The 105,135-nt window shown below is 48.9% G+C and overlaps 4 protein-coding genes and 1 long non-coding RNA gene across 9 annotated transcripts in view; 4 read left to right on the top strand and 1 right to left on the bottom strand.

Moving 5' to 3' along the window:
* Positions 1–30,996: 30,996 nt before the first annotated feature.
* Positions 30,997–39,419, bottom strand: LOC140697184 (uncharacterized). The gene is made up of 3 exons (XR_012074033.1): positions 39,282–39,419; positions 33,861–34,068; positions 30,997–31,655 (listed from the first exon to the last, which is right to left on the bottom strand). It is a non-coding gene; the product is annotated as an uncharacterized lncRNA (long non-coding RNA).
* A 5,016-nt stretch (positions 39,420–44,435) lies between these two features.
* On the top strand, positions 44,436–59,816 carry SERPINA12 (serpin family A member 12). The gene is made up of 5 exons (XM_006208234.4): positions 44,436–44,635; positions 51,472–52,122; positions 53,825–54,095; positions 55,957–56,104; positions 57,710–59,816. The coding sequence occupies exons 2-5, from the start codon at positions 51,489–51,491 to the stop codon at positions 57,896–57,898; spliced, it is 1,242 nt and encodes a 413-aa protein (XP_006208296.3). The 5' UTR covers positions 44,436–44,635; positions 51,472–51,488; the 3' UTR covers positions 57,899–59,816.
* A 7,107-nt stretch (positions 59,817–66,923) lies between these two features.
* On the top strand, positions 66,924–79,198 carry LOC102534106 (serpin A9). Of its 5 annotated transcripts, XM_072963652.1 has the most exons (7): positions 66,924–67,364; positions 70,126–70,217; positions 72,273–72,506; positions 72,627–72,918; positions 74,793–75,066; positions 77,030–77,177; positions 78,621–79,198. In XM_072963652.1, the coding sequence occupies exons 2-7, from the start codon at positions 70,179–70,181 to the stop codon at positions 78,822–78,824; spliced, it is 1,191 nt and encodes a 396-aa protein (XP_072819753.1). In that variant the 5' UTR covers positions 66,924–67,364; positions 70,126–70,178; the 3' UTR covers positions 78,825–79,198. The 5 variants fall into 5 exon arrangements, with proteins under 5 accessions (XP_072819753.1, XP_072819751.1, XP_072819754.1 ...); XM_072963650.1 differs by having other exon boundaries at positions 72,273–72,918; XM_072963653.1 differs by lacking the exons at positions 70,126–70,217; positions 72,273–72,506.
* Positions 79,199–83,479: 4,281 nt separating this feature from the next.
* On the top strand, positions 83,480–93,749 carry LOC102526967 (uteroferrin-associated basic protein 2-like). Its single transcript, XM_015242647.2, has 5 exons — positions 83,480–83,595; positions 85,649–86,314; positions 89,421–89,688; positions 91,440–91,587; positions 93,543–93,749. Exons 2-5 carry the CDS (start codon positions 85,669–85,671, stop codon positions 93,747–93,749), a joined length of 1,269 nt encoding a protein of 422 aa, XP_015098133.2. The 5' UTR covers positions 83,480–83,595; positions 85,649–85,668.
* Positions 93,750–101,341: 7,592 nt separating this feature from the next.
* Positions 101,342–105,135, top strand: part of SERPINA11 (serpin family A member 11) — a 9,516-nt gene continuing 5,722 nt past the window's right edge. The window contains exon 1 of the mRNA XM_072963987.1: positions 101,342–102,001. Coding sequence (XP_072820088.1) covers positions 101,359–102,001 — 643 coding nt within the window. The 5' untranslated portion in view covers positions 101,342–101,358. The remainder of the gene's footprint in view (positions 102,002–105,135) is intronic.

Genomic DNA, 105,135 nt, shown 5'->3' with positions numbered 1-105,135 from the left:
TCTGGGGTCTAGAAGCTGCCCCCAGGCCTCCACTTTGCAGTCTTGACTATATGATTTCTCAGGAGACTTCCTGCTTTACAGCCGCATGGTTCTGGGACGGAACCCACTGAAATGTCACATGGTGGGCTCCCAGGACACTGAAATCCAGGAGCAAGGGGGGCGTTGGGTGAGAGCAGGCGCCTCCGTGGGCCAGAAACCCAATTGCACAGTCCCTCTTTAATCACAGAGCTGAAGCTGCTCTCTCTCCTGTAACCAGTGAGCCTCGGCACCCTTGGACTATTCTGGTACAGCTGCATATGGGGGTGGCGTCTGGCTGTTTCTCAGGCCATTTGGGGAAGGACCACAGGGAACCATGTGACCCTCAGTGTCCTGAACGGGATGCCCTAGAACGTTCAGGCTTTCTCTTGTGGGCTTTTCTGAATGGCTCTTCAGGTACTTGGCGGAACTGAGTGAAATATACACCACTGGGCAGAGAGAGCTGGAAGCCCTGAGCTAGGAGGAGCAGGTCCGAGGGCAAGCCTGGACCCAGCTGGCCTGGGGCCTGAATCCCAGCTCTGCTGCTGGACCCAGAAGGTTCAGGGGTGTGTCCAAATTGACACCAAAAAAAAAAAAAATGCATCGACACAAGGGCAGGAGAGGAACTTGTTGTGCCGGATAAAAGTGAGAACTCATGTCAATTCTCTCTCCCCTTCTCTCTCTCTCACACACACACACACAGTACTACCCTTACTCCCTTTTACAGGATGAAAAAACTAAAGCCCAGAGAAGTTCTAGCTCAGACTCCAGACGTGGGATTTTCACCCTGGACTGTTCTTTCTCTGTTGGGACAAACTGTCACTCCACTAGAATACCAGCTCCAGTCTTGTTCACTGTTGTAACCCAAGCGCTGGAGCAGGGCGTGGCTCACAGCAGGGGCTCCACCAGTGCCCACTGAGGGGATGAAGGAAGGAAGGGTGCTCACTGATTTTTGATCTCACGCATGTGAAAATAAACAACTTCCTTTTCAATAGTTTACAACTTGGAATTTTGCTTACTTAGTTCTGGCTTCTGCAGTGAGTTAGAGGCTGATGCAACAGATTCCAGGGGTCAGTGCATGCTTGGCTGCAGCTGGAGGGACAAGCAGCCTGACCCCACTGTGAACACACGGTGACTGTCCTTTAGTGTCTGGTGCCTGCCCTTGCAACGCTCTGGACAGAGGTTGGGCTTCAGAATCAGACAAGGTTTGCTACCACTGAGCTGTGTGACCTTGGGCAGGTCACTCCACCTCTCTGAACCTCACTTTCCTTCATCTGTCAAATTAAAAGTTATCACTATTGAAACAGCTCATAGGAGGGGAATGAATGCTGTCCCCAAGTTTGAGATATGCAGATACTAACTACTAAATATAAAACAGATAAACAAGTTTCTACTGTATAGCACAGGGAACTATATTCAATATCTTATAGTAACCTATGACGAAAAAGAATATACAGAGGAATATATGTATGCATATATATCACTGAAACATTATGCTGTGCACCAGAAATTGACACAACATTGTAAACTGACTATACTTCAATAAAAAAAGAAAAACAATGACCCTCCCCCAAAAAACAAAAGACAAAAAAATGTGTCCAGCTCCACGTTGGTTTCCTTCTTCCCTCCCTGCAGCGGTGGAGTGGAGTGGAAGCCCAGAGAAATTAAATGTCTTCCTTCAGGTCACACAGCTGGTAAGTGGGAGATCTGGGGTTTGAACCCAAGTGTCTCTGGTTCCAAAGCCCAAGATCGTAGCCTTCACCTTGTTACTGTTGGAAAGGAGGAGGCTGCCTTTTGCCCAAGAACGACATTCCTCAAAATGTGGCCCTGGAGTCCTTCATAAGAGGGTTACTTGCTAAAAGCAGAGAATCACAGTTTTTCGGTAAGTTTCTTGAATCAGAATCATGGAGGTGGTGTAGAGTGGGGCCAGACATCTGCCCTTTAATGAGCTCCCCAATTGAGTGCGATTTCCGTGCAGTTTAACATTCCACCACCAGAGGGCTCACTATCATTTCTTAAGGGCACAAGCATCTCCGAGATCAGGTACTCCTAAAACCCTTGCCCTGGGGCTTTGGTTTTAAAAAAAAAAAAGGTAGCTTTTGTGTTTGGGCGTGTACACCGGGGCCCTCCGCTGTTCTGAAAAAGTGTTAAAGCCAGCTCATCTAGCCAAACACCTCCCCTTATAGAGAGGGACAGAGCTTGCCCAAGGCAAGTAAATGACAGAACTGGGCTCAGAAATAGATACACATGGTTCTGTCCACACCACCACAGCCCCTTCCTCTCCTGAGCTCAGATTTGACTACAAGTTGGACGGGAAATACAAACACCTAATGGCTCAGGGAGGAGAAGACTTCAGCTGATCTCTGAATTCAGTCATTCATCCATCCCTTCAGTCAGTCATCTGGCTTATTGCTGACCTCACGGTGAACACACGGAGACTGCTCTTTGGGTGTCTGGTGCCTGCCCTTGCAACTCTCTGGACAGAGGCTGGGCCTTGGAGTCAGACAGGCTCAGCCGCCACTGAGCTGTGTGACCTTGGACAAGTCACTCCTCATCTCTGATCCTCACTTTCCTCATCTGAGCTCCTGCTATGGCGAGCAGCTTTGGAACATTCTTGTTGGTGGGGGCAGGGGAGAGTAAGCAAAACCTCACCCATAAGAACACACGGTAGGATGTGGTTGTGAAGTGTAAGTTCAGGAGTTCGGGTTGACTGTATGGGGACTTACTCTGACTGCAGGTGGGGAAGGGGGTTAGGAGGGATTTCCAGGGGAAGGGACATCTGAGCTGAGCGGGATAAGTTACCAAGTTAAAGGAGAGAGGATGGAGCAGGGAACAGTGTTCCAGGTAGGGGAACAGCATGAGAAAACGTTCTGCAGAAGAATGAATCGTGGAATGCTGATGGGTGCAAAGACCCTAAGAGAAGCGATTAGACAGGCTTACTGACATTGACTGGCTTCCAACAAGAGGAAGAAAGTGCCAGGCTGATGAAACGCAGGGTATTTCTCTTATCCCACAGCTGGCACCTTAATGCCAAGGACATAATCCTACAATGGGACAATTTAAGTCTCCCAGCTGGTGTATTAATTCCAAGGACATACCCCAGTACGTCTTTCTTTGTTTTCTTTCTCCCACCAAACCCAGAACAGGTAATGTGATTGTTGTTTTCAAGCACTAAGGTTTGGGGTCGTTGATGTAGCAATGAATCTTCCAAACAGTCCCGGGCTTAGGGCTCTTCTAATGGCAGCTTTTTTCCTTTTTCTTTTCAAGGAACTCTGAAACACAGGTCACCAGATAGACTCCAAGTGGCAGGACAGCACCCAGAGAGATAAGACTCTCACGGGTGAGAAGTGTGAGGCTGGCAAGGAGGCATAGGTCCACCTGCTGAGTCACTCACCGAGCACCCACTACGTGGCAGGCACTGGGCAAGGCTCTGGGAGGTGAGCGTTGAGGACGCAAGGTCCTCGCCCTCATGGAACTTACATACTGGTCCAGGTGATGGACAGGAAACAAATCAACAAATAACAGAACTTCAGTTCATGATCAGTGCCAGAAGGAACATGCGAGGATGAGGAGATACAGACTAACTGGGGGGTGGGTGGGCAGGGCAGTCCACTCTGAGGCAGAGGGGAGGGCATTGGAGCCAAGATCTGCATGAAGAGAAGGGACAAGTGTGCAAACAAGTGTGTCTGGGAGTCCCATGCTGAGGGGAGAGTGCAGTGCCCAAATCACACAGAGTGTCACTTCTGAGGCATGTGACAGGGTATCTGAGCAGCACCATGAGGCTCTGAATCCACGGTTCCGTTGCCACAGACACCTTCTCGAAAAGAAAGTAGTGTCCTCCTTCCTCACTGCTTACACACCATGGGAACCCCACAGACGGAGCAGGGGCCGGGGGAGGAGAACCGAGGGGGTGCCAACCTCCAACAGGCGTGTGGGCAGAGGATGAACGCATCAGAGACACATGGCTGACAGTTAACTCTGTGTCAGTTGCAACGAGCGGCTTCTGCGCAGGTCTGGCTGGATTGGATGTGCCTGGTGAGGGTTTGACCACGGTAAGTTAAAAAACCCACAATGAGGCTGCAGGGTCACTCAAATGGCTGGCTTCATGCATTCGGATGCCTGCAATCCCAGGGCAGTGGGAGCTGCTGGTGCTTCTGAAAATGTACTAATAACATGAACATTTGAAAGTAACGGGCTCCCCCAGCTGGAGGCAGAGACAGCCCAGGGTAGCTGGGAACAGGAGTTAGGTCCCAGGTCTCCTGGGAGTCTGGGACCTAACTCCACGATGATCGATTGGTCAGTGTGCCTCCAAGAGGTCCGTTTCTCTCTCCAGCCTCAGTTTCCCCATCTGTAAATGGGGATGGCTGGACCAGTAAGGGGTCGCACACTGGACCTTCTCAGGGACCAAGCTGTTAATATGACAATGAGGCAAGTCACAGGAGCACCGTGGGAAATTGTCAGTGTCCAGGGCCACGCCCCCCACGGAGCAGATGCCCAGTAAACATTTGTTGAAGGTCTGGATAAACCTGGTGCCCAATCTAATGACGATGCCAGCAGACTTTTTGATTGTCCCAAGAGACTTGGAAATCTGGATTTCTCTTTTAATGTGAACTATCCCAATTTAAGAACATGGGCCCCTAATTTAAATGAGTTAAAAAGAAGTCTGTCCATGCCAAACAGCACAGCTTATACTGGCCTGGCCTGTTTACTACCAGTTGACAATGACCTTGATGCTAGAAGACCTTCACGCCTTATTAAGCTCTGCATTCTTGGGAGGAAAAAAAAGAGTTTTTGTCACACTTGGTGTGTTAGAGCATTTGAGGCTGGCTTAGGGGACCTTCCCAGACTCAAATTTAAAAGTTAAAAATTAAAAGATCAGACTCACCACCGGGAAAAATATCAATTAAGTCAGAATGCTGATGAAAGCAGTGATAGAATAGAATAGGGCCAGAGGACCGACCCTACTTGATTTCAAGATATTAAAAGGGACAATAAATTGACAGAATGCCACAGCTAGAAAGTCAAATAAAGTGCATGTGTGCAAGCTAGACGTTTTCACACGGCTATTTGCCTTCCTTGAAACCAGAGTCACAAGGGTCTGTTGTCTTATGTGGTTCTCGCTGCTCACATGGGCAAGGACACTGGTTCTTCATAAAGCAGCCCCTAACATCTCCCTTTGAACATCCCTGGATCTTTCTGGCTGCACACCCACCTGATTCTCCTCCCAGAATGCAGAGGAGAAGGGCTGTCAGGATGGACAGAGCCGGGAGCTCAGGAGCCACCTCCCCGCAGCAGCATCTCCCTCCCAGGTTAACTGGGAGCAGAGGAGCTGAGGGCTCAGGTCCAAACTGGGGGTGGATTACAAAGGGGAGCCTTCAGCTTGCTCTGTGTCCAGCCCAGGGTGTCCAGGTAAGGATCAGCCCGGGATGCGGGGATGCAGATACACGTGGTGCACTGGCTTCCCTGTCTTAGCTCATGCTGTTCCCCCACCTAGAGTGCCCGTCACCTGCTCCTGCTGATCAGGGGCCCCTCCCTTCCCCAGTCCTCCCACTCGGCCCTCAGCGCCCAGTGACAGATGCCCCTTCATATCACTGTGGATGTTTGGGTCAAAAGCGGCTGAGTGCCAGTGATTCATATAGTTCAATTTAACACCCAGAGCTTCGTGTCCTGCCGTCCCCACCCCGCTTTAGACTGCAAGTCATCCCCCACATTAAAACATTCCTCCACACCTCCAAAATATCCCCTCTTCAGGATCTGCCATCTCATTTAGGCAGTCCCCTGCCGCTGGACATTTCAGTTGTTTCTGAATTCTTCCACAGCCTTGGAGATTATGCCGGCTGTGGGTCTTTAGACCTAAATGCACGTTCATGCCCCATCTCTTCCCACGACAGAGTCCTAGAACTGGGAATCTGGGCTTTGATCCTACACTCATCTCCTAGGGCTCAAACAACAGAAATGTATTTTCTGATAGCTTTGAAGGCAAGAAAATCCAAAATCAAGGTGTTGGCAGGGCCACGTTCCCTCCAAAGTCTCCGCGGCAGGGTTCTTCCCCAACTCTTCCAGCTTCCGGAGGCTCCGGGCGTTCCTTGGCTGTGGCTGCATCCCTTCAGCCTCTGCCTCCATCCTCCTGTGGCCCTCTCCCACATGCCTCCTTGGGTCTCAAATGCTGCTCTGCCTTTCTCTTAGAAGGACACCTGTCACAGGATTCAGGGCCTACCTGGATGATCCAGGATAATCTCATCTTGAGACCCTTAATTTAGTGACATCTACAAAGGCTCTTTTTCCAAATAAAGTCACATTCACTGGGTCCAGCAGTTAAAACATAGACGCACCCTTTTGTGGGCCATCATTCACCCCACCCCAGATACCAGAGGCCAATCACCCTCCCTGGAGAAGCTGCCCCACTTCGTGCACCAGCAGCATACACCAAATCGCCTCTTTCTGTTGCCTGTTGCAGTGGCCTTGGGGTAACTCTTTGTTTCTCTGAGCCGCACTTCCTCTCCACCACCGTGGGGATAACAGTCCCTGGGTCTCAGTGTGTCAGAGGAGGTGGAGCGCTTGGGGCTGTGCTCAGTCAGCAGGGCCCAATGTGGATGCCCGCCTGTTACTCTTCAGCCAAAGCAGCCAATGCAACTTCAGGGCACACCCTGCAGGGTCACCCGTGGGTTCCAGAGCCCACGCTGAAGGGGCTGACTCTGCAGAGAGTCTATCTGTTCAACCCGCCCTCCAGGGCAACGCGATGCCAACCGAGTCTGGGAACTGCTGGAGCAGTGGGAAGGGGTCAGCCCAGCCGGGCCATCAGGGAGCTCAGCGTGTGCCCTGAGGACGAGAGAACGCCCCCAGGTCTCTCAACAACCTCACAGCCACTCCCAAAGCGGCAGACTGGTCCAAGAGAAGCCAGGCCCTGGGGCTCGAGGGGGCCCTTCATTTCGATCTGCATTTAGACCTAGAGAGCGCGGGCTTTCAGTCTCGTACCTTCCACGGTGTCTTTAGCTGTTTACCTAGAGGTCTGCATATACTTGGCCTCTCTCTGCAGACAAGGATGATTTATATAATACTGTATTATATTATGAGAATTCTGTATGGCAGGAGTGAGCACGTGCGCACGCGCGCGCGCACACACACACACACACACACACAGTAGAGAAGCAGAGGGGAGGCAGAACTGATGACTTCATAAGGACAGAGCCCCTAAGGGCTGCCTAATATCCTCGGGTCCTCCTCCCACGGGAAAGCAGCCGCAGAACAGGCCTCTGAGGGAGGCAGCCAGACCGCGGGCTGAGGCTTTTTTTCATTAAGGCCTGATGAGGTGTGGCACCCGGCCCCGGGCTCCCTCAGAGTCGTGCAGACGCACGTGATTCGTTGCAGGTGGCCACACACACACACACACACACACACACACACGCAGACCTGCAATCTACCGCCAGCAACGACCCAGCGGCCCCTGAGAGACGCCGCGGGGGGTCCCCACACCCCGGCCTCCAGGATGCGCATGTTCATGGGAGCATCCCTGCCTCCCACGACAGGAGTCCTTGCAGAGACAGCGTGGAAGTTCCCCATGGGGAGAGAGGGCTATGAGAAGGCCACTGTTCTCCAGGAAGAACTTTCCAGAATCGAATGCTATTTATTTCTCTCTTGGCAGGCCTTGATTTGGGGGCCCTGAGCAGATACCCCTGACCTGCTGAGGCTGGGACCCTCACATCCTTTGCTGGCGAAGGGCACGGGCACTGGGAAGCAGGGTTTTAACGGGCCCTGGTATTTAATTGTCAGTGTGCCAAGGAGCACTCAGCAACAAGTTCTGTCTTCTCCTTTTTAATACCTTATTTATTTATGTACTTATTTCTATTAAAGTGTAGTCGGCTTACAGTGCTGTGTTAATTGCTGGGGTACAGCACCGTGATCCATTTATACATATCCACATATACTCCCTTCTATATTCTTTTCCGTTTTAGGCCATCGCAAGGTATCGAATTCAGTTCCCCGTGCTGTGTAGTAGGACCTACTGTAAAGTGCTGTCCTCCTGATCCCACAGATACGCCTGTGCTCTGGATGTGGAGGCTGCCAGAGAGGGGGATGCCCCAGCACGTCTGTCTCTGCTGAGTTGCAGCCCACGCGCCCCATGAGCTAATGAGCCAGGGCCTCTGTCCACCCTCCCAAGTGGCCTGGCTCAGGGCAGCCGTTCTGTGCACAGCTTGTGGTTAGACAGACCTGCCGTCGAGCCTAGCCTTCACACTTGCTGCTGGCATGTCCAGGGGCGAGCGATGTCCCCAGCTGGGCCTAAGTTCCCGCATCTGGGAAATGAGAACATCCTCCCAACCACAGAGGGTTTTCTGAGGATCAGCCAGTGGAGGAAGCCCTAAAGAGCTTTGTGAATCTGCAAGTTCCGGCCAAGTGCATGGCACACGGGGGCCGTCTCAGACCCCTGGGCAGCCAGCGCACTTCAGCTGAAAGGCCGTGTCCCAGTGCACCTGCTTCTTTTCCAGAAGCCACTTCACCAGGATCTCCTTTCACTGACTGCATCCTCAGGCCCTTGACAGCATTCACATGGCCACGTACTTCTGTTTGTGCAGCCTCCCGCCCCTACCTACTCCTGCTGGGCCCTCAACGCTGCTGAGGGTGATCCTGCTGTGTGTCATCGAGTTCCCTGCCATGGCTTTGGCTGACTGGACCAAGGATGGGAGTCTTACCCACAGCTCATCCCTGCTCCCACTGGGGGCCTGCAGGGCTATGGGGGCCACAGGAAGCCCCCATCCCAGCCCATGACTGGGTGACCAGTGAGAGGCCCTCTCTCAAGGAGGCAGAGAGCATTAGCGTCGGGTGGTGAGGCCCAGGAGCCCCAAGGCTGCAGAGGAATTAGGGAGGTAGAGGCAAGAACAGAGGTGGCAAGGGTAGGGAGGAGCTGAGTCACCCTCAGGGCAGCGACAGTCGCCCCCTCCTGGCAGCTGGGCTGATTGCATCCAAAGGTGGTTCCAGTTCTGCCCAGCCCTGCCCTCTCCACCTTACTCCCTCAGTCAACACAACTACTCTATAAGCTTAGTACTACTGGTATTATGTCCATTTTACAGATGAGGAAACTGAGGTTTCCAGAGGTCAGCTACTTTCCCCGGGTCATCTAGTGAGAAAGTGGCAGACCCAATGTTCAGGTAACTCCAAACTCTGCATTCCTCAGAAACACCGACCCCAGCGACCAACTTGCTGGGCCACTCAGCCCAGGGCTGGGTCTCTCAGCCCAGGGCTGGCTCTGCAAAAAGTTCATGTAAATGTATGCGACTGGTGGCTTGCTTACTTTGCAAGGAGGGAAAACAGCCCTACTGGCTGGGTTTTAAGCAAGTCTGCCCTTGCTCCACCTCTATCTGATCCTGCTCCTACAAATTATTCCAAACACATTTCCCATAAGGTCTGGGCATTTCCGCATTTCCCCAGGCTCCTCGGATATGTGTTGGAGTGTGTATGTGTGCACCTGGGCCCAGGGGCTGCCCCAGGAGACAAGAAACACTCTGGGAAGCTCAGTGCTTGGTTGAGAGCAGAGTTTCTCAACCAGATTCTATTGGCATTTGGGGCAGGATCAGTTTTTGTGGTGGGGGAGGTCTGTGCATTGAAGGATGTTCAGCATCACTCTGATCTCTACACACTAGGTGCCAGTAGCACGCCCACCCCTATACAGTTGTGACCACCGGGCAGAATCACCTCCATTGAGAAACAGAGGTAGAGAAGCCTGCAGTTTCTCACCTCTGAAGATTTGATTTCTGCCCTAACTGGTGAATCTCATACAAAGCGCACGTACACACACACACACACACACGAGTCTGGCATTCTCCATTTCATTTCCAGCCCTTTCCCCAGGTTGAGCCTGTGACCATCCATCTCCCAGGCAGGTTTGTATCAGGCTGATTGCAGGGCAGATCGGCAGGCTTGGCAAGGACGAGGCTTCGAGTCGCCAGCAGATGGCGAAGAAATCCTTCCTAGACTCCTATGGATGCTGATTTCTTCTCTGTGTCCTGAGTTACTATGAAAATCAGATAATGTTGGTGCTGAAAGGGGTTTTAGTGCCTTGGTGCTGAACTGGGAGGAGGGTAGATTTTGCCCCTCAACTCCTTCGCCCCCGCTCCTCCCAGCCCAGGAGCCTTTGGCAATGTCTGTAGAGAGTCGGGATTGTCACAGTTGTGGGGGTTGCTACTGCCACCTAGTGGGCAGAGACCAGGATCGCTGCTCCACATCCTATGGTGCACAGGATAGCCCCCCACCAAAAGTGATCCAGCCCAGAATGTCAATCATGCGGAGGCTGAGAAAGCCCGGTTTACAGATTGGTAAACTGAGGGCACAGACACGTAGCTTAACTCTATGGTGGCATCCCACTACCATAGTTATAGGACGTGGTGATAAGATGAGGTGAAAACTCTATGATGAGGGTTTGCAAATACCTGCGCTTGAGGGAATAGGGTCTGATTTCTTTGTCTCTCTCCCTGCATCCAGCAAAAGTGTTCAGGAAAACCTGGCTGAACTTGAGTCAGCTCCTCCATGTCTGAAGGTGGGCGATAGTTATAGGTGCATTTTGGCACTGCCTCCTGATCAGATGTTAATGGCTGCCCAGAGCACTGAGTTGAGAAGGGATGGGCTCAGTAGGTAAGAGTTTTAAGATCGACTAGTCATGTCTGCTATGGGTGCAGAACCTGATAATCCAAAATTCAGCCTTTTTGCTGATCCTGGAATAGATGATCAGGAGACTGGGAGGAAAGGATTTCATTAGAGAGGACTTTTCTTATAAATCATAAGTCCCCTGAACTGATTCACTGTAAAACAGATAAACATCAAGATGCATTTAGAGTATCCTAAACAGCGTGAAGATGTGTCAGAACAGCAGGTGTGGATGAGTTTTGTGGTTTCATCTTCTGGTGCGGGAAAAGCATACAGTTACAAGACAGAGAACATGTGCTCACCGGAATTACTCCTCCAAAGAGCTCTGTCTCTGAGGAGATGCTGGGCAGCTGTCGTTCAGCTTTCGCCCAGGTTGGTTTGTGCAGGTGCCCTGTGTCCGTGGGTGCCCCGCCCTGTGCTCGCCCTTCTTCTGTGGAGCATTTGAAGCCGGACCCTCCAGTATATTCTGACTTCAGTCTCTGTCACTGCTCAGCTTGGCCAAGTCCCATCCCTCATCTCAGCTGCAGGCTACCCCTCTGGGAAGGGGAGTAGTAATGCTTATTTGCATCACTGGTGGACGCATTTCCTGAAGTAAAGGATGGGGCTGTGTTTCTTAAACGTTGAAGAGCTGACACCTGCCAGGACTCCTTTATGAACTAGGCAGCAAATTAAGTGATACTAACACGTTCTCCCTATGAAAAACATAATTGAGAGGGTTTTTTGGTTTTTTTTTGTTTTCTTTGTTGTTTGTCTTTCCCCCCTCATCCCTTGAGGCCCTGAGGCTGATAAACCTTTGGAACTTTTAGCCTTAGCCCCATGCTGCCCTCACTTTATTGTCCCTGTTATGTTTTTTACCAGATAAAGATGACCTCGGCCAGGCTAGCTTTTCCAGGCAACAATATTGCAACAAGCATCGAACATGGGTTTTGGGGGTTTTCCGTCTTTACTCATCAGTCTGACCTGCACCTGTGCCTCCCGCTCCCCGACTATCTCTGGGTCTGACTCACGAGCCCAGAGAGGTTCCCACATCAGCTCCCCGTGGGTCCTCTAATTGTGCCTTGATCTAAAGGAAGGACCCTCAGCGCTCACCACATTCTCCAAGGGGTCGTGAAGCCCAACAGGGGGAACAGTGAACCAATTCCAACTCCTTGGAGAAACCGAGGCTCAGTAAGTTTCATGAAGATCCGGGACAAGGCAGGGTCAGGACATGGCTGTGTGGGTGACAGTGTTCATTCTCTCTGCCCTCTTTGCTGAGGAGTTGCTGTCATTTGCTGGGATGGGGCTACAGAAGGGTGGGAAAGCAGGGGCAGGAGTGATGGAAGGTCATCAAAGAGAGCTGAAGGATGAGGGCTGCCCAGAGGGCAGGGGTGGGGCTAAGGAAACCGTCAGAGCAAGTATGGCAGGTGCCTCTGGGAGGAGACATCTGAAACCAGCCAGTATCTCTGGATCCTGCTGGGCTTCCAGGAGCGATGCCGTCTTCAGAGGTTGCAGAACAGGGGCTGAATTCTCAGGGGCTGAATCTCAGAACAGGGGCAGGAATCTGTTTCTAACCTGCTTCCTGCTTCACCTCCCACCACCTTTGCCTTTACCTATTCCAGCCCAGCCCCCTACCCTTATTTCTGGTCCCCCAACACACTAAGCTCAGGGCCTTTGAACGTCCTATTCCCCTTGCTGGGAAGACTCTTCCAAGGTGGGTCCTTGTCATGATGGTCTCTGCTCAAATGCGACCTCCTCAGGGACGTCTTTGGTGACACCCACAGGGGCAGTTTGCCCACCCTCTTCCCATAGTCACTCCATGCTGTCCTGTTTAGTCCCTTCAAAGCGAGGATCTCTACCTGCAGTCACTGTGCCTGTTTATCTGTTTGCTGTCTGTTTTGGTCCATTAGAGTGAAACCTTCGTGCAAACAGCCACCTGACTCTACAGGGGTCTCAGGGTCTCCAAATCAAAGCAGGTAAGATGACCCACTGCGGGCAGGAAAACAATGATAGAATTTCATTTGCCTTCTATCATTTTAATAAGAAAGAAAGAGCAAAGATCTGCTAGTATGTGATACCTGGGTTAACGCTGGCTCCCTTCCTCAGTTATCTGTGACGCTGGCTCACTCCATGTGAGGAATCGAAGTTATCCTGATGGGGGTGGGAAGATGCCCCACGGTGTGCAGGGGGCAGTGCTGTCCTCTGTCGTCGGTTCAACTTCTGACTGTCGGTTCACATTGCAGTTTCTGGGGGCCTGGCTCCAGGCATTGACAGAATACGCAGAATATATTACCCAGGGGCTAATTAAACTAACCCTCACAACATGAATAACCCATTTAAAGAGATTCCTATAAAGCGGCTGTCAATGTGGTTAATAAAATTAATTCTGCAAAAAGAACTGTACAAACAGGGGACAGAAGAACTGACATGTGTTGCATTGAAGGCTGCCACGTACAGTTGTGCAGGTTGTGAGCTCAAAAGCACTCGGGCAGGAGGCAGGTGGGGGCTGAAATCCGTCTACACTCCACTGGCCAGTCCTTCCTCCCATGTGTGGGGCTATATCCGCTTGGACAGAGCACCTTTTCTCTATCTGCCCAAAGGCCATTGTGGTCCACTCCTGCTCCGAGTACTGGTCCCCCATCAGCCCCATCACAAGGGGCTCCGATGGTCAAACCACATCTCACAAGGAATCAGCCAAAGTGCTCAGGAGGCCTAAAAGACCACTTGAAATATGAACTGACATCCATGATCAGTAAGTACTCCAGGCCTTGCCCTGGAGATCCTGCGCGATGCTTCTCCGACAACCAACACTTCCTCTCTCGTTAGCCGAACCCTGATTTTATGTGGAGTAGCCATGTGCTGCCTCTCCCAGCCTCCCTTCCTGTTAAAGATGATAACTGAGCAGAAATCTGGCTAAAAGGAAATAATGGGACATCATCTAAGGACTTTTGGAGAATTTTCTTTCTCCAACATAGGCAATACCCTTCTTCCTTGGGGCTTCCTCCTTCCTCCTTTCTGGAATACAGATGTGATGACTAGCAGTGTGGCAGCTATGTTGCGATTTTGAGAGAAAGGACAAGACAGTGGTAAAGACTAGTCCTGACATCTCTGAGCTGCTGAAACAATGGCAGAAACTGTCATCTTTCTGTTACATGAAAAAACAAAACAAAACAACAAAAAAACCTAATTTGTTTACATTATTGTTTGGTCAAGGTTTGTGTTACTTGCAGCTGAACACAATTCTAGCAGTTTGACTCCTCAGCAAATGTTGTTCCTTGCAATATTAGCTCCAATCCTGTGGAATCATCACAGTTAGCCAGCTGTTTAAAAACTAAGACCGAGCTCCATTTTTCAGCATTGTCTAAACTCATGTATTATTCAATCTGTTACATTACAAAATGCTATTCATCTTAATAATATGTTTTAGAAATCTCTTGAAACATGTTTTATTGAAGTGTAATGCAATAAACATTCAGAAATAAACACATATTGTAAGTATACAGCTCATTAATTATTCACAAACTGAACACATCTCAACAGCCAGGATCCAGATCGAGAAAGCTAATGTGGCCAGCTTCCTAAGAGAAGCCTCTTTTTAGATATTTTTAGTTTTTTTTTTTTAAGATATCTTTCTTAATAATGGAAACAAAAGATCACATACTGTTGGCCTTAGAAAAATAACTGAAATAGGACATGGAAAGTAACACAGCAACAAACTAAAATGAACTCATTTATCAGCAAGTACTGTTTAATGAACCAGAGAACCCGTTGTTAAAGATCCAAAGCAGGAATTTGAGTCAAAGAAATTCCTCATGTGGGTGGTTCGCTGCATAGCTGGATGACAGTGTTGAGTCTAATATGTCTCAAATTAGGATGTTTGCTAGATTCTTAGATTCTCTTTCAGCAGTGAAGTATGCCTAAAACTATTATTTTCTGGTGAAACACTAAAGGAAAGATGTACTGGAGAATATTTATTTTTCAGCACTATGTTATTTCTTAAGTCAAAATAATAATTTTATGGGAAAAGAGTTTAGGAACCGATGCGATATTTGTTTAGACTAGAATATACAGAGGACTCACGGCATGGTATGTTTAGAGAAGCAGCACCACGCATGAAGCTCTTTCCTTATATATGTGTAAGCAAACTACATTTTCAATGTGTGTTATTGTATTATATTGTCAAACACGCTTTATAATAAGATAGTGTCATTTGCTTTTATTTTTTAAGACAGTGTCATTTTCAAAGTCTTGCTTGTCAATACAATGAGTTTTGTAAAAAGAGTATCTCAAATTGAATCTTTACAAGATAAGGAATTACGTTGAGAGCTTTGATAGCACAGAAATTTTCTGCTTATCTTGACAGTGTGATTCTTAAAGGTGAGTTGCATGTATTTTTTTCTTTTACAGAGGATAGCTGTTTCAATTTCTTGGCTTCTATTTATTTATTTTTTTGGCAATAAGAAGTAGATCTCATTTCCAAAAAACAATCTGTCTCTTTGCTATGAAAGAGGTTCTAATTATGAGTAAGAAAGTAACAATTTTCAAAAGACAGACAAAAACCAGCCTCAAGTTCAGAAAATCTTTCGAAAACAGATACATAGAAACATTTCTATTGCTGTGCAATGTTGTTGTTGAAAGCCATGAAAATGTGTCACCTATAAAAATTCTCGTATCTGTAAACTTGAAAACACTTGGCAGCAAAATTTTCAAATCTGTTTAAAATTTTTTTCCCAGCAAAGAGTTTCAGGGATTTTGAACCTGGAGTAGACTGCTGCCGCCTCCCTGGGAAAAGACGACACGTTGATCTTGGACTTTCAAATACACGCAGAAGTAACACGTTCCCCTTCTGGGAAGAGGCTTTAGGAGCGTGCGGCCCACCCTGCTCTATTTTCCCATCACCGGGGCGACCAGCAAGGTTTGGGAAGGAGTCCGGGTTCCAGAGTGGAGATAATTTGGATCAGATCAGCAGCCAACCCGTGACTGACATGGAACGTTGGAGCCTGGCAACCGTGGCAGGGGATGGGTAGTGACCGGGTTTGACTGAACCACGGGTAGAAATGGCAGAACCACGGGTAGATGCGGCCAGAAGAGCAGGCGTGGGACAGTACTGAAAAGGACCGTGAATCAGACTGGAGAATAGGTTGTGACTGGAGGCCCTGGGGAGCGTGGGGAGGGCCGTGGGTCGGGGAGCCCAGGCAGGAGCTGTCACTCATAAAGATGATTACCGCACCACCCCCTCCATGCAGAGGAGAAATGAGACGCACCTAAAGTGGGTTCGCAGCAGTAGGTGCAGAGGAGAGCTCAGGAACTGTGAGACTGGCAGAGGTGAAATTCTGTGAGTTCCTGCAACAGTTTGTCCGTAGCAGTGAAAATAACAGTTTTGCCCCCCGTTAACAGGCACTGGGCTCTGTAAAGTGCTTCACAGGCATGATACGGAGCGTAACGCCAGCTGACATTTACTGAGCCCTCTCGTGAGATAGGGACCATCAAACTCCTCATTTGTATATGTGTTCGTGATCTCAGTCAAGCATCTATGGTGTACATCACCGGCATCGCCCTGACACCTCACCCCTCCCTGTACATACGCGCTTTGCACAGAAATGTATGGTGCCCTCCACTTGGATTCTGGGTTTGACTGCAAGACTGACTTCGTCCAACAGATTAAGGTTTGCTAGTTCTCAGCCCTCGCCTTGCATGTTTCCACTTGAATTCTTTTACCTCTGTCATCACTGGGAGACGAAGATACCCTGGCTGGCCTGCAGGAGAATGAGAGACAGGTAGAACACAGCTGAGTCACTCAGGCATCCAGGGGGAAGCCAGCTTAGATTAGCTGGCAGTCAGCCAACCTCCAGACATGTGAGCAAATTCAGAAAGAATCAACAGCACCTGGTCCCCTAGCTGCCTCCACGCACACATACCATCAGTGCCGATTGTGTACCACTGAAGTTTTATGGTTATTTGTTACGCAGCATTATTGTGGCAATAAATAACTGATGCAAGCTTCGCGGTAATTCCCTAACATAATCGAGGATTAAGGTGAGAGTGCAAATCAGGCCTCTTTGATTTTGTGCTGCTTGGGTTCTAGCACGTTGCCTACTGATGTGTGTTCTCTCTTGGGAAGAGGGGCAAATCCCCAGGAAAGTGGAAGTAATGAATTCCTTTGTTGTCAGAACCCTCTCTTCCCCGCTGACCCTCTCTCCCTTCCCCCTCCACCCTGCCCAGCAGACATGCTTCTGGTTGGTATCTTTTTTACTGAGTTGTTGACATTTCAATTGTGCTCTTGGCAAAAGAAGAGCTTTGCTTATTTTTTTCTTCCAAATGCAGTTTTGTTTGCATCACCTCTGCACGTTGACATAGAAGGTTATTTGGGACTTCCTGATTTCCTGCTCGCCCCCCACTGCATCCCAAGCCACAGCAGGACCACCAGGAGGTAGCACCAGAGCCCACTGGGTCCGGATTGTGACAGTCACCTTCTGGTTACACCCCTGCTGCTCTGGCCTTTGCCCCACTTATCAAGAGCCAGAGGGAGCATTCCAGAGCCAGTCTTGTCTCTTTTCTCTTAAAGCCCAGGCACGGCACTTACATAAATTCCACATTCCCTGGGCTGACTTCCAAGGGCCATCAGGACTATGTCTACCTTCTAGACCTTTCTACTCCCTCTGCCTCTTCCATCTTCACTCTGCTAGCCACTCACGCTAAACACCTGACAGTTTCATAAACTATAAATGTGCCAACTTCTCTCCCTCCTCCGAGCTTTTGCACGTGTTGGTTCTCCTGCCTGGGGTACCCGCTCTTCCCTTACCCTTTTCCCCAATAACGTCCCCCTCTAAGTCCAGTGAACTCTTTAAGCATCTCCTCCTCCAGGGCAGGTTTCCTCTCTATTCCCCGTGTCCAGATGGGTTAGGAGTCTTCTTCTGGTCTCCCACCATCTGGACTCCCCACCTGCCTCCTTATCTTGTTATCGGCACTTGTTTTCTCACCTGCCTCTCCCCCTAGCCTGAGAGATCCCTGAGGGCAGAGGGGCAGCCTGTTCATCTTTGCAGCCACAGAGTTTAGTGCAGGGATGTCACAAGCAGTCACTAAATCCTATGTTTGGTGAATGGACGGACATATGTAGAGCCTACTCCATCTGGGATCAGCTGTCTCCGTCCCTCATAACTCTGCTCATCTTAACTGGCACCTGACGAGTGTTTGTACTGGGAGGAGGTGGATCTGGCACTTGCTGAGTGTTTGTACTGGGAGGAGGTGTGTATAGGGTCAGCGGCGGGCATTAAAATTTATAATTGTGGCTGTGTGACCTAACCCGTCTTCTGCTCCCCATCTGAACGACGGGTAGCTATCCATCTCATGGGGTTGCTGAGGGCACTGAATTAGATAATGTGGCCTAAGAGCCTTGTGCCTTGCTGTACAAGTGTTATAACTTCAGCATCTCCTAAGCACTGTTGAGGGCATCCTGGGTGATTTGAATTTGTCTTCTTTTTTCCTCTTCCCCTTCCCTCTTCTTTTTCCTCCTTTTCCTCTTCCTCCCCACCTCCATTTCCTTCTTCTATTGCTTTATTTTTCTCTCTCACCACCCACCAGTTTACTCCCTCTGAGTCTACATGGCAGAGCAAAGCCACCAAGAGCCCCAGGTCCGCATCTCTTCCATTTCAGAGAGCGGTCAGATGAAACCTGGCTTAGTTGGGAGTCCAGGTGCTGATGGGCTCAGCTTGCGTCTGGAGCGCACCTGGGGCCAGTTAATCATGAGGTGCAGAGTTTGGGGACATGCTGGACAATTGAGGCGGCTGCCATAGCAACGGTAAACATTCAGAGCTGGCAAAGGGAAAGTTTCTGGGTAAGAGGGTTCCCAGCAAGCACAAGTAATAGGCATCAACCACAGCTGGTTAATTTTTGCTTAATTTAATGAACTGACAGAACCTCATCATCTAATTACTTATAATAGCTGTTCATAAGGTGTTAGCTTCTCTACATTATTTGATTTCTTAGTATAATACCTGCATTTTCTCACAAACTAAAAGAGAAAGATTACCTACAAAAAACTCCATGTCGATGTTTGTCTCACAATCCAAACCCCAAAAGATTTTCTTCTTTTCAAGCACTAATATACGTAATGAGCTGCCATGCAAGCCTCAAGGATGTCGTTGCTTCTGGCATCACTCAGAGAAGGACATCTCAGCTAATGGTCTATTGTGTTTCCCCAGCCTCGATGAATGTGCTCAAAACCATTGAATTGTGGCCATTATATGCCTGAGCTGTATGGAATGTGAGTTCTTTCTCAATAAAGCTGTTAAAGGAAAAAGCTCATCCATCCACCCATTCATCCATCTGTCCAGCAAATATTTACCAAGCATCTCCTACTTAGCAGGCACTGTTCCAGCCACGGAAGATCAGCAAGGAGGTGCCTGCCCTTGTAGAAGTCACATTCTCGTGTAGGGGGAACAGACAGTGAACAAATAAATATGGTGACAGGTGCTAAGGAGGAAAATGAAGCAAAGCCAGGGGAGGGGGGAGGTGAAAGCAGGAATCACACCTGCCACTAGGTCGTCAGGGAGACATCTCTGCAGCTGAGGTTTGGACAGTGGCTTGGGGAAGTGAGGGCACTTGCTTGGAACTCCAGGATTCCATCTGGCCAAGGCCCAGGCTTATCGCCAAGGGTCCTGCTGTCCAACTGGTGCCTCTCCACCACGGTACATGGTACCCCAGACCCCAGAGGCCAGCCGGTGAAGGTGCCACGGGAGGGGTGATTACCTCCAATCCTCCAATCCTTGCCACCCTCCCCTTTAATCAGAGAGCATCTCTGCTCTGTGTTCAGTGTACCAGAGTTGCATACAAACTTATGTTTTAAAAAAGAATCAAGCTGCCAAAGGAGAAAAAATAATTGTGTTGCAAATCTGGATGTTGGAAGCGGGATAGGGGAGGGGAGAGGCCCCGTTAGAAGGAGATCATACCAAGATGTGAGCAAGACTGAGGTAGAAGTCTGGCAGGTGTCATGGGTTGAAAAGACGTGTTGAAGTCTTAACCTGCCCAGTGCCTCAGACGTGATGTATTTGGAAACAGGATCTTCACAGCGGTAATCAAGTTGAAATGACTCCATTAGACTGAGCCCTAATCCACTGTAGCTCGTATTCTCTTCAGAAAGGGAATTTGAACACAGAGACAGACAAGATGACGTGAGGAGAAACAAGGCGGGTGTCAGGTGATGACAGAGGCAGAGACTGGGCTGATGCAGCTGCAGGACAAAGGACACAAGGGCTTCCGGCCACCAGCACAAGCAGGACATGGCAGGAAGGATCCTCTCCAGAGTCTCAGAGGGAGCACGGCCCTGCTGACACCTTGATCTCAGACTTTTGGCCTCTAGAGCTGTGAGAGGATAAACTCCTGTTTGTAAAGCCTCCCGGCCTGTGGTCCTCTTACTCCGGCTCTAACAAATTAACACACCAGGTGATGTGCAATCCCAGAGTTGGGAGTGCTTTGTTCTGTGGGGCAGGCGAGGAGCGTGGGGCCAGACAGAAGGTTTATATAGGAGGGACGCTGGATCTGGATCTGAAGGTAGAGGAGGATGCTGACAGATGGAGAAGGGCGACCTGTCAGGTGAGCATTGCAACAGCTGATGACAGGTGCCGGCAGCCTGCAGCTGGCTTGGGGGTGTGGTCGCCCCAGAAGACTGGTGGCATCAAGACCTGGTGATGAAGGACGGAGGGGGCAGGGTGACTGCAAGGATCTGGGCTGAGTGGCTAGTGGACAGGGGTGGCGTCCTCGAGACCAGGGGTGGAGATCCCAAGTTCCAAAGGCTGGTTCCTTCTCAGCCTTCAGCACTCAGCTCAAACGTCTCCTCCTCAGACAAGCTTTTCCACATCATCCCTCTCCATCCAGGGTGGTTACCTCCAAGTCACGCTCTGACCCATTATCTGTCCATTCTCATAGCATTTACATTATCTTGTTCGCTTATTTGCTTGTTTCTAGTCTCCCTCCCCAAGAGTCTTTAAGTCCTATGTTCTTTGCTACCAGATTTCAATCGCTCTGAACAGGGTCTGCACACAGTCAGGACTGGATTGAGATTCACTGAATGAAAGGACAAATGAAGAAGTCCAGGAGAAGGCCCAGGGCTGCTGCCTGGGTTCTCTGGGAGCTAAGGCTGAGTTGGAGTTGGGGGTACAAGATGCTCGGCAGGGATCAACATCTGTGAATGGAAGTGAGAGGAAGCCAGGTGGGGCAGAAGGGAGGGTGGAACTGTGGTGCCAGCCCCACAAAGCTCTGGCCAGCCCCTGAGCCCAAGAGGGAACATTGTTCAATAGCGTTGTCCCTCTTGGGTGAAGCGGCTGGACCCTTAAATCTGCATCTTGCTCGGTCATTGGATGCAGCCTTCCCCGGGGAAGAACAGACCCTGAAGGAGCTGAGAGCTGGACTCTCTCTGTCTGCTGACCACGCTCCCCACGGCTGAAGGCAGAGCATCTCCACATCCACCAGACACGGGCCGGACGCACAGGTTCATAGTGTCATGAATGCCGCTGCTGCTGCTGCTGCTGCTGCTGCTGCTGCTGCTGCTGCTGCTGCTGCTGCTGCTGCTGCTGGTGTTGAAACCAGGGCAGTAAGCAGATGACACGCCTATGATCCGGGCCTGGGAAACGCACGGGCCAGGCACAGAGGGGAAGAGAGGCGTGTGGCCTCTTCTACTGGGAGGAGTCTGGGAGGCTCTCTGGAGGTGGTGGAATTTGACTTGAAGGGTCTGTTTGTCTACAGCTTTAGGGAGCTGGAGGGGAGGGAATTTGCAAGACAAAGGGCAGCTCTGGAGCAGAGAGCCCCCGATGACAGTGAGAAGGGGTGGGCAGCTTTAAGCAGCAGCGTGGACATGTGGCGGGCTAGCAGGAAGCTTTCTGGAAAGGTAACTGGAGGCCAGCGCGTGGGGGAGCGGTGAACTGAGAAAAGCCCGGCTGTGAGGACACGTACCCAGCAATGGAAGGTGTCCCTGCTTTCTCTTTGAAGATGCAGCACCTCAGAAGGGAACCAGACTCCTGCACGGGGGCGGGGTGGGGGTGGGGAGGGGGGAGCGGCATAGGGGTGGGGGAGCGAGGGGGCAGCTTAGGAAAAGGAAGCAGGTCAGCCAGGGAGGCCGATGGTGTGATGGCAAGAGGTGGGCCCCCATATAAAGTGACCTTATGCAACCACTCCTGAATCAAAGTTCCGATGAAAGAGAAGTTCAAGGGAGCGCTGGCTTAGGGCATCTCTTTAGAAACTGCTGGGAAGGACAGAAAGGAAACAGGATCACAAGGGGCACAAAAGATGACAGAAAAAGCTGTTTTCTACCACAATCCCCTGGAAGCGGAGTGGAGCTTTCATCTTCCAAAGAAACCCCTGTGGCTGTCGCTGTCACCGTGCAGGGCGGAAGATGAGAGCGGCTGACACACTTTACCAGTGGGGAGAAAAGCCGTCTGGGGGCGCCAACCTGGAGATCGCGGACCGCCGCTCACTGCCTCCGGTCCCCACCGTGCCTGCTTGTGCCGGCAGCGGGCGCTCACGACAGGGGGCATCCGGGCCCCAGAGGGGCTTCTGCCAGCCTGGACCCCTCGTCCGGCTGGTCGGCTTCTGTCCTCCCTCTCACTTCCTCCCACGTCCAAGCCTGAAGTGTCCTGATTGTCACCTCAGTTCCTTTGCCACTTAAGCTAAGAGTTCAGTTGAGGAATTATGTGCCCATATTTTTTTTTCCTTTTATTAAATTTCCAGATCTGGGGATTTAATTTATCTAGATCAGCAGACTTTGGCATAGCAGACCTAGAGATGAAGAAACATATTGTAATTTTAAGAGGAGGAAAGGGAACATAACCATACTTTTTTTGTCAGCCAGAAATTGTAATTAAATATTCATTAAGGTAAGGATTCAGACACTGTCTGTACTACAACCACCATCACCACCATCATCATTACCGTCATCACCTCCACCATCTCCACCATCATCATTACCACCACCACCACCGTCACCATCATCATTACCATCATTACCATCACCATCTCCACCATCACCACCATCATGATTACCATCATCACCTCCACCATCATCACCATCATCGTCACCACCTCCACCACCATCACCATCATCATTACCACCACCACCACCACCACCACCACCATCTCCACCATCACCACCATCATCATTACCATCACCACCTCCACCACCATCACCATCATCATTACCACCACCACCACCATCATCGTCACCACCACCACCACCACCATCACCACCATCATCTTTACCATCATCACCTCCACCATCATCACCATCATCGTCACCACCACCACCACCATCACCACCATCATTACCACCACCACCACCACCACCATCTCCACCATCACCACCGTCATCATTACCATCATCACCACCATCTCCACCATCATCACCATCATTACCATCACCAGCATCATTACCATCACCATCTCCATCATCATCACCATCAGTCACTTCCATAGTACAAGCTGCATGGAGGCAGTGAGGACGGGGGTTCAGAAAAGGCCTCCCAGAGGAAAGGATGTCTAATCCGAATTTTGAAGCTGAATAAGACCTTCCCAGGTGGACAGGAAGCAGGTACTGCAAGCCAAGGCCCAGAGTGCATAAAGACAGGAAGCGCTTGTTGAGGGGGAGAAGGGTAAGGATCTGGCCCTTCGAGGGGGCAGAGAAGGGAGAGGAGGCAGAACTAGCTGGTGGTGTGGGGCGATGAGGAGTGGTAAGTGTTGACATTTTAACACATTTCTTATCTGTTGCTATTTGGAAAACTTGGATTTTCTTTTGTAAGCACTGGGATCTTAAAGAGAAAATAACATTCATTCATTTGCTTGTTTATTCTTTAATGTATCCAGCTGTTATTTATTGAATATCTTTAATGCTCAAGATGCAAGGATTTAGCAATGTTTGCGGTTTATAAAACCACAAAATCTGTTCAAATGATCTCATCGAAACTCACAATAAACCTAGGAGGTTGTGACTGATTATCCATTTTGTGGTTACTGGTAAAAATCACTTCCAAGCCCTAAACTCAATATTCGCATCCTTGTTCTTCATGACAGCCCTGTGTGGGAGTGAGAAGTCCACGTGCAGAAGAAAGTGAAGCTTGAGAGGCTGACTCTCCTGTCCAGACACATCAGCTAAGAAGGGCTAGGGCCAGGCTGGTCTGACATCCACATGTGCTCTTTTCCTGTCAAAGCGCTGTCTGCAGCACATGGATGAAGTCGTGGGGCTGGAACTTCAGACGCAGGCCGTCAAGTGAGTTAATACACTTTGGGATGTTTCTGACATGTAATTGGATGTACTTGCTGCGGACCATGCTTTCAGCCTGCCTCCTTTTCGCCCATGCTTAAATGCAGTGACAGCGCTCTTCCTTGCCAGGACATTTTCTTGTCGGTCGCCTCTAACACCACAGGATCCCCAGAGAGTTTGCTGAGCACAGCTGCCCACTGGCTCCTCCCTGTCAGGGGCAACACATTCCAATGCTGCCTTTCAGCCTGAACTGCCTCTAGGAGACCTGGGACATCACAAGCTGAGAGGCCCGCTGGATAATTTGAGAGCTCCACCCCACCCCCGTATCTGGGCAGCTGGTCCTTACCAGCCTCTTGGCTGATGTCTGGCTGGCATCTGGGAGGACTGAAGGTCGGAAACCTGGTCTCCTCTATCTGAACCTGAGCCCCCTCCACACCAGAATTAAGTCTGTGGGTCCAGTCTGCTGAGTAGTCTCCTTAAGTCTGGAAAATCACTCATCTCCAGGGGAGACAAAAGCAAAGCTCCCAGTAACACTGGAGAAGCAAGGGGAAAGCCAGGCCAATGTGAAGAAAAGACAACAGTCAACACACAGTCAGGGGTGATCGGTGCTTCTCCCTGACTCGTGTCAGCTTCACGAGGCCCGCGTCAGCCTGGCCCGCCGCTGCGTCCCAGTGCCCTGGACACAGTTAATGCCAGATGCATGTTTGTGAATGAATGAAGTGAGTGAAGGCCAAATAAAGATTAACCAGAAAGCTGGGTGGTGCCTTCCTGTGGGAGAGAAACTGGTAAAAGCTGTCCTGCCCGCTTTGAGGACACAGGTGGTGAATAATGAGACCGTGGTGCTGAGAATGAGCCCCCACGTCCACCCTGAAGCGCAGTTGTGCTTCCTGCTATGTGCCTGTCTGAGGGGCTGAAGTGTCTGAAGACATCGTCCCTGCACTCCGGTGCCGTGGCAGAGTGTGGAAGGGAGCTGCACACGCACGCACACGCACTGCACCCTGGGGCACAACGTGTAGTCAACTTTCCCTCCTCCTCTGGTCCTTGGCCACTGGGACCCTGGCAACTTCATTGACATTTATGGTCAGCAGACTGGCTACACCTCTCTTAATGCTGTTTCTTCTCCCGCATTATCCTTTGTATTAATTTTACATGTGTGAGTGTGTGTGTGTGTGTGTGTAATAACTGAGGTGACACATACAGTTTCATCCTTCCTGTCCTTCTAATGGAAACCACCCCACCCTAGGTGCCTGCAGGAGCTGCCATCTTATCGCCTGTGCTGCCCTGACCCTTAGCCAGGCCCAGAGCAGGACACCTGAAGCAGGCGGCGAGGATCCGGGCCCTGGGATAAGGGGCTTGGACCAGGGAGAGTTAAGGCAGCCTCTCTCTCGGTGCAGAAACGATAAGCTATACACCTGGGAAGATGTTGGGAGTGACAGTTCCAATCAGGTGTGTCAGCTGGGCTAGGAAGGGACCACATTCCCAGGCTTCTTTGTCCTCTGTGGTTCCAGGCGAGGGCTGGCCACAAGAGGAATGTCTGCGAGGTTCGGAAGGCGGAGGTCAAGGGTGCTGCGCTTCCCCTGGTGGGTCTTCCTGTCATTGTGAAGCAACATCCCCGCCAGCAACGCCTCCCTTGGCTTCACCACGTCCCCACCAAGTGGGGAAAACCAGCACCTTCCCCAGGCGGCTGTGTCATCCGGGCTGAGAGACAGATGGGGCCTCTGATCTGCCCTCCTGGTTTCCGGTCAGTCCTCGCCCTCGCCCGCCTCGCCCCCAGGGCTTCTTCCCGGCTGCCCGCCATGCTGACCTGCAGTGACTCCAGGAGGACCACCAGATGCAGGGGTCTTCCACAGGCTTCTCACCAGTTCCCAGGACGCAGGGGGACCTCGTCCCTGTGGTAATCCCTCATTTCGTATCATTCATCTTGGTTTTGCTGCCCTGTCAGAAGCCAGCTGATAACGGAGGAGGTTTGCAGAGAGAGAGAATAAAGCTGGCACACAAATCGGAGCAAAGCTCGGGTGGGTGGAAGGTTCTGGCAGCCTCACGTCACAGCTCTCACATCCGGGGCCTTCCACTGTCTCCCGCTGCCTCTGATGCTGTAGCAGAGACATTCCCTACTTGCAAAACTGCGGTGAGCTGGATTCCTGTCTCATCTTCCCAATTGTCCCAGGAGGTGGACAGTTTCACCTGAATTATGCAGATGAGTACACAGAGGCCTCGGGAGGTACAGGGATTTGCTGGGGCTGAGATAAGTGGCTGGTAGCGGAGATGGTTATTCAAACCAGGTCTGCTTGACTCAAAACCCACAGCATTTCCCCAGCCCTGCTGCCATCTCACGAGCCCCCTGTCCAGCATCTGATTCAAGTCCCCAGCCTCCCCCAGGTATCCCAGCACCCCCAGGGTCCAGGCCCTGAGCACACACCTAGCCTGTTCCCGGAGCTGGCGGTGCAGCCGTGGACAGCGCCAGGATCTGTGCTTAAGGAGCTGGTGTCCAAGTGGCTGGAGGCCAGCGGCACAGAAGTAGGCAGGCAGGTGAAAGAAGAGCGTTTCGTGAGTGCTGAAGGTTAAGAATAAGTAAGCGGGGGGATGTGCTTTAAACTTGGGGAGATGGAGAAGAGACCCACAGGACAGAGAGAAGAGCAAGATCAGAAAGTCCCTGGCCAGAGTGAGAGCGTGTAAGAGGGCAGCCTTCATGGCGGAGGAGAGCCGCGGCCAGCGTGCGTGGGAGCGGGCGTCCGGGTCCTGACTTATTGCTTTGTCTCCCTGTCCTGACACCCAGCCTCAATCTTGTCCCCCTGCCTTCCCCTACCCTCCACGGCCTGCACTCCATTCCCCTGTGCCCAGTGGCCACTGAAGCCCTGACTCAAATGACCATGGACTCAAAGCTCCACCCACTGCCTGTCTCCAGCCACCAGCTGCCACTTCCTCAGAAGCCCCTTGGCCCTGCACTTCCCATGGCTCCCTTAAGTGCCTAGATTGGCCCAGATTAAGGCCCTGGGATCAGATGCCCTGGTCCAGAGAACATCTGGACCCACCTACAAGCATCCTCCTGGGACACCCACCCAGACCCAGATCGCAGCTCACCCTAGCCCTCACCCCAAGGCCAGCGACCTTGCCCAAATCAAGCCTTCAGAGTCACCTCCAAGGACCCACCCAGGCCCCCACCCTGCCCCAGTCCTGCTCAGTTTCCCCCACATCCCCACCCAGCACTGAGTTCAGAACATTGCTCCCAACTCCTCCAGCCATACCTGTGAGGTGAGTCATAGAGGCCCAGGGTGGCTGAAAGCCCCTGCCTTGTGCCTCTGGCATCACGTCCCGCCCACACACCTATGGCACATGCCTCCTGCCCAGCATGGCCTGCCCAAGGCCACTGGAGTGTGCCTGGTGGGAGATGGCTGTGACTGGGAGGTGGGGTGGGTGTGGCGAGGTGATGCAGACATTCTGTGGTAATGCTCTGCCTTCTGTGGCCCCATCTCCATGACCACTGTCATCATAAAATAAGAACTGAAACAATACGTGGTAACGATAACAAAACAGTAAGACTAGCTCCCACAGAGGGCCTCCATGTGCCAGGCACGGCTCAAGGACTTTGCGTGGATTATCTCAACAGTGGGGAGGTAGGTAGGCAGGGTGATGCCCATTTTACAGGTGCACAAGTTGAGGCACAGAGAGGGGTGAGATTTGAGGAAGCACCAGGAGTCTGACCCTTCTCAGGCCCATACCCTTTCTGAGGCTGTGAGCCTCCAAGAAACCACCGGGACGACTTGACTCGTCATTTGAGAAGGGAAATCATTTCCGATGTCCTGGAAGCAACGACAGTCAGTTCACTCTGACACTTGTGTGTTGTTTAGGTTCCAAACCTTCCACCGCACAGACTTTGAGCTGTGCCTGCAGTCATTTTTTTTACTTTCTTCATCTCAGAAGGAGAGAGCATGCAAGCTACTGGTCCAGCCCTGAGGGGCCCCTGCAAAATTCCGAAGTCATGGAACAGCTTATACAGAGGTGGTGAGGGTTTACAACGTGCCTGTTGCAGGTGCAGGTTCAATGGATCCTGCCGGTGGATTTCTCAAGCATTTCCCCAGTTTTATGGGTGAGGAGATCAAGATCCTGAAAGGTGAAATAACTTGAGAGGTTGTGCAGCTGGACAGTGATAGATGTGGAGGCTGGACCTAGATTTTCTGACTCCAGATGGAATCTTCTTGTCTCCACCCTTCTGTTTCCCTGTTATCTGATCTTTTCCCAGGGGGGGTCTTCCCCCAGGAGGAGGTCTTTCCCCGCTGCTTCAGATTCCTGGGGCTTTGCTGTTGCTTTCCTTTCCCGCATTGCTGATGGTCTCAGGTATCAGTCATCTACACTTTTGTATGAGTAAGTCTCAATCAATATATTCTCTCTCCAAAAACATTGTCCTTCATTTTACCTTGGACAGTAGAGACAGTCCCCTGTAATGGGACAGTCTGGTCTCAGCAAACAGGCTGTGCCTGCTAAGAGCATACCTTTGCAAATAAAGGGGACCTTTAGCAGTCCATGCATGGTTTTCCATGCATGGATGAATGAAGGGAAACTTCCCTCCCACTTCCCTGATGCTCCTGGCACCTCCTTCCATCTTCAGGGTGAACCTGTGACGACTGCTTCCGAGGCTGTATCACTGCTCATTCTGGCTTGCGGCTTGTCCTGGACTCCATTTGGGATTGTGTGGAGCATTGCTGGAGGATGGATGTACGGTCTTAAGGGTTTCTTCATCACTTCTTCCCCAGCTCTGTGAATTAGCCCCTTCCTTGCTCTAAGGTAGACAGCTATTCTGTTTCCCTAACTTTCTAAAAACTCAGAAATAAGTGTTTCCTATCCTTAACTGCACTATAGCATCAAACACCCAGCAGTTACTCAAATAGGGACACCTTTTCCTCTGCTAAATTCCCTGCAGACCTCTGCCTTTCTCAAAATTCTCTTTTTGCTGCCTGATCCATTATTTATAGCATTTTTCATTTGATGGGAGTGAGGATTGCCCCACTCCTAAGACTCCAGCAGTGTTAGGCCCCCAACATACCCTCTCAAGAGCCCAGAGGATGAAGATGGTGAGCAGCGCGTGACTTGGGAGAGCAGAGTCAGCTGTTCCTCATGTCCATTAGTACTATGATCACTGTTGTTAATATTAATTACTGTTAATATTACTAATTATTAAATTGCCACCTTCACAGTGACCATTGCATTGATGGCATTGCTCATATCTTGGTGTAGTGGGCAAAGCAGGTTCTTCTGTGATCCCATTGAAGAAATGGAAACAGTGAGGCAGAGAGAGGTGGAGAGACCTGGGCAAGGTGGCCCAGCTTGTGTGTGATTCATCAGGATTAGAACCCAGGTACCCCTGACCATAGGACCCATGCTGCTTCTCAGTGTTATGATGCTTCCCCGAGAGCAGGGCTAAGAGTTGTGGGGTTCAAGGACAAGTCGGGGGTCCCATCGAGAGCCAAAGGGGGCTCCCATGCATAAGCCAGAAAACACAAAGAACATTCCTCCCCCAACATGCCAAGTAGCAGCCTGGGAATTAGCTTCTGTGGGATCCACAGGCATCTGGCAGATTTCCGCTCCATGGCTCCTCAGGCGCCCGGCTGCTGCCCTTTAAAGACAACCAAAAAATCCATTCCTGTCTTAGCGGAGCTAATGATCATCTATACATGCCTGGAACTCTGACCTCCAGAACCGGTCACGCCCGCTACTGAAATCCCTAGCCCTACTGTTTCATGACCCACTCCCTTCCCTGTTGCCTCAACACCAACCAATCAGAGATTGTGCACAACCGATCACGTACCGTGTGACACCCTTCATGCCTGATGTCACGTAAGCACAAAGAGTTAAAAGTTCCCTTCCTTATAAAAGAGCTCAGCAAGCGAGCCTCGGGGCACAGACACCTCTCATCTGTCTGCCTGCTGTTGCCTGTAGCAGCGTATTCAATAAACTGTTTTTTCACCGTTGTTTCTGGTGAATTCTTTTACCGCCTGTGGTACTGGCCTGCCTTGTCCCACAGCAAGAGTGGATGCGGGGAGCCAGGTGCTGCTGGGGTCTTTTTGAGGTCTTGACTTCGATGGATGCAGGTTAGAGTGCACCCACCCACCCGAGTCTCTGCCTGTCCTGTCAGCCCCCCTTTCCTTCTCCTGACCGGCTCACTCCTGCCCTCTCCCCTCTCTCTGTCCCCAAGCCCAGGGTGATAGGAGAGTTTGACAAAAATGCTCCAAACTGTCTGCAAAAACTCAGCACTTAATAGGAATGACTTTATGTGGAGCTGTGGAGAGAGTCCCAGCTTTTCCTCAGTTTCTCCTTAACTTATTCCACTAATGGTATCTAATTTAATTTTTTTCTTTCTCTTATATCAAGATATTCTTATGAGGGTGTGCGTCCACTTAATAACCATGTGAAACCTGAGAGCTTGCTCACTCTCCCGAACTTCAGTTTTCTTATCTATGTAGTGGGAACTACAGCAGTCCTTCCCTTGTAGGCTTGTAGGAATCAAATTTATGTATGTGTGCGTATCTCTGTGTGCATGCGTGCACGTGCACACACTGCTGAAATCAAATCAGTGGGTGTGATATTGTGACTTAGAACAAGAAATATCTATTTGGTCTTAGTCCTCAATATCCAGCACAGAGCTCTTAAAACCCTTGGAGCCTCCTGTGATGAGAACGATAAAGGTGACCTTTGTTGTGGTCTCTCCTGTCTCACTGCTGCTGAGGTGGTGGTATCCACACAGCACCACGTGTCAGCTGCTGCCTAGACCCCTCCTTGCTCAGCTTAGAGATAGTTTAAGCCTGATTGTCCCGGACAACCCCTGCCGACGAACCTAATGCCTTCTGCTGGGCCGCCACTGCCTATGCCACGTCGTGGATTAGTGCCCCCGTGGGGAGAGAGAGACTCCTTGTCATGTGTTCCTGGGCTGCAACACCCCACCAGGCGGGCAAAGTTCACCCAGAGAAATATCCAGTCTCATCTTTCTGAAAGGCAGGCAAGTAACAGGTGGACCTCTTTATTCTGTGAAAAAGCTTTAAAGAACTGGTCCAACGTTGGGTCTCACCTGAGCTGTATATAGACATCCGTGTTGTCACATAGCCCAAAAGTCAGCACCCTTATAGAGGCCGGCTAGCTGGGCAGCTGTAGGCCCACTGTTGGTGATCCAATCCACAGACAAAACTATGACCAGGTGGGGCACATGCAGTTTGGCCTGATGTAAGTATCTGGACTCCTGTGTTATTTAACCAAGATGCTGGTAAATGACAGCATTCAGGGAGGTTTTCTTTGAAATCACGGGAAAATCTGAAAGGAATCCGTTCATGGTTTTGAGAGGTTTCTTGGCCGCTGTGTTAATTTAATTGTCACCGTGGAGAGAGAGGTGCAGAGCACAGGGTACAGGGAAAGGAAGATGCAGAGCCTTACTCCATAGGGCAGGGTAATTGCGGTTAACACTTGGTGTGCCAGAGAATCTTGTTACAAGGGTTACTAACGGGCCCTGATACGCGCATACAAATGGACATTCTGGCAGGATGTCCAATGGCCAGAAGGGTTCCAGGTTTCGCCAAAGATTGGGAAGTTCTAACAAGTGAGTCATCCTTCCGAAAATACACAGGGATGGAGAAATTATCAGAAAACAATTTGAAACCCTACCTTCAAATAGTAGTGATTATTCACGAAACTGTCCCAGAAGACTGATTAGCCAGAGGCTGTGGAGTTATTTACTGATCTGAGAACTGCAGAGGACGATTCAGTACTCGCAGTGCACCAGCTCGTACACAGTTGCTCTCTAAGAAAAGGTAAAGTAAGAGAGAGAAAGCAATTATTTTAAAAAGTTCGGCTAGGATGTAAGAACCCCAGCTGGCTTTGGATATTTTCCTGACCTGAGAGTTTGAATGAACTTTCCTCTTTCGTTTTGAAAAGCAATTTCAAGTCAGTCAAGGGTTCAAACAAATAAGAGGCAAAGGGTGAGAAGAAGTCGAGGGTTGGGGATCTGGAATCAGCCAAGGGTTGGATGATTTCAGCTGTGCTGACTTTCCAGGGCGTGGTTTCCGTTCACTGTGGCGTTCCAGCAGACAGGACGAGGTGACTCCGTCGATTCTTGTGGAACCAACTTAACTTGTGTGTGATGAATCCACGGCTTAACTCCCTGCAGCTTCACCAAGGAAGACGTCACAAGAAGCATCTCATATGCTCGGCTCCAGCGAGGATGGAGCTGTTCTTCCGGAGGCTTATCTTTGCAAGATTTTAGCAGGACCCGGTATCCAGGACAGAAGTGGTGCAGGGGAACATCTGTGGGAAATACTAACCAACTAGGAGCAAACTTATATATAACAGTTAAAGTAGCTCCCAATGATCGCACATACCTGACAATATAGTTTTTTTGTTGCTGTTGTTTAATTGAAGTATAGACAGTTTGCATTGTTGTGTTAATTTCTAGTGTAAGGAAGAGTGATTAAGTTATACATAAACATACATTCCTTTTCATATTCTTTTTCATTATAAGCTGTCACAAGCTATTGAATATAGTTCCCTGTGCTATACAGTACGACCTTGTTGTTTATCTATTTTATGTATAGTAGTTTTTTAATTAGCTTTTTTTGTGGGGGGTGGTGGCTGGGGGAGGTAATTAGAATATTTATTTTTTACAGGAGGTACTGGGGATTGAACCCAGAACCTCATACCTGCTAAGCATGCACTCTATCACTTGAGCTATACCCTCCCCACCTTATTTTCTGTATAGTAGTTTTTATCTGCAAATCCCTAACTCCCACTTTATCCCTCCACCCTCTTCTTTCACCCTTGGCAATACAGTTCTTTAATGTGAGTTCCTTCGGGATCTCCTAAACCAATTTGGGAACACAGGAAGGGTCTCTCATAGGACATCTCATAGGGGCTCAATTGGAGATTGCTTCTAGGGGCCACCCTTACCCAAAGCAGGGCAACAGGTAAGGCGTTAAATTAGCTTCCTGAAAAAATTCTGGCTAAAGTCTTTTGAAGAGTATGAATCATCTTTTCTGGTTTACCAGTAGACTGTTGTCGCCAAGAAGCATACAGTTTCCAGTGAAGATCTAAATCTCCCGAAAGCCCTTGAGTTATTTTTGCTGTGAAGACTCGTCCTCCGTTGTCACTCTGAATAGACATAGGCAGCCCATACCTAGGGATTATTTCTCTTATTAGGGCTTAAGCAACCTCAGAAGCTTTTTTTCAGACCATCCGGGAAGGGTTTCTAGCCAACCAGTAAAAGTGTCTAAAAACACTAGTAAGCATCTGAGGTTCCCAGCGGCTCTCAGCATCACAGTGAAGTCAATCTGCCAGTCTTCTCTGAGTCCAGCACCTTGAGCTTGAACTTCTTTGATTACTGGGGGTGACCCAGTTTGGGGATTGTGTCTTGCACATATCATGCATTTCTGAATGACCTTTTGAGTTGCCCTTTGCATGTGTGGTCCTACAACAAATTCTGAACCCACTGGAGGGCGGCACCTCTCCCAGAGTGGATGTTCGGATGTGCATAACTCACTGCATGCTCCACAAGATGCTCAGGGATGAGCCTTTACCTTGTCTGTTATAAATCCATCCTTCCGTACCGTCTATCGTCAGCGTCCTGAGAATGGTCAGGACTCCTGTCGGAGTCTCAGTCATTGGTCCTTTTTGAGTCTTCACTTTGGGTGAGCATCTTGTCAAGTCCACACCAGGGATTAGGGTCAGCATCGGGGATTTTGGTGCTTTGGTTTCGGCTGCCAGCTTTGCAGCTGGATCTCCTAGGCTGTCCTCCTGACTAGTTAGACAGTTAGTCTGACTTCTGATGCCCTGGACAATGGCCAAAGGCCAATTCCTTTGACTCATAACAGTTTCTAATATGTTTAGAATTTTTTTAGCATGTTTAATTTCTCTTTTTCCTTTCCATTAGCAGTCCTCTCTCTTTCTAAATAGCAACATGGACATGGACCACTATACAAGTGTATATTTAGAGTTTGGGAAAATAATGACTTACCTTTACACAGATGGAGGGCTCCCATCAAGACTTTAGTTCTGTCTTTTGTGCAGAGGCATCTGGTGGAAGGGCTTCTGCTCCCACTGTCTTCGGATGGTTCACCAGTGCACTCCCAGCCTTGCATTGTCCCTGGTCCATAAAGGTGCTTCCATCTGTGAACATCTTAAGGTCCAGATTCCCCAGTGGCAGGTGCACTGGTTCGGGATGGCTAGAACAGACCTGTTCAGTTATTTGAGTGCACTCATGTGCAGCTTCCTCAGCACGAGTGGGCAGCGGAGTGGCTAGGTCTACAGTGTAGGCTGTTTCAGACTGTTACCCAGTGAGATAGCCGGACATTTTCCCAATCTTGCTGAAGTCAACTGGTACCGCCCCTTCTGTTCTAGGGGCGGAAGTACACAAGGAGGGGCGGATACCATGGTAGGCTGTCCCAGTGTAAATCTTTCCGCCTCTTGTAAAAGGTCACGGGTGGGCGCCACAGCCTGAAAGCAAACTGGCCGCCCCCTGGTGACAGAATCTAATTGTTTTGGGAAATATGTAACAGATCTCTTTCTATTGCCCAAGTTTTGAGTCAACGCTCTGAGGCTAATTCCTTCTCGTTCATGTACAAACAAGTTGAAAGGCTTTCTGATAACTGGGAGACCTAACCCCGGGGCAACTAGTAACTTCTCCGTGATATATGGAGTGTCTTCTGACACCTCTCAGGCTAACCTAGAGGCTCATTGCTTCCTCCTTTGAAAACCTCATATAAGGAATCTCTTTGAGTCCAAGATTCAGCTCCAAATGCAGCAGAACCTGGCCGTTCCCAAGAACCCCTCGAATGTCTCTTCATGGTGGGACCGGCAACCCTGGCTATAGCTCCCCTCTGCCAGGGAGCAGGTTTCTCTGTCCTGTAAGAGTTTGAAGCCCAAGAATTTAATAGCAGTCTGGGAGATCCTGTGCTTTTTCTTGGACACTTTATAGCCTTGTTCAGCTAGGAAGTTCAAAGTCAAAATCGTATTCTGGTCTGAGGTGTCCTTTGTTTTACCGGCAATCAGGCTATCATCACATCCTGGAGTAGGGCTCCCCCACTTAGATAATGGTCCCTTAAGTGTTTTTCTAGAATTTCTCCCAAATAGCATAGGGGAATTTTTAAATCCCTGAGGAAGTGCTATCCAGCAGGACTGTTTGACTTCTATGTCAAGATCCTCCCATTCAGAAGCAAACAATTCTTGGGACTGAAATCTCAGGGGTATACAAAAAAAAAAAAAAAACAAAGACATCTTTCAAGACCAACACAGTGAACCAACAGATATCTCTAAACAAGGCAGCGGGCAGAGTGTATGGCTTAGAGCCCACCGGATGGATATCTTCCATAATTGATTAATTGCTCTCGAGTCCTGCACAAACCAGTTTCCATCTGTCCCTGGCTTCTGGGCTGTTAAAACTGGAGTATTAGAAGGTGACCAGCAGGGCATGTTAAACTCTACTCAAGGAAGGCTGTTAGCAGACTGGTTTAATGGGTCTTGTCTTGGGTGTGGGATTCTGGCCCTAGGATGGAGTCTGACGTACATAGGTGCAGCCTTCTTCACCTTCCCTCATCCCCTATCCGCCCACACCTGCGGAATCACCCCGTGGTATTTCCTCCAGAACCGTTGCAGGCTGTTCCTTATGGGGTTGGAGTAGCAAGGCTTGCGATGCTCAAGCCTTCTCTGGTGGTGCTTTGATGTCCGTTTGTCCCGATGCAGCAGTGACCTTGGCATTCAACGTAGTTACTAAAGCTGGTTCCTGGAGAGGAGTGGGGCACTCAGGCATATATGAAAAGCTGTGCTTCCGGTGTCTCTTCTCCATCTGACAGTCTGGAGAAAGGGCTTTCTCCGGGTTTCCCCAGACACCCGAGTTACTAGCATAGTCTCAGAAGAAAGTCTAGAAAGCTGGGTGTTTAAAACCGAGTGGGTGGCCTCCGTATCGATCAGAAAACCCCGAAGTTGATTTCCCACCTTGATAGTCAGCGGGGCTGCATGTGGGAGACACTGCTGGACTCGGCAGGATTAGAGGAGCCCCGGGACTCGTCATTGTTGGTCACCGACAGCTGATGTTTGCCTTCCCCAAGAGCCTCCCTCAAGATAGGACACGCCTTTTTCCAGTTGGATCCCGGTACCTGACATCCCTCTCGGGTTGGAGTTTGGGGCCCGGAGCCTCCCAACTTTGGCCAAGTCTTGCGTCAAGTCAGTCACTGGCAGGGTGGCCTACTGTTTCATTTTTCCTTCTTCCTTTTTCTCCTGAACCTGGTCTCTGTCATTAAAAACTTTAAAGTCAATGTCAAGAAGCTGAGACCTTGGCATCCCCAGGAGCCCCTTCTACCTTTTGCCAGTTTCTCTGTATGTCAGGGGTGCTTTGGCTAGTGGAAGCCGTGTTCACCACCTTGGGGACCTCTATCTGTCCATCACCTATAGACTTTAAAACCCCTTTCTAGAAACCCTGCAGGGTCTTCACTCGGCTTCTTTTTAACATCCTGTACTTTATGGGCTTCTTTGTTCAGGCAGCCCCTTTCTGTAGCCCTTCGAGAAGGCAAGCCCGATACTGTTCAAGTTTTGGTCCGTCTCCAGTGTTCACACTCCAGTTAGGATCTGCCGCTGGTGTAGCTAAGGCAGCCCGCCCCAGGATGTTAAGGGTGTCCATCTGTCTCCTCTCCACTCTTCTCTGGAACATTCAACATTCCTCTGAAGTGCGGAGGGTGTTCAATAGATTTTCAACACGAGCCCAGGTTGGGTTGTGAGTTACAAGAATGGATAAAAACAAGATTTTCCACTCTCTGGGGGTCATCTTTTGGTGGGTGGTTCTTTGAATTGAATAGGTCTGAAGTTGACAAGAGGGAGTGGACCCAGATCCGTCCCATCAGCCGCCCAGATGCAGAGCCCACTCCCCCAGGAAGGCTCTGCCTTAATGGCAGTTGCCCTGCCTGGATTAGGTTAGCTCCCTGGTCACACTGAGAACCCTGGTGGATATGAGGAGGGGAGCCCCTTCTTGCTCCTTGACCTCAGGGGTGGGAGGCGCTGGGCCTGGGGCTGTGGCTCAGCCTGGGCAGTGGTGATGGAGGAGTGGCAGCGCCACCACATGGGGGAGGAGCAGATGGACCGAGGAGTGTTTGAGTGATCAGAAATCGTCTTCCTTTTCGCTAACATCTGGCAAAACAGGTTTCTTTGCCTTTTCTCCTTGTTGACCCATATCTTACCTTTCTTTTGCACAGATATAATAACATTAAAGACTGAACAGATGTTATTTCATCCCATCTTTCTTCCCATTTACAAAATAAATCTAACTGTAAAATGGCACTGTAATCCGAACACCCTTTCTGTGGTCCCTTTTCTCCTGATTCCAAAGGGTACTGGATCCAGGCAGTACTGCAAAAAAATCCACTGTTTTACTTCTCCCCATAGACTCATAGCTAAAGGTCAACAGTTTTGGAGAATACCACCAAAAGGGCTGCCGATGACATCGAATTAGCATTTCCCGTTTTGGAGGGGTTTCGTCTCCAGCTGGCCTCAGCGATGAAGTCTTCCTCAGGGTCCTGAGTGAGTCCTGATTGTGTGGTGCTTGCAGAAACCACCTGGGCCAACAAAGTCCCCGCAAGTGAGCCCCAGACAAGGTCCATGAACAATGAAGGCCCCGAAAGGTGTGTTTTCTTAAAAGGGGAGGTCCTGTGAGGTCATTGCTTGTCACGGGCAGACAGCCCGACACTTCTGTGAATTCTCCTGTCACCTTGGGGCATCCTGAGGGCACAGAGGGAACAATGACTCTTCTCTTTGGAGTCAGAAGACCCTCATAAGATGAATTCCTAGGGGAGTTTTGCTACAGCCACCATAAACCTCAGCCCCAGATAGCCAATTTTTAACAGATTAAACAGTCAGACAGACAAATAAGAGAAACAAAACCAAAACATAAACCAAATCAGAAACTGGAACCCTGGGAATCTGACCCAAGTTTGGAGCCCCTCAGCAGCTGTGACTTTTTGTATTGTCCCCCTTAGGGTGGGCTTCCCATTATCTCATCAAAATTGTACCATGTGGGCCTCTAACCCACAATCTTGCCAAGATTGGCAAGACAAGACAGCTTAGGCACATATGCTTTTTAAAGGTTACTTACCCAAAAAGACATCTTCTAGACCCAGAAACTGTTTTTCAGCCACAAAGGGAATTTAGGCACATGCCCTGAAGTTGAGTGGGACTGAGCGGGAAGGGATCCCCTGGGGACATACATCCCTGGGGTGAACAGTCCCAGCAGCTGCTTGGACTCACCCACCGGTTCCCAATCTGGGCAAGGGGCCCACGAGCCCCACGCAAAAGGTCTGCCTGGACTTGCCTCCTGGCTGGCTTGCCAAACTTTATTATGAACCAGGCTCGTTTGCCCCATGCACAGTAAGCTAAATTGAGATGCTGAGGTCTGTAGTAGAGAAAGAATTTATTCACAAGGCGGCCAAGCAAGGAAACTGAAGGACAAGCCTCAGCCCTGCCTCCTCAAGGCGAGGGGCGTGGGACGTTTATGGGCTAAAGAAGCAGGGTGGTCTCAGACATGGAGAAAAGGGGATTGGCTACAGGAAAGACAGGAGGTGATCATGTTCTGTGCAGGTGAATCTAGGCTACATGCTTCTTCATGGGATACGTGTTCAAAAGTGGAGATTCTTATCATGATCTGAGGACAGTGTTTCTGGCCCTCCGACATCAAAAGGTCATTCATCAGACACCTGGGCAGTCCCAGTTTGGGGTCAGCGGTCCCAGCCAGTCTTGGCCAGCTTGAACTTGGCAGGAGCTGACTCCAGGTTCCTGGAAAACAACTAACCCCCCATTACTAGAATGACCCATAGGTCAGAGGTGTTATCTAGAGGGGCGGTTAAGAAGTCCCGTGACACGTCACAGAGGCTATGTGACTCTTGGAGGGTATGCAATCAGAGAAAGGGAAAAAGCAACTAAAGCAGGCTTGATCAGCAAAGGCAAGTGACAAGCAGAGGGTTCTGACCAGCTGTTTCCACGTCTGCTGTCCTGTAAGGCCCACTCAAGGGCTTCTGCTAAGGCACCAGCTTCTGTCAACACTGCGAGGCATGATTTCCATACGACTTCCAAGAGATTGGCCCGTTCAGGCGACCATAAACCCAGTGCAACCCCCTGCCCCCAACTGAACACGTGGGTAAACTGAGTCAGGACAAGTGATGGCTTCCTCAGTCGCCCAGTACATTAGGGGTCACCTATGTCTGGAACCCAGAACACAGGCCCAGGCCCATGTGTCCGGACCTCTCAGAGCTGCCTGCTTCCAGCCTGCACCTGGGAAGTGGGGCAGAAGCCAACAAACATCTGTGTCATGTGGCTGGTATTTTCTAGCAATGCCAGGGCACCCACACCCTTGCTCTTCTGCCCAGGGCAGGAATCTGGAGTGGATGGTTCTACTCACCGTTCTGAGGTTTACGGGGTACCAAACACTCAGTCCTGGCAAACCAGGCCCCCGCTGGTGCATCTGCTGTGCACACACGCTCTGCCTAGCCCAGGGCTAGGTGCTGTTTGGGAAGAGGGAGGAAAAGCAGGCCTGAGCTTCTGAGGGGTGAGGGAGGGAGCCAGACGTGCTGCTGTCTGGGCGTGCGCCCTTGTACGGCCCGCTGGCCAGGCTGCTCCAAGGGGAGGGGCGGGAGTGGAGGAGGCAGGCTCATCAGGTCCCGGGCAGAGGCCCATCCTGTTCGCAAGTGAGGCTTGTGGAGCTTGGAGGCTGCAGGCTGGAGAGAGAGGACTTGAAGGCGGGGGGAGCAAGACCAGGGGAAAGATCAAGGGAAGGGAGGGGCTGAGGAGGTTAATCCAAGTGTGTGTGTGTGTGTGTGTGTGTGTGTGTGTGCGCGCTCGTGCGTGTGTGTCTTAGGGGAGAGAACCAAGAGCCAAGGTGACCACGAGGATCCACATGCATCCTTCATCCTTCCCAGGCCTGGTTGTAGGGGCTGGAGCACCAGTCTGGACGGGGCTTCAGGGATCAGTTCTGGTTGTGAAATACTGTGGCCACAGACCCCCATTTATCATCATCCAGAGATGTCACTAGAACAAGGCATTAGGAACCAGAAGGCTTGATTTTTCAGTCCTGGGTCTGCTAATTACCTGGCTATAGGAACCTCCATTTTCTCATATGTAAAATGGGTCTAACAGCATCTAAATGACAACGCTGATGTTAGAAAATACAGAATACCTATCAGTAACTATATCTACTAACAATGTTGATGAAATAAAATTTGTATTTTAATGCAGGACAAGAATTAAACATAAAATTCTCCCCTGTGTTTCTTTGGGCCTCCTCCCTTCTTCCCTGGTGCTCAGTATGCATCTGAATTATACATTCACCAGCACTCTTCAAATACGGCAAGGCCTGCTCCATTCTGTAAAAAACAAATTTTTTCCTTTCTTCTTATGGTAGCAACATCACTCCTTAAAAGAAGAGCGTCTCTCTCGTCTCTGTTGGGGGTCGTGATGATTCATTGCTGGTTTTGTATGTGCTTAGCTGGACTCCGTATTCTTGGTGAACTTTATATAAAGTATCAGTATGTCATTTTGAGGTACGATCCTTTGTTTCAAAATGTAGATGACTGTGTACAAAATGTATGTAATAAACAGACCGGTTCTCAGAGCTTTCTGAGAATCTGTTTCCCGGGCTGTAATCCTGTTTGGTTTGAATAAAATTTCCTCTTTGCTTTCTTAACTTGATACTTAATTGAATTTTTGTCGATAATGTGAATGAAAGTGCCCTGTTCTGCAGAGATAAGGAGAAAGGAGAAAGTAAGATGAGGTGAATGAGATAAAGAAGAAACACAAAGCCAGCCCCTATTCACGATGCTTCAATGCGTATTTCCCCGTGTTCTTCACTTGTCCATTAAGGACGTTCTCCTGTGAATGGACATTTGAGTCACTTCCACTCTGGGACTGTCACATAAAGCTGCCATCGGCATTCCAGTGCCGGTGTCTTGCGAACCCACAAGCACACATTTCTGTTGGTACACACCCTGGGGTACACGAATGGGTCAAAGGCTAAGCACAGGTTTAGCTTAATGGGTCCTGCCAACCAGTTTTCCACGGTGCCAGCGGACACACCCACCAGCCGTGTACGAGTTTCACTTTTTCACACCCAGGAGCTGTCAGTCCTTCTAATCTCAGCTACACTGGTAGGTGGGCAGTAGTAGCGCGCTGGTTTGCTTGGTACATTCCTGATGACTGACGACACTGAGCACCTTTCCAGATGCTTCTGGGCCATTTGGGTGTCCTGTTTGGTGAAGCACCTGTTCAAGTCTTTGCCTGCGTTTTAAGTCCTGGTCTTTTCCTTATCAATTTGTAGAAGTTTTAAAAATCAGGTAGTGTTAGTTCTTTATCAGATATACGTCTTCTAAATGCCATCTCCCAGGCTGTGTCTTGCCTTTGTACTCTCGTAGGTGACTTTCGGTGACCAGAAAATCTTAATGTTAGTGAAGATAAATTCATTACTTTTTTATGGTTAGTACTTTTCGTGTGCTGTTTAAGAAGTCTTTGCCTCTCTCAAGGTCATGAAGATATTCTACTGTATTTTCTTCTGGAAGATTATTTGTCTTGATAATTGTGGTTTTTAAGGTTTAAAAAAATCATTGAATATCTGCAGTTCTTATGGCTCATTCTAGAACCGTTCACATTTGGGTCCATGATTTATTAAATTAGTTTTTGTATATGGAGCAAGATGAGGTTAAAGTTCGCTTTTTCCCCATATAGATGTTCAGACTTTCAAGCACAATTTGTCAAAAGGACCATCCTTTCCTCGCTGAATTGCAGATGGCCTTTGTCACATAGCAGGTGGCTCTTTTTGGGTGTGCCTGTCCTGGATTCTCTAGTCTGTTCCATTGGTTGATTAGTGTATCTTTGTGCCAACACCTCACCATCATAATTGTTATAGCTTTGCAGAAATTTTTGGTATCTGGTGGTGTGAGAAAGCTTAGCGTTTTCAGAGATGTCCCAGATCCTTCCTACATGCATCAGAGCAGAGATTCTCAATCTCTCTCTCTCTCTCTCTTTTTTTTTTTTTTTTGGCTGTAAAAAATTTTTAATTTAGTTTTCTTAAAAGAGGTGCTGGGGATTGAACCCAGGACTCCGTGCCTGCTAAGCACATGCTTGACCATTGAGCTATGCCTGCTCCCCTCCTCGCAGCAGACATTCTCAACTTAGAGGCTCATTATGATCAGCAGGAGAGATTCTTCTTAAAAGCACCCTCACCCAGGCTTTATCTTATACCAACTCAACCAGAATCTCTGGAGAGATACTCAGGGAATGAAGATTTTTAAAGCTCTAATGTGCTCCTGGGCCTGAGACTATTACTTTAGGGGTAGATTATTGCCATTTTTCAGGAAGGGAACCAGAAGCCCAAAGTCACATTTTCTGAAGGCATTAGATTGTTCACTCACTTTTTACTCTTGCCCTCAGTTTTCACCTAAAGAACTCCTACTTATCCTTCAGAACCCATTTCAAGACTGCCCCATCTACAACACCATCCCAAGCACTTCAGTGGGATCAAGTGCCTCTTGAATGCTCTCACCTCCCAGAGCTACCTCCACCTCAGCCTTCAGTGAGCTTTTCTGTGTCTCTGTGCTCTCCTATGTTTCCAACAGACTCAGGCTCTGGGAGTCAGGGCATGCAGTGTCATTAGTAAGTTCCTAGACCTCTCATGTGCCAAACATCTGGAAGAACCAAAGAATGAGGGTGAAACTGGAAACTCCTTCCTGGCCTCTCACCCCTCCCCGTGGCCATGCTGTAAAAACTTATTCAGGTCACTGCCCAGCCTTGGGCCACTGCCTCTGGTCTGTTAGTTCACTGAAATGTCCAAAGACTAGACTGTCATTTTCACCATCCCAGCCCTCAGTGGACACCAGGCAAAAATCCCATCTAAGTGGTCGGGGCAAGTTCAGTCCAGGCTGTGGTCCCTTGATGGTGTTGGGCAGGGCTGGTCCTCTCCCAGCCATCTCCCTGATGCTCCTCATCTTTGTCCACCCCTGCAAGGCTACCTTGGCTGATAGGGGACTCCAAATGCTCTCCTTCCCTCAGGGGTGGGTGGCTCCTTGCTGAGATTTAGTGCCTGGCCTGGCCTCCAGCCCACCTGTGGCCACCCTCCACTGTGACCTACTGTCCTCTGGGTGCTGTCTGCACTCCGGCATCCCCGGTGCAGTCCCGTATGGCTTAGTGGGCATCCCCACCCAGCCACATGTGGTCCCTCCCGGCCTCTCCCATGCGTCTCCCGTGGGAGTTCACTCTGCAGTGGAGTATGTCTGGGGTGTGGCTCACAGACTCACACAGGCCTCACCCTGTCATTAGCAGGCAAAGTTCTTTCCATCCAAAGCAGGGCGCAGACCCGGATTCTGGGTCAACGTCTGCTTGGCCTGCTGTCAGCTTCCGCCACGTTGGGACTACCGCCCTCATCTCAGCCCATCCTTTCGTCAGGGGCTCAGTGAGCAGAGCCCTGCAGGGAGATGTCTCCCCTCAAATGGCCACGCTGTAGATCTGACCCAGACACATCCCGATGGACAAGCCTGCCTCCCTGGGTGAGGGAAGGCCACCGCTCAGGGCCCCCTTCAGGGGCTCTTCCTGATTCTGGCAGCTCTGGACCCCATATCCCCATGGCCAGGTTGGTCTGGTCCATGAGTGCAGCCTGGGTTGAACCAAGCCCAGGAAAGAGCCAGTCACCTCTTTTCCAGAAGGCCCCACTGGGTCATCTGCTCCTTACAGCACTGGGGACGAGAATTGTCTGCTAAACACAGCATCCTAAAGGAAGAAAAACACTGTCTACAGCCCTTGGTGCTGTGGTCAGACAATATCTATTACATGAAACATCTCCAAATAGGGAAGGAATATTTGAATGGTTTTCCTGTTCATTAGCAACCAGTAGTGAAAGCAGAATGGAAAACAGGTCCACTGGACTCATTGCTCTTTCATCCCAGGATCTGTGGGTCTGAAAGGTTCTCAAATGTCATCATGGCTTCCTCTCTGATAAACCTGAAGATATGAATTCCGTTTTATTTCCAATCTTCTAAAAATTAATTCTAAAGTAATACCTGTTCCTTGAAGACAACTTGAAAAGACAGAAAAGAAAGGGTTGGGGGGAGAAAACCAACCAATGACTCATTCCTCCAGCACGACAAAGATGCAATCAGAAAATAATTCATAAGTTCCTTGAATGATCCCAAACTTTGATGTGAATCTTTGATTACTACTACCCTTCCCCCAACAGAAACTATGTATTTAATTGTCTATTCATCCCTCTGAGTTCTTTTCTCCCAAAAGACTCCATGGAGCTAAGGCGATAGAACTGACAACTGTAAAGTGCTTGAGAAAGAGCAAGAGAAAGAATGGGGGCTAAAGGGATTGACCTCTCTTTGCCAGCCTCTTCCCACTGATGACAGTCATGATGTTTGAGTTGAGTATTTAACATCAAGACTATAGGCTGATCTGCCGGTAAGAATTCTCCAGGTTCCAGAGGCAGAGCAATTGGGAAATATAGTCATTGCAAAAGATGTGAAAGGATTTCATTAGGGAAGCCACACCCCAGTGGGTGTGGTCTTAATATCAGGCAGCTGCCTCCAGGGGTGAGGAGAAGCCCCGGAGGAAGTGGTGTGGCCGTGGCTCCTGGAGCCTCCAACACCTGCCCAATCAGGCCAGCTAATTTTATTGGTCTCCAGTCTACTTTTCCAAGAGGCCATGGAAGTATAAATAATAAAGCAAGGAAATCGCATCCGTTGGCTGGCTCCGTGGACTTCTGAATGTGCTGTGAGTATGATATCTCCCCCTTGGAAAGGTCAGGCGCCTCCTGTGTGTTCCACACCAAGTCTGCTTCAGATCACAGGAGGATACAGTACAGCCCCTGGGTGGGTGTCTTGAAGAAAATTCTGGAGAAGTCCCAAATCTGGGGAAGCCCTCTTGATCGTTTTCAGGGATGTTTGTCTCCTGTGCTTTTCTGGAGGAAAAGCCTTAATGGGTGTGGGAATGGGAGTTGCCTAGGGGAATAAGGGGGCCCCTCCAAATCGGGTCCGTCTCTGCCCTGTAGTTCTGGTCATGGTTAGCCTTGTCTGTGAGCTGCCTGTGTATCTTCCTCTTTCTCCCTGGGGACAGAGGCTGTATCCATCAGTGTCCTATGTCATGGAGAAGGTGAGTTCAAGCAGCCCTCTTCATGTATTTTTGCAGAATTGGCTTAACAGATTGGATTCCCGCTCTAACCCAGCAAACACCCAGTGTGACCTTGGATAGCTCCTTAGTCTGCTCTGGGACTCAGGTTCCCCTTTACAGCACAAGTGGCCCAAGGCTGATGGTAACTCAACCTTTCCAACCCTCGTAGTCCCTCATCCTAGAATGACGTCACCAAAGGCAGGAGGAGCAGGCCCGGCAAAGAGCTGGGAAGTCCAGAGGATTTGAAGAAGTCTGCAGGGCTGGCTGTGGGTATCACCTCTTAGAAGAGAGAGCTCCATGCTTGGCTTCCCAAGGAGGCTGTGGGTCAGTCAGCAGCATCAGCAGGGACCATTTCTTGGATATTGGTCCAGCAACCCAATGCCTGGTACATAGCGAAGGCCCAAAATATTTCTTAAGAGAATGAAGGCAGAAATCTCCAGGACAAATTTAGAGGTGAGATGATGGACTCATGTTCCATCCTCTTTGCTTCCCATGAGGAGGATAAATTAGTCTATTGCCAGAGTCACTAGATTTCTTTCACGAGCCTTCCCTCACTTCCAACAGGGGGAAAGAAGATGTGTCTCACCACCACTTGGCTCTAAACTTGCTTTGAAAAATAATAACTTCTAATACGTCTAGAGTGATCTCCTTTTAAGACAACATCAATCCCTTAAAGCAGGTGGACCACAAATCATGCGTGGGACATCTCCTCGGCTGAGGGGATTGTGTGCTGGTCCTCTGGGATGCCAAGGCCCATCTTTAGGAAGGGTCCCTCAGGTCTCTCAGCCCTAGGGAGGGTGCTGAGTTTATCTAAGTATAGTGCACTCTGTGGAGAACTCCGGAAAGGCTTAGAGGAAAGCTGGGGTCTCAAAGGGCCTGGGGTTCTTTAGGGCAGGGAGGACCGCTGTGTTCAGCCTGGGCCAGCGGAAGCCCCTCAGTGAGCTGGTGCATGCTCACTCCTGGGGGCTCAAGCGATTAGGGATGGAAATTCATCCAAAGCATCCTAAATCTTTTCATCTCATTGGCTTGAGGATGGAAAACTTTCCCTCGCCAGCCAGTTTCATCACATGGAAGGGAGACAGGATAGCAGATAGTTGGGAGAGAGGTGACCTGGGGAGGGTGGAAGGAGGTCTCTTCCCTGTGAGTCAATGGTTCCAAACTGCTAAGCACTGAGTAGCTCTTCTGTGTCCTGATGTGGCTTCTGTTTGTTGGCGTCTTGTTTCCTCAAATTACTGGTGACAACAAGGATGAGAGCAACTTGTATAATTAGATATTATTATTGTCAAAAGTGCCATCATATCTGCTGTCTCCACCCCTCGGCGCCTTTGACTGGGCGATGTGGGAGGTAAAAGCAGTGCTGGGCACCCCGCCTGGGAGGCCTCCCATGGGTAACCCCTCCGTGGGTAGACCCAAGATACCCGAACCACTTTTCCAAAGGGCTCTGGTTTACACCTGGAATATACCTGCTTTGCATCTTTCTTTAAGATAAATGATTCCTGAGTCAGGGCCATGCTAGTTCATCTACTCATAAGAGAAGAGAATTATTCTCTGAAATTACTCGAGAAGGTGGGACCAGGGTAGTCAGAGAAGGGTTGAAATCTTTTTCTTCCTTTTTAATTAATTTATAGGGGAGAGGTAATTAGGCTTATTTATTTGTTTATTAGCTTTAGAGGAGGTACTGGAGACTGAACCCAGGACGTCACGCATGCTAAGCACATTCCCTGCTGCTGAGTTGTACCGCCCCCCACCGCCGCAAGAGCTGAAATCTTGATTACAGCTTTACCTGCCCCATATCTTCTCCACAGAGTTCAGTTTCTATCCTGTTCCTCTCCTTCTTTATTTTTATTTCCTTACTGTATTTCGAGGGACAACCAAACACACACACTCCCAAATAAAAATGAAACAAGAATCGCTCAGCTTGGGCAATGTTATCAGTTTATTGGGAAACAACCAGTCCCTTGGGCATTTTAATTGACAGGATTAAAACATTAGCTTACTCAGGCATCTAGGACGGGTACCCATCTGACAAGTTTGGGTCAGTTTAGGGCCTGTGTTGACAGATGGAAAGGCCCAGAAATGGAGCCAGTGTGGACTGTTTGGAGGGGAGGAAGGCCAGGCTGTGGACAATCAGTGGGCCTGGGCAGGAGGCCCGGGGAAACCGCTATGACACAGACTTAGAGATGGGGGTGCAGCTGAGGCCTGGCGGGGGCTGTGTCCTAGGGGCTGGGGGCGGTGAACTGGTTAGCAGCATCCAGTGGGGAGGAAGACAGGTACTACTCCACCATTTAATAGATGAAGATACTGAGGCTGAAGAATAAAGAGGCTTATTCTTAAACACCAAACACATGAGCAGGAGAAGACCGAGATCCAGACGTTTAACTCCATGATCAGTTCCTCTGCCTGAAACTCGGTGAAATAGGGAACACCTTCTCGATGTCACTGACTGGGCATCACTGTAGAACTATATATGTGGGCCATCTGTGCCAGAAAGTGTTTCTGGAATACAGCTGCCAGTAGTTTCCCTTTGACAGAGGAAAAATGGGGCGAGAGAGGATGGCAAGTCCCTGGGATATGCCCCATCAAGCAAGCATCCTTGGCTTTGCACAGGAAAGAATTCAAGAGCTAGCCATGGTAGAGTGAAGGTAGATGTATTCAGAGAGATGCACACTCCATAGACAGAGTGCAGGCTGTCTCGGAGGCCAGAGAGGCCACGAGACGTGGGGGTGGGTGTTTAAAGCAAAATTAGATACATACACCATGGACGGAGTGCGGGCCATCTCAAAAGGCAAGAGAAAAGAGAGGGGTGGGGGAGGGAGAGAGAGATTGAGAGCGTGAACCCCTGGAGGAGGGGCTTAGCCTTTACGGGCTGGGTAACTTCATACGCTAACAAGTGGGACGATTATTCCAACTTCTTTGAGGAAGGTGCTGGGAATCCCAGGAACTGGGCCATCACCCACTTTTTGACCTTTCATGATCAGCCTTGAAACTGTCCTGGCCCCTGTGGGCGTGCCATTTGGCAGCTGTTGTACTGCAATGGGCATATATCGAAAGTCAAGTTCTCCTGGGGGTTGAATCTTCCGCCATCTTGGTGCAAATCGCTGTGTCATTCTTTTAAAGGTTGTGCCCTGCCCCCTTCCCTCCTGCCTCACCTTCCCTGCTCTGGATTCTGGCCCTGACCTGTCCCAACACACACGTGGCTCCTGGGGCAAGCTGCTTTACTGCTTCGCATCTCTCCTGGCTGGCCACCCTGCTGCCAAGGATGTTCTCAAGCTCCCTGACAGCCATGGCCTAACTTCTGCGCTCTCAGGCCTGGGGAACTAGTGCACACAAAGGCGGCCAGCTGCTCTGGAAAGGAGAAGCTTCTATTTTTAATCCAGGCAGGCTTTGCATGGTCCAGCGCTCTAACCTGAGAGATTGAATCCTTTCCCTTTTCTATTTTCTTTCTTTTATCTGAAACAACCTCAGGGATTTTACTGATCTTCTCTTCAAAAATCTATTGTAAGACAGCCCCACGAGCCTTTGCTCATCACCAGCTGTTTTTAATTTTTACTAAAAACTGTGTTATTAGGAATGAAAGGTACTCAGAGATCACTTAGGCTCAGAGAGGGAAAGCTCCTTCCTCAGTGTCACACAGCCAGGAAGTGTGAGATCAGGGCCAGGACTCCTGTCTGCCTGGTAGCCCCAACATTAAAAAAACAAACAGACAAACAAAACAAAAACTTACATTTGTTAGGACACTTTTGTCTCAAAGTAACTGACCACATAACTCACACTAGCATCACTGGAAGTCTTGGGGCAGGATGGGCTCCAAGGGAGCTTACTCTGCGGCCCCAGCGCCAGTGTCTCTGCAAAGCCCTCGCATGCATCTCTGTGTTCGGTTTTCATCCTGGTGTCACTCCCCTCGTGGTGTCACTGAACGGAAGTTTGCATGCCTGACGCACAGTGAGGTCAAACAGACCGAAACATCAGAGTTTGGATTATTGCGGGGCCAAGCAAGGAGGATGGACAGCTTGTGCTCAGAAAACCCAAACTCCCTGATGGTTTTTAGGGAAAGTATTTATAGGCAAGATCTGGGGGGAGGACTGCAGGGTGTGGACTTTCTTCTGATTGGCTGGTGGTGAGGTAACAGGGCGGGGTCCCAGAATCCTGTGCTCAGCAGGAAGTTGCCGTCCTCCACTTGGGAGGGGGCCTTGGTTCCCACAGAAGAACTCAGAGGTTTGTTGCGTCTATTCCTTGAGGAGGAACCAGGACCTGCCCCAAGATTACGCTATTGTTTCTTGACTGTTCCTCCTTTCTTTCTGCATTCCCTCCCTTCCCTGATTAGCAACTATTTGAATCTGCCCTTTGGAACTCAGGGAAGGTCAAGAATGAAGTCTATTTTCTACAAACAGGAAACAGGGACACAGAAAGGATTTGTAGCAGGGGGGACCCCACAGGGGTCTGTTGTTTCAATCCTGACCCAATCAGAGCCCCTCTTAGAGCTGGGGATGGGGTCCCTGTCCCTGAAGCACTTGGGCTGCCTAAGGGAATGGTCCACAGCCACCCCCAAAAAACAGTGAAGTTTTGTTAGGAAGATGGAAGGGGATGTGGGAAGCAATGGCAGTGTCTACAGAACTCCCAAACACTGGGCCCCAGGCTCCCTGCAGACTCGTGTCCACTGTGATGCCGTCTGTATCCACAGCACCTGGCATAGAGGGTTTAGGGGTGTGAAGAACATGGAGATCGGGGTGCTCCTAGGCGCAAGCCCTGTGCTGCTGTCCATCTGTCCTCTCCTTCCATCAACCGGAAAAAGCCTACACAGTGCAGGCATAGAGATTTAGCTGCGGTGGACCGTGTTCTGCTGGGCCCAGGTCCCCGAGGCCAGTGGTGCTGTGAGGCTGAGCTGTTACCAGCTCACAGCTGTCCTCCCCTCTCCGGAAAACTGCCCTTGGCTGATAGGAGCTAAATGACCCAGGAAGTTGTACCCCAGGCCATGCATCCTGGGGGCAGATCACCAACTGACTGACTGATTCAGAGGGCTGAAGGCCAGTCCCTTGGCCTCAGGCCAGTGCTGCCAGGGGAGTCTCCAGGTCAAGACTAGATGTTATCTGGGACTGCATCCTGGCTGGGCTCCTTCCCTCTCCTGCCCCGCTTCCCTCACTTCCCGAGGGGCCACACCCTCAACACACAACGAACATCTGAACCCTCGTCTCAGGCTCTGCTTCTCGGAAACCCAACCCAAGTCAACCAGGAACAGCCTTTCCCGCTGAGGAGCTCTCCATCTCCCACAGGTGACGGGTGCGCAGGGATGTGAACTACAGAGGGAAAGGCAGGAAGTGACAGCAGAGGACCAAGTAAAGAAATCAGCCTTATTTAACATAAAAACTGGTCTAAAAAGTCATCAACAGTAGCATGTGCAGCTACAGAAATGAACAAGCTTTTTGGAATACTACACTTTTGGCAGCTCTCTGCTGCATAAAGTCTAAAGATGAAAGGAAAACCGAAAATAAAATTTCTGTCTCCTCCAAACCTCACAGTCTTATTGGGAGATGTCAAAGCTGAGAGGTAGTGAAACAAGGAGCTGTCCTGGAGCCAAGCAGATTTGGCTTTTTCTCTCCATGACACCACCCCCTTTGCTTTCCTGGAAGAAGTCTAGGGAAGGAAGTTTACTAGAGACCTGGGTTCTCCTGGGGTGGGTATCTACCACTTACCATGTGATCTTAGACAAAGGATTTTATTTCTGCAAACCAGAATTCTTGGTTGTAAGGAAAAAATCCAACTCAAACCAGCCAGCCCTAAAAGGGATCTTTATTGGCTCTTATAACTTTGAAAAGTGGAAGTGGATGGGCTTCAGGTAAAGCTCAATCCAGGGACTCCAAAGATATCACCAAATATGTCTTCTCATTTCTTTCTTTCCATTCCTCTCCCTTATCTCTCTTTCTCTATATGGATGTTATGTCCACATTCAGGTTCAACGTTTTACCATTAAGCCAGTCACCAGAGTTCAGAGGGCTTTGCATTCTCAAAGACAAGCGCTGATGCATCTGATGATCTCTCGTTCCTTAACCAATCAGTGTGGAAGGGGAACTGATTATGATGATGGCCTAGCCTGGATCACATGCCCACACTGGGGGGTATCCTTTTTTTGTGATCCAATGGAGTGGAGGGAGCAGTTTCTCAAAGGATCTGAGATACTGTTACTATAAGAAGGGGGAGATGGATACAAAAACAAGAGCAATCTTCTACACTCTGATTTCTCATGTGTGCAGTCACTTTTAGTCCCCAAGGTGATGGCAAGGGTTAAATGTTACAATGGATGTCAAAGCCCTTATAAACTGCTATGCACAACACATGCTGGTCACTGTATCACTTTCTCTATCTGGTGTTCCCCGTGGGCAAGATAGGGGCAATGGGATTCTTTCGTTATCGTTTCTGCTAACCTCAGGTCCACTACTCAACAGGACAATCTCCAAGGAAAATGAACCCCACGCTGGGCCTAGGCCTGCTTCTGGCTGGCCTCCTCACCGTGGAAGGTGTTCTGAAGCCCAGCTTCTCTCCCAAGAATTATGAAGCTGTGAGCCAGGACCAAGCATGGAAGGAAAGAAGGGCAGCTCAGGAGATAGCAAAGCGAAATGCAGACTTTGGCTTCAAGCTATACAAGAAGCTGTCTTCCAACAGCCCTGACAAGAACATCTTCTTCTCTCCCTGGAGCATCGCTATGGCCTTCTCCATGCTGTCCATTGGTGCCCAAGACTCCACCCTGGCCGAGATCAAACAGGGCTTCAACTTCCAGAATATGCCAGAGAAAGACCTTCATGAAGGCTTCCATTACCTTATCCAGAGGCTGAACCAGGAGAACCAGGACCGTAAGCTGGGCGTCGGGAATGCCTTGTTCATTGACCAGAAGCTAAAGCCATCGAAGAAGTTTCTGACAGATGTCAAGAACCTGTATGAGGCAGACACTGTCCCCACCAACTTTCAGAATTTGGAAGATGCTCAGAATCGAATCAATGACTACGTCAGTCAGAAAACCCACAGGAAAATCAATGACTTGGTCAAGAATATAGACCCTGGCACTGTGATGATTCTTATAAATTATGTTTTCTTTCGAGGTAAGGCTTGGGGCATGAAAGCTTGAAAAGGGTAGGATGACCAGTAGACTTGAGTTAAAAACTTGGGTTGTCCACCTGCTTGCTCTGTGACCTTTGATTCACATGCAATTAGTCTTTTAGAACCCTACTTTTCTTACCTGAAAAACGAGTACCTTGATATATAACTCATAGGGTGGTTATTGGGACTCAAAGTGAAAATGTATGCAAAATGAATTTTTTGAAATATATTCTCCATATGTACATTTTTATTATTACTGATTATCCTAACACAACGTTAGTTGTAGAGTTTGGAGTGATACTCTTTTCTGCATTTCTTGGATGAGGAAAGTGAAATTCAGAGAGAGATTAATTGACTTACTCAAAGTTACAAAGCCAGCCAATGAAAGTCAAGACTAGAATCCACTTCTCTTGACCTGGAACTGTGCACTCTCCATCATTCAAGTAGACACCCACAGTGGTGATGGCATTGATGATGGTGATCATGATTTCATTGGTAGGTGCCCTGGTCTCCTAACCACATGTTGTAGATTCTCCAAGTCTGATGGTGAAAAATAATATTCCCAAATCCAAGCTTCATCTACCATTACCATACACACCCACTCGCACCACACACACACACACACACACAGGTTGGCCAACATAGGTGAGAATAGAGGCCAACATCCCTCAGGCCAGGCAAGATCAATGTTGGGCTATCAGCAGCACAGTCCTAAATATGGCAGTTCAGCTCTCCCAAAATCCACAAGGAGATCAATGGCTATAGGAAAAAAAAAAAAAAAAGAAGTGATTATGGTAGACTGAAATCTCAATCTCCCAAAGCAGGGAAGAAAGGAGAATCTGAAATTTCCCTAAGCCCCTACATCCTTAGATTACATCAAAAACAACAGAGACAATGATGCTGACGATGATGAGCATCCACTCAGCACTCAGTGCACACCGTCACTGAGCTCCGCCGCATTTCCCCACTAAACCTCACAGCAGCCTATGAGGTTCCCGTGAAAATCTCCACTCTGTAGATAAGGCCACTGAAGCCTGGGGAGGTTGAGACACTTGTCCAAGGTCATCCTTCTAGAGCAATAAAGCCACAATTTGAACTCAGGGACTCGGCCCTAAGGGTCTTATACTGAGGGCTCTGGAGATAGTGAGTATGAGGGTCAGAGTTCATGGCCAGTGTTGTCAGAGTCCTCAGGGTCAGAGAGAAGAGGTCCAGATGCCCAGCTTTGGGAGCTCACTGCCCTTCAGCAGGCTCCCAAGGGCAGCCTGTTATATTAGATTCCTTAGTCTCACATAAGAATGACCCCCTCCAGGGCTGATTTAGAATAGACTTGAGTACTTTCACCCACATCAGACCCAGACAGCCCCCACCAGATGCAATCCAGTTCCTGCTTCTGTAACAGAATCCATGGCCTTTCTCAGTCTCAGGAGCACCTGGGCTTAGGGGAGTCTGAGGCTCCCCTCCCAGCTCAGCAGCCCTGATCCTGGCACCTTTGGGAACTGATCATCATCAGGGCCAAGCCCACTTTACCAGAAGTCTCCAGGGCACGGCATGAGGGCAAGGATTTCTGTGACCCTGCTCTGATATTGCAGAGCGTCTAGACCCTTTCCTTAAATCCATGTGGACAGAGACTCAGTGGTTAATTGGATTCAGTAACCTCTTCACCCTCAGGACACTCATCTCACTTTTTCCTTCTTCAATCTTAAGCCAGGTGGCAACATGAGTTTGATCCGAAATCAACTAAAGAGGAAGACTTCATTCTGGACAGAAACAAGGCAGTGAAGGTGCCCATGATGTTCCACGGGGGCATGTATGAGGCTGGCCACGATGACCAGCTCTCCTGCACTGTCCTGGAAATGCCCTACCAGGGCAACATCACAGCCATCTTCGTTCTTCCTGATGAGGGCAAAATGAAGCAAGTGGAGGAAGCCTTGGGGTTGGACACTTTTTTCAGATGGAAAAAATTACTCTCTCCAAGGTAAAGAGGGTGCCTGATGAGTACATCATCTTCCTTCTTCCTCTCTTCCCTCACACTGTCTTTGCTTCTTCTATCCCAGATTTATGGAGCTCTGACCCCATGGCCAAGTCCTATTCTGGGCTCCATGATGAACTTCTATTTTGGTAGGAAGTAGACTTGGAAAACAAATCATAGAAATATAGTGAAGCCTTTGCTTTCAGAGGAAGATGCTTAAACATTGTGAGAGTGCCGAGGATGGAGAGAAACTTGGTGGGCGGTGGTGGTCAGGAAGGGCTTCATGGAGCACATGGAGTTTGGGCTAAGTCTTCGAGACTGTGTAGTGGTACCCATGGAAGGGAGAGGAGTGACAGGAGCCTAGACAGAAGGAAGCTGTGAGGACAAACACTTGGAATGTCAATGGGAGCTGCGAGTTTTTCATTGTACCTAGAATGTTTTCGACAGTGGTGTCATAATAAAACCTGTGACGTGTGCACCAATGAAGTTATACTAATCATAGCCGTAGGACGAAAGTGAGTAAAGAGTTTCCTTTCAAAACATAAAATTAGAACAGATTTCAGGGAAGCCTCCAGCATCCTTCCCAGGCATTTGCCTACTGACAGCTTTTCTTGGGAAAGGTGAGAACTAGCGGCAGTCACGTCCTGGGAACTTGGTGTCAGTGCAGATGTGCACAGTGCCTTGAAAGCTGAAGGGCTAGGGCAGGGCCTCTGGCAGCCAGGAGGGGTGGGTCTATGCGGTGGACAGGGCAGCTTCCACTTGGGGAGAAGCGATGTCAGGATGTCTTCCTCCTTGGTCCCTGCCCTCTCCTTTCCACTTTGCCCCCACCATCATTCTCTACCCAAAGGGTCTTTATTGAGAAGCTCTGCCATTGCCAGCATGCTGTCAGGAGCTGAGGAGGGTTCTAAGAGGCAGCGAGGGTGCTAGAACTGAGCTGGGATACCCAAGGGTGGTAACTGAGCCAAGGCAGTTTCTTTCATAGGGAAACACACACTTGAAGGAATTACAGAATGAAATTAGATGTATCACTTTGGTTGAAAGCTTATGGGAGAGAAATTCTAGTTCTGGATGCTTTAGATAAAGTCCACCTGAGGGTGACCCAGGAGGCATCAGGGTGCAACATAGATGGTGCAGGAGGGAAAGGCAGGAATGAGATCCTTAGAGAGACAGGAAGAAATGGGGTCTTTGGACGGGTGGAAAGGAATCCAGGGCCCACACGTGCCTCAGGACACCTGATCCCAGACCCCAGGCAGGGAGCCAACCTGGGTCCCACCCAAAGAGGATGTAAAGCTGCTCATTCACGGCCAAGAAGATGAACTCTTGCTGATCGCTGATTCTGCTGAGCAGGGCCACGTGCATCCGCTTTAGCCCTCCTCTGGTCCCGCGGGTGTCATCGTTTTCGCACGAGTGGCTCAGAGAGGTGAGATCATGGGCGCCAGGTCACAGAGCTCAGGGAAGGCAGAGTGGATCTGAACTCAGCACTGCTGGCTTCTGATCTCGGGGTGCTGCTGTCTTTAGCACCAAATGGCTGGGGTTGGGACTGGCTCAGGGCACAGGCATGGCTGACGCTACGGTGGGGAGACCCTCGATGGCTGTGCTGAAGGGGTCCTGAGATGGCAGGGACTTGAGGGCTTTTCTGTGGGTGATGCTCAGGCAAATTGTGACAGGAAGTAGGGACGTAGTGCAGAGAGCATGGGCGCTTCAAAACTGGATCCCAGTCCTCCAGGCCTCTCCTCATTCCATGTATAGAGAGAAATTCTGAGATCTCAGGGGCTGGGAGGACAGAGGCCTCGCTCACCGTTGATCCCCAGCCCTGCTGGGAAGCTGGCAGGGCCCTCTGTCATCTTCGTCACTTCCGACTCCCTAGGGTGGTGGATGTGTTCGTGCCCAGGTTGTCCATCACAGGCAGCTACGACCTGAAGAAGATGCTCTCCTACCTGGGTGTCACTAAAATCTTTGAGGAACGCGGCGATCTCACCAGGATCTCCCCCTATGAAAATCTGAAAGTGAGCGAGGTAAGCCTGCCTGGCCTGGACGCTGCCCTTGCCGGCACAGGAGCCTGCCCGCAGCCCCAGGCCAAAGCCACCGTCCCAGCAGCCGTATGAGCCAAGATCCACCCACTCATCAGGCCAGGCTCGGATCCTGGGCAAATTACGGAACCTTTCCTCATGTTTCTAGTCTTTAAAGTGGGAAATATCAGTCGAGTCTTCTGGTCCTATTTTGGAGGTCAGTTCAATGCAATAAGCAATTGGTTGAAGCCTGGAACATTCATGATGCCTCGCACTGGCCCAGACCCTCTCTCTGAGGCCTCAGAAGCTTGTGAGGAGTAAGTTGTGAACATGGTCCATGTGGCCTAGAAATAAGCAAGCAAGGGACCCATGGTCTCCAGCAAGGCTGAGCCCCTGCCTTTTGGCAGCCAGCAGAGAGGACCACATGGGGTAGAGTGCCCAGATTTAGCAGACAGAACACAGGATGAGAGTTAAATTCAAATATCAGAGAAGTAATAAATGAAATGTTTTAGTTTAAGTATATCCCAAATATTGCATGGGATATACTTATGCTAAAAAAATTTTCATCATTTATCTGAAATTCAAATTTAACAGGACATCTTGTCTTTTATCTGGCAATTCTACTTTTAGGTTCAAAAGGCATAAAGTCAGGGAAGATTTCAACAAGCAGTGGTGGGTGCAGGGGAGACCTTCCAGTAGGGGGCAGCATGACCTAAAACTGGGAGGTGGAAGAGCACAGGAGTCCTGGGCGGTGGGGATTGGCTGGGACTGTGTGGAGCGATCCGACTTGCCAAGCTGAGCTGACAGTAGGCATGCATTCAGATTTGTTTTCCAGTTTCCAAGAGGAAGAAAGACAGTTAATAGAATTTTATTGCTTTTAAGTTTTCCTGCCACAGACTTCGCATAAACCTTCAATACCAGGTACCCCTTTCCCAGAGGCCTTTACTGAGTTCAGTGGCCCGTTTCTTTCCCACAGTTACGCGTGCTGATAGCTGTGATCCTGTATGTAAGCAATGGCTATTGGCTTGCTAGTCAAATTGTTAGCATTCTTAGAATGGAATGAAATGTATTGGTATTTCACAGAAGCCCATCAATTTCCCCGTGACAATCATGCAGTCAGATGTTGATGCCATTCGAGTGGATCTGGGTCTGCGTCATCTCCAGCAGCTACCCTGGAATCTGTCCCCCTCTCGGCATTCCACCATGAAATGGCGGATGAAAGGAGCGTGGAGCAGGCTGGAGGCTTTGAGCCAGTGATGCCACCACCTCCCTTCCATTTAGCTAAGGCACAACATTGTTACCATTGATGCTTCCCTGTCAGTCACGGAAAACAGAGAAAACCACTCCATCTCCTACCCGTAGGCCCCCCTACCCCGTAGCTGATGTCCCCCCTGCATCATTTTTCCTTCAACTGCATCTGCTTGTTGAGTATCCTTCAGTGATGACAGAAGAAAAGCCAGGAGCCCTCGGGAGGCTGGCACCAGCCAAGTTACTGCTGTGCTGGGGGACTCTGACTGAGGCCTCGCCCTCTCTGGGCCTTTTGCCAGCCTTCGGTCATCCAGGGCCTCTGAGTGGCTTTGAAAGCGCTGACTTCACTCCCGTTTCCTGCAGGCGATGCACCAGGCTACCCTGAAGATGGACGAGAAGGGCACGGAGGGGGCAGCGGGCTCCGGAGCGCAGACCCTGCCCATGGAGGCACCGTTAAGGGTCAAGATGAACAGAAGCTTTCTGCTGCTGATTCTCGAGAGGTTGAATAACCTGCTCTTCTTAGCAAAGATTGCGAATCCTTCTGGGAAATAAGGAGACATCTGGCTTGCTGCAGACCTCCACCAGGGCCTGGGGTGGAATATGTTTTGTCTCCCTGGGTTTGAGACCACAGGGACTTTCTCATCTAATCTCCCTTAATCATAAGCTCCCAAACCACTGTCCAAGCAGGCAGCACCACCGGCTCTCAGGGCTTCTGTGCACCATTCTTCTCCCTTGGCCCCCTCTCTGCCCACTCAGATGTCAGACTCCCCACCCCTACCCACTTGATGGTGATTTCTCCCCCTGGCAGGCAGAAGGGCTTTGTGATTTAATAAACAACACCCACAAGGTCTGCTGACTGTCAGTGGATAATTTGGGAAAGCTGTGAGCCAAGGAGAGTACCTGGGGCTCCTAGTGGGAGAGACTTGGGTTCAAATCTTAGAAACCAAGTGTTTGGGAAAGCCATACCCTCTCTAGGACTCTAGTTCCCTATAGAAATAGACAAAGATTCAGGACATGAATACCACACACTGGGGAGAGTCAGGACATGAGTGATGCTCCCCCACACCGGGGCTCTGAGGAAACTAGCCTTGGCCTTGGGTCTTTGGCAGGTAAGTTACACAGATACCTACCCTCCAGCGTCCACGTGGGAGCTCTGAGCTCAGCTAAGCATCAAGGCGGATGGCAAAACGGAAGTGGGCTAGTCCAGCGTTAGACGGATGCAACCTAGAATAGCGGGCACCAGGACTCAATGCTAGGTTTTCTGCCTCCAGAGTCACTATTTTGGGCACAAAATGAAGAGCCTGGCATTTGAACCGTCAGCAACTTGGTTGAAGAGTGAATGGGGTCTCTGAGCCTGGCCCAGAAAGCATGGCCCTGCAGGGTCTGCCTGTGACCACCAGGGGGCACCAGTGTTCACAGGGCTAAGATTACACGTGTGGGGCTTCTTTAAGTACCTTGATTCCTTTGCCTCCTGCTGTGAATTGCCTGTGCTAATGGGTAAGGTGTTTTGGGAGGAGGGGATCTTCAGTGGCTTGGCCCTAAGAAGCCCGAGCTGGCGCCAACTGCCATCCCCTGGACGTGCCTAGCAACTCACAGCTCTGTGTGCCTTTTGTGTTCTGGTCACAGCAGCCCCATGGGCAGCCAGAATGGACGTTCATATGACAGATGTGGAAAGTGAGGCTCAGAGAGGTGAAGTGACTCCCCTGTGTCCTCGTGGTTAGCCACAGTCAGCACACAGCGGTAGCATCTGGTTTGGGGCAGGAAGGGAGGCATTCCACATAGACCTGGGGGCCCGCTAGTCACTCCTCAGCTCCACTCCAAGGTAAGAGAGCTGCCCTGTCCACTTTAGCAGGTGTGTATTCAGTAAGTGCTTCCTTCTCCACCTCCTCCATCCTAGGCACCCTCAGGGCCCTGGAGACCCCACCCCCACACTGGCTGGTGGGGAAGGCAGCCTGGAGAGGGTTAAGGCTGGTAGAGGATGCTAAGTGCTAAGATCGGGGAGCACCAGAGTGAGTAACCCGTCTTTGAGGGTGGAGGAGGGCAAGAAGATTGATATCCTGCACCAAGGACACAGATATGGGAGCAGAAGACTGGGAACCCCTGTAGAGCACTTTGCAGACCATCACCACTTCCGTGGCACCAGCCTTGGGGGTGGGAGGGCAACCAGATGAACACAGGAACCCTCAGGAGGCAGCTCAGATCCACAACATATGCCACTGGTAACATGGGACAAGCGGGTAAACCACTTAGTAGCTGGATGACTTGGGCATGTCATTTAAAGCCTCTGAGCCTCAGTGCCCTCTCATTTGTTAAAAGGTGCTATCCTTGCTACCAGGCGTGCTCGTCTCCTGCCTAACAAGCTCCTACTCATCCTTCAGTGCCCAGTCCATTATGACCTCTTTATGAAATGTTCTCTTCCTTTCCAACATCTTTCCTAGCAGCCCTTTAATAAAGCACTCATCTCCATGCATTGTGATGACTCCTGGGTCTAAATTTTCCCTGCAATCAATTTTGTATTAAACAATGACTTATGGGGCAGCAACCCCTGGGCTAGTACAAACAGACCTGCCCCTTGCCTTAATGGAGTTAATATCCAGGGGGAGAAAGAGCCACGAATTGAATAACAATGCACATAAATTTATGATCGCAAGCTCCAGTGAACACGATGAAAGGCAGCTACGAGTGCTTTGAGAGTGTATAACAGGGGGGTCTGACCCAAGCTGGGGGCTCCAGCAAGGCTTCCCTGGTGACAAGACAACTGCGAAAAGTTCTGAATGCTGGGAGTATATCTGTTTTTTAATTGTAGCTATTAATTAAAACTGCATGAGTGTGTATTTCCTTGTGTAGTTAATAATATATAAAACACTGGTGGTCTTTCCAGTAGAAATTAAGCTTAATCTCTAGTGCTTTATTCATCTTCCTTTTAACTAACTTTATTCTAAAATGACTGTCACACTTCTAAAACATTTGTCTACATGATTTCCTACCTTCACAGCCATATTTTCATTCTCCACTACAGAAGTAAATTCTATATGGGAAAAAGGGGGAGGAAGCTGGGATGGGGAGAAGAGCGAAACTATACCAAGCGGAGGGAACAGTATGTGCAAAGGCCCGGGGGTAGGAAGGTGGCATGGACAGGGAGCTAAAATGAGGTTAATATGACAAAAAAAAACAAAATAAGGCAGGAGGAAGTGGGCAGTGAGGCTGGAGAGGTAGGGTGCTGCTTCATGGGTCACAGGGAGAATGCTGGCCTTTAACTGAAGGACTTGGGGGCCCTTTAGCAGGAGTTTAATTGGAGGGTCACCCAGACAAACTTGTGTGTTGTAAGTGTCCCTGTGGCTGCAGACTGGGTGTCCCTGTGCCCGCAGTGCCCAGGCCAGTGCATGTCATGGGAAACGGTCAGTGTTTGCTGAAAAGACAGTCTGCCCAGCAACCACCCCTGTGCCAGACCCGGCGAGCCCCCTTCAGGCTCGCCTTCCCTCTGGAAGGAAGGGCCACATGCCTTAGCCTGGCAGCCCCGACGCGGGGATGGGCCAAGCCTGCTGCTTCCCGTGGGTCTGCAGAGCACCCCCTCTGCGGGGCGCCTCCCCGCTCCTGCCACCCCACTCCACCCTGTGCTTCCTCCGTTCCCCTTGCTCACCCCTCCCACCAGTTCCTCTCACCATGTTCCTCATCCTTCCAGAAAAGGCTGACTCTCACTTCTTCTAAGAAGCCTGACCCAGCCACGTGTTTGTGGCCTGATGGACCTCATGGGCGAGTGAATCGAGCTGCCTTTGATGTCACCAGCACTGACTAGATGCCTCTCAGGGGTCTGGCGCTGCATGGGTGCTTACACCAGCCCCCCAACACCCCCCACCCTTCACACGAGTGTGGCCATTCCATTTTATGGACGAGAAAGCTGAGGTCCAAGAAGATCACTTAATTTGCTCCAAATCCCACAGCTGGAAAGCTGCAGAGCCGGGACTCATTGGGACCTCGTCCATCCATCCATTCAGTAAATATTTGCTGAGTGTCCAGTCTGTGCCAGAGACCGGGGCTGGAGACACATCAGAACTCATTGTCCTTGTGGGGCTTCCAGGCTAGGAGACAGAGGCAAGTAGTAAACAATGGGGTAAAAAATAAGTAAATAAGAACACAAGGTAAGGGTGACTGGAGGGACTGGTGGTGCTGGTGGTGGTCAGGTCAACCTCTTTGAGAAAGTGGTACCCCAGGGATCCTGCTCCCCCTGGGCTCTGATGCACAGTCAGTCTCTGGAGTCTTCCGGCCCAGGAGATGCCCACAAGTGGGTGTACTTGAAGACAGAAGAGGGGTGAGCCCCTGCCCTGAATGCAAGTGCCCAACATCACAGTCCCAGGGTAGGAAGGCCCCCTGGTCGTGATCCAACTTGACCTTCCTTCCATGTAATGCGGAAAGCCTTTGTGTGGCTTCCGAGCAGTTGGCTTCTCACACATAGGGTGCCAGGAGGCTGGTTTCTTGTCTGCCCAGGCTGAGGTCATTCGTGCGGTCATAGACCAGAAGTGACAGGCTGGGGTGCTGGCGAGGACAATCACGGGTGAGAAGTCCTGCTTCCTGGCCCTGCTCTTCCCGCACGTGGACTCTGTGGCTCAGGCAAGTACCTTCTTCCTGGGCCTCCATTCCCCATTTGTGCCATATTGGGGGTGTGGTGGCCCGGGATGGTTCCCCAACGCCCTTCTATCTCAGACAGTACTTTGACACTGGTATTGAAAGTGACAGGACTGATTTCAAAGTTTTTCTGCATGTTCATTCTCCCACCCATTCATTTAGTCAACAAATATTTTTCTGAGCATCTGAACCTGTGCCAGACAGAGTGCAGTGTGGAAAAGTCAGGTGAGAGCTTAAGGTCTGGTGGCCGGCTTCCTCTGGTTCCGGCCCAGCCGGGAGAGCAAATCCCACCCTCCTGGGCCACCACATCAGTGATCAGATGTGACAGTAAGAGTCCAAGGCCAAGGAACCCTTTCTCTGTGAAGCTTTCCATCTCCCCTCAATTTCCCAGACTTCATTCATTCCTGAATCACTTCTATGACGGTGGCTGAATTCCCATTTTTTTTGTTCTGTTATTCATTCCAGATTGATCTTGAAATCAATTTGTGTTAAAAATGTTCAAATAGAAAAATTAATACCACAACCATACATAGAAAACCAAAAAAACTTGACCCAAATAAAACTTAACTTTAAAAACACACACAGCAAAACCAAACTGGAGATCAAATTCCATCAAGACTGTTGTCTGCTGCAGCCTCTGAGCCTGAAGCCTGCTCCACCTTGTTAAAAAGGAACGTTAGCAGCCATCCGATGGCTTTAAAGACTTGCTGGCACCAAGGAGAGACTTCCTCCTTGAGGAGATTAGCAAGGAGACCTGGATGTTGTCCCTGTGGGGGTCAGTATCCCGGGCAGAAAGCACCTGAAACGGTTTAATCTCTGAGTTCACGGAAGTCACCTCTCTGATTCCCCCGGTCTCAGGCCAAGGCTGGAATGTGTCTGTGACTTATGTGCCTGATTGATATTCTTGCCTCTTCTTTTTTTATATAATTTTTAAAATGTTGAATAATTTCAGATTTACAGAAAAGCTGTGAAGACGGTAGAGTTTTTTATCGCCTGCCCCCATTTTCACAAAGTTAGCATCTTACCCAACGGCAAGTTGTTGGTCACAATTGAGGGATTAACGGTGCTACCTTACTAGCAACTGAACTTCATTTAGATTCCAACAGATCTTCTCACTGATAACCTTTTCTCTGTTCCAGGCTCAAATCCAAGATACTGCGTTGCATTTAGTGGCCTTTCACTTTAAGGGCTTTGGCAGGGGCTTCAAGTGGCTGGAGGTTGGCCGGAGGCCCTGGCATCAGACGGGCTGAAGTTCAAATTCCAGCTCTGCCTTGCATTTGGTTTGTGACAACAGGCAAGGCACTTAAATGCGCCAACCCTTAGTTTTTCCTCTCTGTGAAGTGGGGAGCGTCAGCGCCATCTCTCATGGTATTTGGGGGGAATTAAATGACGTAATGCATGTGAATCTACTTTGCACCTGGTAGGCACCCATTCGTGTTAGTGACGCCTGTTAAAGGCATCCAGGGTGAGGAGGGGGGTGTGCCGCGTGGGCTCCCGTGAAAGACGCGTGTCGTTCCAGCACGGAGACTGTTTTGGCTGTTGTTCTTCTTGGCATGTTGTGAACAAAGGACTCGCAGATTCCCGGACTAGGCTGGGGAGAGGGGCCCTGCAAGATGAAGAGCCCTTGTGGGGCAGTAAACTATGTGTCCCATAATGTTGAAATAGTGACCTCCTTGCCAGAACCAACCAGAAACAAATGAACAGTCAGAAAAGAACCTCCTCAGGGCTTGGACATCTGTCTGGATCTTCCATATTCCCTTTCCCATCTCAGATTCCTACAAGCCAGGCGACCATCCAGGCAGGCTAAGAAATGAGCAATGTTGTGGCAAAAGAGGTTGCTGGGGGCCCAGGGGAGCACTTCCCTGTGAGGCAGGTGCACACGCCTGCAGTGGGTAATGTTGGGTCCTTGTTGGGAGGCTTCTAAAGGGTTAATTTTGGATAAGATGGCATTACAAGGTCAGTCTTGAGGCACCCAATCTGCTCCACAGTGTAACAGCAAAGAAAGGTGAAATTAAAAAAAAAGAAAAATATGTATATATACACATATAAAGAGAAAAGTATATGAAGTGATATGGTATATGAAGTGATATGGTATATGAAGTGATATAAAGATCTTCATAAACCAGAAATGGGACCAAAGCACAAAGATGTGTGAGGTAGGCAAGAGATCCTATAGGCTAGAAAGAAAGGACCTGGAGAGGACAGAACATGACAGGAGAGGCTCCATGGAGGAGGGAGAACTTGGAATAAGGCCCCAGCTTGATGGGACCAGGGATGAGGGGCTGTTCCTGCTTTGTTGCAGGATTGGTCTTATGATCTGGGAAGAAACAGGCCTTCACTTTCCAGGAAGCCTGAGGCCCCAGGAACTGAGGAGCTCAGATCTAGAAGTAATCTTGGAGAGTTTCTCTCTGGAACAAGGGCAGAAGTTGTGGGGGGTTGGGGGGAGCATCAGCTTTCTCCACTCCCAAGTCTTCTCATCTTTCTCTGAAAAGTCTGACTCCTGAGCTCTAGGTGGGGCCAGGGAATCTGCATTTTAGAAAGACCATAGGCTTTCCTGATGATTAGCCAAGTTTGGAAAGCCCCATAGTCCTTCAGGTGGCCAACCTGTGTTTGACCAACTGTAGGTCTTTCCAGAAGTCCCTGAGTGTGGATGAGTCAGCAGAGCCTGGCCCTCAGGGCTCCCACCTTCCCTCCCACTGCCCTCCCACTCCCTTCACCACCTTTATTCTTCTTCCATCACTCCCTGCCCTGGAGGAAGCCACGCAAGGTCCAGACTGTCTAACCAGGGAGGCAGACACACAGGAAGGTAAATTGCTGTGATTTGCTCAAGGTGTTTGTAAAGGGAGGGGCAGACTTTTTGTGGAATCCAGGAACACTTGGTGAGTGGGTGATTTGGAACTGGAGCTGGCAAGACGGAAAGGAGTTTGTCAAGGTGAAGAGAGTAGGGAGGGCTATCTAGGCAGACTGACAATCATGTGTGATCACACAGCAAAGGGAAAGAAATGGCAGGGCTGTATTCATTTCCTTTTATTGTGTTTAGCCTCTTTTACTTAGGTATAGTTTACATAGGGTAAATTACACAAGCATTTCTGGCCATTATTTCTTCAACATTTTTTCTGTTCTCCTCCACCTCCTTTTTGCCTAGACTCCAATTACACATATGTTAGGCCACTTGATTTTTGTCCCACGGGTCACTGGACCACCATTATTTTTGCCCCCAGTTTGCTCTCTTCAATTTGAATAATTCCTATTGCTTAGTTATTTCTTCTACCATTTAAATTTTCTAGTAAGCCTAGCCAGTGAAGTTTTCATTTCAGAGACTGAATCTTTCACCTCTAAAGGTCAGTTTGATTTTTTTTTATACATTTGATTTTTCTTACATTATGTCAATATTCTCTTATTTAAGCAGACTTAAGTAGCTGTTTTAAAGTCCTTGATGATTAATTCCATAATTTCAGTTATGTCTGTTTCTATTGGCTAATTTTTTTCTTCTGGACATGGATCACATTTTCCTTTTTCTTAGAGCTTTTTAACAATTTTTGATTGGATGCTAGACATTGTGAATTATAGCTTTTTTGTCAAGATTATCTTGTCTTCCCTTATAGTGTGTTGATGCTGGTTTTGACAGCAAACTACATTACCTGCAGAATTGCTTTTTTCTGTCAATGCGTATTTTCAGACTGTGTTAGGGTGTCTAAGAGTAGCTTTAAACCAAAGTTAGTTTAGCTTGATGTCAATAGGTGACACTTTTAGGGTCTCTACTGAATGCCCCAGGTGTGCAAAGAAGTCTCTTTCCTCTGGCTGGTCACAACCTAAATATCTCCCCATGGTGTGTAAACTCTGGGAACTGTTCCACTTCCATCTTCACAGTTATTCTGTTTTTGTTTTTTGACCAGCCTGGTGGAATTTCATTTCATGCTCACAGAGCTTAGCACTTATCTTTGGACTTCAGCTAATGCACATTTTTTGCTACAAAAACTGTAGTTCCCTTAGCTTTCCCAAGTTCGATGCCTGTCTCCTCTGTCAGCAAGCCAACATACTCTCGTTGGGTTCCTTTCCCTTATACAGAAAGCACCTAGAGGCTGCAAACGGAAACAATCATCATTACTTCATTTGTGTCTCTCTGCTGCCTGTTGTCTAATGTCTGAATTGTTTCCTACAATTTTTTAGCATCTCAATGGTTTAATATATTTTGTCAGTTTCCAAACTGTTTACAACTGTTTACAAGTCCAATGTCAGTTAATGTGTCTTGGTCAGAAGTAAAAGTCAATTCATATTTGTGTAATGATCACCCTGGTTAATATCCTAAAAGAGTCTCTTTTTCTCATTTGTAATCAATACCACCCCTCAGAGGTAAATTGCTCATTGAATTTTATTTCAATTCATTCATTCAGCAAACACTGAGCCATTATTATTGGCCAAACATTGCTGTATATGGAGAACAAATAGATAATTTCTCTGACTCATTAAATTTTCAGCCACACAAATAAACATAAAATCATGACAATGGAAGGTGCTTTTCTAAGAAGTTAATAGTACTATAAAAAAAAACATTTCATAGGAGGAATTTTCCTTATCTGGGTAGTCAGGGAGAGCTTCCTTGAGGAAGTGATGTGATTCAGGATCTAAACAGGGGGAATGTTTGGTGAGGGGAGTGGGAAGAACATTCCAGAAGTGGAGCACAACAAACCTCACCAGTGAGGACCATGAAGATGGTCAGAATGGCTGGACAGAGCAGTCTGAGCAGGGGTCTGAGATGGGTGATGAAGTTGGAGGCTCTGCAGGTTGGATTCAGGATCAGCGTCCACTCTGGGAAATGGGAGACTGTGGGGACATTTAAAATAGGTAAGTGATGTGTTGACATGGGGAACGAGGAAGAAGGCGGTACAAGGATGAGTCCTCGTCTTGAATTATTAGGTGAGTGGTGGCACCACGGATGGAGATGTTGAAAGGGAGTTTCGGTTGTAACTTTTGTTGGGCGATGGTGTTTGGGAAAGAGCCTCCATCTGGTTTGGGTCGGATTGAGCCTAAGGTTCATTTGTGATATCAGAAGGAGATATCAAGTATAGGAGATTAGATATATGGAGTTCAGAGGAAAAGCCCGGGGCTGGCGATTGAAAATAATAAGTGATTTGCATTTCTTAGTAATGAAACTGTGGGTGTAATGAGATCAGCTGGAGAGAAAGGAGCCATCAAAGAGAGGAGAGCGCCACAACCAGGCGCGGATGCTGGAGGGCTCATCAACGCGTGAGGACAGGGAGGAGACAAGGAATCGGCGGAGGGGACAAGGAGGAGGAGCAGAGAGACAGGAGACATTTAGGAGAACGTGGCTTTCCAGAGCCCAGGGGAGGGACGGGATAAGTGCTGAGTGTGTCAGAGGCTCCTGGGAAGTCAGGTAAGATGAAAACCTGATAAGTTCACAGGCTAGTCCCGTTTCTGTGGACCCGGGAGCCAGGCTGGAGTGCGCCAGGGAGAGAGTGGGAGGGGAGGCCGTAAGTACGTGGCTCTTGTGGATGTGACGGGAAGGATGGAGATGGAGCAATAGCCAGAGGGGAACATGTTATTTTTTTTGGTGGTGGTGGTGGTTTGTCTTAATGGGCAAGACTTGAACGTATTTAAAAGTCAACAGCAAGGATCTAGTTGAGAAATAGTGTTTAAATACAGAAGAGAGAGGTATAAGGGTCCTGAGGTGCAGATAAAGGATGGTTTTTAAAGTTTGGGGAGTGAGATTGACCTCAGAAAGACCGGGAGAGGCGGAAGAGTGCTGGGGAAAGCAGGGTACTTCTGAGGGTCTCTCTTTTATGCGAGGTAGGAGGCAAGGTTGTCTGGTGTGTGTGTGTGTGTGTGTGTGTGTGTGTGTGTGTGTGTGTGTGCATGCACGTGCACAATTGCATGTGTGGCAGAGTGAAGAGTCCACCTGAAGGAGATGGAGAAGGTTGAGACGCTCCCTACAGGCCGTGGGAGAGTGAGATGATGGGGGCAATGTCGCCCGGCAGATAAAGGAGGGTGGCAGGTAGTTCACAGCGGACCGGCCCGCCTTGCTGAGCCACTTTTGCCCCAGCGCTTGGCAAAGAAGGAACAGAGAGGTGGGTTATCCAGGTTTGAGGCCTCACCAACCGTGCGTGTCACAAAGACAATGGCCCCGGGAGTGCAGGGTTTTGGAGTGAAATCAAGCTCTTCTTCGACAGCCAAGCTGGATAAGGAGGCAAATAAAGATTGGGAGGGGGATACACTGAGGGCAATGCCACCTTCCCAGGAGGCGGGAACAGCCGCGTGCTCCAGGGCGCTGCTGGGGAAGGGGGGGGGCAGGTAAGCTGGGCCCCAGGGAAGAAGGACCTTGAAAGCCAGGCGTTGGGCATTCCTCCCAAGGTCAGCGGGGAGCCCTGGAGGAGTCTGAGCAGGTGAGTGAGACACACAGGAGACTTGCATCTGGAGACAGCCTGGGCCGTCTGCAGTGCGGGGAAGACTGCAGCTGGGAGACGGGGAGGAACCGAGCCGGCGAGAGGCAGTGGAGGGTGAAATGAAAGCAGTGGTGGGAGAGGAGCCCAGAGCAGACCGGGCGAGCGCAGGGAACACAGCGTCCCTGTCACCCCGACAGGCAGAGCCCCCCAGGACACACGGTACCCCAGGACACAGTCGTGTCGCCGCTGAGAGAGGGGCGAGGGTCTTCGTGGAGCTGGCAGAGAGAAGGTGCAGCCACGAGAGGAATTTGGACGAAGAGAGTCCAAGCAGGGAAGGAGTTTGGATTATAAGAACCAACCCGAATGATCTTTTTTCCTGGAGCTTTTTTCCGAGAGTAAGGACCTGCTTCTTGAGGCCCAGACTGTCAAGGAAGGAGCCCTTTGAGGCTTCCTCCCTGAGGCCCCAGAGAGAAGCAGCAACTTGCCTGAGGTCACAGGGAGGCCAGCGTCATGGGCAGGGTGCCGGGACACCTATGGGCAGACGAGGCTGTCAGGTCACAGGGTCTCCCCTGCTCAGCCCAGACCCCCTTGGTGCAGGTTTTGGGGCACAGAGCAGATGTCCTGTAGCAAGGCCATGTGTGCTGATGAGGATGTGAGCCCTCTGGGAGGCACAGGGTGCTAGCAGGCGCCCCTGAGAGCCCCAGCCCATCAAAGCCTCCCCAGAAAGGGGCACAGGCCCCTGGTCAGACGGGACAGCCCGGTGCTTTGTGGCACCTCATCCCTGTCCCCGGTAGCAACTCCCTCCCCTTTGGGCCTGGCTGACACTCCACCTTCAACCTCCTCCCCTCTCACAGTCACAGATGTCCAGGAACAAGCCTGTCCCTTCACCCCACTCCCAAGGGAAGAATGCAGACTCACTAGAGCCATGGAGGAGAAGCAGCTTTGAGCTCATGTCCACTGTGGGCCAGACGCTGTGCTGGGCCTAATACAGACCATGTAATTTTTCCCTTGGAGCCACCTTCTTTCACAGGCAGGAGACAGCGCAGCTCAGGGAGGGGAAGCGATGCCAGGGGTTGCACGAGGCTGCTGCGCTTTAAGTTTAAGCATATCTATCGCTCTGAGGCTGGCAGGACACAAGTGTTCCTGCCTAGGCTCTGACTTCTGGTTGACTGCCAAGACCAAGTGCTGCTATTAAACTGTTGAAGCCAGTGGTCCTGCAGACCCCCAGGTTAACACAGCAGGGCATCCTGCAGACCCCGCAGTCTCACAGGGCTTCCAGGAGGCCCCCAGGTGTCACAGAGCTCGTCACATAGAAGAAACCCGGGGTTCTAGTCCCATGTTCCCCCTCATTTACTTACTTGATTCTGACGCTGATGTAAACCTCTTCCAACTCAGATCAGCGTACGGGTATCTACTGAGCCCCTGCACTGTGCGTGGAGTGCGTGGTGGGAAGAGGGGAGGATAGACAAACCAATGACACAGGAAATCCCAGAATAGCCCTTGAACCTTCCATTCTGATCGAGCACTCCTCCACGCCAATCCCCTCGGTGGATCCCTGGCCCAGAGGCAAGTCTGCCCGTCTCTCCACGTGGCCTTTCATTTCTGCACCTGTCACCGCCTCCCACCCCCTTTCCCTCCGGCATCTGCACCACTGAGATTCCGTTTCATGGCACCTCTGCTGTTCTTTGGACCCACCTTGCACAGGCAGTTCTCTTGGCCTAAACCTCTCCTCTGGCCCTCTTCCCCCGCTAACAGGTTCCAAGTCTCAGCTAGCTGTCACTTCCGGTAGAAGCCGTCCTTAGCACGAGATGCCTGTACTTGTCCATCACATGCACGTCTCGTACCTGGTGGGTGGTATTTGCTACCTGTCTGTCTTCCCAGTAAGCTCTTTAAGGGCAAGGACCCTGTTTGCTCCTCCACGGTAGCCCCAGCACGACACATGGAGCCTGCTGAGGATGACATGTCCAACTCAATGTACTGAACGCATGGACTATAAATAAGTGGTCCTATTCCTCAAGGACCTACAGATTATTACATAGAACTGCACGCAGCCAGTGCATGGAGTAGTAGGAGCAGAATCAAGTGTCAGAGCAGGAGAGGAGAGGAGAGACAGTGATGAAGTCACAAGACGAAAAGAGGTTGGGGGAGCCTCTCAAGAAGGTACATGTCTAAGTAGAGTTTTCAAGAGTGAGAAAGAAGGGCTTTTCCATGAGCAAAGGGAGAGACATTCCAGGAGAGCAATCAGCCTGTCCAGGGCACAGAGGCGTTAGTGGTGGGGAGGGTCAGAGCAGCGCTGGGAGAGGAGGGTCATGGGCAGGTGGCCATTGCTAAAGGATGCAGAGGGACTGAGGATGGACATACAGGTGGGCAATGGAGCTGAAGAGAGGGGAAGGAGGGGCATGTGCCGTATGAGGGCTTTGCCTCTAACCCCCAGGAGATGGTCTTCGTGCAGAATGAGATTGGTGGAGTTCAGGCTGGCAACCTTGAGAAAAATTGATTTGAGGTAACATGGATGGAGGGAGGAAGATGAATCCAGAAGGCTTTGGGACTGTCCAGGGGAGAAATGAGGAGAGTCTGGATCAAGAACAGGGCAGGGGAATGGAGAGAAGGCGAGGCTTGAGACGTCTCAAGAATGAAGAACAGTTGGTCGCTCCCTGGGTGTGGGGAAGAGGGTGATGAAAGCCTGCGGAGTGATGGGCAGTTTTCTGACGTGGATGACCGACATGAGTGATGTGACCATCTGAGAGGAGGAGAAAGAAGGAGCAGGCTCAGGGTAGGGGAGCTTAGGGGGTCCGCTTAGAACACACAGATAAACTGTCCAGTGGGTGGGTGGATTTTTGTGAGCATAACTTAGTGAGAAAACTTAACTTTAGCCAAATAGACAGGAAGCTACAAAACAAAAATTGCTGAAGCAAATAAATGGAAATGGAGAGAAATTTACAGTTTCCCAAAGGAGTTACTTGTTCAGCAAAAAGATTCCTCATATAGTTCCTTCTAACTTTAGTCATCTCTAGTGCAATAAAATGTTATCCAATTTATATCAATTTAGTTTTGACAAAGAGGTTGTTGAGGACGTGGCTATCGTGTTAAGACTGGCCTGACATAGGCAAGTGATATTACAGCTCTCAATCCTCTGAACAATTCTATAGGGTACAGGTAATTATCCCTATGTCACAGAGCAGAAAAAAAACCTGAAGTCTAGAGAGGTTAAAATTTTGCCCACCGTGAACGTTAGAGGTGATGCAGGCCCAACCCTGACCTACTCCAAACTGCCATCAGGTGCTTAGTCTAAACTCCTCCTGATGCTGGAGTCTTGCTGGATGAGATCTTTCGGGAGAGCAGGCACCTGGAGGACCACGGTTGCAGGCAGCTTTCTGCTCTCGAGTTCCGTTTTTTGAGGGTCATCACTGCAGTAGTAAATACCTCTCACTAGGGAGACGCAGGGACAAAGGGACAAAGGGACAAAGGATGTTTGGAATGATCTCTAAGGTGCAGGAGATCACTTCTGAAGATTAAGATTGGGGCTTTGCAATCTGTTTTCACTGTCTCACTTCTTAAAAAGTGAGCCTATGAAGCAGAAAAAGCGAAGAGCGTGGGATCTGGGATTTGTATTTGGGATTGTGACCTGACTTTGAATTCCAGGCAGAACACAACTAGCTGTGTGACCCAGGGTACGTTACACAATCTCTCTGCGATCTGTTTACTCACTTACTTATAAAACAAGAGCACTAGTGTCTAAATTAGGAGGTTACTGTGAAAATCAAATGAGATTACAGGAGAAAACTGTTAGCTGTCTTGCTTGTCCTCATTCTATTGCTAACGATGTGCGGGTTAGAAGGTCACTGATTCAGGGGCTGGACCCTCAACCTACCTCTCCTCAATGGTTCTTTTCTCTCTTGCAGACTTTTCATTCCAAAATGCCATCTTCGTTTTATCAGGCCTTCTTAGTTGTTGTCCTCTGTGTTCCAGTATATTGTGTGCCCCTATCCAGCTCCCCCAGCAGAGGATCTGTCTGCCCTTCCCCCAGAAAAAGTAGTCCTGCCTCCCAGGTGTCCTCCAGCAGCACCAACTTTGCCTTCTGCCTGTACCGGAAGCTGGTTTTGAAGGCCCCGAGTCCAAACATCTTCTTCTCCCCCGTGAGTGTCTCTGCTTCTCTGGCCATGCTCTCCCTTGGGGCCCGCTCAGCCACCAAGACCCAGATCCTCCAGGGCCTGGGGTTCAATCTCTCACACACACCTGAGTCCACCATCCACCAGGGCTTCCAGCATCTGGTCCACTCCCTTGCTGTCCCCAGCAAGGACCGGGACATAAAGATGGGGAGCGTCCTCTTCATCAGAAAGGAGCTGCAGCTGCAGACAAATTTTCTGGACAACGTCAAGGGGCTGTATGAGTCGAAAGTCTTTTCTACAGATTTCTCCAACACCTCAGCTACCCGGAAGAAGATCAACAGCTATGTGAAGAGGGAGACCAAAGGGAAGATTGTGGACTTAATCCAAAGCCTCGAACCTCAGACAGTCATGATCCTGGTGAACCACATTTTCTTTAAAGGTAAAGCTCTGAGAAGTTGCTTTTGGTTTTAATGTTCTGCTCCTTCCCCACCCCCAGTCAAACAAGCTTCTTTTATTACTGTATGTTTCCAATATTTATCCATGTTGTAGAACATGTATCAATACTTCATTCTTTTAATGGCTGAATAATATTCTGTTGTATGGCTATGCCACATTTTGTGTATCCATTCATCAGTGTAGGGAAATTTAGGCTATTTCCACTTCTTGGCCATTATAAATAATTTTGCTATGAACATTAGTGTACAGGTTTTTTTGTGTGTATATGGACATATGGTTTTAATTCTCTTAGGTATTTTTAAGAGTGAAATTACTAGATAACACGGTTACTCTATGTTTAACTTTTTGAGGAGCTGAAAATAGCTTTCCACAAAGGCTGAATCATTTTAAATTTCTGTGAGCAATATTTGAGGGTTCCATTTTCTCCAAATTCTCCCCGACACTTGTTAACATCTGTCTTTTTATTATAGTCATATGGTGTCTGAGGTGGTATATAACTGCAGTTTTGGTATTCCTGTCTCCGACAACTAATGATGTTGAGCCTCTCTTCATGTGCTTATTGTCTGCTTTGTAGACAGCATTTAATTGGATCGTGTGTTCATTCTTTTTTACATTTCATTATAAGTTATATCTGATAATACCTGTGATTTGAAATATGCATACTATTTGCTATGGGGTTGCCAGTTGGCCATATAAGAATTGGTAAGCATTTAGTCTTTCCCTACTTTTTCCCTACTATACTTTGATATGATAAGTTTCCATAACTCCTCCCTCTGATTCTGCATTCTTCACTCCCAGACTGGTAGGCCTGTTTAATATGTGGTTGTTCTTCACTGTTTTACATATTGTAACTGAGAAGACAAATCCCCATCTACTTTATTTTTAATGTGTTAACTCCCTCAATAATATTTAGATGTTGATTAGCATTGATTAAAATAGATAGATTAACTCTGGATAATCATTAGCATTGCAATACTCCAACATTTCACCTGGCATAATCTGATGTTCTTTATTCATCAGGTCTACTTTAGAGCCCACCTTACGTACTGTATATTTCTTTGCATGTTTCTTGCACATTTTTCTGAATTTCTAGTTTTTGGTTCATATTTTTTAATTGAAGTATAGTCGATTTACAATGTTGTTAATTTCTGATGTACAGCATGTATTCAGTAATATATATATATATTCCTTTCCATATTCTTTTTCATTATAGGCTATTACAAGTTATTGAATATAGTTTCTTTATGTGGATTCACGTTACCGTCTAGGGTCATTTCCTGAAGGACTCCGTTTCATATTTCTTATAGGCTGGTCTGCTAGTGTCTGTTTTTGTTTATTAGAGAATGTCCTAATTACATCCAACTATTTTGGGGCTCCCTATTTTGTTCCATCGATCTATTTGTCTATTCTTTTACCAATAACACACTGTCTTGATTACGGTAGCTTTATAGTCTGTCTTGAAGTTGGTTAGTGTCGGGCTTCCTACCTTGGTCTAGGGTTCTAGCCCTGCTTTTTTTCCTTACGTGGCTCCCAGGCTGCTGTATCTTACTGCAGACAAAGGCTATTATTTTTTAAGGCTACTCAAGAGTTGAGGAGTGGAGAATGGGACTCAGGCAAGTTAAAACAGCACAAAGCTCACTGTTCTTACCAAGATTGAGCTGTTTTTCTTTCATAAACTATTCTCTAATTTTCTGAAAGCATTTGGTTGATTTCCAGATTCCTGAACAAGTTAATTCTGACCCTCATTACTTTTATGGGGAAAAGAGTTTTCAGAGGTTTTTACTTCACGCCTTCTTGCTGTCTTCACCTCGCTGATTATACTTGGACATAAAGCCCTCCCTTCTCTCTTTGTGCCAGCCAAGTGGGAGAAGCCCTTTAACCCTGCATATACCACTAAAAGTTTCCCCTTCCTGGTGGACGAGAGGACTGCTGTACATGTTCCAATGATGCACCAGGTACAGCAAGTTGCTTTTGGGGTGGATCTGGAGCTGAACTGCTCTGTGCTGCAGATGGACTACAGGGGAGACACCGTGGCCTTCTTCGTCCTCCCTGGCCAGGGAACGATGAGGCAGCTGGAACGAGCCTTGTCAGCCAGGACAGTGTGGAGGTGGAGCCACTTACTCCAGAAGAGGTGGGCAGCAGTGTCAACTTGCTGTGGCCTGAGGGAGGTGATGGTGTACATCTAAGGATGGGGGAAGATCATGATAACAGCTGTTGAATAATCACTCCTGTTAACTGAGAACCAACTGCATGCTGGGCAGGGAGCTTCGTGCTCTGTGTACATGCTGTCACTTAAACTTCGCCATTACTTGACACATAAGAAGTGTTATCACCCCCATTACAGATAAGGAAACAGAGGCTCCAAGAAGGGAAGTGAATTGCCCAAGGTTGTGTAGCTAATGTGTTCTTGCAAGAGTCTCACGTCAACTGTACCTGTTCTGTGCTAGCAGAGTTCACTCTATCAGCCAATTCAATATTGAATTCCATGGAATTATTCTATACAAACACACACAAGAGCATTGCTGCTCACCTATAAGATGACGATAATAGTATTATTAAACTCATAAATTGTTAAAAGGATAAAACTAATTGCTTTGTATAAAGTGCTTAGAAAAAAACCTCAGAGATAAGTGTTCAGTAAATGTCAGCTCATAGTAATATTATTATTAGTTCTTGTTATGGAAAGGATCAATAGGATATTAACTATCAGATAAAAGGGTATGTCAAAGTCTTGTGCACAATCTCTTAGCAATATTTTCTTGGCATTGTTAACATCAAGCCCAGGTGCTCAGAGTCTAGGAGGGGAGAAAAGATAGTATCAGGGATCATTGTAATTCAAGAAAGACAAAGGTCAGTGCCCCAGGGGAGGGTGGGCAGAGTTCGGAGGAGCTTCTGAGCAAGGAGAAATCACTTTCAGCTGGCATTGGACGTGGTGCATTTGAGCCACAAGTATGGGTAGGACATGAAGGATGGATAAAACATAGAGGCTTGGTTGGGAAGGGCATTTTTGGTAAAGGAAACAGTGCTAGCAAAGATGCAAAGTAGGGATGAAAGAACCCTACAGAATGTTTCAGAGTTTTCTTCTCTCCTCATACTGCAGCAAGGGCTGGAAAGAGGAAGAGGAGGCAGCACGGAGGCTGGGGGTGGAGGTGGGGGTCTCTAAAGTGTAGCAGACGGAGCACAGAGAAGATGGAGCTGGCCAAGCCAGTGCAGGAGACGGAAGGGAAGAGAGAGCTGTCCATTGTGCTAGATGTCAGACGAGAAATTCCAGCAATGAGGAACTAAAGTGTTCATCTCACACTTCTGTCCTTTCCCTTCTGCGACTCACTAAGTACATGGCCTTGGACAAAGCATGGTCAACTAAGATTTACCATCTTTAAAATGGAGATAATGTTAATGAATGTGCTGGGGAAAATGCCTGGCACATAGTAAATCCTCAAAAAATGTGGACAATTCAATAAATGTGGGTTTGGGGAAACCACTGCCAAGGAAGAAAAAATTGTGCCGAACTTTAGGGCTATGCTGTCCAATATAGTAACCACCAATCACATGTGATTATTTAAATTTAACTTATTTAAAATTAAGTACAATTAAAAATTTAGTTCCTTGTTGGCACTATCCACATTTAAGTTTCTTAATAGCTACATGGGGCTAGTGACTACCATACTGGACAGAACAGAGATAGAATATTTCCAACTGTACAGAAAGTTCTGTTGGACTTTGTTGCTCTCAGCCAGGGTTTGTCTCAGAAAGAGTGGTGGGGAGGCACACTCTGGACCTGGGCTGGGGTAGAACCACCTCCATCACTGCCAGTGCCTCCCTCTGGTCTCTGTCATGGGCACCTTTGCTGGGCCCCCTTCTCAACTCTGCCCCTACTTCACTACGAAGCCCATTTTTCATCTTATTTACCTTCCAAGCTGGACTTGCTCATCCAGGATGCTTGCTTCCAGAGCAAGCTGGGTTGGTTGTCTGGGATGTGTTGACCCCTCCAGCATCAACCAGTTCCTGGAGGAAGTGCAAAATCCCCTGAAATGCCACCTAGAATGGGCTCCATGGGCTGGTGATCTCACTTTGTCTTTTTTTCTTTTCCACAGGTGGGTGGAGGTGTTCATTCCCAAATGTTCCATTTCTGCCTCCTATGACCTGGAAACCATCCTCCCGAAGTTGGGCATCCGGGATGCATTTGACAAAAATGCTGATTTTTCTGGAATCACAAAGGGAGGATTCCTGCAAGTTTCCAAAGTGAGTTGGTCAATGAGCATATTGGCCTGAAAGAATGAATTGGAAGGGCCTGTAGAGACTGGTTCATCGAGGGCTCACATTTCACTGATAAGGAAACAGAGGCCCCAAGAGGCAAAGTGATTTCCCTGTGCAGAAATAGGTCTGGGTCTCACGGCTGCCAGGCCTGTGGCTTTATGGCCATTGTACCACAGATATACAGGCATCTTTTATTCCTCTTCAAATAAGTGCTCCTAAGGTCCAACTACAGTGCTGTGGGAATCAGGCCTCCCTTCAGCAGGTGGCACTTCTGCCCCGACATCCATGGCGGACAAGCAGCTGCCCACCTGGCATTTGAACTCCCCTCCCTGCAACCCAGGTGCTCACACTGAGGTCACAGCATGGCTGCTTGCGAGGCATGAGAACCCGGTAGATGGGTTGTGCTCGATCTGCAGTTGAAAGAAAGAAAGAAGGGAGAGAGAAGGGAGAGAGGGAGGGAAAGAAGAAAGGAAGGAAGGAAGGAAGGGAGGGAGGGAGGGAGGGAGGAAGGGAGAAAGAAACAAAGAGGGAGAAAAGAGCTGATTTCTACAGTGTAAGATATCAGAACTAAAAAATCTAGATTCTGACTCTCTTGAAACAAATCACCATGCCCAATTCCCGCATGGCAGCAGTGAGCCCAAGGGTGCCCTTCACCCTCCCCATGTGCCCCCTGCTCTTACCACACGTCTCCTCAGCTCGTTGGGGTTACCTGCCCAGCCCCTGTCCACATATGGGTTTCAGATCCCTGACCTAAAATTTTATTTGGGTGACAGATTATAACAGTCAGAAGTGGCCCTGGGCCACGGCACGAGAGTGGTGTCACTGGCGTCCAGGGAAAGAATGGCGTCCAGAGAGGTCCCCCTGGAATAGGATGCGCGTAATGGACTTTTCCCCATTATATGCTTTTCTGCACACGCGAAAAACAGTGCTTGTGATTGTGGAGAGTTCTCAGCCTCCTGAAATTTAGGAATAGAAGACCAAGAAGGGATCCCATACTCAGTAATACCTAACCTATGTCTCCTGTGAGGCAGTTGTAGCAGTTACTACTTCCAGCGAGGCCATGAGCCCCTGCTCGCGGTGATCTCCTTTAACTCCGTGGATAAACTCGTGGGAGACATGCAATCAACATCACACTTTTATAGATTTGGAAAGTGAAACACACAGCACTTAAATAACTTCTGCAACCATGAGTGGCAAAACCAGAACTCAAACCTAGGTCCTTCCGGTCTGGATTCGTGACCATTCAACTCCATGCTGACCGCCAGGTGACCAGTAGCCACAACACCTGCCACTGGTTGAGCAAATCTAATGCCAGGAATTATCTTGAAGCCTCTCAAGGGGGTGTCTCCATTCCCAGGCAAAACACCAAAACTCAGCAAGTAAAGGTGTCTGTGAGGGAAGAGCTGATGGATGTTCTTCCTCTGGCAGGCCGCCCACAAGGCTGTGCTGGACATCAGCGAGGAGGGCACCCAGGCTGCAGCAGCCACTGCCACCAAGTTCATAGTCCGCTCGAAGGATGGCCCCCCTGACTCCACCATCTGCTTCAATAGGCCCTTCCTGCTGCTGATTACAGACAAAATCACAGAGACCATCCTTTTCCTGGGGAAAGTTGGAAATCCCACTAATTTCTAGGTGGAAGAGGCTTGTCATCTGAATACATGTTGACGGTGTGCAGGAAATGACAACCCACGTGGCCTGCTGCTCATGCTCTGACGTTCGGAAGTGCTGTCTCCTGCTCTGAGGGTCCACCCGACCCCGGCAGAGCTGCATGCAGCTCAGTCATCCTAAGGCAGCAGTGACCACAGTCACAAACCAAAGCCCACTGACCCCCGGTCAGTGCTCTTTTCCACAAGTCCTCCCGGGTCACTAGCTTCATGGAAGAGTTCTGGGTTGGTGGACTTTCAGCCCTCAGAGTCCCTGGGAATGGTGACATATTGATCAGTCACCTTTATTGCAGAATTACAGTAATAAATTCAATAAACCCAAAATGTTAATTCAGCCTGCAACAGTGTTCCCACATGCCTCCAGGGTCCTAGTCTGAAAATGGTTGATCTGCTAAGTCACGGTGGCTGTGTCGTCAGTATGTGACATTTCAGTGGCTACATGAACTCCTTCATCCATTCATTCAACAAAAACTTACTGAGCACCTACTGTGTGCTGGAAGTGAAACAGACAGACAAGGTCCCTGATCAATGGGACCTACGTGGAGGTGACAGATGGCCACTGCCACAACTGTAAAAACAAACATATAAATAAACGTAATTGTTAAAAGTTACAGTAAGCGCTGGCAAGGCGTTGACTAGGATGATTTGAATAGGACGAGGCAGCAAGGAGGTGTTTCTGCGAGCACAAAGGCTGAGTTAGAATGAGCAGGTGCATTGGAGGGACAGAAGGATGCCCTAATGGCTGGAATGATAGAAACAAGGTCAGAGAGGTACAGGGACCCTGGTCAGATCATGCAGGGTATTACTGGTTGAGGAAAGGAGTCTGGGTTTGGAAGGCGGAGGGGAGGGTATTAAACCAGTTGAGTTTCTCAAACAGGAAAATGAGGGGTTAATGTACTAGTTGTTAAGATCTCTCTGAGTCTGTGTGATGGTTTTCCATCATCAGGGCTGCTGCCTTCCTGGCTCTGACGCTGTCACACACACGTACACTCAGCTCTTGCGGTCAGCCTCCTCCCTGCTGGTTGTTAGTGACAATGGCCTGGCACCGTTACTCTGATTCCTCAGAGCCGCACTTGGTGCAATGGCCACAGGGGCATGAGACAGACGCCACGCCGCCATCCTCCCGGGTCCCCCGCCCCCCGCTGCTAGGCAGGCTGTTCTGGTTTCTTCCCTTTCAGGAATGTTGCGTCTGAAGTCTCCTTTCTTGGGGGTGCCAGTGTCCCACACCACGTCAGATGTGCTGTCTTTTCCAAGTTCTTGACTCAGAAGCAAACAACATTCCTAGCCAATCCATACATCTCCCGCACCAGTCCTTTCATCGTTGGAAAAATACCTTTTTTTAAAAAACCATCCATTCTGCTTATTAGTGTGGATTTTTAGTCCAAATTCTAGTTAGCCAGAGCTAGCCGCCACCTCCAAGAGGCCGCCATCTCTTTCGAATGCTAACTCCCCCTGCAGTGTCTGCTGCTAATGAGATTCCTCGGTTGTTAGTTAACTGTGCCCAGGATGTAAATAAAACTATCGCCTTCTTCATGTCTGTGCTAGAGCGTGTAAGAGCGCATCACAGAAGTATGTCGGCAGATCACCCGGGACATCTGAACACCTCACTTTTCTAGGCGGGGGTGGCAGTGCCAACTGGTGCCTGCCGAGGCCTGCAGCCCCCAGACTTCCAGCCCCTAGGCGTCTGCCTGCTCCTCCTCCAAAGATAACTCCTGCTGGGTGTTTGCCTTAGCAGAATTAACAGCTCTGGGAAGTGACTAGCCTCCCTGTAGCTCAGGCCGACTTGTCTCAGCCCTTGTCTCCATCTTACTGCAGTCATAAATCCACTCTCCTCCCGTGTACCAAAGCCCCTGCCTCCCTTACAGCTAATCAGAAGTCTGTTCCCCTGTCCCTTTGCATTCACAGCCCTGTCCTCAGTAAAAGACCCTGCACGTTCGTTCACACGCGGTGAACACGTGGGCACCTCTTGCTTGAATGGCCCTCTGTTGCCTGTAGCAGCATAACTATTAAACTTTCCTTTGTTCTTGAACTTCTCCCGGCCTTTGGTAAACTCTTTTACCACCCGCGACACCGGCCCGCCGTGTGTCCCCCCATATGTGTTACTTCTCCGCCTGCCCAGTCACCTGCCCAGTGAATCCGTGTGCAGGCATTTAGGTGAATTGAGCACACACCTTGGACCAGGTACAGCTGAGGCTGGGGGTTCAACATTGAACGAATCCTGCCGCATGGAATGTATGATTTGGAGTGGAGGCGGGGGAGGGACTGCACGTGTGATGGTTCAATACGGCCCTTCACTAAATTTTAGGACAAGAAGTTGGAGCTAGTGATGTGACTCAAAAGCATTACGTTGGGCGGGAGCACTGAGAAACCGCCCCCTCCCCCGAGCACAGTGCAGTCACCCCAGCGGTGCTGGGAAACCCTCAGCTCCTGCATCACTGGTCATGTGAGTAAACACGGAAAGTCCTCAGGACAATGCCTTGCAAACTGTCGGGCGCCAGGTGAGTGCTACCCATTAATGTCATTGTTTTTATTGTTTCCAAATCAGGAACATTTTAAAACAACAAAGACGTGTCTTTCTAGCTCATTTCCCAGCTGGGAGTTGAAAGGAAAAGGCAAGCGTTGGTGCAGAATACGGTCCCCCAGGGCATCCCTCCGGTGTGTGGCCAGCATCCTCTGTCCTAGTCAGAGCTCAGAACCCTCTATAAGCAAGGACTTTCTTTTTGCTCCCCAGGTGTGGGGCTGACCTCTGGTACTAATGTCCCCTCCTCCCTCAGCTCACCTGATCCCACAGAAAACATGTCCAGAGGTCCAGCTTTAAAATGTTGAGGCCAAAAACTAAAATCTCTCTGTACCAGGAAACTTAAAAAAAAAAAATCCTTAAGAAAGGAGGCTGATATTACTGTTCTTGATAATAATGTAATTACTGAAGACAGAAGGAAACATTTAAAGAACTTTAAAAAACCTTTATCTCTAAAAGCTTGCCCACTAATTATTTAGTCCAGGATCTATTACCAAAAAGAGGAGATGACTGGTCAGGGAGTTCTGGATTAGGAGCATGGCTGTGGTGTCAAGTAGACGTGGGTGTGAATCCCATCTGTGTCCCCCGCTAGCTGTGCGGCTGTGGGCGAGTGACTGAACCTCTCTGAGCCTAGATCCACATTTCTAAAATGGGAACTGTAATAACACTACTGGCTTTTGCTAGATGGGTGTGAGCGTAAAACGAGATACTACAGACCAGGTGTGTGACACTCAGCGCCATCCAGCACAGTGGTGACCACTGTCCCTGTACAATATACACGGGGCTCTAGGTGGAGGTAGGAATAGAAGCTGCATCTCCTCCCTCCTCTAGCTCAGCCCCTGCTCCCCAAGCAAAGAAGAAATGCCCCAAGGGGACCCCCTCATATAGGCGGACGGATGGCCCTTCAGGGGAACGGGGACTTCTCCATGGAGAAGACAGTGTCCCTCAAAGGAATATGATGTACCCATTTGTTTATTTATTGAATGTTTCTACGCCTACTGTGTGCTAGCCCAAAGGAAAGAATCACGAATTAGGTACAGATTATTCCAAGAAAGATTTCACAGACTGGGAGGAAATGAACCCAAGTATTTTGTGAGCCAGTGTGAGGAGAGGCAAGCACAGGATAGAACTCACAGAGCCTAACCCGGCCCAGGTGGTGGGAGAGAGGGGTGGCTGTCAGGAACGGCTTTCTCAAGGAGATACCTGAGCTGAATCCTGAAGAGTGGGTAGGAGCTGGGTTAGCCTGAGAAGAGGGAGGGGTGGGGACAGGATTCCAGGCAGAGGAAACAGCGTCTGGCTGCCAGGGGATTCAGAGCCCCATAGAATGCCAGATGTCAGCCAGAAGGGCACCATGTATTGGGTGCCTTCTGCCTCCATACATTGTCATCAAGCCCTCAGAACAATCTGAGATTAGCTATTATCTCCTCATTATGGAGGAAGACGAGGTTCAGAAAGACAAATAAGTTGCTGAAGGTGGTCTCACAGACACCAGCCAGGGCTCTGGTGTTCACCTTCAGGTCCATGCGACCCCAGGCCCACCATCTTTCCAACAAAGCCTGCGGCCACATGCAGCCTGGACCCCAGCCCCCCAGGAACCCCCACACTACTCTAGCATCCAGAATGCCCTCCTCAGGCTTCCCTGATGATACATAGATTCCTGCCTCTTTTTTAAAATTTAGATGAAAAGTTTTTTTAAAGTTGGATGAAAACTCTCTCCTGATTGTCCCAGATGGTTAACTGTGCCCGGCTCTTTCCTTTCACAGCTCCTTACTGGTAACGCGCACCCTCCGTGAACTGGTCAAAATATACCCTGCAGCCTTTTTCCATATTTGTTTCCTCCTCTAAACCAAGGGTCCTTGAAGTCAGGGGTTCTCTTCAAGGGTGGAGGCCAGGCCTTAGGCCTCTTGTTCTTCCCCCAGCGCCTAGCCCAGAGCGTGGCTCTTGCTAGGAGCTAAGTGAGCGTTTGTTGAAATAACACATGAGTGATGTAATGAACGGTAGCTCAAGTGGTACCACAGTCCAATAATCTGTTCATTGTTTCACTGGGGACTGAAATGATTCAGCTGTTGTTTGCTCCAGACAATATTTGAACACAGTCTTTTGGAAAGGTTAATATTAATTCAGGTTTGTCCATTTCACTGCCCCGACGGCAGTATAAATAAGTCGCTGACAGAGGCAGAGGGCAGCAGCAGCAGCAGAGGGCAGCGGGCTTCCCTGGAGGGTAAGTCACCTCTCTCCCCTTGGGGACAGTGTGGTTTCACACGTGCAGGCGTTTCGTTTCTGCTATGATTCAGGTAGCATCTGCCTTAAGCAAGATGATGGAAGATAAGTATGTGTGCATATTTTCTGGAATCTTCTCCACTATCCGCCCGCCCCATGGCCCCCTCCCACTCACTGCCCCCTCAGCCACAGTGCCCTCCATTTCCCAGATGGGGTGGATGGAGGAGGCAGCGAAGGGTGGGGGGCTGAGGGGAACAGTGGCTGGCAGTGGGAGGCAGCGGCCATTGCAGGATGGGTAGAGGAGGCAATGACAAAGTGGGACAGACTTCTCAGGACCGTGAGTCTGGCTGGCAGGAACCAGGACATGACGGTTTCTCTGCCACCTGAAGAATCTGGACTCCTACCTCTTTAAGCTCACGGGGAGCCAGGAAGAGGAAATGATGATTGGCACTTGGGGGAGCTCACACTGGCTGAAGGATGGCCGGAAGTGTTGGTGGGGGCAAAGACTGAGAGCCAAGAGATGTTGCCATGGCAGCTTGGGCGGCATCACAAGAAATTGTAGACTAGGTGGCTGAAACAATGGAAATTTACTTTCTGACAGCTCTGGAGGCTAGAAGTCCGAGATCAGGGTGCCAACATGGTTGGAGTCTGGTGAGAGTCCTAGTCCTGGCTTGTAGATGGCCATCTTCTCATTGTGTCCTCACCTGACCTCAGCTTTGTGGATGCACACACAGGGACAGAGTTGGGGGGAAGCCAGAAATCTGGTGTCTCTCCTTATGTGGGCACTAGTACATGGCCATACACAGGGGCCTCGTGACCTCATCTAACCCTGATTGCCTCCAAATACTATTATATTCAAAGCTGAGGCTTCAACGTGGGAGTTCTGAGGGACAGAAGCCCTCAGTTCACAGCAGATGTTATTTCAGTCGCCGTGACAAGGGGCGCCAGTGGTGGCAGGGATGCTGCAGAGAAGTGGACCCTGTGCCCAGAGCTGGACTAGGTACCACAGGAAAACAAGGAAGGGGAGGGCATGGCCCTGCCCAAAAGAGGTGAGGCTTGAACGCAAATGCAGGTCACGGTTCTCGTCTTCCCTCTTCCCATTGGTGGGAGCGGAAGTTCCACCATTCGTGCCCCCTTCAGTTTCAAGGCCTGATTTTGGTCTCTGGCAATCATGAGGTGGGGGCACATATGGAGCCAGGAAGGGGTTTTTGCCCTGACAGTGGTTAAGGGGAAGTAGCTGCGAGCATAGGGAGGGCCCAAGTGAGGGGGCCTGGCTTTCCTGAGACGACCTCTGCTAGGCCCTTGGGCCAGCTGATGTCCGAGTTGCCTAAACACCACCTGGGCTTTACTTTAGAAATCACACCAGCAGCTCTAAAGTAAGATCTGGCCTGCATCTGGGCTTCCTGCTGCTAGCAAGGGCTTTTGGCAAGATTGAATTTTGTGGGTAAAAATCTAGATTTCTGCCTGCCTCAGAAACAGACAGACAAAAAAGCTGGCACCGCTGACCCAGCACTCTCACAGGGAGGTGGCTGGGGATGAGCAGCACCTGTACCCTTCGGCCTGGGCACACCTCTCCATTTTCCGCAGTCCCCGGTGCTCACTATTGCATTACACTTGCTGTCTTGACGCATGTATGTTTCTGGCCAGATCAGGTAGGCATTTGAATCTGCAACCCTTGCTATCTCCCTCCTCTTGGTTCTTTCCTTTCCACAATTTTTAGAATTTTGTCATGAACCCTGAATAAAAAAAGGAAGAAAAGCAAAGGAAAAAGATAAAAGAAACCCCAGTGTGTTTGGAGAAGGAACTTGTACAATGACTCACTTGCAGCGTAGGCTAGAGACAGACCCAGATCCCTCTTCATCAGGTCACTCATCTTTAATTTGTTTGAAGTCATGTTCAAAATCCTCCTAGCTAGCATCCTCCAATCAACAACTAATAGCAACACTACCCAGGCAAACAGCACCCATCTAAGAATGAGCGTTTTTCAAGCCCCGCAGCATTGAGAACATGTTCCACAGAATGCTCAGCCGTGTACCTCTTCTTTCCAATAACAGCTCTCAGGATTGTTGCAGAAATGTCCCACAGGAAAATGCATCTGGCGCTGTCTCTGGTCCTCATCCTCTGTGGCCTTTTTAATGGCATCTTCTGTGAAAATCAAAGAAACTCCCAACAGAGCATTTACCCAGTCTTATTAGAGAAAATTCCATCTCTCTCCCAGAAGACGGAAACTGGTGATGAGGCTTTTGCCCAAAAATTGTTCAGGGCTCTGTTAATTGAAGATCCTAGAAAGAATATCATCTTCTCCCCCGTGAGCATCTCCATCGCCCTGGCCATCCTCTCCCTGAGGACCAGATTCACAACGCACACCAACCTCATTGAGGGCCTGGGACTCGAGCTCAAAAAAATCCGAGTGTTGGACACACAACAGGACTTGCAGCTTCTTATCCAGATGCTGAACAAGCTGGATAATCAGCAGCAACTGAGGCACAAGGACATTCTCTTTGTTGATAGCAACAGGAGGACCAACCAGATGTTTCTGCAGGAGATAGACAAGATAAATGATGTGGACGTCCAGATGATTGACTTTAAAGATACAGAAAGAACCAAGATGGCCATCAACAACCAAGTGGCTGAAAAAACACAACAGAGAATCAAAGACTTAATCACCAATCTGGACCCTCAGACCGTCCTGTATCTTGTCAACTACGTTTTCTTCAGAGGTGAGGTTGATTAAGTGCATGAATTCCCCTTTGGGGTAATCTTTGCCCTTGTGTTTCCTAAAAGATTTAAGTCAGAAAAATATATATAATTTTTGTAAGTATCTCCCATTTGCCCATAAGCCACTAGATCCAAAACTTCTGAATTTACTCTGATACCATTGTGTTGTCTAGCGTCTTCCAGTGTTTCCCTTCTTAACCCTCTCAGTCCTCTTGTTTGCCATGCTTCAGAGATTTTGGAGTAGAACGCATACCTCTTGCTGGTAAAAAAGAAAAACAGAATCGTTTTTGCAGAGGCATGAGCATCAGCTAATTCACTTGTTTTGTAAGATCAGATCAGAGTGAGATGAGATATTTTCCCAAGCTGCATTCAGTGTTGAATTTGGGGTCACACGCCAGGTGTCTAAAATATCACTTTAAATTCCTGGTCACAGATCTTGACGTTGCCTGTGCTTCTTCAGGTGGGTTCACAATTGCTACTCACCGGCATCTAGTGATGCCCTCTTCCTCCTCTTCCTCAGTCTCCTTCCTCTATGGACTCTCAGCCAATGGCCTCTCCTCCTGTCCCAATGGGGACAAGAAGGCAGTTTAGACAATGTCCTCCACATGCTCAGCCCGGAGCCTGCCCACACTCACACGCGTCTCCTCCTGCTTTCCAATTCTGTCACAGCCAAGAAGCACTAGTCCCCTCCCCCTCCTCAGGGTGGGTCCCCTTCCATCTTCCATGCCCGAGGACTCCCCCAACTTTCCTCTTACCCCATAGCTCATGACTTTTCCCCCTTTACTGGTTTCTCCTCTTCTGACTTCTAAAAGGTGTCTCCTGCATCATCTGGGCTTGTGGCCTCAAATACCGCCTGCACTCTGATGTTCTCCCATCTCTAGATACAGCCTGGGCCACTTCTTCTGAGGTCCAAACTCTAATACACATCTGCCTACTGACATCTCTTCTGGATGTTGCACAGACTCCCAAACACAGTCCCCAAACCTTGCACCCTTTTAACGTTCTCCATACCCCAGAGAATCACAGAGCCATCCACCCACCTGCTCCAGACAAAACAGTCCCTCAGTCTCCAAACACAGCAAGTCCTATGGATTCTGCCTGCAAAGTTTAGCTTTTTAAAAAAAAATTTTCTAATTTAACAGAGGTACTGGGTATTGAACCCATGACCTCATGCATGCTAAGCACGCACTCTACCACTGAGCTATATCCTCCCCCTACAAAGTTTATCTTAAATGTGTTGGCTTCTCACCATCTTGTCTACCATATTCCTAGCCCAGGTCACCACTAAGTCTTACCTACATGACTTGCCCCTGTTGTCTAATGACTCTGTTTTCATTCATGCCTGCCTCTAATCCCGCTCCACTGGCCAGAACAATCTTCTTAAAATATAAAATCGCCTTATTCCCCCGACTAAAGCCTTCCTGTAGAGTCCTGCTGCACTTGGAATGTGATCCCACCCAGAGTGGTCTGTGTGTGCTTTGAGTTCTGCTGGTCCCTCCAGGGTCTCCCCATCTCTACCCCTTTCATGCCTTACGCCTCGCCCACGATGACCTTCCCTTCTTCCTTAAAAAGGCCTATGATGTTCCTTCCTTAGGAATGTCCTTCCTCCCATTCTTTGCCAGATGGGGCACCCTCTTCTTTTAAGCCTCAGTCCTAAATGGCCCCCTTCCCAGCAAGGAGGCCTTCCCTGGCCATCCAGAGTAAGTCCGTCTGCGCTACTGCTCAGCTCCTTACTTGAGTCTTTCCTAATACTCATCATATTCTGAATCACTTAGAGTGGGTTGCTTTTCTCTCTCCATCCCCCTTGGAGAGTAGACCCCATGAGGACACAGGCCTCTCCTGTTTTATTCACTGCTATAACCTCAGTGCTCAGTATGGTACCTGGCACATTTTAGAAGCTCAAGAAATTTTTGACTTGAAAGAGTCAATTAATAGCCATCGTATTATGGCTTAAACAGGGTTGCTACCAGGACATGAAGACTGTCTGTCCTTTGCATGATAAGTGAGGGAAATTCTCATAAAACAACACTTCTCAGCACAGGTGCTTGCTCAAGCTACTGGGACCATGTTATTCGTATTTGGACCCACAGTTCCAAACTGGGTGCCCGGGGCATAGAAAGTGCGGCACAAATGATCTTGGAGGAGCCATTTCTCTGGATATTCCAGGGAACCCTCTAGCATGATTCCCTCTTAAATCTTCCCAAAAGCTTTATCTATATCACTCTTCAGAGGGCAAGTAGTAGAAACAGAGCAGAGGGGATCATGAACCCGGCTACCAACTCAGAAGCAAGGCTGACGCTTGTAGAGGTTTCCCAGACTTGCCCAGATGGCCCTCACTCTCAGTGACAGGTACATTTTTTAACTGGTGTGTACACTGAATCTTCTTTTAAATCCACTGCAGAAGTCTATTACTTAAAGTAGGATTTTGCACAGGCATGTGTCTTTCTGATGAGAAGTTTCCCTCCTTAAATAAGTTAAATCAAATTTTTTAAATTGAAGTGTAGTCAATTTACAATGTTAGTTTCAGGTGTACAGCAACGTGATTCAGTTACACATATACATACAAGCATTTTTTTTTTCAGTTTCTTTTCCGTTATGGCTCATTACAAGAAATTGATTATAGTTGCCTGTGCTCTACAGTAGGTCCTTGTTGTTTATCTATTTTGTATATAGTAATGTATATCTGAAGTTCAATCAATTTTAAACAGATTTCTTTGCCATTGGACTTCTTTGAACTCTCAATACATTCAAATGCAGTGGGAATTTTCAAAGAAAGGACATTGTAATCAATGTTTCCTAAATTCTTTAATAACAAAATCCTTTCTTGGTGTTACAACTAGGGAGGTGAGTTTTTTGGGTAAACATCTTTTGCAAAATACAGATTTAAAGGAATTCTCTGCTGAATCTTTTTCAAAATAGCTTATTTGGCTTTCTTTCCTTTGCACCAATCTAGAATTTTAAGTATTCTGTTCACTAAGGTCACGGTGTCGCTGTAAATAGACTGCTTCCTCCCCAAGCCTGTCACCCCTGGGATCCCCAGACATGCGGGTGGTGACGCCTTCTCCACCAGATCCCTCTTTGACCTTTTTTTCTTTCTGATTTCCCCAGGTATTTGGGAAAGAGCTTTTCAGACCAGCCTCACGCAGAAGGAGGCCTTCTATGTGAATGAAAACACCAAAGTGCAGGTGGACATGATGCAGAAGACGGAACGAATGATTTATAGCCGGTCAGAGGAGCTGCTGGCTACCATGGTTAAGATGCCCTACCGAGGAAACGTGTCCCTGCTTCTCGTGCTTCCAGATGCAGGACAATTCGACTCTGTTCTGAGACAGATGACTGCTAAGCGAGCCAGACTTGAGAAAACCAGTGACTTCAGGTATGCTGTTCTGGAGGCACCTTCTAGATTCACATAGAATTTTTGCTCAGACCTCGCTTCCTCTAAGCCAGAGTCTTATTCGGGGAGGAGGAGATTTTGATATCTGGTTACTTCTTAGCATATTTGTAGAAAATGAAACAAACCAAACAGGAAGAATAGTGGCCTGAATCCCACTACCCGCCAGAAGCCCCTTACGCTCTTAATTATGGGTTCTTTTAAATACCTGTACAGTATCAGAAACCCGCTTCGTATAAGTTCAAAGTGGGTAAAGAGAGGGGTTTATTGGAAAGATACATGGGAATTTCCCAGAACCCATAGGAATAAGCAGAGCCAGGTCTCATGAGGGAGCGGAACCAGGGACAGCAGCATCCCCTGGAACTCCACCTCTCTTGGTGTCACCAGTCCTTGCTGCTAACCTCTCTAGCTCAGCAAACCAGTTTTTCACACACACTTTAGCACATGATCCACTCACCCCAAAAATATTTTCTGAGCATATAGTCTATGCCAGAAATTGCTTGGTGCTGGGGATATGATGGTTAGCCAAACACACGTCTGTTATGGTGGAATTTTCCATCTGGTGGGAGAGGCAGGTCGTTAACTAAGAAATATGCAATTTCAATTTTTAGTAATAGCTACGGAGAAAACGAGTAGGGTGATACAACAGAGAATTCAGTGGAATATTATTAGGGGATCTTAATTAGGTACGACCGTCAGGGAAGGATCCTAAGGAGGTGCGTTACAAGCTGAGACCACTGTGGACAGACACAGCCCTCTTCCATTCAATCAAACGTTCCACTCCAAAGTAAATCTGGCAACTTCAGTTCCAATTACATGTTTCTGGAAGAGAGAATTGAATTGATCCAGCGTGGGTATAGTATCCACCAAGGTCCAATCAAATATAAATTGCATACTGAAAGCATGATTTTCAAGGCCCACCTATCATAGTGGTGGGGTGGGGGGACAGCCAATGTATTATCTTCCAGGAATAAATGTGTAGATTGGGAAGAACTCTCCAAATAGTGTTTACTCCAATAGTGGAGGGTCACCGCAGAGTGCACCTGCCATCTTCTGTCACTGTTGTGTCTCCCACATTGTTCCTGGTTGGGACAGAGGGGTACAGCCATAGAGGGACCCAACTGAATGGGCCGCTGTCCAATCAGAAGCTCAGCACCACCCTGACACAGGCTAAAATGTATTGATTTGTGAGCAACAAAAACTGTTGAGCAGGAGACATGGCGCCGTGCATTCTGATACTTCTTTAGTCATAGAGTTGCTGATCTGTACGAGGAGGCTTCCTCCTCTCTGTTCAAAAGCTTATTATCTGGGCTGGAGCTTCCTCTCCTGTGAAGACTCCCACTGCTCTACCTCGGGCAAAGTGGCCTTACGCCCTGGATCTCCCTTACCATGTTTAGATCACTGCCCAGTTAAACCCCCTGCTTACAGACAGAGAGGTGGAGGGACTCCGGGCTGGATCGCCTTGGTCTGACCCTCATCTTCTCTTGTGCAGAGAGCCTGGGAAGAACATCATGTGAGCAGTAAGTTATATTCTGAGCAATGGTTTATTTGGAAATTCAAAATTGCAGCTCATACTCCAGCATCTTTCATCACCCCCAAGCAAACACTCATAGCAAACCTTTTTAACCTTTCCACTTGGAAGCAGCCTTTAAGCCTAAGCAAGGTCCCCCGCACCCAACCCTGGGCCCTAGGAGAGGGACCTAGTTCACACTCCTTGTTGTTTTCATTCTTAACAGATTGGTGCACTTAGTTTTGCCCAAGTTCAAGATCTCCTCCACGATAAACTTGAGACATCTGCTTCCCAAGATTGGCATCAGAGACAAGTCCACTAGAGCAGCAGACCTCCAGGGCATCGCAGACAAGGCTGCCCCATCCGTTTGGGAGGTGAGTGGGGCAATTTCCAGAGTCTTTATTTTATGCCCAACAGTCCTGATTGGAAAACAATTATTTTAAACAGCAGTTATAACTCTTACTTGCCTGGGTCCACGGGCTTTGGGGTTCTTTTGTCATTCGTTCATTCAGAAGTGATGGCATCAAGCATGTTCGGAGGTACTGGCGATAAAGTCGTGAGGCAGCCAGACAAGATCTTCTTCTCACAGCTGTTCCGTTCTCTGGACGGGGCAGACAGTGAGCACGTCGGCAGACAGGAGGGTTTTACGTCCGCCAGTGCACACTCTCTAAAGAAGGGGAAGCAGGGAAACTGAAGAGCATGCGGGGTGGAGTGGGCAGAGGGGTGGGCTGGGTTCGCCTTGCCGCAGACGCCTGAATGAGCAAGGGGGCCCGCACCTGGGGATGTGTGTTCCAGGTGAAGAGAACAAGTGTATCCTGGGGGCATGTGAACTTGACATTTTTGAGGAGCCGCAAGAGGGCCCAGGCAGCTAGAATGGGGAGTGAGACAGAGCCTGGTAGGAGGTAAGGACAGAAATCAGGCAGGGTCTGGACATGCAGGTCTCCCAGGTCCTGGACAGGACTGGGGTTTTATTCTGACTGACACGGACGACGATTGAGGCTGACATGTGCTGATCTATGCTTTACAAAAGACCACTTTTTGCCCTAATGGAGAGCAGGCAATGGCCCTGGAGGAAGAGGGAGGCCAGTTAGGGAGCCTGGAGGGCAACCCAGGTGAGAGGTGACGGAGGTCGGACGGGGCACTCAGAGGAGGGTTAGCAGCAGTGGGAGGGCTCCGGGTACATTTTGAACACTAAGCTGAAGTGTAGGGAAGGAAGAGTCAGGTTTGTAAACTGAGGCCTGGTAAACAATGGAGCCGACGCCTGAGACAGGATAGATGGAGGTGGATTGGGTTTGGGTGAGCAGGCAGGGAACAGCTCTGCCAAACCTGATATGCCTGTTAGACATCCAGATGCCACGGGGCATTGATGAGATCACTTTACCTCTCCCAGTGGGCACGTGGGGCTGCCTTCCAATTATTCTCCCAAGGTCACTAACCGGCTGTCTACTCTGTGGCCACCCCGTAGCATTTGGCCCAGGACATAAGCAGCAATCACAGTTCCTCACCGTGCTACAGCACTGAGCAAATTACAAAGCACTTTTTCATTATTTCTCTGGCTTGAGTCTCCCAGTGACCCTGGGGAGTGGGGACAGGGCAGGGGTCCTGTTCTTTAACTGTGAGATGAGGGAGCTGTCACTCAGACATCGGAGGGAGTTCCCAAGGTTGGGATCCCACTGGAGTACAGTCCTTCCTGTAACCTAGTGGGTGTTAAGTGTGACTTACTGTGCCCAATTCAAACAGAATCCACCCGACCAGTGTGCACTGAGTGCTGGAGGCCGGGCTGGGTTTGAGAGATGCCGAACTTCTCACCAGTAACGCGAGCAATGCCCTGGCCATGTGCACGTTCAAGCACAAGTCCTTCCACAAGGAGGGAGAATTGGCCTTGCCTGGAGGGAGACAGCAAAAACTAGCCCCCTAGCCGTTTCCATCATATCCTTCTGGAAAGTGTATGAAAGGACCCTCTCTCAGCTCTTCTGTGGGATTTTTTTTTCTAAGCCTTCAGCCCACTCAGCATTCCTCTGTGTTTTCTTCCCTTTTCCTCCCTCTTAAACATGCAAACTCCTTGAGTCACCAGCCCTGCTCTGGGAGAGGCCGAACTCAACAATCACCAACCCCTCCCGGGGGCATCTGACTTTCAATAGCACATCTGAGCCCAGGGAGGTTTTCCAGGAATGGAAGTCAGCTTTCCTCCACCTGCCATGAGCCGTGGAGGGAGGCTGTCTCCCTGACCTCGTCAGAGGGGATCACCGGGCACACTGCCCGGCATGTGTTCTCGGCCAGTCAGGTGAGTTCATGCCCAGAGCTAAGAGGGAACATGTTTTTCTCCCAGGCTGTGCATCATGCTGAGCTAGAGGTGAGCGAGCACGGCTTGACGGCAGATGCAGCCAGGGATGCCGCCATGTGGAAGGTCCCCGTGGACGCGAAGGAGGTCCCCGTGGTCGTGAAATTCAACAGACCCTTCTTCCTGGTTTTGGAGGATCAGATGACTCAAAAAGACCTCTTTATGGGCAAAGTCTTCAACCCCCAAACTGAGTAGAAGTGGGGTCAGGCTGTGCTGAGTGAGAACTTAGCTGGTCATGAATAAAATGAATACAATTCACCATCTGTGCATCCAAAGAGTTTGCTACTGAGAAGTGTGGCTGAGAGTGGAGGGGGGCTGGGTCATGGCTGGTCTTCTGTTCAGAAACAGAGAGGGTTAAGAAGTGGGGGTTTGGGGCTTTCCAGGGACATTTGGCTGACGCCTCTTCTGTCATAGAACAAGGCTGTCATACGCAGGGAAGCAGTTCTGAGGAGTGTGAGCAGGTGAGGGAGGGCTGTCTCAGGCTGGGGCTGTCTCAGGGGTCTTGCGCCCTGCCCCGCTGGCAGTCAGAGCCCACCCCCCTCATCTGCACAAGAGGATTCACACCAACTCCCCTGGCCAGCCCTGAGTGGAGACTGGCCCCACCACAGAGGGAGGGTGGGGAGAGGAAGGGTAAGGACCCACAATCACCTCGGGGACTTCCGTGTGTTTGCTCAGCTCCAAGGGGAAATGGGTGGTACCCAGAGAAGCAGAGGGCCCCCCCAAATATGTCAACAGCATCCTCTCTGTCCCATACCCTGGTCTCTTTTCATCTTTACAACAACCCTCCATGAGGGAGTTATCATGGCCCGCAACTGGAGAGGAAGTAAAACCGAGGAGGGGAAAAGAGACAGGATACTCATGCACAGAATGGGGTGTGTGTGTGTGTGTGCGGGAACGTGTGCGTGTGTGTGTGTGTTAGAGAGAGAGAGAGGGAGAGGGAGAGAAGCTGGGACGTGGCTACTACCTGGCTGGCCGTGATTGCCTTGGACACACGGGATCATGAGGTCTAGTGGCAACCAGTCATCTGACATGGGAAGTCAGACCCAGCGGCCATGAGCACAGCTGGCAAAGACTTTGGCCAATCAGGCTGACCCAAGGGTGACACCTAAGAGGCAGAACCTGGCCTGGGTGGGCTAGTTCAGTGCAAGAACCCAGAACAGACTAGGCCAGAGGGTGAAAGAAAACTGCTCTGGTAGGGATCCCAGGCTTAGTGCTGAAGGTACAAGGCCAGGAAGGAGGCTGGGGGCCAGTGATGGGGCACGAGGGGCTGGCTGCTCGTCATGAGATGACATGATGAAGCCAGAGCCGCCTGGGGGTCACCTGTAGGTCTAGAAGCCTTGGACTGGATGAGAGAAGGCAGGGTCCCCCAAATCCACCAAAAGTCCAAGTCCGGTGGGGTGTGGGACATGACACAAGTGTTCTTTTCTGGGGACGACATGACCCTGAAGGAACCCCATCCACTCCCAGAGGCATCACTTCAGGACTTGAACTTCCATTCATTTTAAGAAGGATGCTCAAACGCCCGAGAAAAGAGCTTGCCACTTGCATCACCACTTACAACCCAAGCTCCAAGAAAGGAGAGCCCTGGGGAGGAGGTCCCAAGAGCAGCATGGAGAATAGCTCAGTCAAGGAGCTAACTTGAGAGAGGAACTGTAAGGTGGATTGTTCTAGAAGATGTGGAGGGAGTGGTGTCAGCAGCACAAGCAGATGAAGGAAGGCCCAGAAATGCTCGCTGGTGCGTCCACGGTGAAGGCAGAGGGGGAAGATGCTCCCGGAGGATGCTGAGGGCTGGATTCCATCAGTAGAGGGCAACCCTGGAGGATTACGAGGTCTGGTGTCCCTCGTGCTGGAGGGAGGTGGGCAGGGACATGTGACACAAGGAGATTATTGGCACACGTACAAAAACGACTCTGGGAAATGACTGAGAAGCACTAGGCACCCAAGGCAACTCTGTAGACTTAACCAAGCCCATTTGCCCAAGTTCACGGTGAGCTGGGCCTTCTCACAGACATCAGTGCCACAACCCGCAGTGCCTTCACCAGAGGCCGGGGTAGGCGTCTTTGTGACTGCAGCAATGAGCTGGCATGGTCTCAAGGCAGAGCAGACAGTGAGATGAGACCCGTTCAAGGTCATGTTCATGACCTCTGACTCTGAGTTGGGACATACAAGTGAGGTGTCTGTGCAGCAAAATCAAAGATTTTCACTCCAGAAAGAAGCCAAGCCCCCTCGAGGAGGTGATGCTCAACCCTCTCTCCTGCTATCACATGACACATGTGATGGTTCATTTCATGCGTAAATTGTCTGGGCCACGCTGTCCACATACGTGGTCTGTTGGCACCGCAATATCAATGTGCACACACACACACTGTATGTGGAGAGAGCTGACGGCTACTCTAAAAGTTAATTAAACTACACAGGCTTGTAAAGCAAAAAAGAACAATGTGGAAAATGTTTAACTATGGTATGTCATTTTATGACTCCCTAGATGCACAGATTGTTTTGAGGTCAGGATCTTAAGATCCTTTGATATTTTTGATAGATTACGCTCGTCGTGGAGCCAGTGAGCCTTACATCTTATCAGGGCGGAACATATAGGGAAATAGGTGCTTGACAACATTCTTTCTGACTCAGGCGGCTGTGCCTGTCTTAGGCTGCCCCCCTCTGGGGATCTTACCCGTCATTGGCTAACCAGCCTTCTCACCTCTGAGTCTGCAGCCTTTTATAACTTGTTTACCATTCCAGCCCAAGTCTCGTTCCTTTGCTCACACAATCAGGAGGCTACAGTGGTCAAACATTCTTCTCGATGTTTTGGTGAAAGGTGTTTGGAGAGGAGATTAACATTTAAATTGGTGGACTTCAGGTAAGTCGGATGGTACTTCATCATGTGGGTGGGCCTCATCCAATCAGTTGAAGGCCTAAATAAAACAAGGACTGACATCACCTGAGCAAGAGGAAATTCTACCTGGGGCAGCCTCCGGACTTGACTGCAACACCCACTCCCCCTGGGTCTCCAGCCTGAGGGCCTAACATGCAGACTTTGGATTTGTGATCCTCCGTAATCATGTGAACCAATTCCTTAAAACATCTTTCTCCCTCTCCTTCTCTTTCTTTCTCCCTCCTCGCTCTGGGCCAGGCAGTGCACAGACACTGCCCATGTACAACCACATTGGGTTCCCACCACAGCTCTGTGAAATGGGCTCTATTGTGACAGAGTCTGCAGTAGATCCCAAAATGTGAGACCCCCAGAGTCGTTTCTTCTCCGCTAGCATGTGACAAATGACTGTAAAGAGCCAGGTAATTTATGTGCAAGCCAAAAGTGAACTGGATTCCTTAGATGAGAAAGGAACTCTGGCCATAGACTTCAATTCTCGTTTATTCATACTGCAAATGTGTCTTTATAAAATAGCCAGGAAGTTCTCAGCACTGTTCTAGACCCAAGGGTAGGATTTCAAGCATTGGTGGGTGGAGCCAACTCCTTCAGTGCCTAGTCCAAATGTCCTTGGCCTTCACACTTCCAGCACACACTGATTGGGCCCTCCTGTGAGCACCTACAGCTCTCCCCTTGGGACTTTCACACACCAGACAGGCCAGAGGCACCTCCAGCCCCACCCCACTGGAGAATCAGATTCAGGATCCTGGAAGCCTTTACGTTTTAAAAGTTCCTCTTGATTGGAACCACGGCGCCAACGCAGACAAGCTTTTATTTTGCTTTATGTGCAATTAAATACTTCTATTTTTAACAATGTTTTATTGGTTTTTTATTATAAATAAAATGCATGCTCTTTGTGAGAAATTAACAGAAGACAAAAATCTACAAAGAACAGGAAAGTTACCCAGTTCCGTCAGTCATGAGAAACATACTCACTTAGTTCCAGATCCAAGATCCAGTTTGGTTCTAGATCTTGGGTAACAGAAGAGTGAACAAGAGTCGATGAACTCACTTTATGGGGTTGTGATGCAGCAGGAGAGAAGATTTTGCTCTGTTTTCTAAATTTCCTGCCAGTTTTTTTTTTTCTGTACATGGATCTTATTTATTCCAAGTTTCAGTAAATACTGGAATGGTTTAGTGTTGCAGTGAAGTCTTCAGCTGGGGAGGCAGATCTGTCTTCTGAATACGGCCCCACCACCCACTTATTGAGCGAGTTATTGACCTCACTGAGCCCCAGTTTCCCATCCGTAAAGCAGAGAGGACCATGCCTTTCACATTCTTTTCTCTCCAGTTTTACTGAGAAATAACTGACATCCGTCACTGTATGAGTTCAAGGTGTATCACACAGCAGTTTGATTTTACACATATTGTGAAATGGTCACCACAACAGATTCAGTCAACATCCCGCATTCTTCTTGTGCTGGTGATTCATACAGATCACCACCTGGAACACACAGAACACCAATGACAGATCAGCAGCCACTGCATCCCGACACCCTGCTGCCATCACCAACATGAGGATATCCTCAGATCAAGCTGGGTCCAGAATCACAACCCACTTTGTCTGTAGGGCAGGCAGGCAGGACAGATACTTGGAAGAAAAGGTCGCTTCTGTTTGCTGCACGTGGTCTTCAAACCCGTTCCAGGAATTGACCTGGCAAATATTGACTAGGCTGCCATGATCTTCAAACACTATTTTCCCGTGAGTAGGAGGCGATGCAGGGCTGAAGACCCAAGGCCCCCAGCCCAGGGACCTCTCCGTGAGTACCATGCTTGTGTCTGAAACGAAGGCAGGAGTGGCAGTGCGCTCGTGCTTGCTTGCACTCGCTCGCGCTCTCTCTCTCCCTCTCTCTCTCTCTCCTCTCTCTCTCTCTCTCTCTCTCTCTCTCTCTCTCTCTCTCTCTCTCTCTCTCTCTCTCTCTCTCTCTCTCTCTCTCTCTCTCTCTCGCTTTGGCAGAATAAATAAGAGAACTGAGTCCCTTAAAAGAAACATGCGATGATACACTGCTTCTAAGTCTTAAAGTAAGAACTTCTGGGTTTTAAATTATCTTTTATGGATGACTTGAGAAAATTTTTGAGAAAGGAACTCTCAGTATTCTTGGCAGTTAGAGAACAAAACAGAACAATCCAATCCAAATCAAAATGACAACGTTACTGCAGCAAATTTACTAGAAACTCTGTTATATGAAGAGTGATGCTTCAGAGCCCTGGTCTGGAATCTGAATCATGCTCCTGCCACTTTGCAGGTGTTTGTCTCAGTTTCCCCATAGGTGCAGCAGGAATAATATTACCAATATCTTAAGGGTCCCAGAAGGATTGAACTAAGTGATGTGAAGTGAGTATCTCTCCATGAGGGTGCTGCTGGTCCATCCTACATGATGGACCACTCCTCATTGCCTGTGACACATCTGGTGTTTCAAGTACTTTCTCTCTCCCACTAAACTCCAGTAGCACCCTCTTCCAGATTTTGAGATGATCCTAGATACCACCACACCCCCTTTATAACCATCCCTCCCCCTGCATCTGAGCACAAGTCTGGCTTGGAACTGGTGATACACTGTATCTAACATCCCCACCACAAAATAAACAATAAATAGGGATATTATAATTAATTAATGGAGTTCTTAATTTTCCTCTGGGATCTTTCTGGAAAGGGTATAAAGAAATAAATTAGGGTGTGATTCCATCCAGCCTCGGTAGAAAGGGGTGAAAATTAACATTGCATGTTTCCTATGGGCCAGGTGCTTTATATATTATATTATTTCTTTTTTATTTTTTTTGAGAGGACCAAATTTAGACTTTTAAAAAATTTTTGTATATATATATTTCTTATCAAAGTTATTTCTTATAATCCTTAAGCAACCCCACCCCTGGGAGGTAGGCATTGTTATCATTCACATTTTGCAAATAACTCACTGTGGTTCAGAGAGCTTCCTTTGCCCAGTATCACCCAGTGACTTAACTGCACAGCCTTGATTCAAACCCAGGCCCCCGGACTTACAATTCAGTCCTCTGGGAAAGTCAGGGCATCCTGGGGGTGCAGGAAGTAGAAAATAGTGGCGAGATCATTGGGATTAAAAAAAAATAAACCGGAAGAAGTTTTATTACAGCTGTAGTTCTTATTTCTCCCAGGGGCAGGCCACTATTTCAATTGCTCTGCTTCCCAGCTTCAACGGAATCTGTTGGTAAGCGGGCCGCGGCAGAGGGGGCAGGACGTGGCCTTGGGAAACTGCCCGCTGTACTTTGACCTGCAAACTGTGTTTCAGCATAACCGGTAAGGCGGCTACATTCAGCCTGCCAACAACTGGCCTTTGGGGTTTGGTGGGGGATTTAGGGCGCCATAAACCATCTGCAAAAATAAGAGCTCTCCCACACGACCATGGCATTTGTAACCGACCATTAGTTTGGGCAAAAGGTAAAGGTGCTGATTAAGACACAGAAGTTACCAGGACAAACAGCAAGGACACAGTGGTCAGCTGTGGGCAGCGGCTGTGGGCTGGGACAATGGAAGGGTCAGTTCTGAAGGGGGCAAGGGAACAGCAAGGTAGAGTGGGGGGCCCAAGTGTGTGCTCTGTGAAGACGTGGGCCTGCACTCCCCGCCCTGAAGCACTGGGACCCCCTGGGTCACACAACCTAAAGCACAGGAGATACTGTATTGGGTCCCCAGGGCTGCCATTATACAGGACCGCAGACTGGTGGCTTAAATGGCAGAAACATGTCATCTCACAGATGTGGGCACCAGAAATCTGAAATCAAGGTGTTGGCAGGGCTGGCTCCTTCTGAGGCTCGGAGAGAGAATCTGTTCTAAGCCTCTCTGTTCCTGGGGGTCTGCTGGCCATCTTTGGGGCTTCCTGGCTTGTAGAAGCATCACCCTGGTTGCTCTCTCCCTTCACCTTCACGTCTTCTCCCTGTGTGTCTGTGTCCAGTTTCCCGTTTTTAGAAGGATACCAGTCATATTAGATTAGGGCCCAGATTAGCCTCTTATTAATTAATGGACTTAGTGACCCTATTCCCAAACAAGATCACATTCTGAGATACTGGGGATTAGGACTTCAGTGTAGGAACTGGGGGAAGGGAATGATACAATTCAACCCATAAAGGCTATCTTCCCTGAACCGTCAGCTAAGATACAGGCTTCCGCCCCTGCGTGTGATGAGAGGTCCTTGAGATAACAGGTTTGATGGAGACAGAGTTGACCTCTCTCATCTCTCCGCCCAGGCTCCATTCATCCTGTGGCTTTGCCACCCCTCATTCCTCTGAGCTGCCCCCACCCACGGTGTCCCCATGGCTGATGGTCACATCCACACTCCAGCTAAAGAAGACCCAAAGAGGAGAGGGCGCTCCCCTTTTTGGGAGGATCTGGCCCAGGAGATACACGCGTCATCCTCTCCCCTCCCGTTGGCAGATTCTAGTTAATGGCCACACCCAGGTGCCAGTGAGGCCCGGCATCACTTGTGTCACAGTGTCCTGAACATCTGCTCTATAGATTGAGGGTCAACCCTGTTTTTGAAAGTTAATGAATGATCGAAAGAATGACTGGAAAGAAGAAAGAAAAAGAAAAAGGAAGGAAGGAAGGATGGATGCAGTGGGGGAGGCAGGGAGAAAAGACCACGGAATTTTTTTTAAGCCCAGAGTCCTTTTCTCAATGAAATCTTCCAGACAGATCAGTATATAAAGCTATAAAGGGCCGCATCGCTGAGAAGCCCGGGGGAAGTGTCTGGAGTCCTGCTTACTCACGCCCACCTCACCCTCTGCAGTGCCCCGCCTGATGCGTCTGTGGGATAGTTTGGATGGGAGGTTTATTGTATAAACAAAGAAGAGCCTTGAAGTTATTTATGAAAAACAGTGACATGTTTAACATCTTGTTTTCAGAGGATGGGACCAGCGTGGCTGTGGCTGCTGGGAGCGGAGATTCTGGCCTCGGTCCACGGTCAGCCCTTTCCTGCCCATGGAGATAAGAACCTGGGGGTGCCTGAAGCCCCCCGGGGTCAGCTGTCAGAGCCTCTCCCCGCCTACCACAAAGTCACACCTACCATTACCGACTTCGCTCTGCGTTTGTATAAGCAGCTGGCAGCAGAAACCCCAGGAAACATCTTCTTCTCTCCTGTGAGCATCTCCACCACCCTGGCCCTGCTCTCTCTGGGGGCACAAGCTGACACCCCAACTCAGATCCTGGAGGGCCTCGGCTTCAACCTCACGGAGACCCCAGAAGCCGACATCCACCATGGCTTCCAGAGCCTCATCCACACCCTCGACCTGCCCAGCCCCAAACTGGAACTGAAAGTCAGCAGCTCCCTGTTCATGGACAAGCAGCTGAAGCCCCAGCAGCGCTTTTTGGACATCATCAGGGAGCTGTACGGGGCTTTTGCTTTTTCTGCCAATTTCACGGATTCCAATACAACTAGGAGGCAGATTAATGACTACGTGAGAAAGCAAACATACGGGCAGGTGGTGGACTGCCTGGAGGAGTTCACGCAAGACACGCTCATGGTTCTCTTGAACTACATCTTCTTCAAAGGTGAGCGCTGGCCTGGGCAGGTGTAATGCCTCCTCCTCTATCTCCAGCCCTGTCCCTAAAAAGCACTTATCTTGAAGTCTTACAACTGTTTCTTCCAGAAGTTACCTCCAAATATTGAAATAGTGTCTTTATATGACAACTTCTTAATTTATCAATATTTGATTTCTCTTTGCCATGTTTTTTTCTGTTCTATTTGCATCTTTTTTTAACAAAACTTATATTCAATCCCACTTTTCTATTAATAATTCATTTTTATAAAAATATTTTATTTTTAAATTATTATCTATTTCAAGCTACAGAAATGCAAAGAATAATACAAAAACCACCATATACTCCCTCTCCAAGAATGAACAAATGGTAGCATTTTACCATTCACTTCAGATTTTTTTTTAAATATAGTATTGCAGATTCAGTTCAGTTCCTTCTCAGTCCTTGCCTGGTCCCATTTCCCTGTTCCATGCCTCCCCAAAGGCAACCACTACCCTCGGGTTGCTGTGTGTCCTTCATGTCCATGGGTTCACACCATTAGCACATCAAGTGCGTGTCCATAATCATCTATAATACACTCCATGTCTCTTAACACTTAACACAACTGGTGTATTTTGTACTTATGTTTTAGTGTCATTATCACATCTTAATTTACATCGATAGCTTGTTTCGACTGTTGCACTGAAATTTTCACGTCTGGAGGTCCATTTCCCTTTTTCACTTTAGTTATTTCCTGCGTTAGTGGCCTATGTGGAGATTTCTGCTGGGAAGAACGTGAGCTTCTAAATTTTGCTTAACTTCAGTTCATACTTTATTTAGATTCCCTTAGTTTTTACCTGATGTTCTTTTCTCTTCCCGGATCCCATGCGGATCCACATTTACATTTAGTCATCATGTCAATTTAGGCTCCTCTTGGCTGTGGCAGTTTCTCAAGTTTTCCTTGCTTTTAATGACCTTGACAATTTTGAGAAGTGCTGGCTAGATATTTTGCCTGAATGTCCTAAGATTGGGATTTGCCTGGTGTTTTCCCCACGATTAAGACTGGGGTTACGGGACATGGGAAGAAGGCCACAGAGGTGAAGTGCCATTCTTGTCCCATCATATCAAGGAGACATACTATCAACCTGACATCACTGCTGATGTTGACTTTGATCACATGGCTAAGATGATACTTGGCAGACTTCCTTTTCCTCCCTTTTTATACTGTGTTCTTTGGAGAGAGTCACTGTGTACACCCCACACTTACGTAGTGGGGAGTTAACGCTCTGTCTCCTTGAGAGAGGAAGAGCTATATAAATTATTTGGAATTCTTCTGCATGGGAGGTTTTCTCTTCTCTCACATTTATTTATTCAATCACTTATTTACATAATTATGGACTCATGGATATTTATCTTATATTTTGGATTATAATCCAATACTACCTAATTATGTTGCTCAAAATTCTCTAATACTGACCATTGTTAGAGCTCTTTTAATTGGTTTCTGTGTCTTTTGCTGTACCTCCATCTTTGCTGACTTGGGGGGAACACTTCCTTACTTTCTGGTGCAAGACACACCAGGCTCACCTTTGTATTTCCTGATTAAGAGAGGAAAACATCAAAAAAAAAAAAAGAGAGAGGAAAACATCTCTTTATCTCTTTGTGCTGCCAGCTGGGTGAATTCTTTGGCTCTAGCTTCCATTTTATTAATTCTCACTTCAGCCATGGCTAATCTATGGTTTAACCATCTGCTGAGTTTTTGGGTTACTGACTATATTTTCATTTGAATTCTTATTTCTCTCAAGGCTACCAATTATTTTGCCATAATGACCTGTTTCTATGAATTTTATTTCTTCCATTTTTTACACACTTAAAAATATCTCTCTCTTAGATTATTTCTATTATCTCAGGATCCTGAACTGTGAATTCTTAGGTTTGTTGCCCCTACTGATTCTCTCTCAAAAGAAGACTGAAATTTTCAGCTTTGAGCTCATCTTCAGTAGAAATTATCCTTTTGTACAACCTTCTTATGGACTGTTGTGGAAGTGTCTCTAAAAGACAAGTTCACATCTGCCTCTGGTCTTGTCCTATTGGTTTTACTGATTCTATATGAATTTCTAGGTTAGCGAGTTCCAGTGAGTAATGAGAACATAGAGCTCTTCTAGATTTGAGAATTCCTGCACTGAATGAGTAATGAGCATGAAGAACATGTGGTTCTTTCCTCCTGCCTGGAAATGTGGTGACCTGTCCTATCTCATGGCCAGGTTGCTGGGCAGTTTTCAATCCAGGCTTCCCAAATGGGACAGGAATTGCCTCTTACAGCTTCTAACTATTTGCAGAGAGATCAGTTCCAAGTGCGGGCATGAACTGCATTTATTTCCTCTGAGAAGACATTAAATACCACCCGTATGGGCTGCATCTGATTCTGATAATCTCCGAGCCAGATGACCTCAGCCCCAAGCCAGAGATGTGCACTCCTGGTTTGTATCTGGAAGTTGGCTTCTTGTTTTTGAAATCAGTTACTTATTTGTTTTTGTTCATGGATCCATTATTTTACCCAGGTTTCTAAACTGTTTAAGCAGAAAAAAAAAAGCTTTTTTTAATCAGTCTGTGATACTTACCAGAAGTCTAATCTTTGATTCTCCAGAGTCTGACACAGGGTCAAGCATGTTTTAAATTTCTTTAAAATTAGTGATTTAAAGTTAAACTTTGGTCTCATGTTTGAGGACTCTAGGAATGTTATTCATTCAAAAGCAAACGTTAAGTACTGACTACATCACAGGGACTTGCTAACCTCTGGGGGAAATCTATGAATAAGGTAGGGTTTTCCCACTCTGTGTCGCTCACAGTCCCATGTGAGTTGTCGATAAGTAAAAACACAATTGCAACTCAATGGGAAAGTGATGCTGTGTTTGAGTAAGTACGGGTGCCATGGAGCTCTTGAATGATACAACTTTCCAGACTCAGGAAGTGAGGGGAGCCTTCCTGGAAGAGAGGCTTCTAAGCTGAGACACACAGGGTGAGTTGAATTTACTCAGGTGAAGAGACTGTGGAACAGGTGGAGAGAAGAGGGTTCAGGTTGAAAACACAGTACGTGCAAAGGGCCAGGAAAAAGAGCTACCACGCATTTTCAAGAAACCGCAACAAATTTTGTTGGATGGAGCATA

This window comes from Vicugna pacos, chromosome 6, assembly GCF_048564905.1.
Source record: "Vicugna pacos chromosome 6, VicPac4, whole genome shotgun sequence".
Classification (NCBI taxonomy): Eukaryota; Metazoa; Chordata; class Mammalia; order Artiodactyla; family Camelidae; genus Vicugna; species Vicugna pacos.
This window is presented reverse-complemented; position numbering and strand designations above follow the sequence as displayed.

Coding starts and splice junctions, on each gene's coding strand:
- SERPINA12 (XM_006208234.4), top strand. CDS start 51,489: ATGAACCCCACGCTGGGCCTAGGCCTGCTTCTGGCTGGCCTCCTCACC. Junction 52,123..53,824: donor AAATTATGTTTTCTTTCGAG/GTAAGGCTTGGG, acceptor TTCAATCTTAAG/CCAGGTGGCAACATGAGTTT. Junction 54,096..55,956: donor AAAAAATTACTCTCTCCAAG/GTAAAGAGGGTG, acceptor CCGACTCCCTAG/GGTGGTGGATGTGTTCGTGC.
- LOC102534106 (XM_072963650.1), top strand. CDS start 70,179: ATGCCTGTACTTGTCCATCACATGCACGTCTCGTACCTG. Junction 72,919..74,792: donor GAACCACATTTTCTTTAAAG/GTAAAGCTCTGA, acceptor TCTTTGTGCCAG/CCAAGTGGGAGAAGCCCTTT. Junction 75,067..77,029: donor AGCCACTTACTCCAGAAGAG/GTGGGCAGCAGT, acceptor TCTTTTCCACAG/GTGGGTGGAGGTGTTCATTC.
- LOC102526967 (XM_015242647.2), top strand. CDS start 85,669: ATGTCCCACAGGAAAATGCATCTGGCGCTGTCTCTGGTCCTCATCCTC. Junction 89,689..91,439: donor GAGAAAACCAGTGACTTCAG/GTATGCTGTTCT, acceptor CATTCTTAACAG/ATTGGTGCACTTAGTTTTGC. Junction 91,588..93,542: donor CTGCCCCATCCGTTTGGGAG/GTGAGTGGGGCA, acceptor TTTTTCTCCCAG/GCTGTGCATCATGCTGAGCT.